Raw genomic sequence first — 138,712 nt, 5'->3', positions numbered from 1 at the left:
GGGTGAGCCTGGAAACGGGAAGGGGCTCAGTGTACAGGCAGGTTCTCCTGGGACAGGGGAACAAGCTGGGTCCCGTGTGCAGCCCTGGGCGTGAGATTTCACTCACACACAAACGCACACAGGTAACCAAGGATTTTGTCCCTAGTTCTGAGCTGAGAGGAAAGGGAAGAGGAGGAAAGGGGCAGCCTTCATGGCTTGGCACTTCCCTGCAAGGTCCATCAGCTCTCTAGAGGGAAGGGAGGCTGTGCTGCTCCCGCTTCCACTGGGGGTGCGGCAGGACAAGAGCTCAGCTGAGGGGCATCCGAAGCGCGAGAAGCGATCCATTGAACCAGCTCCCACCGAGCTGACAAGGGGGAATCCGGCTCACGTTGTATTTACCCAGCCCCTCGGCTCCCTGGAGTCGCCTCCTCAACACTCAGAGCTCCCATAATACTCTCTCTGTGAGTGCTTGCCGGCTTTTTCACAGCAAGGGCACCGCGCAAACCAGGCCCCTCACGAGTGGCTGGGAAGTGGAAAAAATCCCCCCCTTCGCGTCTCTCTGCTCACACGAGCATCTGAGCTCCAGGGGCATCCTCACGTACCAGTCATAGAATCATAGAATCATAGAATAACCAGGTTGGAAGAGACCCACCGGATCATCGAGTCCAACCATTCCCATCAAACACTAACCCATGTCCCTCAGCACCTCGTCCACCCGTGCCTTAAACACCTCCAGGGAAGGTGACTCAACCCCCTCCCTGGGCAGCCTCTGCCAGGGACCAATGACCCTTTCTGGGAAGAATTTTTTCCTAATGTCCAGCCTGAACCTCCCCTGGCGGAGCTTGAGGCCATTCCCTCTCGTCCTGTCCCCTGTCCCTTGGGAGAAGAGCCCAGCTCCCTCCTCTCCACAACCTCCTCTCAGGTAGTTGTAGAGAGCAATGAGGTCTCCCCTCAGCCTCCTCTTCTCCAGGCTAAACACCCCCAGCTCGCTCAGCCGCTCCTCATAAGGCCTGTTCTCCAGCCCCTTCCCCAGCTTCGTTGCTCTTCTCTGGACTCTCTCCAGAGCCTCAACATCCTTCTTGTGGTGAGGGGCCAGAACTGAACACAGGATTCGAGGAGCGGTCTCACCAGGGCCGAGTCCAGAGGGAGAAGAACCTCCCTGGACCTGCTGGCCACGCCGTTTCTGACACAAGCCAAGATGCCATTGGCCTTCTTGGCCGCCTGGGCCCCTGCTGGCTCATGGTCAGTCTCGGGGGGGGCCGGTCCCTTAAACCCTCGCTGCAGTATCGCTCCGCGGCCACGCTGCGGCAGCACCGAGCCGGGCGAAGCCATTTTGGCCCTTGTTCGCGTTTCCCCCGTTTTCTCCCGCTGCGGGATCGACCCCGGCGGGCGCCGAATGGGCCGGAGCCGCAGGGGCCGCGGCGCTGCCCGCACGGCCTCCCCCGGGCCGGCCGGCTCCGCTCTCCCTGCGCCCAGGGGCGACGGGACGAGAGGGAATGGCCTCAAGCTCCGCCAGGGGAGCGTCAGGATGGACATTAGGAAAAGATTTTTCACAGAAAGGGCGCACAGAGGCTCTGCAAAGGGACCTGAACAGGCTGGATCCATGGGCTGAGACCAGTGGGATGAGGTTTAACAAGGCCACGGGCCGGGTCCTGCACTTGGGGCACAACAACCCTGAGCAGCTCCAGACTGGGAGAAGTCTGGCTGGAAACTGCCTGGAGGAGAGGGACCTGGGGGTGTTGGTTGACAGCGACTGAACAGGAGCCAGCAGGGGCCCAGGTGGCCAAGAAGGCCAAGGGCATCTTGGCTTGGATCAGAAACGGCGTGGCCAGCAGGTCCAGGGAGGTTCTTCTCCCTCTGGACTCGGCCCTGGTGAGACCGCTCCTCGAATCCTGTGTTCAGCTCTGGCCCCTCACCACAAGAAGGATGTTGAGGCTCTGGAGCGAGTCCAGAGAAGAGCAACAAAGCTGGTGAGGGGGCTGGAGAACAGGCCTTATGAGGAGCGGCTGAGAGAGCTGGGGGTGTTTAGCCTGGAGAAGAGGAGGCTGAGGGGAGACCTCATTGCTCTCTATAACTACCTGAAAGGAGGGTGTGGAGAGGAGGGAGCTGGGCTCTTCTCCCAAGGGACAGGGGACAGGACGAGAGGGAATGGCCTCAAGCTCCACCAGGGGAGGTTCAGGCTGGACATTAGGAAAGAATTCTCCACAGAAAGGGTCATTGGTCCCTGTCCGAGGCTGCCCAGGGAGGTGGTTGAGTCACCTTCCCTGGAGGGGTTTAAGGGATGGGTGGACGAGGCGCTGAGGGGCATGGTTTAGTGTTTGATGGGAATGGTTGGACTCGATGATCCGGTGGGTCTCATCCAACCTGGTTATTCTATGATTCTATGCAGAACTGACCCTCTGCAGGAAAAGACACGGAGTTCTGATCCATGACTGCAGATGCACAGCTCTGGCATCGGCACCTAAATCCTTTGGTGCCCCAGGGTGTCCCCGGCTCCTCGGGAGTTCAGGGCCGCAGGGTCTCATGGGCTGCAAAGGGGTCACCGGCTCGGGATGTGGGGTGAAGAAAAGGCCATGCCGGCACCTCAGCAGCAAACATGACTTTCACATCTTAAAACAAGACAAGGTTTGAAGAGCTTTCTATCCCTTTGAGGAGTTTAGGATTTATAGCAAAATAAACAGCGAAGTTCTCTTCCTCCAAAGGGAATAAATCCTCACCTCTCGTTCCCAACAACCCTGAGGGGACGATGCCAGCTTGCTGTGGAAGTCTCCCAACCTCCGCTTTGAAAGCAACTCACTTTGCATTCCTTTTAGCCTCCTGTATGGTTGCAGGTTGCTTCTCTTGAGCTTTCTCTGCTTCTCTGGTCACCTTGCAGCCACGCTCCCGTACCTCACACAGCTGCTGGAACAGCAGAGAACACCCTTGCTGTAATTCAGCCCAACCTTAAGCTCTCTACTATCATGCAGAGCTGTCTTTCTCCCACACAATCCTCTTCTGTAGTGGTGAGAGCACATTGAAGACCTCCTCTTCCAGTGCACACATTCCAACAATCCCTTTCTGTGATCCCCCCACAAGGAACCCCCAGTGTGCTACGGAAAGGAGGTGGCTTCGTCCTTATCCTGTGCTCCCCGTGCTGCGTGGCTGGCAGTAAAAGGGCACAGTGAGAGTGTGAGGATTTTTAGGATTGGGGTGACATCAGGACTTGTGTATGAGGACCTCCCTTCTAGTGACGGACACCGCAGCACCCGAAAGCAGCACCCATAGGAGTACATCGGGCTGAACCACGGCTCCTGTCTGCTCCCAGTATCCTATCACGGATGTATCCAACATCCGATAAAGGGCAAAACTTTTTTCACTTCCTAACGCCATCAAGCATTGCATATTTACAAAGAAGGGTAAAGCTTTTTCCTGCTAAGTCCATTAAAGCCAGAAGAGCTTCTTATCTTAATTGTGGATCAGAGCCTCCCTGTGAGCCTAGCATCCTATGGAAGGACCGTTCTCGGAATTACTTGTTTAGCAACTGTTTTATTTATTAATCCTGGAACATCTTTCCTTCAAAACACTCCAGCCCAAGCTCAGACGGGACAGTTGGTTTATTCATCCAGCCACTTCAGGCAGCACAACCACCTACCATAAAAAAAAAATAAAAGACCAAGGGAGAGATCTAGCTCTGCATTCCCAGCTCTAACATCCTTCCACCGCCCTCAGCTCCTTATCCCTCCTTTGCTCCCCTTCCAGCACCCATCAAACTGACAGGGGGCTCTGTCAAGTGTCTGAACTTGCTCCAAAGATCAGGATAATGCCAAAGCCGCTCTGGGGTTTGCTGGCAGCCCACAAAGGCACGTGTGGCTGTCACACTGCTTAGCAAGAGTGATGCCAAGGATTGGGAGAGGTCAGGGTGGCTGTCTAAACAAGCACCAGGTCTTTATTTCTGTCTTGGGGCTCAAGAAACTGGTGCAGACAAAACAGCCTCCCCAGGGGCTTTGCAGCAGTAGCAGAGCACAAGCACATTTTGCAGGGACTGGGAGGCAGCATTTTGGATCTGCTTCAAACAGCACGGTGAAAGAAGTGCTGCAATAGAAGATAAGTTTATCTTACAAGGTTGGCAAACTTCTCTATCGCCCAGGGAAAGAACATACACTCCCAATAAAGAGACAAATCCAGACAGAAATGGCAGGAGATGGAAACACGCTTACCCAGAAGCCCATCGGAGTTTTGGTGGTTTGTGGGAACTGTAAGCGTTCTGGTTGGTGGAGAGAACTGTTGGCACAGCTCAGGCTTCAGAAAACCTCCGCTGGAACAAAACTATACTCTAGGGAAGAAGAAACAGGCCCCATCTGGCCAAGCGTTCTTGCTTACTCCTCATCCTGGGGGTCTCTGGAAAGCAGCATGCCAGAACCATTTCCACAGATTTTTTTTCTGCTGGTGAAAGAGAAAGCAAAACCGATAAAATACAGGGATGAAAAAAACTGTGACAAGATGCCTGCTCCCAGGCAGGATCCAAAACATAGGCAGCTAATCCAGTTTTTAACAGGTATGAAGGCTGGCAGGTATGAAGACACCAAAGATGCTGTGGAAAGCTAAAGCCCCCATGGTTTTGTAGTCATTTCTTCTTGTAGCTGTCAGCTTTCTGCAGGGACGTTAACACTCTTAAACAGCAGCAGTTGCCTAACTAGAGGCCAAACTCAATGCAGAGAAGCACGATGGTTCTGTGATTCTGTGAAACATAAAGGTTGGAAGAGACCTCCAAGATCATCCAGTCCAACCATCAGCCCAACATCACTGTGCCTACTAAACTCTGACCCCAAGTGCCATGGCTACGTGGTTTTTGAACACCTCCAGGGACAGAGACTCCACCACTGCCCTGGGCAGCCTCTGCCAGGGCTTCAACACTTTCTTGGTAAAGAGATTTTTCCTAATATCCAGTCTAAAGCTCCCCTGGTGCAATGTGAGGCCCTTTCCTCTCGTCACTTGTTACCTGGAAGATGAGACCAGCACCCAATGCTTAGCCAAGGAAATTTGCAGTAATGAATAATCTGGAAACTACTATACCCACAACTGACCTTCACAGGATTAACAAAGGTTTTTGTTGTCATCCTCCTCCTCTAGCTGTAGGGACAGTGGTTAGGGAAGGAGTCCCCTGTGCTTTGCCACATGCTTGGTATGGATGGATGGATGTTTGGTTTACGATCTACAAACTGCGTTAAGAACAACCAGTGCTTTTATACATCCAGCCGGGCCAGACTATAATTATACTGCAATTCTTAATTCTTACCACCTTTTCTTCTTAGCAATATCTTACTAATAAAAAAAAATCATATTCCCATTAGTTTTGTAACCTTCACAAATTCCCTTCCAAAGCCTCCCCCACAAGCCTTGCCAGCAGACATTATTCTTTATAAATGCTCTTGGAATTAAATCTTCCTGACCTCATTATCAGCAGGATCTCTGTGTGCTGCGGTTTCTAATGAAGTTAACAACATTCCTTTGCTTTCAGATACACGTTCATACATACAATCTAGGAGTATCCTCGCCAGGTAGTTTTTCACCTTCCTGCACAAATTGTTTCTTGGGAAGAAAAACAGAAAAACTGGCTTAAAAATTCTGACATAAGAAAAGATTCTTTTTCAGCTTTCACAGCTCTGTTTGGCAGAACACAATATTCCCACTAGGAAGGACAGGAAGATTAACATCACTTCCGTAGCAGCTACAGCTGAAGGACACAGGCAAGAGTTGACTCCAGAGCATGTGGTACGCAGCTGGGAAATATCAAAATGAGTTCTTAGCACATGAACCCTTTTCATGCCCCAAATAAAGGCAGAATTCCCCAACACTACATACATTTGGCTGGTGCTCCAATTCCATATGCATTAAATTGGAAGACGTTCCAAACTCAGGTCTGTTCCAAGAGCTAGCAACTCCTTCCCTGCGCTCCTCTCCAGCGCTTCCAAGGACGTTCTCTCCTCTCCCAGATGAGATGGTCAATTCACAGCTTACCAACCCTCAGGGATCCTGCTGCTTTTAAAGACCCGTGGAAGGGCTGAGTACAAGCTCCCTGCTAGGCACCCAGCCACCGAGATCTCCCCACCCGCCAGCAGTCTTGCCTGGTACCCCCAGGCTTGGGTCTGCTACAGCACGGCTGCCTCCATCCCTTCTCCCCTTCTTAGCCTTGGAAAGCCCCATCCAGGAGGGCTGGGAGGCAGCTGGGCAGGGACTGCCTGGAACCGGGGGCACAAACAGCTTCCAGCCACTGGCTTGCAGACTCTACCCCGTACAGGGAGATGCAGAGGGGCCCCCATACCCGCTGGGCAGCTGCTCCCTAGCTCCACGGCCATGGAAACAGAGGGCTCTTCGCATTCTGGAAGATGCCTTCCCTCCCTAGCCCCACAAGGCTCTAATCCACATCATCACTGGATAAAAGGAAAGGCTGTGGTTGTGGCCTTCTTGGACTTCAGTAAAGCCTTTGACACAGTTTCTCCCAGCATTCTGCTTTGGAAACTGTCACCTCTGGGCTGGACAGGCGCACACTCTCCTGGGGGAAAAACTGGTTGGATGGAGGGCCCAGAGAGTGGTGGGAAATGGAGTTAACTCCAGCTGGAGGCCAGTGACAAGTGGTGTCCCCTAGGGCTCAGTGCTGGGTCCAGCCCTGTTCAATGTCTTCATCAATGATCTGGATGAAGGCATCGAGTGCACCCTTAGCAAGTTTGCGGACGACACTAAGCTGGGTGGAAGTGTGGATCTGCTGGAGGGTTGGGAGGCTCCAAAGGGATCTGAACAGGCTGGATCCATGGGCTGAGTCCAATGGCATGAGGTTTAACAAGGCCAAGTGCCGGGTCCTGCACTTGGGGCACAACAACCCTGAGCAGTGCTACAGACCAGGAGAAGTCTGTCTAGAAAGCTGCCTGGAGGAGAGGGACCTGGGGGTGTTGGTTGACAGGGACTGAACATGAGCCAGCAGGGGCCCAGGTGGCCAAGAAGGCCAATGGCATCTTGGCTTGTATCAGAAACGGCGTGGCCAGCAGGGCCAGGGAGGTTATCCTCCCTCTGGACTCGGCCCTGGTGAGACCGCTCCTCGAATCCTGTGTTCAGTTCTGGGCCCCTCACCACAAGAAGGATGTTGAGGCTCTGGAGAGAGTCCAGAGAAGAGCAACAAAGCTGGTGAAAGGGCTGGAGAACAGGCCTTATGAGGAGCGGCTGAGAGAGTTGGGGGTGTTTAGCCTGGAGGAGGCTGAGGGGAGACCTCACTGCTCTCTACAACTACCTGAACGGAGTGTTAGGGGACAGGACAAGGGACAACAGCCTCAAGCTGCACCAGGGGAAGTTCAGACTAGATATCAGAAAGAAATTTTTCACAGGGTCATCGGGCACTGGAACAAGCTGCCCAGGGAGGTGGTTGAGTCACCATTCCTGTGGAGGTGCTCAGTAGATGTAGAGTAGATGTAGAGTAGATGAGGTGCTCAGGGACATCGTTTAGGGGGAGATAGGAATGGTTGGACTCGATGATCCAAGAGGTCTTTTCCAAGCTGGTGATTCTATGATCTCTCCACCTGCCCTCTTGCAACCTTCTCCTCCAGGAGCCTCAGAGTAAAGAAACAGGCCAAAGCAATATTTTTTTATCTCCTAATAACAAAATATATTTTAACCGCTGTAATATAGTAGACTATAAACAGCTTTTTTGCGCAACAGAACACAGTACAGGTTGTATGCAAGGGGCCTGGGTCCAGAGCAGCAGGTGGCAGCTGCTACCACAGGCGAAGGGGCCGTGGTGGCTTCTCAGCCCCAGCTGCATGCAAAGGGAGAAGAAATGAGGCTGAACTCAGCTGGCTCAGAGGTACTGGGCTTGCTCACACTTAGCTGGGCGGCTGCCCTTCCAGCTCATCTCCATTCAGGAGGTGGGAGCTCACACAGTTGATTTCCTTTAGCGGGTGCACTGATTCACATCAACCATGCCAGGTCCTGTTAAAAAAATAAAACAGGGTTTCCCCCTCTCTCACCACAGCACGGAGCATGTGCCTCACGCGGAAGGCTGACACGGGATAGCATGCAGCAGCTCGGATGCAGGACTTCTTCACCTCTGGAGGCTGGGAACTAAATGCCCTGACAGAAAGGACACACTAGGCATGACAACTCCTCAGAGTCTTTCTAAGAAGAAACGTTATCTGTGCAAAGACTGGGGCACGTTTCACCATGGTATCACTGACTTTCATGATGTTATTGAGCAAGAAACTAAAGCTGTACTGGCTGACATTCCAAAGCTGGAGGCTTCTCACCTCAAAACTGAGGGAGTTACCACAGAAGCAAGCTGCACAATTCTTGTGTTGGAAAGAACCACAGAAAAGAGCAAACGTTATTATTAAGAACTTGTAAAGGACAGGCTGTGAACCTCAGCACCCTCACTATTGACCAGAATGCCGTACTGCTAGCTCTGGCCCACATTCAAAAGCAATTTAAAAAACCCACAAATTGAAAACAAACCTGATTGCTAATGCCCTGACAGCATGGTTGCCAGATGCTCAAGCTCTCAGGCTTCAAACACCCAGGATGCTGACACAGTAAATGCTGGTATTTGAGGAATATGACAGTGCCAGCTGTGAGTGAAACACCAAAGCCTGGCGTAAAGTGCCATGATTTGATCTCCTCTTGAGAACACTGAGACAGCAGCAAGACTTGACACAGGCATCAAGTAGACAAATCAAGTCCCTAACCCTTCACACCCTCTTTGAGTGCAATTACAGCCGCACACGAGTTTTGAGCACCACAGGCAGGAAGTACTGGACTGACTTTCACCCTCTACTAATAAAGTGACAAAACTGTTTGGCCAAAGGATGGGTGCTTTTATTAGTTTTTTTAGACAAGGAAGCTTAGTTGCTCCAGCACTTCTACCCCTTCCTCCCACAAAAGGTACGGTGAAAGATTTAGATTAATTCAAACCGAACGAGGAGAACATAATCCATTTCCTCAGGTTTTTATGCACTAATACTGCCAAGTTTCAGTATATACAGGAACTCCTCTGAAAGAGAAAGCCAACTGTTTCCACAAACAAGTTCCAGTAGGAAATATTTCACAGGAGAGCCATGTATGCAAACGCTGTATTTGGCAAATTTGACCTGACACAACGTCCTTTCTGAAGAGCAAGATTCCTTCTTACAGGAAATTGAAAACCTGGAAGAGTTCAAGTATCTCCTAGCTTTCAGGAAATCACTTTTGACTCAAAGAAACCCAAAAGACAGTCTTAACTGGATTGGGTGACAATTCCATCAACAGGCCTGATACTGCTGGTAGCAATTACCTCCTTCAGGTTACTCTCCCCCTCCAATAACGGCAGCTGCAGTTCAAGTTAAACTGGACATACACGTACCCAGACAATGCACAGTCATTTTTGTGCTCAGCATCAGACAGAACATCTGATTAATAGATACTGAAACACCAAATTCACATAACGCTTACTCTCTTCAACAGTGTGTACAGGAGGATGTCCTGCCTTTTCAGAAAGAGGGCAATACCTAGGAATCTGGTCTTCACCTGAAGTGCCCACTGTCTTAAGAGCAGGCACAGGCAGATGAAAAAGCAGCTGACTCCAGCCGCTGGGTCCACCCTCATTTCCCACCCACAATCTCAGAAGCTGCTGCAATACAGGCTGGCGAGAGGCACCAAGACGTGTGGCATATTGAACTGGATGGAGCCGTTTCAGATAAGAATGCACCCTGTACCTGTAAAATTGATTGCATTTTCTTACAGTTAGGTCATAGTATTTCAAGTCTTGTGCGCTAAAGAAAGCTTTAACAGCTTGTATACCTTAAAGCACCTGCCAAATGAAAGCAAAAGCTCTTTTACAAGTTAATTGTGTTAAAAGAATTGATTACCTGGAGCAAGAGAAAGGAAGAGCTAGAAGAAAACCTATTCCTCAAGTCACAAAGGCCTTCAGAGAACAAAAATGCTATATGTCAGCTTGGAACTTAAGGAATATGGAGAAAACAAATTTTCAGTGTAAAAAGTTACATGAAGACTGCACGCACTGTACCCTGCTTCTGAACCTGAATCTCCAATGCAGCCACAAATAAACTGGAAATCCCCTCTTTCTCAGTAAATCCATGGGCAGTCAACATATAGAACACAGTTCAAAGCCATCCAGGAATGCTTTGGCTATTTTAAGAGCAAAAAGGAAAATATCCTGTTGCTCTGCCACTTGATTGTGTTGTAGCAGCAGACAGGATCACAAAGAACCAAAGTTTTGCAGACATCCCATTACCAAAAAAGAGAGAAAAACAAATTGCCAAGGGCTGGCTAAGGAAGATGGACGGATGCCAAAAATGAGCTACGAGCAAATCTGATCAGATTATCTACTGTCCAGAAGAGCAGCAACTCGGGGAGACCCCCGGATGAGAAGGATTCCATAGAGTCCACCTTCAGCTCAACGTTTTACTGGCATGGAAATGGCTCAAAGTGGGACAGCACGTTGCAGGTGCTGCCTATGAAGCCTGCTGCAATCCAGGTCAACTGGTTTGCCTCAGTAATGTTTAAAAAAATTAAAGTTTCTCCCCAATAATCAGGAGGCACAATTTCCCTTAGAAAAAGTACAGAGTGAGTTAGGTCATTGGTCCAAGTACTCTGAGGACAACTCTGAATTTCTGTGATGATGCAGCCAGGGCATTGCATCTTTACATCTTCACGTGACATGACCATGAGCGTGGTTTTAAGTAGTCCAGGAACGGGGGCTGCAAAACATGGAGAGGTAGCATGTTAGTCACAGGCAAACATCACCAGCTGTGGTGAAGTCAGCTTAGAGTCAAACTTCCTTAAATGGAAAGATCAAACCGCATTTTCACATCTTGCAACCCTACTCTTACCCTCACTAAATAGCGTGTGGCAGTGCAGCTACAGCCAGAAGCAGTTTGCCTGCCACCTGTCTTATCCCCAGTTCTGACACGTCAGGCAAATGATGTGTCTAGAAGCATATTGTATTAAGTAGTCGGTCATTTACAATGGCAAACTTTTAATTGAGGAGAATCAAACCTAAAATAGAGCTTGCCTGAGGGCACCTTTGGTTAAAATCAAAACCAGCTAGGACAGCAAGAAGCTTTATTTAGGACAGGACCTGGTACCAAGAAAATAAGTTATAAGTCAGAGAAAGTAACGCCAAAAAACTATGAACTGACCATTTCTAGGCAGACACTTATCAGCGCCACCCACTCCAGCCTGGGAGAGGCACAACAGGCTCAGTTTTTGTGGGCCTCCTAGCAAAGTTCCTCCAGGCCCCATGGGCCAAGTGTTGCAGTTCCATTCACCCACCCTGATCGGCCTAGCATACTCTCAGGTAGTGGCTCATACCCCCAAAAATGTGGGAAAAACCCCTTTGATTTCAAGTAGTGAAATACTATCAGTGTAGAACGAGCATTAATGAAAGCGCTTTTATTAGAAAAAGCTTTCCTAGACTCCCTACAGTTTCTAGTCTAAATAACTCCTGATGAACTGATGCAGCACACTGCCAGAAAGGCTTGTGCCACTTAACTTCTTCCCTGTCCCCACAGCAAGAAAGGACGAGTCACTCGCATGGTCACTTATACCGAAGGAAAGGGCAGCCACTCACATTTTCCGCAGGGCAGGACTGGCGCGCATACCACTCCTGGCTATAGAGACAGATGATGACTCCTTGGCCCAGGAAGAGGGATGTCCACATGATCACATTCCAGATGGGCCCTTTCCGTCGGTCATTAAGGATGAAGTTGAAGACCACTAGAAAGAGGTGAAATGAGAAACATCATTCAGAAACAAACTCAAGATTAAAGAATTAAAGACCAACAGAGTTCACTGTATTGTTCCGCCCCTTCACCTCACACCTCTGGAGCAACAAGGCTGCTCATGAGGTCAATATGGTGCAAGAAAATTTGATTATGCTTGGCAGTAAAGCAAATACCAGGAGTTGATTCTGACATTTGCTTCCAATAAGCTTGCCAGCCAGCTGGCCCAGATGTATGCCTCTGGGGATCAATATTGTTTGTGTTACACTTCTGATCAACACATGCTGGCAGAGGTGTCCTCGAGTTTTTATTAGAGCCCCCTAACTTCTCGTAGCAAAACAACACGAAATGAAATGCAAGAGCTCTGACTCCTGAATGGTCTCTCTCCTTTGCTGCAGAAGCAAAGCCTTTATCTTACACATCACTGGCCCAGGTTGCCCAGAGAAGTGGTGGCTGCCTAATCCCTGGAGGTGTTCAAGGCCAGGCTGGATGGGGCTTGGAGCAGCCTGGTCCAGTCGAGGGTGTCTCTGCCCATGGCAAGGAGGGGTTGCAACCAGATAGGCTTTGAGGTCCCTTCCAACCCAAAAAATTCTACGATTCTATGGCTTCAAAGAGGAAGACCTTCAGCCTGCTAACATGCAGCAATTCAGCCAAGGCTAGGCAAAGAGGAAGCAGTGCTATTAAAATATGTAGTATCACATGAGCAGCAGACTATCCCTCTCTTCCTCCCCACCCAGACCTTGCTCATCCAAGTCCCAAGCTCGCAAACCCACTGTGTGTGAACATATATTTATTGAGCTACTTGGCTGTAAAAGTCTCATGGTTGCAACTCTTGGACAAGAAACAGCTCTGTGTGTTGGTGCCTAACGGATAACTGGCATCAGAAGAGCAAAGCATGCTTGCTTTAAAAGGGAGCCACAAACCCCACAACCCACTCCCATAGTCTCCCTGGGAACTTACTTCCAAAGCACATAAAAAGGCAAAAGAGAACTGGATAGAAGAAGCCGAAGCAGATGCTCAGAACATACTCGTGCACAGCAGCTGATATTGTGAAGACAGACAGCATAGCTGCTGCTTTGGACTTCTTACCAAAAAACTGCAAGAGAAGAACACCAAGCATTATAAGCTGGTCTGCTATGGGTTTAGTTTGGTTGGTTTAATGTTCCTTTTTGTTTTGTTTTTTTCCCCCGAGTTAAAAAGGTGCCTGCTCCAGGCAAGAGGTACGCATGAAATGCTACATACTTTACAGAATAACCTTGGAATTTAGACGTTTTTCTTCAGGCACATTTCTGCTCTCCTGCACAAGAACTCAGGTTGAGCCCATTTGCGGAAGATCTGCCATAGCTCATCAAAACAGTGCCACGTAAGTTAGGGCTGTTGAGTCAACCCTTACACTCCTATGTCTCAGACCAACATTTTGTGCACAGTAAGGACCTGGAAACGAGCAACGGATCTCTCAAATGCACAGCAGCCACCCACAACAGCTGAGGCAAGACATTTGTGTGCTTCTCAATGGACAGTGATGCTGCATCTTGACAAACGTACCACCTTGCTTGGTGATTAAATGTTTAATTAACAAAAAGAATGCATCTGCTTGTTACTCACCCAGAGGAAGTCCCTGTAGGCGTAGTAATAGAGCCAGTCATGTACCACCACGTTCCAGGTTCGGTAGTAGTTTGCATAGGAAGTGGAGTTCCACCAGTCCTGAAAGCATGGTTGAAAGAGTATAAATATAACCAAGCATAAAACATTCTACAAGGTCTTTTCTGGAATATCAAGTTGAAAAATAAAATCAGAATATTATCAAGCCAATATAAGTTATGCTGTATTGCATTTTCAACATTCTACTCTATACATCCAGGTTTGGTTTTATCCCCAACTGCAGTGACAGAGATGATAAAAGGATAAAAAGTGTGCTAGCAGAGCTACTGAGTAGATCTGGTGGCTAGTTCTGTTTGTGCACAGGGTATATTACCTTAGAAGTAATTCAGGCTATCAAGTAGGAATCAGATCTTTTCTACAGCACAGCAACAAACTTAAGCCCTAACAGCATAAACGAAGCAAAACCCTGTGGATGCCTTATTTGGCAAAACAATTTTCAGTTTCCTCCTCTTTACTTTTCATTAGGAAAATAAATTTTTGAGATTAAATAAAGGTTGCTTTATCAACTCTAACTCCCGCTTCTTACCTTGTAGAACATCCTATCTGCAAAGCGCAGCATCTCGGCAAATGCATTGAGCCAACAATGAAGGAATGCAAAGAACACCAGGAAGAAAATCAGTACACCTAGAAACAAGGCAGACTCAGATTGGTTTTGTAGTGTTTTCACTCAGATACAAGCAAGACTATGTAACAAAGTCAAGACTGTACTTATGGGCACTGACACAGATGGGCTTTGCATTATCTATAAAAAAGGCACAATTGTTTTGTTTTTCTCGCCACAGTGAAACAGAGGGCAATATCAAGGCTGCAGAGACAAGAACTTGACTTCCAAGACAGTTAAGTTCAAACCCAAGCCTTAATTTTGTGCTGCTGACTCAAGTTTAGTGCCATAATGCTGAAGTCTGCCCACAAGATCTCCTTTGCCAATCTCCGACTGTCACAAATGCATCTCACACAAAGCACATCTCCCCCCTTCTACATCTTCCATTGAAAGTCACTCATGAATCTGGGTCTTACCTGGCAGAATAGAATTGAAGATGCAGAGGACCAGCCCTCGAAGATTGAAGGCTTCTTGACTACTGTTGGGAAACTGAGGAATGCAGAGTCTCACAAAGATATAGTAAGCATAGAAAAGTGAACCAAGCACCTGGAACAAAATCAAAAGTCAGATTCCATAAGAGAAGTGCACAATTAATATATCATGATTTGACAGCTCTAGGAGAGGAACAAAAGCTGTCAACACGAGTAAAAATAATTTATTTTACATTTCTGCTAATAAAGTTCCCTAAGGGCCCAGGCAGAAAGGAAGCCACAGCCACCTCTGTAGCACATCGATAGCAAGGAGCAAAAGTCAACTGATCTTTTCTGCTACAGCAGCTGTAAGTTTCTCCTAGTCCCATCAACTCAGAAGTTGTGACAGAAAAGATTTATGACAATGCCAAAGTAAGTGGCATTGTGGTCTAGGTCCAAGACAATGGCAGAAATAAGGGAAAAATACTCACTGTAGTTAAATCTAATATAAAAGCTCACCTCTTGTTTATCCCAAAGGAGATGTCTACAGGCCAAACCAACTCAGCCCTTCTCTGGCTCATCAATTCACGTTCTGGATGTTGAGGTCAAAATGCAAGCCACTGCTCTAAATACTCTGACTGCCATAAGCCAAGTGAGTGCTTTGTCACCTTTTTTTTGTAAAAAAGAGCAAGCAGCCAAAGGCCTTTTCAGACTTTTTGTTTCCTTTTTACAAATGGCTTTGTTTTTTAAAACATGAATGCATTCTGTGACAGTAAACTGTTTCGATCAAATAAAACCATTACTTGGAAACACATCTGCAAGGAGCCAGAATGTGAAGATCGGGTCAACCTTAAGCTCAAATAAGCACTGAAGATTTGTACTCCAGGCCTTGTTATTTCACAGTTGGTCTGAACATCTGCAGACAGGCAGGTGTGCCAGTGCGCTACAATACAACGTCTGTGTGAAGAGAGAGAGCCAGAGTATGGGTACTGCTACATACACACACAAACACAAATTCTGTTTGTATGGAATAGAGTCCAAAGGCTTGTTTAAGCAAGGATTTAGTATTATTTTTTTTTTTCCCCTTCAGACACAATCATTAGTGCAGCAAGATTCCCATTTCTGTTTTCAGACACTAGAAAGTATTCTTTTTGGTAAGCTCATGCCAAGTAAACACTGATTTAATGCCAAATAGGGAATGGTTTAGTAACACAGTTTAGATAACCTCTGAAAGTGCATTCTTCACTCACCTGTGCAAACTTGGTAGCCACATAGCCCCACCTTATCGTGGGATTTCTAGGAAAAAGAACACATGATATTGTACCTAGTTAAGACCTCAAAGAAGCAAAACCCTCCCTTCAACTACTAACTTTACTGACTTATACTCTGAAAAAACCTGGTTTTTGAATTCTGGAGTTTTTAATCTCCTGACATACGAAAAATACGTGCCTGAATTGCTGGCTGAACTACAGCAGGACAACTGTGGCAATTCCATAAATGGAAAAGTATCTGGAGGGCAGCATTTTGCAATCACGCAGGAGGTGGTGATCTGCCTGATAGTTACGTAAAGGATTGCTGACTTGACACTGTCAAAGTGCAGCCCAGCAAAGCGTAGAAAAGTTTTGGAGTTCTCAGTTTTAAAGGCTTCAGCCTTCCTCCTTACACTCAGGAGACAGGGCTGCTTATCAGCACCACATAACACACTAGCCTACTGCAGAAACCGCGTATCACCAGATGTTCAGTAGCAAGTTCTTAATCTGTTTCACTTCAGGTGCACTTCCCAAAGAAATAAAACCAGAACTGTGAAGTCAAAATAGCATCAGCATTAGAGTGAGTTCTCATGACTGCAACCTGCTCTCGCTAGGTTACTGGCTTAACCACATCTTTATGAAAGCTCCAACTCAAACTGAATAGATTATGTTCAGGGATGTTAGCTTCAGTTTTCACACCACTTTACTGTTCTGTTGGTGTTGCTCACATTACCTGGGATAGCTGTCTCTGTAGATGAGAGTGGGAGCGAAGAGGAAGTACAGGTATTGAGAAATTCTGGGAATAGGTACGGTGCCTGGAAGAGGGGGAGGTAAAAAAAGACGACTCTGCAATTTTTCTGCTTACTGAAGGTTTGGTTTCCCCAGCATCCTTTCACAACATACAACCCTTAGCACTTCTGGAACTAAAGGTACGGGATTTGCAGCAAATAAAACAAAGCAGACTGCTCAGATAGGATCACCCCCCGTGAAGCACAGTTAACAAGTGAGGATGCCTAACAGATAGTGCAGTGCTATCACTTTGATATCACATTTCCTTTCCTCCTAGGGAATACAAAGCTGTAGGTTTTGTGTAAACATGTGGGTTCATGTTCAGCTCTGGCAGGCCTTGCTGAAACAGCTTCTGTGCTTCCACAGCTGCTGTCATTTCAACTAGAGCACTGGACTGGGGGTGTACAGGCAGCCTCTACACACCTTGTCTCCTAAAAGCAGAAATAAGGAGTCCCATTGAAGTAATACTTAAGACAGAGATAACTTTGACCTGAACAACAGTCTATCTCACTGCCTATTAATCAATGGAAAGGTTCAGGCTGCCCATCCAAAGTCACCTACTCAAACTCTACCTCTCCAATGAATGAGGGAGGGCAACTGAAAGCCATGGAGGGAAAACAGGAGCTGGCTATGCGCATCGCTGTCATCAAAAAAAAAAAAAAAAAGAAAAAAAGTAAAGCAAGTTACTTACTAGACTTGTCCTTTACAGAAGACAGGACTCTGGGCACATTCTCCCGGACAAATGAATGAGCCTTCATAACAAGACGAACCTGTAAAACCGAGAACACGTCAGTTTAATACTCTCACTTTCCCAACTTCCCCACGAAGACTGGATCAAGCATTTTAAGGCAACACCTTCAACATCTTGGTTCGTCTCCAATTTGCCCTTTTTACACGGGAAGGACTACTTTCCCTACCTACACGCTGGTTCAACTGACATGAATTTAAAACACTGCAAGGTGAAACACACAGTAACGACCGTGACTCAGGAGAGTCAAGACACATCTCATTTACATTCATAGAACCACGGCATCCACAAGGACTCAATCACACCAGTAAGTCACTAACCAATTAACTTAAAATATAAGTAAAATATAAAATTATATCCTTTTCAATAGGCCAGTATACTTCCAAGTCTTGGAACTGACTCCAAGTCAGATGTGTTCTACAGCAACTACTACTACTCTGGAAGAAGGTAGTTCCACACAAGTAGTTCCTGCAGTACAAAAAGGAAGGCTAATCCAAAGTTAATTCTTCAAGCCTACAATCTTATCTCAGACCATCCCCGTTTTAACCTGATGGTCTTACCAGTCCTCCACACTCCTGAAATTCTTCCCCTCCTTCCCCCCAAAAAAGGAAATTCCACTTTCAATAAAGTTCTGACTACAGGACAAAGAGCTGCTTCTTGGGAACAGAAAGGGAAACAGGAACCATTTGTTGACTATGTACGTACTTGCCTTTTTTTTTTTTTTTTGTTACAGCTTCCTTGTGAACTATGGCACATGTTCCTGAAATTGGTTTTAAGTGTTTAGCAGTGACAAAACAAATAGAAATAAATGGAATTTCAGCCTTGAAGTGTGTTCAGAAAAACAAACACAGTAAAATCTTAAATACAGGGCAAGAAGAACAAGTGGTTTCCAGCTCTAAATGAAGTTTTCCCTCCATTTTTTTCTCACTAGACTTGCTGCATGTAAGTCTGACTTCAAGTCAAACACAAACTCCATCCACAGCCCTGCCTTATTTTAATGAATACAGCGAACACTTGACACCTTAGAAGAAAAGGACCTTTTCCCCATTTTGAAAACAAGATTCAATATATCCAAAGACAACGGGCAGGAACCTACCTGTTCCAGTATTACAATAAAACGGGAAGCTGGCGGCAGGGCATATGATATAGCAATATAGGTTGGTCCAAATCCAAGCCCAGCAGTCTGGAAGAGCGTGAATAACATCCCATAGAAGAATGAGTGGATTGTGCGATGGGCGGAACTGCTGTAGCCTTGGGCCCACCAGACAAAAAGGTTGTATGGAATGATAACCGTGGCACTGAACATGCACAGCCAAGTACAGAAAACTATTGGGAACTTTCCAAAAACAAAGACCAGGAGATCAAATCCTAGGACCAGCCTAGAAGGCACAAGGAGAGAGACAATACTCAGTGTCCACTGTTTCATTAGGAATACCTCCAACTCCACTAAGTGACTATAAAATGCATAGTTAAGTTCTAAGATCATTACTGACAGTCTAGATAAAAGTGACTGCGACAATTTTCAGCTCAGAAACAGAGGGCTACCTTAGGCAGATTAAAGTGACCACCCATAAGCACATCAGAAAATAAGAGATAAAGGACTTATGCCATTGATGGTGCCAGGCACAGCTTACCTTCAAATCCCACAGGGCTTAAGCACATCTTTAAGATCAGCATGTGCTTTAAGAGTATGCTCAGGCTCATGCCCAATAAGAACAAGCACGTGACTAAACGATCCACTCCTGAACCAGGGTCCAAAACCTCTCCTGGGTAACACTCCCGAAATACCATCACTATTACATTAAGAATCAGTTCTTCCCAGGAGTTTAACACCTAGGGAGGCTTTTACCCCACCTCTATTGGCATTAAGTATTTTAACATCTAGCTCTCACATGTAACTTAATTCTGCTTTGTGAAACCTGGAGGCATTCCACATGGATTCAGCTTAGAAGTCACCCAAAAGGCTTAGGGTCATTAGATAGTCAGTCCAAATATGTCCACATGGTGTGCGCCAGGTACTTTATTTCATTAATCAAGCTTAAAACATAAGGACATAAACGAAAGGATGTTCAACCCCACTGGCTATCAAAGTCACCAGAGCTTACTCCTACACGTAAGCAGCCCTTCTAAGCCAAGGTCAGTGCAGGGGTAGTCCAGAGTACACCAACACAATTTATTTGTTCTCATGTGGAGGCTCAATTGCAAACTGGATCTGAATTATCAGATCTGGCTGAGAACATGACAATGATTGGTTTGGTTGTTTGGGTTCTTTAGGTAATCAGAGAATCCACACCTACTAGTTGATTCTAGAGGTAAACACCTGTTCTCCCCCAATGTCCCTACACTATTAAGTTAGGATCAGCTTAACTATATTCAATAGTGTATGAGCCTATTGTTCTACTTGGACAAGAGGGATAATGATTATAATCAAGACAGAGCTCTAGTTTTATGCACTGAAGATCAGATAGTCAGCATGGCAGCCTTGAAATCCTGCTTGTGTATGTGGGATACAGCTTGCCAAAAGATACTGTGTAAGCAACAAGCAAGCCTGAGGAAGGCAGTCTTTCACAATCTTGTTCAGAATTGGCTACCCACAAAGCACAACCTTAACAGAGGCTGTGCCAATATCCTTGAGATTTCTTCCCTAGGAAGAACAAGAAGTTCTATTTTTATTTAAGCACAAGTACAGTGTTCCAGAACTGTCATTTTTCAGAGGAAGGACTGCTTAAGTGTTTATAAAGTTTTTCTAAACACAGCCCTCCTTCAAGCAACACAAGTAGCCGAAAGCTACTGTTTAATTAAATATATTCCTCTAGAGCAGTCCACATTCAATGAAGACCCCTCCCTTTCGCCAGCCTTGTCACAAACTAAGCGTGTCACACCGAACTGTGCTGGTCATAATGCTCATGGAATACACCAACCTGTAGGGTTTTTCTAACATCTAGCTACCTGATTCAAAAGGACCATAACCCCTCTATAGAAATTCCAGCATATATTTTAAGCATGGCAAGTTAAAAACCCACTTCCAACATCACCCCAAGGAAGGATTCCCCCCCTTTCTTCTGCACCATTTTGCAGTTTCGTGCACCTTTGGTGCTTTGGAAGCGAGCATTTCCCAGCCCTGGTCCCCATCTGTCCAAAGCATTCTTACCTTCCTTCATCAATGAAGTCTACTAAAAGTGTGCTGAGGATGAAGACAATGAGAAGAGCGATGAACATGTGGTAGATCGTCCTGATGTGACTCACTTCGAACAGCTCACTAAGGGAGAGAGTCAAAAGCTATCGGGCCATTGGCATAACACATCACACCTCCAGCATGTCAGCTTTCAGTGCTTCACAGTAAAGCGAGATGACATCCCTGCCATCCCAATTCAAAAGACTGAAGTCAACACAGAATTTGGGTGCCAGTCTACACAGACACTTCCTCTGCTTATCCTCAAAGGATAATTAGCCATTACCTTAGTGGTAATGAGAGGTTCATAATTAAAGTTTACACTGAGAAAGCCTCCAAACTGTAGCAGAGACGTTTCAGAAAGAACAGAGAAGCTTAAACAGATTAGTCCACAGAAGTTTAGACATAAGACCATGAGTGGTGATGTGGAAAAGACCTCAAAGCTAAGGCTAGCTAGTTTGCCATCAAGGGTATTTTCAGACAATTTAATGGCAAACGTCAAGTTACTCACTCCAAGAGCGACCTTCTGGCAGTAAAGATCTTTCCATGTTCTGGAGGGGCCCTCAAGGTCCTGCAAACAAAGAGAACATTTGAGACCAGAAAGGAAACAAGGTTTCCAGGAAACAAAACCTTGTTACAAGGACAGCATAAGACTGACTTACTTGGCTTTGTGCAATTCCTTCTCTGAGCAGGAAGCTGGGAAGGAAGAGGAAGACGAGGAGTCCAGGAGCGCTGATTTTGCTACCAGACTGTTCACAAACTCTGTGAAGTGACTGTCCACTTCCTTCATGAAAGCTGGCTTCAGTTGCTGGTAAGAGTGAAAACAGAGCAGAAAATTGTTTAACACTCTAGATAAATTTTCATAAAATATTTATATTCCTTTTTACCCTGAAGCACAGAGCAAGGTACGAAGAAAACATTCCTGTACCACCTGCCAACAGCTGGAGCCAACTTGGACAAGATCAGGGGTTTATCCCAGCTTGTTTATACACCTCAGGCCAGAGGACTTTGAATTATGTTTATCTTCTCTATTAGATGCAACACAAAGGAACAAAGTAAACTTACTGATCTTCATATATGTTTGACAGGTATTTCACACATTTTATGGTGCCAACAAGGCTGAGTTAAACTTAAAACATGAGCCCCAGAACACATTTCTCAGTTTTCACCAGAGTCACGTCCTTAGCTTACACAAGATTTATTTTTTAGTCCATTTAGTGTCATTGAGGGGAAAATGGACCTTTTCATGCTTCTGGCTAAGCTATCACCATTGATGCTCTCATGCACTGTTGCAGAACAATGTTAGTACAGGAAGGAGGACCGAACTTATCATTCCACTGCCACCACTGTTTGAACAAAAGCTTTTCCGTACCGCTGAAACTGCAGACTGCACCGATGTTTTTCACTACTGCAAGAGAACAGGATAACATTGCTAAGCATTAAGACTGAGCAGTGAGAGAGACAAAACAGGAGGGCAACAAGACTGAAGTTCCAAAAAGGAAGGGCAACAAATATTCCAGCTGAATCTTTTATGCTCCCTTTTCTACAACAGACAGTTTGCTTCAAGTCTCAGACAAAGAACTGGGCAGATCCACACGCTGTTACCATTAAGTTTCAAAAAAAAGAATCAGATCATAAAAAAATCAAGAGAGAGAGATTCTTTTTCTTATGAAAAGAATGCTATGCCATAAGAAGCAGAAGCTGGCCAATAACTGGTAAGAAATTGGAGAAAGCTGAGATGAGCAACCCTGTAGCTTAAATAGAAAGTTGTAAATGTTCCCAGCATTTTACTCACTCCAACAGATTTAGTAATTTCAGTCACTGAAACATGACCACATCCAGCTGTGGCCAAAGAACAGAACACACTATTCTAAACTCAGTTTAGGATGAACAAAAGACTGGATTTTCAGACTGTACTGCAAATGGATGAAGGCATCCTATGCATGAAAACACTTAGCACCTACAAATCAGTGGGAGTTGACAAAGCAACCAGCACTTTTCTGAAGTCAAGCACATGTCTAGGCCTCAGATACTTATCACCTAAAAGGTAAACTGCAATCTAAGCCTTTATTCAGTGGCTTATACCACAAGAGGGCCTGGCACTCCAGTTCTCAGGAACTTTGCAGTAGATGGAGGTTTTTTGTTGGCCTGATAGCTATTCCTTACTATAGGAATAGTTAGGCAGTTACGCAAGCTGCTTAACTCAGGGTTCAGTCTGCAACTCACTGTGTTTGGGGAGAAGCTCCAGTAATTAAAGCACCTCTACCTACATTCTTCAATTCTCTTTGCAGATAAAAAAAATCACCTTGCCTGCGAATTATCATGCCTCAAAGCTGCTGGCCAGAAAAAGCACTTAGAAACAAGAGATATTCCTGAAGAAAGAAATCCAAGTTCAGGTTGTCTCCCTGCAACCAGCTAGTGCTCCCTGGAACCTAGAACTCAAAGCTACATGTGTTTAACAGTCAAAACTTTCTCGTGCAAGCCTCTGTTGCTAACAGTGATTTGCAGTGGCTGTTTTGATTGCATAGAAAAGATATAAGGCTAGCACTATCAGGTCCTCAGTAAAAAACATTCAGAGAAGACAATGTATGAAATAAAACTCAGAGCTGACTGTCCCTCTAATGCGAGGAATTTCAGGAGTTGCAACACAAAAAGCAGCACACCCTTTGCAGAAGACATTTAAATACACTTTAAGTTGTGCGTATTTTAAATAGATATAACTAAGTAATTATTATAAATAACACCAGCCATAGAGGTGAAAACAAAGACTTTAAACACAAAAGCTTCTCAAAGGTGCAAGATATTTGTCTCTGCCCTTTAAGGGAAGCATAATTAGATTACTTCACCCTTACCACGGGATGATTTGCAATAAAATGAAGCAAGAGTGCAGGGCGATTTGCCCTGAAGAACATACCTGCTACATAACAATGGTAACAATGGTTAACAAGGAGGGTGCAGTTCACTGTTAGCCAACTTTATTTAATGTGGGCGTAAATCACCTTAACATAAGCTAAGACTATAGCAGCTCACACAAATGCAGATGATGTTAGAAATTCCAGTGCTACTTTATTTGAGGATATTTCTCACTGACAAAAAGAGTAGGACCAAGGCTCAGGAAGGTCATCTCCACCGCCAGAGCAACAGAAGCTGTGGGATACAGGCTACGCGCTACCCTTTATTCAATGGGTAGCAGAACACAGAGCATTTTAAAACCTAAATATGCAAGCAGGCCAGGTGATAATCACACTACCAAAAGTTAGTGGTGAGGGAAGTTCCATTTTATTTACAGGCCTCAAAGTTCATTCTTATCTTTGGACTTCAGCCTACTGGGGTCAATTAAGATAGAGCTGCATTTGATAACACTACCACTCTCCTGCAAAGTCAGGAGAGAGGAGGAGAGAAAGAAGGCTGTATAAAGCCACTGCACCCAAGTGATGACTGGAGGGGTATTTATGTTTCAGGACTAGTGACTCTCAAAAAGACATCCAGGGTCAATCATCCCTCTCCTCCACACAAGCAAGCATTACAATGCACTCACCTCAGCTTCTGCTATTAGCTGCATTTTCCTTGTTATCACATGGTCGACATCAACCCGGCCTGAGGAAGGAAAGAAAGCAAACATTTAACAGTAGCATTGTCAGTGAAGCAATTTGCATGCCTGAAAACACAGAAAACCTAACATACAGTAAGTAGCTCAGTCATCAATCTGTGATTAGCACTTCTAATTTCTAATAGGGTACCAATAAATTCAAACCTAAGCCGTAGGAAATTCATAAGCTATGACACAGTATTTTTAACAGCCATTTAGGACAACAGCATTATAAGGCAGTCAACAGCTGACAACGGGCTGGATTTTTTAAAGCTTTATTTTCAATCGGCAACTCTGCAAGTCTTCCCAAGGTCCCTAAACATACTCAGCCTTGAAGCAGCAATTAGAACTACCCTTAGAAGGTCATATTCAAGCACGATTATCTTTTATCAGAGCTTTATCTTGCACAGAGTGAACTAGACATAAGATTAGGTTGTCTGGAGGTCTCTATGTTGTCAACAGACAAGGCAATCAAGTCACAACTATCTGTAAAATAAAGGAACCAGCCTGAAAATAGACTAAATGACAAGTTGGAAGGTTATTCTCTGCTCAAACCTGGCTACTCTTACTCCTTTCCTCCCCCAGGATGTTCCATCCTGTAAGCAAACAGTCAGGTCTAACGACGCCATGAACATTGTCTGACTTTAGCTATTACTAATGCTATTGGCTCATTTGTAAAGCCACAGATAGCTCCTTTCTTTTGCATGAAGAACTATACAGATCCGAGATGCCCCTATTACATACACAAATCAGACATTTCAGACTACCTGAGGTTTAAGACAAGGTTTGTTCGCAATGGTTGCATTGTGCTGGCAAGCCAGCTGGTGTTTCACTTCTGCAATAATAACAACAATGCAGAAGTTACTTAAAACAGAGCATCTTGCACGTGACAGGAAAGCAAGATTAAAGCAGCGGTATCCACCCCACCCCCCCTACTCCCCAAACACTAGTCGGGGGAATCGACAGCATCAAACTGATGTTGTCTTGCCTTATGCGTGTCCTCTGGTGGTTATAGCTACAACAGTGCCTTGCACAGTAACACATGCCTAGCATTACAACCTTCACATTCAGTTTCTAAGACAACAGTACTGCTTTTAGAAAAGAGGGTCCTGAACTGATTCTTTAGTAACATTTCCAGCAAAGCACGAGCTAACAGATTTGCAGTAGGGGTGTCAATGTTGTGCTGCTGCATGATGAGAAGATAGATTCATAGCAATATCACAGTTCATAATGCAGCATCCCTGTCCTGTCCTCCTTGTGTGTGCACAGCCAGTGCACACAAAATGCAGTGTGCTGTTTTAACAGAAGCAAGCGCTTCTGCAATGCACGCTACTCTGAGGATGCTCTTACATGCAACCAGTACGAAGCTTAGGTAGACTTGCTTCAGAGATGACTCCGATTCCAATATTGGAGAAGAGTTAAATGAAAAAAAAAGGCTTTATCTTCAATGAAGCTGTGCTCAATTGTTAAATTCTCCCTTCTCCCTCAATCAAGCAAGAAGATCCCTTTTTGTCTGCAAAAAGTCTATGGTTTGTGCATCAGTTAAGAAAAGACCAGCAACAACAGCCTATTACTTAGCAGCCTTGTAATGTGACAGCAAGCAAAGAAACTGCTTAACACCACGAATTTTTGGCTGCACGCAAAGATCCATTTTTACAAAACCAGAATTCCTGGTTGCTATGCATCTCATCTCCAAAACAAAAAAAATTACCTCAGCATTTAAGCTCATCGTGCTGTTACACTTGCCTAAAAGCAGCAGTTTGGAAAACAATTTGAGAGGAGAGCGTAAAATACCACTAGGAAGTTGCTTGTCCCACTCAGCTTGTGCACTTTTTTCTGGTCTCAAATGGATTTCTGCCCCCTCCAATAAATTAAAAAAACCCCATCAAGTTGTTCCACAAGCAGCAGAACTGTATTCCCTTCATATTGGCTCTATTCCCCAGTTGCATCTATAGCCCCCTTCTCCATCACTACTACACTAGGAACCACCTTGTGCTTACGGGCTAAAAGGCAGACCAGAGCTCGAATTACAACTAACCTCTTCCTGCAAAAAAAGCAAGAATTTGTGTCTCTTACCCAGATGCCTTTCCCCAAGGCTCTATGTAAAGTTTGCTCAAAGCCATCCAACAAGACCAAAGAGGACAGGACACATGAGACTTAAGTGACTGCATTATTTCCTTTGTAAGCCAAGCTAAAAATAAAGAACCGCTATTTCGACCACGTATTTCCTGTCAGATCTCACATTCAAAGCCTCAGCTATTATAACTACTCAGGAGTGGCTCACTTTGTAACTAAAACACTCTTCTTGACTCACACTGGAAATAAAACACCCTTTTTGACTTAGAAGGCCTTCAAGATGGGTACAGTTTTATTGATACCTAATGTACAGCTTTCCTGGTTGTACAGGGAATGAGGCCAGTCTCTGACCCGCTGACGCTGTAACTGCTAAATTCTACGCGGTGTCCCTCCTATCACTCCATTCACCCTCACACACAATGCATATGCACAGACTAGACTAGAAACACAGCATCCTTTAGAAGTCTTCACGATCGAGATCTTCAGTGTCTTTGTTATATGAGATGCGTACCTACACTAAAGTCAAACCACCTGTAAGCTCGTGTTGCTTCTCATCCAGAATGAAGTGTCTCCTGTAGAAAAAAACACATCCCAAACCAGCAAATTCTACTGTGCTGCATCACACCACATACTAAAGTTGTGTAACAAGGCTGACACCAGATAACGCATAAACTCATCATTTTCTTGAATCACTCATCTTCTATTGTGCAAACAGTCTCTTTACCAGCAGGAAGAAACATCAGCATTCTCTACATCATGCCAGCACATCCAGAAGAAGCTACTTAGCCTTCACCAAACCCATGAGTCGCAAAGCATGAGCGCCTAGAATTACCAGAATCCATCTAGTCTCAGACAAGACAGCTCTGTTTGGTCCACCTCCCTGAATCACATCCAAGAAACTCTATTCAGGCACCTTAATCCCAAATTCATTAATGTGTAAAAAAAAGCCTATTGATAAAACGATACTGCTGTGAGTCAGACAGCAAATCCTAAAGCTTCCCAAATTGCTCCCCACTTTAGAGCTCCTTCTTCCTACATCTATCAGTAGCCACACAATTCACATAGCTTCATGAACTTTTGCACTGAGAATGATCAATAGTAACCTCTTCACTGGAGAGAACAACCCCTGCCCAAGACCAACATTGCACAACAACAGGCTTACTCACACCAAACAAAGATGTCACAGAGCTTGTTTGCAGATCAGTCTCCTCAGACACTTTAGAAGTGTCAGAATTCTTTTCTGATTTCTGAGGGAACAAGGACAGACTCTGCAACCATTGGTTTACTGTTTTGAGTGGTCTAATCTTCGCATTTTAGAGGCATTCAGATACATGCTTCAGTGTCATATCCTCTCTAACCTATCAAGATCTGCCCAGCCAGTTTGTATTGCGCTCATTCCAGCTAAGTTTTCTTGTAATTGGTACTGCCTGATATCAATATCCCACTGAGCAGGAGTTTTATACTTGCGTATCTCCAGCTGAAAACATATAAGACCAATTTTATTAAGGAAGCCCAGCTTCTGACAGGGAATTACTGCTTCCTGGATCACTTGTGGACTCTTGTCTAAACAACACAACACCCCGTGTTATGCTATTAAAGTAGAAAGAGGATGTTGCCAGACACAGCAGCCGCAGGCTGCCTTTGCATACAGCAGGGCCAAGGCCTTAGAAACAGCTATTCAGAAGTGAATGGCTAGGACTGAAAAAGCGAGAAAAGAAGTGTAAGGCCACTTCTTTTGAGAAATTCTTCTACCTCAGCTTGCTTTCGCAGAAAGCCCCTACCTATTTACACAAGCTTACAGGACTGTACGAAGAGGCCACTACCCAGAACGCGTACACACTTCAGCTTTGTAAAGCTTCAGCCTCTGGGCCACAGAGATACTGATCTGACCCCACCGTACAGAGGAATTCCTGATCAGACAGATGCACCTTCTTCCCAGGCCTGTAATGCGGTCAGGCCTCAGAGAGTGATTCATGTCTCCTACTTCCCTGTGGTGTTCCAGTTGTCTCCATCAGCATGCTGAGGGTCTGCAGGAACTGGTAACCAGGAAGCATTTTTGTGACAACTCTGCTGAATTGCAGCAACCCTGGAAGGCAGGAGGCACCTACTCTGAACAAATTGGGATTCCTCCAAGCTGTCCTCCACTGCAGTTTGTGCTGTATTGAAACCTATTGCATTGTTCTAAGCTGGTCCACCAGGCACGCACACACGCATGAAAGCTCACTACACTTTCAACACATCTGCCCCAGAAGGTTTACTTGCTACACACACAGTACCTCACCTGTAGTGACACTGTGCCACATCTCAGAGGTAGTAAAATGGAAGACTTTTAAAGACAGGCACACCCATCTATTCACACATAACAGTGAAGGTGTTTCTATAGATAAAAAGGTAGAAGTCTGCTTCTAAACCCACTGTAAGTGTTTTCCAGTAGCCATCAACTCCTTGCAATTTTCCAAAACTAGCATTAATGGAACTGTCACATGTGATTCAATTAAATGATGATAACACCAACAGCTTAAAATCCTAGGTCTCCTATTAGTCTGCGGGATAGGCTTTCTTTCCAACATATTTTTTGCAAGAAGAAATCTGACTTGTCCTAAACTTAAATTTACTCCAACTCCTGTTTCAGTTGAAAGAAGATCTGTGAAATAGTGACATTATACAAAAGCACACGAGTAAGAATTATCTCCCTGAGTCACTGGCACCAGGGTTTTGGAATTTATATTCTTGTGGCACACTGTGATAAACTAGTTTACCTTTCGCTTATTCTGTCTCCCAAAGAGAAAGGAAACAACCTTCTTATCACTGGGCTGGAATGTGGTACAGCATAACGCAGGAATTGGAGGCAGTCACTGCGTCCACAGAGTCCACAAGCAAAACCACTCAAGCTGGCATGCAACTGTCCCTGCAACTCCAGGGACAGGACATCCACAGCAGCAACCCTTCCACAAAGCCAGCTATAAGCCATGTGACTTTTAAGGTGACCACAATATAAACGAATACAAACCCAACTGTTCACTGTTCTATTATACTTTTTATGGCAGCCAAGGTGGAAACTGGATAGAAGGAAGCTGTTTTGATGTTATCAGAGCCCTATAAGAGCACAGAATCATTCTTTGTGGCATCCTACCTCCATCTGTCTGTCAGGATGGACACACCAGCTTTGCCTGGTATGTTAAAGATCATTTTGTTCAATCTTGGCAAAGACGCATACTCGAAGCTTGTAAAGGAAGCAAGATGAAGTCCTACAAAAATCATTTAACAGGATTGCCCAGCATTGTTGTCAAGATGTATTTGCACCATTTGCAGTGCTAAAGCATCTCCTCTTCACACACATTTCCCCGGCGACAATTAATCACTCTTTACTCCTGATCCTGGTAAGCACCACAGTACACAGCCCCCAAGCGAAAGTTCTGTGGGACAGCACTCCAAACCACCCAAACCTGCTGAAGAAGTGCAGATGGTACTCAGGGAGCTCCATCTTGGAGCCTTCCTATGAGCAGGAAAACTGAAATAAAAGAGCAGAGAGGCAAGGACCATGAGGCAGAAAGGACTCCTTAGAGGAGATCACATGGCAGAGATTGCAACTAATCCCGAGTGAAAGAATCTCACCATTGCTTGAGTTTTGAAGCGGCCTCTCGCTCTCAGGTATCCTCTGGGTTTCTTCATTTTCAGGGGTCTTGCAGGTTGTAGTAGAGCCAGGCTGGCGTTTCCTTACACAGTCTTCACCTGCCATTATTGCCTAGCTAGACCAGAAAAAGGATAGCAGAAAATTAACGACAAAATAAACTCATCTACTCTTTACACAGTCCAAGAATAAATTTACATAGCCTCCTTTACGCTAAAGTTAGACTTTCTTCCTCCCATTATGGATTCAGAGCAAGGGCAGGAGAAATTAAGCACACATTTGTATTTGTCATTTATGGTGGATCACACTCCCTTACCACAGGCTATGTAACCAAGCAAGACCCACCACCACCACCAAAACACCTCCTCACAGCTCTCTTCTTTACCCTACAGACCTTCTAAGTATTTAAAATTACTTAAGCCTTTGTGAAATCTTCAGAAGTCCAAAAAGCCCTTGAAAAATGCTTTCCGATTGCCAGTCGGACAGCACAGTTTGTTTGCAGGTAGCTCTGGCAGGTTTGCTTTGCAGAATCACCTGCATTACTTCACCTGTGCCAATCCCCTCCCTGCCAAGTCACCAGCTCCCACGGAGAGAGTAGCTTCCTCAAAGGGTCCTCAGACTCTGCTTGGCCAGGCAACCCCGGCATTGCAAACCACGGGAACACAGGAAGAGAAGATCAGGTGTGAATTACACCAGATTCAGTGAGGAAGGTCACCACTGCTAGCAGGGAACACCTGAAACACCCCAGCCAGGATGAAAACACAAAGTCCTCAGTTACTGAAAACAGGAAAAGGGATTCTAATATGGTCACAAAGTGACATTCCAGCACATTCCCCACAAAATTCAGCTCAAGAACCTCGGAGATGTAGCTACAACCAGAGACAATTTTTAGAACTGGACTTCCAAAACCCCACACAGACAAGTACGCCACCACATTTTCAAACTAACGCTTCTCCTTTTTGATTTATTTTTTTCACCTTGGCACAAACTCTTAGATAGACACGTGTTTTGTTGCTAGTGAACGGAATACATGCACTAGCACAGATGAGCTGTTAGAGACAGACACGGAAAATCCATGTACTTGTGGGAAAAGCTACAGAACTTAATTACTCAAGGACAGATTTCCTGAGAATGCCGAGGCTGACACTTCTACAAAAGGGAAATATGACTTAGGATCAGACGCTAGTCATCAGGACTCGGTTTCCCGTGTTTGTTCCTGCAGAAGTGCCTCCCATTCTCCTTTCAGGCACCACAGCATATAGGAGAAAAAAACCTTTTGCAATACTAAACAACAGATCATTAACTCAAATCCAACACCATTTCCTGCAGCACTGCCTCTCCTCCTAGCTCTCACTGCCTCAGGAGATCACAGCCAGGTCTACAAGCTATAAACCAAAGACCATAAAAACGATAAACTTCCCAGCTGGCTTTCTGTAAGATCTGATAGCTTATACTATGACATTTACATAACGCAAAAAGCATTTACACAAAGGACGGGAAGACCCAGGCGATAACACAGTAAGTCTCTCTACAGTAACCACGCTGTAGCACAGAAAGGTGGCTGGCAGAACATACCCACCTCTACCAGCTCTGTACACAGCTAACTGCTGCAACCCTCCTGAACACCCCTCTTAAAACACAAATCAGTTACCACCATGAAGACATTGCTCTTTCCACCTCCCAGCTTTCCCACACAGTTTCCAGTACAGGTACAGGCACATGATGAGAGAGCATGAGAGCCAAGGATAATTTTGCCCACCTGGGGCTTATAATCAGGCAGAGATCGGAACAGCAAAGCACTTCAGTCTTTAAATCAAGTTGCCATTTGTGCTCACACACTAATAAGCTACTCCCTAGGCCACTGGTAAGCCCTCCACTGTCTTCTGATCCAGTTTAAGCTGTGCTTGTGAGCCAAATTTGTCCTTAAAGGTGCAGGTTTTCCAGATCTAACAGAAGGTCACGAGTTTCATCCTCTTCTCAGTACACTTTTCAATTCTTTCAAGAGGTGACAGCATCACTCCTTCCTCTCCGTTGCAGAGTGGTTAGAGTATCCGATTGAAGGGCTAACAGGAAGGAAATAAAGAGTCACAGGAAGGGGGTAAGAAAAATCATGCGTGGGAGAAAAAAAAAACACAACTGAAGCGCTTAAGAGTTATTAAATTCAGATAGGCCAAGGGATCATGAAAAAACTTTTTTTCACATGAAATAAGAACTGTTCTAGGGAGAATCTAAAGAACTAAACATTTCTCTGAGTTTAGTTTCCATAAGACAAGAGGTATGACATTACAACACCTAAGCAGCCGTCAGCGCCTAAAGAAGGCATCAGACCTTCTTCCCTCAAATCTCTGCTAGAACAACATCAATCACCACGCAGAGCCATACCATAACAGGTTCAAAATGCTCACCACTTAGAGGAAAAAACTTTTCACAACTAGTAGCACAATCGCTCCTTTCACCCCAGTGTGGGCACTTCTGCAGGGCGCCGAGCCACAAACACGTCCTGTGATCAGATCTCCCAGCAGAAACTCCCTGATTTTATAGGCGTGATTGCGTTACACACTCGTAAAAGATGTAAAGATACCTTGAGCTTCTCTTTCTCCATCTTCCCTTTCGAAACACCCGTAATTACAAGTCTGCCTTAGGAGAAAAACAACATCCTACGGGAAGCACATCTTTGCATTCCAAAAGGCTCGGGAGCCAGCGAGCCACCTCCTCCCTCCAACACCGCTTATGCTAAACAATAACCTTATCCCAACACCTTTCGGGTCTCCCAGCGTTTTCCTTCAGCCCCTGGGCATAGTGTTAACCCGGCGTGCTCCATCCCCGGCAGGGCAGCAATACGGAAAATCATAGAATCACCAGGTTGGAAGAGACCTCTTGGATCCATCGAGTCCAACCATTCCCATCAAACACTAAACCATGTCCCTCAGCACCTTGTTCACCCATCCCTTAAACCCCTCCAGGGAAGGTGACTCAACCCCCTCCCTGGGCAGCCTCTGCTAGGGACCAATGACCCTTTCTGTGAAGAATTCTTTCCTAATATCCAGCCTAAACCTCCCCTGGCGGAGCTTGAGGCCATTCCCTCTCGTCCTGTCCCCTGTCACTTGGGAGAAGAGCCCAGCTCCCTCCTCTCCACAACCTCCTTTCAGGTAGTTGCAGAGAGCAATGAGGTCTCCCCTCAGCCTCCCCTTCTCCAGGCTAAACACCCCCAGCTCTCTCAGCCGCTCCTCTTGTTCTCCAGCCCCCTCACCAGCTTCGTTGCTCTTCTCTGGACTCGCTCCAGAGCCTCAACATCCTTCTTGTGGTGAGGGGCCCAGAACTGACCCCAGGATTCGAGGAGCGGTCTCACCAGTGCCGAGTCCAGAGGGATCAGAACCTCCCGCCTAACTTCCGAAAAAATACAACCGCTTAGGCGAAAGGGAATTCCCCTCCAGGTTAAATCACCAATATTCCTCTTTCCTAACCGCAACCACCTCTCGCGCCGGCTCCGCGAAGCTACGGTCACCCCGGGGCTCACCTGCGGCGTCAGGACGGGAAAGGGACGCGGGGTACGGGAAGCCGCGGGCTCCAAGCTGCGGGAACCCCAACCCCTCCACCTCGAGACCCCCCGGGACCTTCCTCCCCGCGGGCCTCCGCTTCCCGCCGGGGCCTCTGCCCGGGGCGCGCGCGCGCGCGTCACCGCCGGGGGGTGGGGGGGTGGGAAGAGAGGGAGGAGGGGGGGGAGCAGCGGCGCCTCCCATTGGCCGCCAGGGCCCCGCGGGGGCGGGGCCGGGATGCGTCACGCGCACGTGGGGCGCGCGCCCTCCGCGGTTTCCCGCCCTCGCCCCCCGCCCCTTTATCCTCCCCGGGAACGCGAGGCGGGAGGGAGAACCCCCCCCCCCCCCCCCCCCCCCCCCCCTTACACCCCCCCCGCACGTAGAGACTTCGCTTGCCAGGAAGAGGAGGGAGGACGCGGGAGTTGAAGGCTGAGGACCTGCCCCCCCCCCCCTCCTCTGTCCTCGTCCTTCATCAGAGGGAACGCGAGGGCTGTTCAAGGAGCGCTGCGCGCCCGGGTCCCCTGCAAAAGCCACACGTTCTCTCTCCCCGGGGAGCCTCTGGAAAGGCGGCGGTGTGGGAGCCGGGGGGGTATTGATAGGGAAAGGTTAAACCGGAAGGTTAAACAGAAGGTTAAACCGTTTGAGCGGTGCCCCGACCCCCGTGGGCTGTGGGGGGCGGGGGGTGGGGGGGTGGGCCTCGTCCCCGCTTTGTGCTCCACAAGGACACGAACTGAGCCAAGGGCCGGGTTGGTGCCCCCGCTTTCCTCTCTCTCCCCGGGCTCGTGACGCCGGTGACTCACTGGAACGCGTCACCAGCCAACAAACTCGAGTAAACCCGCTCCGGAGCCGCGGGAACGTTTCCCCAAAGTCAGGAGGCTTAAGCTACGGCTCCAGGCCTGAGCCGTGCACGGCGCGTGTGTCGTGAAGCAGCGTCCCAAAGTAAGGGATGAAGCTGCAGTGAAGCATTGAAACGTCTCTGTTGCATTTCGCCTCGTCAGACTTGTGAATAAAATTAATTTGTTTTGACCAACACGCATCCAAGATGCAGATTTAACTGCTGGAACTGTTTCAAAGTGGTTCTAAATATCCTGTGGAGACGCAGAGCAGAGCTGTGGAGTGACAGGCTGGAATCAATCATAGAATCACAGAATAACCAGGTTGGAAGAGACCCACCGGATCATCAAGTCCAACCATTCCTATCAAACACTAAACCATGTCCCTCAGCACCTCGTCCACCCATCCCTTAAACCCCTCCAGGGAAGGTGACTCAACCCCCTCCCTGGGCAGCCTCTGCCAGTGCCCAATGACCCTTTCTGGGAAGAATTTTTTCCTAATGTCCAGCCTGACCCTCCCCTGGCGGAGCTTGAGGCCATTCCCTCTCATCCTGTCCCCTGTCACTTGGGAGAAGAGTCCAGCTCCCTCCTCTCCACAACCTCCTTTCAGGTAGTTGCAGAGAGCAATGAGGTCTCCCCTCAGCCTCCTCTTCTCCAGGCTAAACACCCCCAGCTCTCTCAGCCGCTCCTCATAAGGCCTGTTCTCCAGCCCCCTCACCAACTTCGTTGCTCTTCTCTGGACTCGCTCCAGAGCTTTAACATCCTTCTTGTGATTCGGTTTGCAATATGTGTTCACACAATTATACCACCGCCCCTCTTTCATGATGCTTAATAGGAAAACTGCTGTAAAAATTAAAAGAAAAAAAAATCATGTCATTGCTGAAGTGCAAACAGCAGTATGGGTGATAGCACTGGGAATTTTCACATAACTTTGACCCGCTCTTAAGAAGTCAATTTTAATACAATTCTGCTTAGAGGGGCTCTGAAATCAGGCTGGATGTGATCACTGGTGTCCTCGTGCTGAAAATACTGTGGTAGCTACTTACACTGAAGATACATGTAGTGCCAGCGTCAGTGGAATGGAAAAAACCCAAACAATACCACATCCAAAACTTTCCTGAAGTTCAGCCAATTGTTGATGAAAGCGTTTCGTCAGAATTACAAGCCCTTAAGTCTGAGTGGTGGGAAGATGAGATGAGATACCTTTAATATAAAGTAAAGTGCACATAACCTCCAAAGCCAGGCAGTTTCCTTTCCTTATTTTGCCTTGAAGATGTGCTGGATACGTGCCATCAGATTTTACTAGTGCCTCTTGACAAACCTCCCTGGCCAAAGCAGCACAGTGCTACGGGCACTCAACTTTCTCCCTGGGCTCTTGGTTTCTCCCTAGCAGAGCTGTTTCACAGATTACCTTCCCTTCCATTTGGAGGCTGTTTACTGCAGCTCACTGAGGGTAAAAATCAAAGCAGCCACTCTTGTTACCTTTCTTTCCATCCTTTGCACAAGAAGTTGGAAGAAAGCATTTCGACCGTACACCTCTGCCTTTGTCTTCACCGGTCCAAATTACCGCAGCGTTTTGTCAGCTGTATCATTTACTCCGCTTGTCACCATGGTGCTTAAAATCTTGATGCTTTAGAATGTTTTCCATGGGCCCTTGCATTACTCAACCAATGCCTAACCACAGCAGCTGCCGAGCACTCCTTGCTGAATAACTGCGTGGTCGTTTGCTGACGTGGGAACCTGTGGCCCTGACACCCCAGCCTTTTGCTTAAGCTTCACGTGTCCTCACCCACCCTGTGCCAGGCAGCAACTTGATTTCTGCAGCACTGCTTGCTTCCCCCTTTTCCTTTTCTTCTCTCTGTATTCCCCTCTCCGCAGGCAGCCTGCATCACAGTTTAGAGATCTCACGTGCGCACTGTGCACTGGTGACTGCAGACACGCTTGATGCTTTGATAGGAATGGTTGGACTCGATGATCCGGTGGGTCTCTTCCAACCTGGTTATTCTATGATTCTATGATTCTATGCAGTGCTCAACAGCCAAGCCTGCCTTGCGCCTATCGGCTCAGTGGGAGCACAAGGAAAAGCCCTTGCTGTTAATGCTTATGTGCTGTCCAGGGTGAATGGATACATCCATATGATGCCGATAGGGTCTGTGCAGGCTAGGGGAGGCAGCAGCATGGCCTGTGGTGTCCCCTCTCATGGAGAGGTGGGGATGATTGGAGGCGAGGCGGAGGGATGAGGCTTTCACAACCCCATTATAAAATCTGTGCCTGAATCTGTTCCTTCCTATCGTCTCTGGCACTGCTGCAAAATAGATGTGATTAACGCTGCCTACTTTTAATTCTGTGTGACTCTAATTTACTTTCTATTTTAAGATTTCTGGTGTCAGTCAGCCCTGGGACCCAAGTAGCCGTGGCTGCTTTAGATGCCTGCATTTATTGACCAGAATGATTCATTCATTGAAAGCGCCTATCTGGGCTTTAAATTCAGGGATCTGAGAGCCTCAATACTTTCACGTGTTTCAGTGAAGTGTCATATGTCCTATAATAAGCTGTTTAAAACCCTAGTTTATAATTTCCCAACATGATGTGCTACAGCAACAGCCTAAAATATATATGAAAGAGCTCCCTCAGGTGGTTAAAAAATAGTTACAAGTTTCGCTTAAGTATTTTCCTTTTTAAACCAAACCAGCAGTAATTTTAGATGTATAATGCAAAGCTGGTTATAAATATAGCAATAAATGAGATTTCATTTTTTCATAACGAAATAAATGTTGTGGATGTAAGACTGAGGCCAAAATTCAGTCAGGAAAGTGCTGCAGTTAAAAAAAAATTAAGACACTGGAGGACTTCAGCCTGTTCTGCTGACGCATGATTGAATTTTGGCAGGAAAACTGAAAACTAGCTCCAGCAGACATCACATTATTGAGGGTGCCTGAAGTGTTTACAAATCATAAAGATTGCTTTTTAAAAACTCTGCTTCGAGTTTTCACAGTTCCTGCTATCATCGTGTCAAGATTTCACGTGTAACAACCCTTGCTCCTCTTTACTTTGCATGAGGTGTTTTCAAAATATTTGATGAAAGAGATTCAGATCAGCAGACGTTTTAGAAAAGAGAGAGCAATTCCTTGCACTCTTACTTTCTGACTTGCTGGTTTTGCTGGCAGGTGAAACAGTTGGAAAGAAACAATCACAGCTCTCTCGGCAGAGGGCAGTGGCATCCTCACTCAGGCGTTGCATCACTTAGAATCATAGAATAACCAGGTTGGAAGAGACCCACCGGATCATCGAGTCCAACTTGTTGCTACTGAACCAAAATCATCCTTTGAAAAAAGAAGTAAAGCCCTGCTGCCAGCCAGCAGGCTGCTACCTTCCTCTCTAAGCTCAGAAATCATAGAATCGGAATCACAGAACAGTTTGAGTTGGAAGAAACATTAAAGATCACCCATTTCCAACCCCCTGCCATGGGCAGGGACAGCTTCCACTGGATCAGATTGCTCCAAACCCCATCCAACCTGGCCTTGAAAGCCTCCAGGGATGGGGCAGCCACAACTTTTCTGGGAAATTTGTGCCAGTGCCTCACCACTTCAGAGGAGAATTTTTCTTCCTAAGATCTTACCTCAGTCTTTCCTCTTTCATCTTAAAACCGTTCCCCCTCATCCTATCGCTGCACTCCCACAACCAAGCAAGAGGTGCAACAGCCAGCTCAATTGCTGTGATTCCATTGTTGAAAAGGGAAGCTTGCATTATTTATTGGGGAGTAAATTATTTTTTCTTTCCCGACCGTTTTGAAGTAATAGAATGAATATTGCCATCTGGGCTGGCGTAATAATTGTGGGCTTGTTTCAATTGAGGAGGTTACTTCTCTTCTGCAATGACTCAGTCCAAGGAGGGACCGCTGGTGGTTGTACTAATTGAGGGACTGAAGAGGGCAGTGGTTTTCCAACTTTCCTGCCTTAGAAAGATGTTTTGGGTAATGGCAAGGGAGGACGCAGTAGGAGCCAGGAGCATAAACGAAGCGGGAAGACAGAAAATCCGGATTTTTGTCTACTCTCCTAAAAGAATCGGACTGAAACTTGGCACCTCTAGCCATAGCAACAAGTAGAGCAGCAAAGAATGTACAGACCTGGTACAATGCAGCGCTTACTGGAGGAGATGGCAAGCATGAAGGAACACTTCCAAAACCTTGAACTCGGATCTCTGTCGCAGCTGAGTCTCTGGCAGCTCTCAACAGCATTTCACTGAAAAAAACACGTAAAAGTGTTAGAGTCACAAAGCTGAAAGAGGAGCTTTTGCTCTAAACTCAGCTGAGGAGCAGCAAAAATGGGAGGTTATAATGGAACTACACTGGGAGGTGAAGCCATCTGCAGGGTTTGCTGCAGTTGGTCTGCTTTGGGCTGAGTTGATGTGGTTACAAAAACATCTTTGTGCTCAGCACTATTTTGTTGTTGGCCTGGTGCCTTGAGGCTTATATGCTTTGGAAATATGGATGAGGAGATGAAAACTTCAGCTTGTTTTAAGGATCTAAATCTGAAGGTGGCAGGCCCAGGAGAGAGATTCTGAGTTCAGGCATGCAGGTCATGCAAGACAGGTCTTGTCTTCAGTAGCAAGTTAATATGAAATACAGTAAAAGTGTTCCTGTTAGGTCAACCCTTGCCCACACACACACAAATAATCCCTCATTGCATAAAGAGGCTGGAGAAACATGAATTGACAAACTAACCAGAGAACAGGGTAAACCTCAAGTGCATTCACTTCATCCTTTTTCACTGCTATCTCTCTACAGCAGGGACACGCATTAGCATCATCAAAGCAGTCAACAGTGCTTATTCCCCACTGCTTTTCCACTTGTGCTTTCCTCACCCACAGTTTGCTCCTTGCTTCCTCTTTGTGAGCTTGTTCACCCGGCTGCAAAAGACTTCCAGAGCCCACAACAGCAGCAGAAGTCTTTGTTTTACAATTTCGAAACTGTCTTACAAGACCTCATTTTCCTGTCACCTACTGATCTGAGACCAAGTTAAGGAATAATCACTGCTGTGATGTTACTGTAGTCTATGATTTTAGGAGGAAAGTTGCAGGCTGAAAGCTTTCTGGTGGCATTCCAAGAAGGCTGTCACGAGGAGAGAATCCAACACGCAAGACCTCAGTGCTGAGGAAAAATCAGAGGGTTTCGTCTACTCAGAGGAAAAATGTAGGACTATAAATGCTAACTCAGTAACTCCCCAGGAATGAGCATGTGCCATGCTGAGACCGAATGCATCATTAGCAACTCCCCGAGGGCAGACTGCTATTTCAGACTGTGCGGTATAACAGCTCCAGGGAACATACAAACAGACAATGCTGACAATTTCACAGCTCCCGTTTCCCTGTCAGGCAGAAAATATAAGTGCTCTGAGGCTCTTTCCCATGAACACAGAAATAATGTTTTCCAAGACCACGAAAAGCAGAGGAAGACAGGTGCATTCTCTGCAAACTGAGAGAAAGGGAAATGGAATAATCTGCTGCCTTGGCTGCTAAAGGAATATCTTGGCTGATCAGTTGAGCTTTGTAGACTGAAGCTATAGAACTGGTCCCTCGCAGAAGAGACAGAGAGGGACGTGAAGTTGGCTCAGGTAGAGGGATACCTCAAGAGCACAATACAATCTGTAGTGGATTCACACCGTATCAGCCTCTCCCCTAGCAGTGCAGATTATCAATGTGTGTAGTATGTCTGTCCTTTATCACAAGCAACCCTTGGATAACACTTCCAAGGCAGATGACTCAAGGTAATTTTGTAGAGTGACTGCATCCAAAGAAAGAGTAGACAAAAAGGGAAAGGCAGACAGCCAGGCGGTCTCTTGCACGCTGAGGTCAAAGTCCCCTTTCTGTGGCTCTCGGATATGGGAAAGTTGAGGATGACCCAGAGAGGTGACACACATACTCCCGTGTCTGCCGGCAGAGACGGACAAGGCACCAGGCAGACTTAAACACACGCTCGGGTGAGCATGTCGGCATCATCTCTGACTATTAGAAAGAAGATGCTGGGGTTTCACTCCTCGGTGTCTCAACTTCTCTGCATAGTTCGGATTGCGCAGTGAATACCTCAGCTGTGTGAAATGCCCTGTTGGCTCTGGGGAGGTATTATTTCAGGTTGGCTGCAGCTGGGCATATGTAGCATGACTTCAGGCCTCATTAAATACACACTTGACAAGTTTTCTGCGCGAACTTAAAGGTTTCCTTAAGAAAACAAGACTTATACAGTTGTCCTGTGTGCGGGGGAAGGGAGTGTCTGTCTGTCTGTCTGCCCCAGCTCTTTTACCTCCCAGTAACTTTTGAACCTGCTAGCCAATTTTATACAAATCAGACAGAGACAGAGATTCCAGAAAAATTCGGTTCCCGTGAGTTTTGTGAAAAATTCAGCCTAATTAGAGCACAGAGTCTTAATTAATGCTTTGAATGGAGGAAACCTGCAGATGAACCCGTCTTTTATTAGAATAAGAATTTAAGTTGGCAGGGGTCACTGGAGCCCATCTAGTCCAGTCTCCTGCTCAAAGCACTGCCAGCTTCCAAGCTAGATGAGGCTGCTCAGGGCTTTGTTTTCAAAACTTCTGAGACGTCAGAAAATCCACTGTGGACCTCGGGTTCATAAAACAAATGTCTCAAGTGCAACTCCTTTGGCTTTGCAGGTCAAAGAATTGATTTTCCTCTTTTTTAAAGTGGCAACCGGTGATAAAACCTGCAAAAATCCCTGCAGCAGGCAGCCCACAGGACTCTGCTTATGCTGAAAACATTTAACCATCAGCTGGCTACTTTATTTTGGCAGTCTGTGTTAGTTAATGATCACAAGTACAAAGGTCATACTCAGAGACACAAGGCTTTGTTATATCTCATTGTTTGATTCACCAGACGCTACAAGGGAAGGAGCTCTGTTCTGCGTGAGTGGGAGCTACAGGCTGGCAAGCTAATGAGAACAAGTCATTCATTAACAGAAAACTTGCTGCTAGGCAAACACACACAGCTGGTACGGGAGAAGAATTTGGATGTGAAATGAGAGAGTGTAGTTGGTTTTTTATAAGATGTTTCCTACTTCAGCAAGTTTACAGTCTAAATAAAGACCACACAAAACACATTAAGAGACTGATTAGAGGAAGATCTGGGCTTACGTCTTTTCTGAAAGGTTTGGTAATGAATAGGAAAGGCAGAATTTGCAAAAAGAAATGAAACATTTGCATGTTTAACAAAAGGAACATGTTTCAAATTTCAGTGAGATTTGATTAAACGTATATGCTGCTCTCTTGGGTTGCAGTCTATTCTGTGCGGGTGCACACGCACATATGCATCCACAGAAACATCTTACAAAACCCCGATGCTTCCTTCAACTTCAGTTGCACAATTATACTTTTCCTTAGAGCAGTTTCATGCTACTGAGAGTTTTTTAAAGAAATAATGTTAAAGCTGGAATCTAAAAAGCATGGATATAAAATCCTCAACATAAGATGGATGTAGAGCCATTGGAACAGGTCCAGAGGAGGCTACAAGGATGATCAGAGGGCTGGAGCACCTCCCGTATGATGACAGGCTGACAGAGTTGGGGTTGTTCAGCCTGGAGAAGAGAAGGCTCGGAGGAGACATTATAGCCCCTACCTGAAGGGGGCTACAAGAAAGCTGGGGAGGGAATTTTCACAAAGGCATGGAGTGATAGGACATGGGGAGATGGCTATAAACTGGAGAGGGGCAGATTTAAGCTAGTCATAAAGAGGAATTTCTTCACCATGAGGGTGGGGAGGCCCTGGCCCAGGTTTCCCAGGGAAGCTGTGGCTGCCCCATCCCTGGAGGTGTCCAAGGCCAGGTTGGATGGGGCTTGGGCAGCCTGAGCCAGTGGGAGGTGTCCCTGCCCATGGCAGGGGGGTAGGAACTGGATGATTTTTAAGGTCCCCTCCAACCCAAACTATTCTATGATGATATTTAATACTACATAACTGTGAGGCAGGAACACACACCACGTCTCTTGAAAGATAATCACTTACGATTCTTGCATAATTAAATAAAAAAGCCTGCCAAAGAGGAATCTATCTGGACTTAGTAGAATGAAATAATAACAATATTTTTAGACCAAACTCTGACTTTTAAAAGCGATTTAATTATTTAGGACCATTGCATAGAGCATGACACCAACCATGGCCAGGGTACATGTGCATTTACCAAAGTGGTCCAGAGCAAGACTGGATTCCCTGCCATCCTAAATTTATAACACAGAGCACCAATCCTGCAAAAAGTTGCACCCTCAGGCTTCCTTACAGGACTGAAGACTAAATTCATAAGCGTGGACAACTTGAAACAGCACCAGGAGTGCAGTAACAGGGACATCGATCAGTGCAATGAGGGCAAATCTGGCAGATATGATTTTCAGTGTGATTTAGAAAAAGCCAGGTGAAGGTGCCAGGAACTCACTGGCTGGCAAAGTGTTCTGAGCATGAGTGACAGCGTGAGGAGGCAAGAATATAGAGGTGAAGGGGCTATAAAGGTAAGCTAGCACATGAAGCAAAGAGCATGGAGAGAAAGCACTGCCACGTCTGGAGTCTTAACGGTCTTTTCAACCTAAATAATTCTATGATTCTAATTCTGTCTTACATTAGCTGCATGTTTTAGAAAAAGAGGATAAGTATTTTATTTTTTTCTGGCAACGGTACCCTTTGTTTTCTTTTGGACTGTTGTGGGGGTTATTTCTATGACAAATGCAGTACAATAGTCATCAGAGGAGACTGAGATGGGATGAGGTTGGTCTCAGAGGCATTGGTGGAGGTACTGCAGTTGTGCTCTGAAGCAACTGCTGTCCCTTATCTAAATGTCAGCTCCCTGGCTACAGTTGTCTTAGGGAGAGAAAACAAAAAACACAAGAAAACCTTCCATCTGCAAACCAGAGAACCCCCTTGCTAGCCAATGAGCTAGTAAAATGCCAAATTAGCAATAAAAAATTTAGGCTCCTATACATGAACTAAGGCAACCCTGGAACTCTGGTGGCAAAACACTCTTATTGACCCACCTGCAGACAAATGCCTGGAAGTCTGAGTCATCACCAGCGCTGTTGAGGGACCTCATATTACCTCACCAGTGAGCACACTATGCAAGCTGAGCACTGATTTGCAATTCCTAGCAGATGCAGAGTCTTGTCATCATTTTTGTTTGTTAGAGTCAACATTTTCCAGAGAAGAAGGCAAACAAACAATATTCTTAATGTTCTTATTTAGCATACCCTTCTGCAACCTTTTGTGCGCTAAACAGATGCTTGGGAAAGGTAGTGCAGCTGTAGTACTTACACAAATGTATCAGACAGGAAAACACTTACTGAAGAAGTGCTAGAATGTGTCTCCTTACCTCTGGCTTTACTCTGATGGAGGCTGTGAAAAGGTTGTGGGTTATACCATGAGAGGCATAGTGCATGCAGAACCTCAGCACAGTTAACACCTTTAACTGTAAACAGCAGCACAAGTACACACGGACCAGCCACGCGCTTGTAATCAGTGAGGGTGGTTAGTTACCCAGTACACCTAACACAAACCCTCAGAACAAAATTAAAAAGAAAAAAAAAAAAGAATCGGGGTGCCTGAGATCATAGAATCATAGAATCACCAGGTTGGAAGAGACCCACCGGATCATCGAGTCCAACCATTCCCATCAAACACTAACCCATGTCCCTCAGCACCTCGTCCACCCGTGCCTTAAACCCCTCCAGGGAAGGGGACTCAACCACCTCCCTGGGCAGCCTCTGCCAGTGCCCAGTGACCCTTTCTGTGGAGAATTTTTTCCTAATGTTCAGCCTGACCCTCCCCTGGTGGAGCTTGAGGCCATTCCCTCTCGTCCTGTCCCCCGTCGCTAGGGAGAAGAGCCCAGCTCCCTCCTCTCCACAATCTCCTTTCAGGGAGTTGCAGAGAGCAATGAGGTCTCCCCTCAACCTCCTCTTCTCCAGGATAAACACCCCCAGCTCTCTCAGCCGCTCCTCTTGTTCTCCAGCCCCTTCCCCAGCTTCGTTGCTCTTCTCTGGACTCGCTCCAGAGCCTCAACATCCTTCTTGTGGTGAGGGGCCAGAACTGAACACAGGATTCGAGGAGCGGTCTCACCAGGGCTGAGTCCAGAGGGAGAAGAACCTCCCTGGACCTGCTGGCCACGCCGTTTCTGGTACAAGCCAAGATGCCATTGGCCTTCTTGGCCACCTGGGCCACTGCTGGCTCACGTTCAGTCGCTGTCAACCAACACCCCCAGGTCCCTCTCCTCCAGGCAGTTTCCAGCCAGACTTCTCCTAGTCTGTAGCACTGCATAGGGTTGTTGTGCCCCAAGTGCAGGACCCGACATTTGGCCTTGTTAAACCTCAGAGATGCTGTGGTGAGCTGGCTTTCTCTGCACCCGATCACACTCGCCTTTTCTGCTGCAACACCGGACACCTAGGCCCTTTCCTCGCTCCGCACAGGGCCCTTCATTTGCTCCGTCTCCCAGTGGGCATCAATGTTTAGACTGGTCACTGACAGCACCAGAAGAGTGGTTTGAATAAGGATGATGTTGAGATAATAAAAGCTTGAGTGTACTGAGGAAAGTGCTGAATTGGGTAGCAGGATGCAGTGTTCAGGGGAAGGTAGGTGTGTGCAGAGATTTTATTTTAGCTATGGTGGAACAAAGAACAGTTACTAAGAGAGGGAATTTCATCTGTCGAGGGCTGCATGTAAACCCTTCTGCGCTGTTGGGCAAAATCTGTTAGAAAACCATCCTTCTCCAGAAAGCTTTTATGTTCATAGGCTCTCCAACGAGGATGGAGTACCCCAAGGTATCTTGTATGCATTGTATGTAAATTCTAATTTAAATCATAGTAATGATTTGAAATAACTTTTAAGACAGCCTTGAAACCCTATCTATTGTGCCAGGAAAGATCTGTGCAGAAAGTCCACGTGAAGAGCTGTCGGTCTGAGATGAAAGGGTGAGCGCTTGTACCTGTTGCACCAAAAAACAACATTCCCCTCCGAAATGGCTCAGTACTTACAAGCTTTTGATGTTTCCTGCAGGGTAACTAATCTTGTGTCAAAAAGCCTTTATCAGACTGATAAATCTTTCTTTTTTCTCAATGCCTTCCCCCCAAACCCCTCCATCCAGACTAAGAGGTGGCACCTGATTCTCAGGCAGGTGCAGCCTGGGTTGTCAGAGGGACATCGAGCAGCACCACCACGGGCCATCTAGTGACATCCCACACGGGCTCTGCAGACATCCCAGGGGACTTACAGCTGTCCTGAGCTCCACAGCCTGCTCTGCTTTTACAATAAAAGCATAAAAATCTTGATATGTTACGCTCACATATCCCTAACTCTCAAGAATGCTCCGAATACCACAATCAGGCTTCTGTTGTTGGAGGCACTTAAAAAATACCTTAAATTATGCCATCCAGGTCCTAAATACAGCAGCCAAATGTTTAGCACAGATCTGTTTCTCTGGGCAGCTTTGATACACAGAAGGTATCTGAGCTGGAAGAGCAACGATTACTCCTAGAATTAATTTCAAGCTACCGACACAGCACTGCTGGTTAACTTTTCCTAATTTACAAACAGAAACTGCCCAGATGACTTAACACTTCACTAGGCTCAGGAGTCTCCAATTTGCCTACAGGTTTCTTCTAGCACAGAATGTGTATTTCAGGCAAATGACAGCAGCACGCTCGTGACACATAACGCTGAGCACATCAGCCAGCTCAGCCAGCAATTAGTGTGTGATTTTTGGAACACCCTGGGGATGCGGAGCAATGCATGGTCAGTGCTTAGAAGCAGCTTCAAGAAGTGCATATTTAGAGTCAGTTCAGAAGCAGCTCTAGAAATATTACATGTCTCATCAGGTGCATTACTGTAACCTCAACACTGCCTTTGTTCCTTGCTCCTTTTTATCCCTTACTCGAACAACTTATGAGATTGACTGGAAGCCCCACATTGCCGGGAGGACCATAACTGTTACCGATGCCTCATTAATGCACGGTGCCAGACCTCTTCAAATGAAACTACCTTCTGAGAAGCAACCTGTTCCTGATACTACATGAGGCTGATCACTTCACAGCTGATAATAATAGGTAGCGTTGCTACAAATTTTACCTCTTCAAAGCACTTTGTAACCTTTCCACGCTGAATAACCATGACATTCCATGAAGTAAATACTTATTAGCCCCCATTTTAACCAGAAAGATCAGTGTGGCTCAATGTCATTGGTGATTCAGTAGCGCAGATTCATTTTCAGTTTGGGGAGTTCCTTTTACATCTCCTTTACTCTCCGAGCAGGCGCTCTAGAAGAGTGGTCACCAGTCAGGGCTCAGCATCCTCTCTTCATATGATACCATGGAAACGTTGAGAGGACCAAGTGGGTACAGTCTGAGAGTATGTCTTGTTTAGCACACAACCAGAAATGGCTGAGACACTGCTTCTGAAACTTTTTTTGATGGGGTACAGCTTATTCTAAAAACACTGCTGCACAACAGCAAATGGTAACCACGCTGCAGCCCTCTTGCCCTTGCAACAGGCCTTTTTGGGGAGCCCCTGCCGACTCCATCCCCAGGTTAAGAGGTTTCTGTGCGTCAGACAAGTCCAACGCAATCAGATAGTAATGTAACCCACAGCAAGCTGCCAGAGATGCACAAGCTGCTGGGAGAGAGAATGAGGGATTTCATGAGCTCTGAGGAATAAGAAAAGCATTTAAACTGGACTCTCCTTAGTGTGCTTAGTATAAGAGTCTTGTGATACTGGCATCTTCTTTTAAAACGCCAGTGGGCTTCCTTCCTTCAGAGTTCTTTGAGACCAGCGAGTGAAAGGCATTCGGAAAGAGAAGAACTATTTCTGCTGATTTTTAAAGAGTGTTTCTATCCTACACGGCAACTGCAAATGGCGCAAGGGAGTTGTGTTTGTTGTCTCTCTACATTCTCCAGAGAACGTATATTTTGTTTACCAGGCAAACCATTTATAAATGCCAAACCCTGTGAATTCAAGCTGGAATGAGACCAGGAAATACCTCCACTGCAGAGTCCATCCCGCAGGGACACCCTCTGCTCGTGTGCACATAACCGTGCCCACACGAGGTCCCAACTCGGCAACACACACCTCGTGCTACGCCCCAGATATTCCCAGCACTATTTTAAGAACTGTTTTGTTGTGTGTTATTAGCAAGCCTGACTGCAATTCCCGATCTCCTCAACGGTTAGTCCATTAATTTACCGAGTTAAGGTGTTTCAGGCTCCACATGCTCCTCACTCTGTTTACATCAGCCTGGGTCAGAGCACACACCAGCCCAGCTGGATGAGCAACTCCTGTTTTAGGCAGAATGATGATTGCAGCAGGGCACAGTTTGAGTGCACCTGACGGTATGGATAGCACTTTGGTAGCACATCCTGACCCTGAAAAGGTAGCATATGACCTTAGAACTCCTGTCACTAAGAATTTCATGCAAGAAAGCTGTCTTTCATGAAGCTTAGGGAGGAACAACAACCCTATGCAGTGCCACAGACTAGGAGAAGTCTGGCTAGAAAGCTGCCTGGAGGAGAGGGACCTGGGGGTGTTGGTTGACAGGGACTGAACAGGAGCCAGCAGTGGCCCAGGCGGCCAAGAAGGCCAATGGCATCTTGGCTTGGATCAGAAACGGCGTGACCAGCAGGTCCAGGGAGGTTCTTCTCCCTCTGGACTCGGCCCTGGTGAGACCGCTCCTCGAATCCTGGGGTCAGTTCTGGGCCCTCTCCACAAGAAGGATGTTGAGGCTCTGGAGCGAGTCCAGAGAAGAGCAACCAAGCTGGTGAGGGGGCTGGAGAAGAAGAGGAGCGGCTGAGAGAGCTGGGGGTGTTTATCCTGGAGAAGAGGAGGCTGAGGGGAGACCTCATTGCTCTTTATAACTGCCTGAAAGGAGGTTGTGGAGAGGAGGGAGCTGGGCTCTTCTCCCAAGAGACAGGGGACAGGACGAGAGGGAATGGCCTCAAGCTCCGCCAGGGGAGGTTTAGGCTGGACATTAGGAAAGAATTTTTCCCAGAAAGGGTCATTGGTCCCTGGCAGAGGCTGCCCAGGGAGGGGGTTGAGTCACCTTCCCTGGAGGGGTTTAAGGGACGGGTGGACGAGGTGCTGAGGGACATGGGTTAGTGTTTGATGGGAATGGTTGGACTCGATGATCCAGTGGGTCTCTTCCAACCTGGTGATTCTATGGTTCTATATGGGGCCAGCGTGCGGCTTTGCCACCCCCAGGGCAGCTACAGCCCCAGCCCGGTCACACACCTGGCCTCAAACCTGGCCACGACACAGGGCACGGCCCAGCCAGCGACCAAGCTGTGGCTCCTCACCCCACGCCGCCCTCCCCGGGCCTGTCCCCGCACAGGCCTCTGCCAGTGTCACCCTGCCTGTGGCGGCGGGCACAGCCCTCTGTGTGACCCTGGCTGTGCCCCTATGTGTGTGTGACCCTGTGTGCCCCTGCACGCGTGTGGTCCTGCCCAGGTCCCTGTGCGTGACACCCTGCACGTGTTCCTGCACGTCCCCTGCGTGTGTCTCCCTGCGCATCCCTGTCTGCCCCGGCTGCGTGTGCCCCTACCTGCCTGTTCCCCTGCATGTCCCTGTGTCCCTACCTGCGTGTCCCTACCTGTGTGTCCCTACCTGCCTGTTCCCCTGCGTGTCCCTGTGTCCCTACCTGTGTGTCCCTACCTGCCTGTTCCCCTGCATGTCCCTACCTGTGTGTCCCTACCTGCATGTCCCTACCTGCCTGTGCCCCTACCTGTCTATTCACCTGTGTGTCCCTACCTGCCTGTTCCCCTGTGTGTCCCCACCTGTGTGTCCCCACCTGCCTGTGCCCCTGCGTGTCCCTACCTGTGTGCCCCTACCTGCCTGTTCCCCTGTGTGTCCCTACCTGCGTGTCCCCGTGTCCCTACCTGTGTGTCCCCACCTGTCTGTTCCCCTGCGTGTCCCTACCTGCCTGTTCTCCTGTGTGTCCCTACCTGTCTGTTCCCCTGTGTGTCCCTACCTGCATGTCCTTACCTGCCTGTTCCCCTGCGTGCCCCTACCTGTGTCCCTACCTGCCTGTGCCCCTGCGTGCCCCTACCTGCGTGTCCCCGTGTCCCTACCTGCCTATGCCCCTGTGTGTCCCTACCTGTGTGTCCCTGTGTCCCTACCTGTGTGTCCCTACCTGCCTGTTCCCCTGTGTGTCCCTACCTGTGTGTCCCTACCTGTCTGTTCACCTGTGCCCCTACCTGCCTGTGCCCCTGCATGTCCCTACCTGCGTGTCCCCATGTCCCTACCTGCGTGTCCCTACCTGTCTGTTCACCTGTGTGTCCCTACCTGCATGCCCCTATCTGCCTGTTCCCCTGTGTGTCCCTACCTGTGTGTCCCTACCTGCCTGTTCCCCTGTGTGTCCCTACCTGTGTGTCCCTGTGTCCCTACCTGCCTATGCCCCTGTGTGTCCCTACCTGTGTGTCCCTGTGTCCCTACCTGCGTGTCCCTACCTGCCTGTTCCCCTGCACGTCCCTACCTGTGTGTCCCTACCTGCGTGCCCCCGTGTCCCTACCTGTCTGGTCCCTTGTCCCTATCTGCGTGTCCCTACCTGTCTGTTCCCCTGTGTGTCCCTACCTGTGTGTCCCTGTGTCCCTACCTGCGTGTCCCCGTGTCCCTACCTGTGTGTCCCTACCTGCCTGTTCCCCCTCTGTGCTCCCCCCCCCACGTGACCCCGCCCGTGCCCCCGCGCGCCGCGGTGGCGCCCTCCTGGGCGGACCCTGGCGGACCGCGGCGGCGCCGCTCTGCCCTCCCCCGTGCGCCGCTCTGCCCTCCCCCGTGCGCCGCTCTGCGCGCCGCGCTCTGTGGTTAAAGATGGCGGCGGGGGGCGCGGGGGCGCGGCCGTGAGCCGCGGGCCGGAGCGGCGGCCGCGGGCCGGGATGTGAGGGGCGGCCATGGGGCAGCAGGTGGGCCGCCTCGGGGAGCCGGGCGCCGCGCTCCAGCCGCCGCCGCCGCCGCAGCAGCAGCGGGGGCCGCGGGGCAGCGGCGCGGGGAGGCCGGGCCGCCGCCGGGAGCCGCCCGGGCGCGCCGCTGAGGGAGGCTTCAACGTCTTCACCCAGCACGGTGAGCGGCGGCGGCGGGGAACGGGGTCGCCTTCCCTCTCCTCTCCGCCTTTTGTTGTCGGGAGGCGGCGGGGCGGGGGGACCGGCCGGGGATCGGGGCCGGAGGTGCCTCCCTGGGGGCCGCGGCCCGCCCCGAGGCTCACGGTACCGGGGGAACCCGGCGCCCGCGGCGCTGGGAGCTGTCACTGAGCGGGTCCCTGCTCTGGGTTTGTTTACAAAGGTAAACGCTGTATGTGCTCTCTATTTCTGCTTACTGATGCGTTCCCGACGTGCCCCTTCGAGGCCTCTAAAGTGCTCCCTGCTTGCCCCCCGAGATCTCTAAGGCGCTCCCTGCTTGCCCTCCAGATCTCTAAGGTGGTCCCAACGCACCCCCCGCGATCAATAAGGCGCTCCTGATGCGCTCCCCTAGATCTCTAAAGCACTCCCGACGTGCCCCCCAAGATCTCCAAAACGGTCCCTGCTTGCCCCCCGAGATCTCCGAGGCGGTCCCTGCTTGCCCCCCGAGATCTCCGAGGCGGTCCCTGCTTGCCCCCCGAGATCTCCGAGGCGGTCCCTGCTTGCCCCCCGAGATCTCCGAGGCGGTCACTGCTTGCCCCCCGAGATCTCCGAGGCGGTCACTGCTTGCCCCCCGAGATCTCCGAGGCGGTCCCTGCTTGCGCCCTGAGATCTCCGAGGTGGTCCCTGCTTGCGCCCCGAGATCTCCAAAGCGGTCCCTGCTTGCGCCCCGAGATCTCCAAAGCAGTCCCTGCTTGCCCCCCGAGACCTCCAAGATGGTCCCTGCTTGCCCCCCGAGATCTCTAAGGCGCTCCCTGCTTGCCCTCCAGATCTCTAAGGTGGTCCCAACGCACCCCCCGCGATCAATAAGGCGCTCCTGATGCGCTCCCCTAGATCTCTAAAGCACTCCCGACGTGCCCCCCAAGATCTCCAAAACGGTCCCTGCTTGCCCCCCGAGATCTCCAAGGTGGTCACTGCTTGCCCCCCGAGATCTCCAAGGCGCTTCGATCTTGCCCAAGGTCTTTAAGATGCTCCCAATGTGCACACCCCCCCCCCCCAAAATCTCTGTTTTACTGTGTAGCTCCCGACAGAGCAAGCAGTTTTGATTCAACCAGAATATTACAGCCCCTCTCTGATTCTCAGCTGAAGTTTTTTGCCTGTCCGCTTCTGTTCTCACTGCTGCAAACTGATACCAGAAATGTTCAATGCAACATTAGTTTCTGTCATCTCTCTTAGGAGGCCCCCGCAACTTCAAGCCCCCCTTTAACTGTGATTTTTTTTAATGTGTCTGTCTGGCAACATCTTAATAAAACACAGAGGTTTTGGAAGGTACAATCAACCTGTCTGCCTTGACTCATAGATGCACAGACGCGTCTCCAATCCTAAAGACCTGAATCTGCTATGGAGGCTGCTTTGGCTTTGGGTAGAGAGAGAAGTCAGTGTTTATAGAGTGAAGCTGCTTCTGACAATGTGTATTTTCTTTTGCTCAATAGAATGAGCATAGGCAAGAAGATTAAGGAATATGCAACCAACAGCCTAAATGTAAATATAATCCGCTATGACTGCTGACACATAAGTATCTATCAAAACAACAGCGCAGCGCTAAATCTGGTTCTTTAAAATCTCAGTGTTATCACAGCTTTTGAGCACAGGGAGCAGCATCAACTTTAAAATCAAAACAGAACTCTGTGCTTGCTGAAATGCCTGACCTGCTATTACTGCAATTAAAACTAAGGATTACTCTTTTTTTTCATCTTTCAGTCATAGTGTCACCAACTTCATGTTTTACTGTGTTGTCTTTCTATTTTTGTGCTTTCAAAGGCACTTTGGCAAAAACATTACTGTAAAATAAACTAATACTGTGACTTCTCAATGTTAGGAGCTGATCTCAGAAGTTATGCGTGTACCCTGCTTCTTTCAGTGTGCTGAAGGCAAAGCAAAATTGCTGTAGCGACTGTGAAGTGGGACTTAAACTGCGAGAGCAGGCAGGAGCACTACTGCTGGTGACAAACTGGTTTGGTACTGGAGGGACTGTTTGGTTCTTGCTCTTGCAAGGCCAGGACAGAAAGGATGTTTGTGGGAAGCACGGCACAGCAAGTGGGGATGTGTAGTTACTTCAGAATAACACAGTTGCGCCTGACTCCAGCGTATCTTTTCAGTTATTGCTGCATGTTTTGGTAGTAATTTAGTTCAGCATCCTGAACAAGTCCTTCTCGGTCCTCGCTCTGCCCTACCACGTTTTAAAATTAGAAGGGAAGCAGAATTATTTACATGTAGTCGCAGGGAAATGAAGAGAAAAAGCTTTCTTAAGCATGCATGCATACCAAGAAGACAAACTGTGTGCTCTGCCAGCCCTTCTGCTCTGTCTTCATAGAACTAGAAGCAAGGATGGGCTGGGAAAGCCAACATGCTGATTTTTTACGATTTCTCTGCTGTTTATATTGCAGAGGTTATCAGTTTCAGCAGTAAGGTAATGGATGTAATTTTACTTAGGTTTTTGTTGCTTTTGTTATTTACTTTGCAGACTGTAAAGGAAGATGTGTCTATTGAAAAGAAAATCATAGAATCACAGAATGGTTTGGGTTGGAAGGGACTTTAAAGATCATCTAGTTCCAGCCCCCCTGCCCTGGGCAGGGACACCTCCCACTGGATCAGGCTGCCCAAGACCCCATCCAGCCTGGCTTTGAACACCCCCAGGGATGAAGCAGCCACAGCTTCCCTGGGCAACCTGGGCCAGGGCCTCCCCACCCTCATGGTGAAGAAATTCCTCCTTATGACTAGCCTAAATCTGCCCCTCTCCAGTTTAAAGCCATTTCCCTATGTCCTATCACTCCATGCCTTTGTAAAAATTCCCTCCCCAGCTTTCTTGTAGCCCCTTCAGGTCACTATAAGGTCTCCTCGGAGTCTTCTCTTCTCCACGCTGAACAACCCCAACTCCATCAGCCTGTGATCATATGGGAGGTGCTCCAGCTTTTTGATCATCCTTGCAGCCCTGCTCTGCCTCAGCTCTTGTTGGCAGATGTCATGCTATACCAGGAGCAATATGAACCTCACTAGGTGCTCTTATTGAAGCTCATTTTGAGGGGTTGCTCCTTGTGGGAGCAACCATGGATGGAAATAAACAAGCGCATTTTGCTACAGGATTTTGAGGAACAGCTTGTGCCAAATCAGTGACGTGTAAAATCTCTTATGCTGTGCTACCAAAAACCTGATACGAGAGAATTTTTACTCAACTAACTTGAAGTCTAGATGTCCTTGAAAAATTGAGGGATTGAGTTGAACCAGTTTGTCCCAAGTACGTTGGCTGAAGGAGGAAGAGGAGAAGAAGGAGAAGCACTACAGGTATACAGGCACTCCCTGCCTCAGGAGGTATTTTTGGGAGAAGCGAGGAATTTCTGGAAAGAACAAGAAAGTCTGGATTGTGGGACCCCACTGTTCTGTCATGAGACCAGACTCCTACACTCCTGTGGGTTTTGGCTGACCAGACTATTGAATTCTGTGAGTACTGCTATGAAGTTGAGCAAAAAAGCCCTGCACAAGCTGATAGTCTGGTGTGATTTGTCAGTCGTGGAGCAGAGTTCTCCAAGGTGCAGAGTATAGTTGTGGATTTTGCAGCCTTTTGGCATCAGCTATGCAAAGTGCCCCTTTGCGAGTGTTCCTGGCGTGTATACTGTGACTTGTAAAAGCAAGCAAAGCACCATAGAGCACGATGGTTGCTACTAATGTGGCAGAGAGGGAGAGTGTAAAGGGAAGGGCGGTTCAAATGCTAGTGTTCCCATGTACCCTGCACCAGAATTAACCTGTACTGCAGGGTCGACAACTCCAGAGGGAGAACCTGCAGCGAATGCTAGTTATGATAGAATTCTTCTGATCAGAGCAACCAGGAAAGAAGTGTGTGGTGCCCTTAGAGGATGAGCTTGCTTTCCCTTTCACAGAAGGAGTAGGAGAGAGAACAGAGAAGTAGGTTATCTCCTTAGCCTTTCAGTAATTTATTTGAGGGAAGGTACGCAACTGATGACAACCAACAACTTCCAAGTTGCGTGGGCTCTACTTGGCTCCTCATGTGACCTTTGAAGAGTGACAGGCTCTAATTTTCTTTCTGAAAAACAGTGATAACTGCCTAATGTACCAAGATATCCTCTGGAATGGTTTTAACATGCTTTTCATCTCCAAAAAGACTGGCTGAGTGTCATAAAAAACATACTGCAGGAAAACCAGTTTATTTAAATCCTGGCTGGGAAGCCTTTGCGATACCTGCTTGCAATGCTGCTACAGTTGCCTTGGTGATATATTTTGGAGTAGCGGAAGGCTCTACCACACTTGAGCAGGCGCAGGACATTTGTTTCCTGTTTTGTGTTCCAGAGGAGGAGTTCAGCAACCTTTTACTGTGTGCATCAAGGTCAGGCAAGATAAGCCTATACTTTTAAAAATAAAATTATCATTAAAGCTCCCCTAGGGCAGTTGGAGTGCTAAGCCACACGATAAAAACATTCTAAAACGGGAAGAAGCATAAACAACACCATCCCTTTGAAATTCAGTGAAACTGAAGGGCTGAATGCAGGAAAATGGAAAGATGGAGAGAAAATAGAGTCAGTTTAACAACTGCACTTTGTGGGCTGCCTAAAATGTTCTTTATTTTTCATCCCAGTGAAATGCAGCAAGCTCGGGCCAGAGCTGCTTGCCCGCAGACTTTCCTGTCAGTAAATGCCCCGTGCAGATGGAGTATAATCACTGTATTCAGTGCCTCTTTGTGCTGTAAATCAGAAATCTTGTGAGACCATGATGTATAAATAACTCTTCACTAATTATTTGGGGAATAAAGGGTAGTTCAGCTAAGTGTCTAGAGGAACATCTGTAGAAAATGAAATTATAGGCATGTTCTCTCTTGTATTGGTCCTCATGATATCTAAATTATTCCTGCACATTCAGTTGCCTTCAATACTCATTTTTATACCCTGCATTAAGTTGGGATTTTTGCACGCTGTATGGTGCAAATGAGAGGGCTCTGCCAGCTCAATGGAAGGGACAATGTAATCCCAAGTACTGATCCGTTATAATTCCTGGCATGTGTGTATTCCCTGTGTATTTTTCACACAGATAGGAACACAGTCTGGAGAAGGTAAGACCGAAATGAAGTTACTTCAGAAGACATGAATCAGAACCAACTTACAAGTCCCAACTCAAAGCCCAGACAGATCTCTGGTGCCTCAGTTCTCTGCGCACAGCAGATGGTGTGGTACAAGTTGTTCCAGCAATATTTCACAAACTTGCTTGTGTTGCAAATGCAGTGTTTTGGGAAAAAAAAAACCCAAACCAACACAAAACCCCCAAAAAAGTGGGATTTTTTTTTTTTTTTTTAAATAGGGACACGGCCAAGTGAGCAAATCGGTGGGAAGCGAATGTGTAAGCTGTTGGACACAAAAGCAAATTGTCACAAGTGGCTTAAGTAATCTTTTCTAATCTAGCAGGACTGACAGCTCACATAATTAGAGCTGGAAAGTAGTTGGACTGTCTCCTAGAGATGCTGTAGCAGGGTTGGCTTCGGGAATATTTTATGGCTGGTTCTCATTACAGATTCTGGGACAGCAGGCTTGAAATCATGTTTTCACTGATGTTCAGAAGAAGTGACCTGTTCTGCGCCCCACTTCAGCATATGTCATGGTTGTCTGTTCTTAAAGCAAGCCAGTCCTTGCTGAAGTAAAGTCATACTTTCTTTGTTTTACAGATAAAGCCAGATGATCGTTAGTGTGATTTATTCTAGACAATTTCTCTTAGCGGTCACAACTTAATGTTTCCAGTGTACTTGTTATCTAATATCTGCTTTCCTAACGCTGCTGACAGCTGACTCGTTCACACTCATAAGAAAGTATGTTAAAACCCAACTAATACAAACCAAGAAACAGCAGTTTATACGTGCTCTGGTAGGGATGTGTGTGAAAGCTATTAAAATAGTTAGGTTTTGCTCAGTGACCTACTGTTTGTTTTCATAGAATCACAGAATGGTTTAGGTTGGAAGGGACCTCAAAGCCCATCCAGTTCCAACTCCCCTGCCATGGGCAGGGACACCTCCCACTGGACCAGGGGCTCCAAGCCCCATCCAACCTGGCCTTGAACCCCTCCAGGGATGGGACAGCCTGGGCCAGGGCCTCCCCACCCCCCTCATCGTGAAGAATTCCTTCCTACTAATCTAAATCTTCCCCCCTCCAGTTTAAAGCCATTCCCCCTTGTCCTATCACTCCATGCCCTTGTAAGAAGTCCCTCCCCAGCTCTCCTGGAGCCCCTTCAGGTACTGGAAGGCTGCTCTAAGGTCTCCCCAGAGCTTTTCTCCAGACTGTTCTCACTTGTTTGTGTTTCAAAAAGCCAAGCAGCCCAAAGCCTCACCTACTGGATTCCTGAGGGGTTAGTGGTCCTTCCAGCAGTGTGTCATTATCAGTGATGTAAAGCTTGGTAGCAGCAGTGTGGATGGCCCCTTGACTGTCTTTGCAGGTGAAAGCAGGCACACAGGTTCCTTCTTAACAGCGTTAGGAAAGGTGTTAATGGGTCATGGAATACTTCCTGTGGCTGTTAGGACCACAAGCTCTCAGCATAGCAGGAAAGAATTAAAAGCTTGCTCTGAGTCGGATGACACAGTTGCCTCATTGGGTCTGTAGTAATGGTTCTCTCACTGTCACTGCATCATCCCTGACATTTCTCTGGTTTTGTGGTTATGAAATACTTAATTTAAAGGCTGGTCTTGGTATTGCCCATAGAAATTGTTCTCTCTAGAATAAGAGACTTTTACAAAACCATTGAGGCTTCCTGTTGGTAACACGGTAAACCGCAACAGCAAAGCTTAGTTAGATTACCCGTATCTGAGGAAGTTTCATGTGCTTTGTGGGTTTTCTATGAAGATGTGTGCATCTCCCAATACGATTGCTAATCTGTAACTCTATATAAATTAACTTTTTAGTAGATGGCGTTCAGTATCAGCCAAATCAGCACAGGCATTTCAAAAAACAATCCAAAACTGGGGGGAGGGGGAGGAGGGAGGCAAAGATGCACAGAAATACTTCACTAAAAATTGAATTGCTTTTATTTCAATCTTCCAGTGCTCTTTAAAGGCCATTTAAAGATCTTTAAGATTGAACTTTTAAAGCAAATTCCTTTCCTTTCTCCTGTCCCTCCCTCCCAAACATTGTCCCGAGGATCATAATCCCACTACGATACTTCCATTTAAAATAATTACATGTGTTAAAAAACTTGGAGCTTCACCTACATTGATTTAAAAGTATTTTATGACAGTAGTGATGGGAGAATTGGTTGAAAGAATTGATACTAATTTTGGCTCTTATGGCGGTAGCATGTGGCACAGGTCAGCAAGTGTTCCTGGTTTTCAGATTCTGTGTTTAATTAGACCCATAATTTTTTGAGAAGTTGACTGTAGTGTGCCTGTACAGTAGAAAGAGCAAAACATTTGGAAATTGGAAAGTGCAGAAACACTTCCTCATCACAAATCTGCAAACACTCCAATACAGCCTAGCCAAGAAGTTTGTTTAAATATTGTCATATCCAAGTAGATAAGTATTACCTTTTTAGGGGCCTAAAAGGTGTTTGCAGAGCACAGGTTTGTTTTCTAGACAAAGCCCAAACCCTTTTGTACCTTCTGATTCTATAGCCCCTGTGTTGTGATGATGACCCCTCAAACCTGAGCTGGCGTGTAGATAAATTAATATAACATGGCCTTCTCCTTATCTTACAGGGTCAGCTCAGTTTCTTGAGATTATTTCAAAGCCTTTGCTGTGCAGGGTTCATTTTGCTAACCGGCAATGTCACGAAGTTAACAAGACTGTTCAGTTTTGAATTGTATATCTTTCCCTATGTCCACCATTCACTATCATACAGGTGAAAGAGAAACAGCATCCTTTGAGTGCTGATTTGTCGTTCCCTTTCTCCTATAGATTAATTGTTTTTCATTTATAAACTGGCAAATAAAAAATGTTGGTCTAATAGTTGGAAGCTCTCAGGCTCAAATTTAAGATATTAATGTTAAAATAGCAAATTCTTCGAATTTGAGCCTTAAATTGCTGGATGTCCTATATGTGCTCTTTAAAATATTTTTCATATTAATAGAATTGAGCCTGGGTAAAGTTCTTCTTTGAGTGGCATGTTGATCAAAGCATAAAGGCTATGGGATAGGCAAGACCTTGAACAGATGCTCTTAAAGTTGTTTCTTTGATCGCTTTGTGGTGATACCACTCAATTCTGTTTTGTTTTCAAACCTGCTTTCTTACTGACTGGCCAGTGAGCAAGCCGTGATGAGCTTTGAGTAGCCTGGCGTAGTACGCTGTGAAACAGAAATCTGGCAGGTTTCATTCTTGCTTTTGTCTTAACGGTACTAAATCTGGTTGGGAAGAATTTTATTTTTTTTAAAATTAAATATATTTAACTTCTTTAGGGGTAGGGTGTTTGAATCAGAGTAGTTTAACTGCATGGTGGTTCCTGCACTTTAGCACCTAGTTAGAAGTACAGATGTGCTTTGAGATGTTCACAGAATCACAGAATCACCAGGTTGGAAGAGACCCACCGGGTCATTGAGTCCAACCATTCCTATCAAACACTAAACCATGTCCCTCAGCACCTCGTCCACCCGTCCCTTAAACCCCTCCAGGGAAGGGGACTCAACCCCCTCCCTGGGCAGCCTCTGCCACTGCCCAATGACCCTTTCTGTGAAAATTTTTTTCCTAATGTCCAGCCTAAACCTCCCCTGGCGGAGCTTGAGGCCATTCCCTCTCGTCCTGTCCCCTGTCACTTGGGAGAAGAGGCCAGCTCCCTCCTCTCCACAACCTCCTCTCAGGGAGTTGGAGAGAGCAATGAGGTCTCCCCTCAGCCTCCTCTTCTCCAGGCTGGAACAGGCCACAGTGTAAGTCCATCAAAACTAAGCTTGTCTGTAGTCCTGTACAGAAGTTCTGTTTTTTAATTATTCTGATGTAAGTCTACGTAGCTGCATCTATTTTATATTAAATGGTTAAGCTAAATGTGAATAAGACACTTGTAACGTGTCTTTCCACCAGCACACGAGCTGCAATGACTTTTTCTGTGTGCCTTGTTAGTGTTTCTGCTAAATAAAATGTTGTTTTTCTCATTTTAGGGGTTGGTGGCAAAGCACATAACTGCTTCTGTGACCAGCGTAGCTCTGGGATAATGCTCAGCGTGGTTACACTCACTCGCCTGGTGGGCTATGGGTACTGGCGCGCCTTAGGGCAATGTAGTTACAGGCTGTCAGACTGGAGTGAGCTGTGCTCATTTTCTTCCTTTACCCATGGAGAATTGTATCCCCAGGTACTTACTGGCATGTTTTCTGTTGCACATCAGATGTTACAAAGCTACACTGTGGCTGGAACACATGAGGTATTGCCAGCAAGTGTTTTGTTCCTGACCAAGAACAGAACTTCACTACAAGGAACCTCTTTCAGAGCCTTCCTGCTTTCTTTACCCTTCCCTTCTCCACGCAGAGCTCACCTTATTCTGTTTGAGCTTTGGAATGTGCTGTCAGCAGGAGCAGGTGAGTGTGAGACAGCAGAGCATCAGCAGGGCAGAACTGCCATGGTGGGTGAGGAGCCTGGGCAGCACGCAGCAGGCTGAAAGAATAACTGTTAAACTTGGAAGGTAAAAGGAACAATTGTAGCAGCTTATGGAGAGCATGACTTTGTAGCCTACCACGAGAGGGGGCTACAATGCCTTCACTTAATTCATCTATTGCTGAAACGTTTTTCCTGTTAGGAAAAGAGAGGGTTTTCTTCTAACATAGCTGTGTTACAGTGAAGAGTGTTTAGAGTAACTTGGTTTATGAAAGCAGGCAAGATCCACATATCAAAAAGCAGATGTTGCTGTCTCAAAATTTAAGAGTAGGTGTTTATTTTGCTTTTGCCTTTAAGAACTGGACTGCTTCCTTTTCAGATGTTGTATTTCTGTTAGGCTTTATCCTGCATAACTCCACCTGCCAGTAAGAGAGGTTTTCCAGCTTGTTTATGTGTTAAAGTGCAGGCAACCTTTCATGTGTGAAAAGCTGTTAAATCTGACATATCTGTTGGGTAATCTGAGCCCTCAAATTTTAAGAGTCACTTCTTATTGCTTCTGTGCACTTCTGTCTGTAACATGGCAATAGTGCTTGCTTGTTTTGTGGAGATGTTTAGGCTTAACTTTTGTGTAAACAAACACAACAGAGTTTTCTGCAAGCTAAGTCCTCAGTCACGCACTCCCATAGGCTGTTAAAGAAATGTTTGTTGTGGTTCTAGCCTGTATTTCAAAACACTTCTGGCATGATAATAGGTCTGAAAGACATTAGTGTTTGTGGTGTTGGACTTGAAATGGAAGTTCAAAGTGCTGTGCTGGATGTCGTCTGTCGAACTTCCCTAAAGAGGCTGAAGCTGCAGTGAATTAGGAGATAGAGAACTTCAGTCTACCCCATTTAGTTGGTTAGCGGCAGAACAACGAACAGGAGTTGTTGGCTAGGGGAGAGAATCTCTGGAGAGAGATCCCAAAGCTGGCCTTCCGGGCGATCAGGATCTCTGCAGAGATCCTAAACTTGGCTTTTAGGGTTTACACTTCTAATAAAAAAATGAGATCACCTGACACTGCATCAATGACTGCTCAGCTGAGGGGTAGTTGTTACACTAAGTTGGGATGCATTTGTGTTTTTTTAAGAAGTCACTTATCATTCCTTTTAATACTTGTTGGTGAAAGGCCACATTAAAAGCAGCACATTAATCAATCCTAAACCAGTCTACTAGAAAGGAGATATGAAAATCTGTTTCAAATACAACCGAGACAGACTTCCATACAGTTGTGTAAACACAAAGGCATGACTTCTGGCATGCTGTAGCTATCCTTTTCTCCCCCGCACTTTCCTAATTTGTTATGGGGTTGAGGTCTTGCATGCATTTCAGGCCTTGGCATCTGGCTTTGTTACATCCACCCACCACTAGGACCCATTACAGAAATACTAAAACACTCATCATACAGTTCCCCCCTGTGCTCCATCCCCTGAGCCGTCAGGGAGGTGGGTTTCTAATGTCTGAAACTATAAAACCTATTATAGAAGCAGCATCTTGGTTTGTTAATAGAGAAGCAGGCTTTATTATAGTGAATAAACTGCTCTGGTGTAGCGGTGCTTTGTATCACCAAACGGAAGTGTTTGAGGCTTAAAGAGAAGCTGAACTGGTTGTCTAGGAATTGGTGTTGGTGGCAGATTAGGAAGAACAACTATCTCCTTTCCTATGAGCATTTAATATTCTTACTCAGCTGCCTGTATCTTTGTGTGGAGCCTCATCTGTCTTGAAAATGAGACGGGCGATGCACACTGTCTGTCTTACTGACTCTCTGCTCTCAGGGAAGCAGGTTGTTCCCAAATTCCTTGCCTTTTCTGACAGACAAAGGATGTTTGCTCTAAAACCAGGAATACAGACCTGCAGGAACTGAAAAAAATTGTTTCTCTCCATGAAGGTACAGTCTTTTTAAGAAACTATATATTAAAAAAAATGATATTGGCAACGGTTAAAATCCCTGCAGCTAAGAAAGCTGTTTTTTGTAGTAGTTAGCTATTTAGTCTCACTTTTTCCCCCACCAGTAGAGTAGTAGGTTTTTATAAGGAACACTGTTTTATTGCACAGATAAGTGAGAGGCACGAGCGCACAAGAATACTTAGGCAGCAAGTCTCTAGCAGAACCACTAACACAGTGCCCTTTCCACGGGAGCATACTTTCTTTTCCAAGTTTACTTGCAGACACTTTCTGTTGTGATTTGCCCTGTGAAAAGTTGTATTCCCTTTTTGATGCCCGAACTTAATCCTGCTTCATTGATGTGAGGAAGTGTAAGAACTTTTATTTAGAGAGCATCAGTAGTTGAGGCAGTAGCTGTTTTCAAAGTGTTGTATGTCCTTATATGCAAAGTTACTGGTCAGTCAAGAGACAGTAAGGAAAGCTGCAAGAATTGTCCTTGAGGAAGGATGGTTGGTGGACACCAGTTTAAATCCTGCTCTGCTATAGCTTCCAGTCTGATATTGAGCAATTACTTTGTTTCTTTCCTTTAGACCACCTTCTGCATGGTGGAAACTTTGCCCTACTCTGTAGGGCTGTCAAGAGAATGAAATATCAGAACTGCCAGGCACTCTAGATATCAAGTGCTACAAAAATATCCCGTGTAGTATCAAGTCATCATATTAGCATGTCCAGAGATTGTTCCGTAGGCTGTGAATTTAACACATGCAAGAATAAGCGTTACTGCTGGTGAACAGTAGAGCATAGTTAGCGTTAGTGAGGGTATCACCCAGAAAACAGGTATGGCCTCATCAGAAGCTATAGATCTGATACATCATCTTTGTTTTCTCCTTAAATTACCAACAAAGTATTTCAGCAAAGAGTGTGGATCTTATTGTTAATTGTAGACATCTGAGTAGGCTCAATGGTTATGTACTAGAGGGGCTGGAAATAATCTTCCTAGAATTCATATCCTCATAAAAAAAAAATATCATTGCATCTTGTCACAAGTCTGGAGAAGAATTCATCCCCCACAAAGCAATTGCCTAGATTTAGAAAAACATTGCTGTTTGGGATGAGATGCTCATGCTATCATCTCCCGACTGCCTCCTGTGTGACAGAACAGGTCCATCACTGGATGACATGTATTTGTTCTCAGCTTTGTGTGCTGGCATTCAGGCAATTTTAAATCTGGAAAAATACGACTGCACATCTTCAGCCTGGTCTCCAAGGAGGAATGCCGAGTCCTTTCAGCAGCGTGCCTCTTGGGACAGCTGCGCAGTTAGCATGTGTGTCTGCCAGGGTCTGCGCTCTCTGCAGTGATCCCCACCCCACATCTCCAAACAAAACTGGGTGACGAACCTCAACAGCTGCAAAAGGTTCAGCTTATGAATCTTAGTGAGGGTAAGGAGCAATTTGAATAATTTCTTTTCATAAATCTCTAATGATGGTGATAATGTCTATGTATCCCCATTCAAGTTGTCAAGATAATGCTAACCTCGTTATAGAGGTGGAGTTCTGGTTTAAGCCTGTGTGGATGCCACCTCCTTCTAAGCAGAAATATACTGCTCATATTGTATTGAGCAATACAATACTCAATTGTATTGTGTGACCACGGTGTTTTTCTGTGTTCTACAGGTGCTCTCCCATGCCTCCTTCCTCTTTCCCCCTGCTCAGGTTGCACCTTTTTCTTGTGCACGCTGATTTTCCCAGTTGTATTTTTTTCCCTTGGGAGTAGGCTCTCACTCTTACATGAAATCCTGCTTTCATAACATTGGCAAAGTGCCCGATAAAACTGGTTGGAGACATCCACACCCAGAGCTGAATGTTTTCCCTCCCCAGTCTAATGGAACAACCTGCATTTTATGTATTTGTCTTAGATTACAGCAGCCACCTGCATGTAGTAAGAACAAAGCCAAGACTGTTGATTTCCCCACAATTATATTATATGTATATGTACCTGTCATCATGTAGGAAGCCCTGCCCTTTCTTTAGGGGTAAAATAATTAGATCCCATGTATTTTAAATTGGGTGAGTCACTTTATTTCAGTCCTGCTGCTAGACCATGTGTTTATTGTGTCTAATGTAATTTCTCTTTAATAAGGCCGGCAGTAACTGTCTAAAATATACACAATACATAGTTTCCAAAAGATTTGCCAGGGATTTTCAAAGTAAGATTACTTGCATTAATGTTTTCCTGTGATGGAGAAGGTTTAAGTTGATCTAGGAAATACCTCATTCTAGAAGTAAACTTTTACAGGGTGCAGCTGGCTTGAATCCCAATTCCCTGAATAACAGTATGATAAGGCTGAATGGATGAAAACTTGTCAAAAGAGCACTTGTCTCCACCACCAGCACACTCCTCCTTTGCCAGGGCTGGTTCTCACCTGGCCCTGCAGTGAGCCAATCCTGGGAACTCAACTAGCAGGAAAACTCAGGAGTGCTATTTGTTTTCCTGACCTGGGTGAGTGAAGTACTTAGGGCTATGATTTAGATGATTTAGTAGTGGACAGGTACGGTTGGACTTGATCTCAAAGGTCTTTTCCAGCCAAGGGCTTCTATGATTCTGTCCATCAGGTGGATGCGGGTACAAGCACATGGGAAGCAACAAAGAAGCAGCTGGAAGCAAGGGAAATGACTGCGGATCTGGCAGCAGCTGCCTGCTGGGTTCAGTGCAGTTCAGGGTCTCTTGTGTCTGGGGGAGGGCTTTGATGAATCCTGTTTAGGGTTAATTAAAAAAATAATCTTACAGGCTATACTCATAGACTTAGTGTTATCTCTTTAGCAAGGCTGCTATCTGAAATGAGGCCCTGAAACTTGCCCTTTTACAATCTTTGACATTCAGAAATGGGTTAACTTGGATGCTGAGAGAGTCGAAAGGCAGTATCTCTTCACAGGAGGTTACTTCTCCGAATTTCTAGGAATAGGATCAGCTCTTATCTGTTTCAAGTGTGGTTTTCTTTTACATATACTTTGCTTCAGTGCTCATCAGGTTCTTGGCCTTAATGGCTTTCCTACCATGCTACGCATGTATACCATGAATGAAAAGCTGGTTATAACCCAGCGCCTGCGAACAGCAAATCTTTGCTGCTATCATCGAGGTAGCAAGACTGACAGCTAAGGAAAAAGGCTGGCTGTCCTTCAAGCTGAACTAGGTGGGAACTTCAGGTTGGGTAAACAACTAGATTATTTGACTAATATTGCTGCTCAGAGTGTCTCGATTGTGTGACTACATCTGTTAGTCTTGTTCCTCTAGTAATAAGGAATTAAGTTCTTACACTGGTAATCTGCTGCTGCATTTTAATTAGACCTAGCTCTCAATATAAAAGTTCTGCTCAACACTCATGTTGGACACTACTAAAAAGAGAACGTGCCTTCCCAGATGAGTCAGTTCTTTTAAGGGCTGATTCCGCTTGCTGTATTTGATCAGGACAATTTGATGTTTGCCATTACTCAGCTTGTCCAGCTTCAGAACTGGAGGTGTGACCCTGTAATTTTAATTTAATGGTCTTTTTAGTGAAAAAGAAGATTTCATACTCTATGCAGGTCTGCTGGCTATTCACCAGGCTCTCACTTCTATATTTCAGTCATGCATTTCCATGCTGTTCATCTTCATGGGTGCTTCATTTGGTCATTACAGGTGCTTCAGAGGTTGTTTTTTGGTTTTGTTTTTTTTTCAGGGCTTGGGCAATCTATTGTTCTTGATGGAAGCATGACCTTAAGAGGCGCTTGCCCCAGAATCTCTGCTGATCCTTCACGCAAGAGCTTCAGCATTCTCACTGGAGGCACTTAAATGTGCTGTGTGCTTCCAGGTTTCAGCTCTTGGTTCAGTTTTTCAGCCGCTGTCCGTGCAGGCTTTATAAAAAATTAAGATTGTTATGCTTGTACAGTTTACTTCAGATTGTTGGAGGCTTGGATCTCAAAGCAGCATGTCCATATAAACAGCTTTCCTTACCTCACTTACCTCATGGTTTTTGACAATTCTGGCATCTGCGCAGTTCTTTAACTTATCCAGGAGCCGTTCCTTCTAAGCAACCTGGAGTTACATTGGCTTTAAGTGCTTAAAGTGGCTTGAAAAGAAGGGGAAGACTGTTTCTGGCAGTGATGTAGATGAGCAGGCATCATGTTGTTAATCCTGCAGATCCTTCAAATAACTTTCAAATATTAATTAGCTTCTGATTCTGTAATGTCTTTCTAAGCTGGAAGACCCATTTGAAACCTATGTGGTACAGCAGCTTTCAGTCTGGAGTTAGTGGTGTCTGCTTCTGGGTGCTCTGTTGCTTGCTGGACAGCAGTTCAGCTGAGACGTGTTGTAGTTTGCCTTGGGGAATATCTTTACAAAGAGATTTCAGAGCTAAAAGTGCGTCCAAACAGCATAGAAACTAATAGAGAATGGCCCTGGAAGGCAGGGGTTTAAGTTGATAATGCAGTGGCATCTCGAGAAGCTGGCAGCAGTTGTCTGTCTTGCAGTAGCGCTATGTAGGTCTCTGTAACTATGAGAAGGAACTCCTTGGCTGGAAGCAGTACCTGCATGGGATGGGAAATGTTCTGCTTTCTAACTGCTGCATGCAGGAGAGCTGCAGTTATTCTGAACACACTTAAATACAGGATTGCCATAGGTAACTGCTGTAAATAGTAGCAACGCAATTGAGAAATCCTCTCCCAAGCTACCAAAAGGCAGCATTCCGTCTCTCTGCTTTAAGAGGCTAAGTTGGAATAGAGTGCAATTTCACCATCTTTTGCTTACTCAGATGTCTGATTTGGAGGAGGTTTGTGCTCATGAGGCTTAAGAGGGAGAATGATTTTGAGAGGAGCATTTGCAGGGTTGCCTGTTGTCTTGGAATTTCCAACTTCAAGACAGCACCTGGTGTGCTGGTGCAGCACAGTAGCGAGCCCTGGTCCCAAAGAAAGCGCTTGACGTGGCTGGTTCTTGAAGGGATACAATATAGCCCTGTGTAATCCAAGCAACCAGCTGTCCTGACAACCTATATAGGCCAGCAACAACTGGGAATGTTTTTCTGTGGAGTGGGAGGAAGAAGGAATGAGGTGGAACTGTCAAATTAGAAAAAAAATAACCAAACTTAATTTGATAAGATAAAGGGACCTTTCTTGGCCTTTCAGAGCAGAAGCTGCAGGGACACTAGAAGCAAGTTCCCTTCTAGATGGCACAGTCAGACTTTGGTCTTAATCTCAGTTCAAAATTCACGTTTCATAAAAAAATGCTCCTACGTTAAGTGGTTTCATAGACCTCAAAGCAAGCTGCATGGTACGACTGGCAAAAATCTTGCCATGAGACTGAACACAGCTGATGTTCTTTTGTCAGAGATCTTAATTTAGGCAATATCATCTTGCTCTTCACTTGCTTCCTTATTCCTTGATTGATGGCACTACAGTACAGACGCTGTTGCTCCTGGGGGCTGCAAGTACTCCTAGGAGCTGTGTGAATGGTTTGATTTCTGCTTTGTATGACTTGAAGTTTTATTTTTGTCTCGTTCCCACACACATTGTGGATCAGTGATAACTCTTGAGTGGCAATTTCTGTGCTTTTCTACCAGTCACCACTACCGTGGTGCAAAAGCTCTTATCCATTCCACGAGGGGAAGGTAATATTGATGCCTCCTCGCAGCCAGGATATGTTGTACTCCTTGGCTCTACGGAAAAGCACGTTATTATCCACTAAAAGTGGTGTTCTAGATGGATGCGAGTTAGGAACTGCCCTGTGCCTTACAGAGGGAGTGGAGGCAAACTGCTGAGTGAGCTGCAGTGTTAGACCCCTCCACTGGGAATTTCCAGCTCTTTCCCTCTTCCTTCCTGCCTCGGAGTATGTATAGTAAATAGAGTTGATGAAACACTAAGGGAGGTGGCACCCAGCAGCGGAGGCAGTAACGGAGGCTCATGTAGCCTTCACTTAGCAGCTGACAATATACTGACCAATCCTCTGGGCATCCGAAGTCATCCCACCACAGACAGTGGCGGCAGGAGATGTCTCAGACGGATATCCCAATATTAAGTGGGAGGAAGGCTCTTAAAATAACCAGCAGTGATCTTATTCTCTGGCTGTGTCAACAATGAGTTGTTTCACTCTCTGAACAGGAAAAACTAGTGAAGCACTTGTGTGCCAAGCAAGTGACAAAATAATATTTTTTTTTTAAGTTGCTAGACCAGTTTTAGAAGGCAGCAGATACTTTCCTTGTCATTTTGTGTTTCTGTTCAAACACCACCAAGCAACAGATGAAAATCAGAATGAAAGAGGACTAGATGTGGATAAAATCAGGAGTAGCATACTATTGGATCTCTTCTCAAAAAGAACACTTGTCAGTGTATTTGCTTTGTATTTTGAGGGGCAGAGGCAGCATTTGTCCCTTCCCCTCTCATTGTTAATCTTGGCAGGCTTTTAAGTTAGCGTGCATAATCCAGTCCAGTCTTGAAAAGACAGCCTTTCTCTTATGACATAGTTACCCTGTCTGCCTTTATTCCGGGTCAATAGAAGGCTTTGTGGTACCAGTTCCATAAAATAGCATTTCATTTAGCTAGGAATCCTTCAATCTCCATTATGATCCTAGATAAATCCATACAACTGTTTTCCTCTCCCATATTTCCCCAGCACAAGGAGGGAATGTTTGCAGTGTTACAAAAAACCAAACTGTTAGTATTGGAGCTAGCATTGTGAACTGGCAACAGATCTTGGCTCTTGTGGGGATTTGTTGTTGACAAATTATTAGATAAATCTGGAATTGCAGCTACCTCCTTTCTGATGTTTGTCTTGGGTCAGAGTCTGTCCTTGCTAGCCTGATCCTCTTGCTTGTGTGATTTAAGGCTACTCTAAGCATTTTCCATGCAGTTTCTGGTTTTTGAAGTGGCAATCTTTAACCTCTTTGAAAGATGCAGCCTGATGTTTCTGGGTAATTAAGTCCTTTTCACACTGATGTTTAGTTTGGTTTTCTTTACTGCTCTGAAAACAAATTAGTGGAAAAAAACTAACACCTCCAGGATGTTTCTACTCTGTTTGCATCCAGGCACACTGAAGTTTCCCATCTCCTGGAGTATTTCTCCCTAGAGCCAATTCTGTACTTTCTTTAACCCATCCCTCAGTTCAGCAGTTGCCTTTACGAAGTCATTTTTGTCCTTTTTTTTAATATCCCTCTCCAAAGGATAGCAACGTCTGCTGGCTTAACCAGATCGTACACTGTACCAAGCACTGATTATAGTATGGAACTTTCTGGAACACATTAATAGTTTTGTTTAGTGAAGAGGTGCTAGGAAGGAAGCAGCCATCAAACAGGAATAAGCAAAGTGTATTTTAGTCAACTTTAACTTCTTTGATGTACCTGATTTTTCATTAAAAGCTGCCATAAGGCTATGACAAATGATGTGAAGACAAAGAAAGCAAAGAGTGTGATGGTAAATTTGCTAATAATATTTATTTAAGACACTAGAGACAAAAGCTGACTGAAGAATTCCCAGTGGTTAAAGTAGTACAAGATTCAGTGGAAGGTGGCACAGAGGAAAATGGTTTGAGCTTTGTTTTTAGCTCTGAGCTGACTGCTGCAACAATAGAAATAAATCTTTGAGCTGTAATAAGATGGTTTTGTGGCAACCTTTGGAATTCTAGTGCAAAAAGCAGAACATTAGGCATAGGAAAATAGTTCTGCCCCTACACAAATCTGTGGTTGGAATTCTGCACATAATGCTGATCTGGTTGTCTGGAGGTGTCTGTGGTGGAGCTAGACAAAACTCAAAGGTGTTTGAAGGTGTCCAGTGCTGGCAACATCAAAGCACCTGAGACAGACTCTTCAGCCTAGAGGAGACGTGGCTGAGGTAGAGCAAGTTCAAGGCCTGCAGAAACCTCAAGTGAAAGCACCATCAGGTAGCGATTGTTCAGCATTGGCTGCTGTACAGGCTGAGAAGCATCAAATGGAACCAGCACGTTGCTTTCAAAAGAAATAAGAGCACATTGCACAGTACGTGGCTGCACCGTCAGCAAGATTGCAGCAGGGTGTTGTTTATGTGAGTTCAGTTTGCATTGCTTCAGTTGGGAACCGGATGAAATAATGGAAGCAGCCTGATAGGAAGTTTCACCACAACATCAGCTCTGGCTCAGAAAGACCGTGAGATGCAATGCATTGGAGGCTTGGCAAGCGTTCTGGAATAATGTCATTCTTATTTCCCCAGGCAGCTTCTGTTTGCAATGGTAACAGCAGGATGCTAGGCTGGAAGTGACGCAGTACAATTGTTGCATGCCTAGAGGATCCCAGTTGTCAGCCAGCAAACGTGCTTTTGATATTCTGAAGCATTTTGTTGAATCCAAGAGGCTGGACTTGATTTTCCTATCACAAGTCCTTTAAATATTTTATCGTTTCAGTTTTAACAGTCAAGAAGTACTTGTAATTCTTAAGAAGAAAAAGCGATCTCAGTGTCTAACTTCACCGTGGAAGCTACTGCTACTGTAGCAGACATGCATAAAATGGATGCATAAAAAGGAATTTCATGCAGCTAAGATACAGACATGCATAAAATGCATAAAATGCATGTCTGTATCTTAGCTGAATATATTTGCTTGTCTTAACTCTCTAAATGGATTATTATTAAAACACTATTTTTCTAATGTTCAAAAACACCAGATCTACTGGAAACATCCATCCCAAACCTATTAAATTATATAAGCATTTTCAATCCAGATCCACTTAACTAGATGAATAGACAAAGATTATTAAAATTTCTCCTTCATAATCAAACTAATTTTATTAGTACACCAGCAAGTCCAACAGTGATGTTTTTGTAGCTTTGATTACTTTTGGAATAGGAGTATTGAACTTCCTCAGTCTTAACTCTACTTTTCCTTCAAAGCTCTATTAATTCAGTCATAACCCGGAAAGGATTTTCCAAAACCATAATTTCAGTGAGTATATCTTTGTCTTAATACTGGACTCAGACACACAAGGGCTGAACAGTGCTGTTAGATTTAAAAAAACAAATGTACTGACAGAGGCTGGAACTGCGAAGCTGTTGGGGCTGAGCTGGGAATTCTGCTGCTGCCAAGGCTGGGGTTCGTGTTACCCTGGTTGTTCAGCAGCTGTTGGAAACAGCACTGATGAATGGTGTCCCTTGTCTGATGAGTGGAGCCAATTACAAGTGTCTGGGTCTCGCCAACGGGAAGCGGTGCAGCAGTCAGTAGCTAAGTTTAGTGCAATGGATGCGTTTCCTTGACTTCATACGCATGTGTTCTCACTGTCCCCTACAAGAGTGAATCAGCCCATAGGACTGAGGAGGAGCAAGGCAACCAGGGCTCAGCCGAGCATCAGACTCCAGGGATCTCCTGACAAGCATCCGCATTAGTTTTCCCTGATTCTGAAGTTAACAAGACAGCATGCAATTTTTGGGCAAGTATTCATGCTAAAGCTTGGCTTTTCTTGGAGGAAAGGAAGCGCTGGTTTATTTTCTAAGACAAATATATTTCAAAGGAGACATCATCACAAGAGTATTTTAGTCAAATGAAGTAAATATTTTAAAAAGGAAAGCCCTTCTTTGTTCAAGAGAAGAAAATGGCTGTGGACAATGGCTTGAGCAGCACATTTGTTGCCGATAAGTGAGGCCACCAGCTTTACGATTTATTTTTAGTGAGAGGATTTGAACACAGAAGTACTGTGTAGCTGTGACAGTTGATGCGTGTTCAGTGTGGGTGGATGGAACTGAGAAGTCACATCTGTGCTAACAAGCATTTTGGGATTGCATTAAAAAAATTTAACTCATGTACTGGAAACTGAAGCTGTGTCAGCTCACCTGGGGAGCTCTGCCCTCCGAATACCCTCCAAAAGGTAAGCAGTGCTGCCTTGCCAAGGTTCTTGCAGAAATAATTGCTTGGGCCTCAAGTTGGCATATCATTTCGGGTTTGGGCTGTTAGATTGGCAAGGTCTTTTACTCCATAGATTAAAAGTCAGTGAGTTAGGCTTTACCCTCTTCTTCCAAGTTTCTCTCTAAACTAGGAAGGCTAAAAATAAATTTCAGAAAGCCAGCTGAGAAACGTGGTCATTGTTCCAGGTGCCAAGTCATAGGAGAGCACCTAATGCTGCAGGACTTTATTAATAAGGTGTAATTATGTCACTTGAAAAGCAGCTCGGACATTTATGTCATGTTAAGTCAGAGGTCTGATCAGATAGTGCGTTACATCTGCAAACAAACCTCATGCCAGTGAGGCTTCGTTAGTGTAGGTATTTCTGGCTTGCTTGAGGGTTGGTTGGGCTGTGATTTTTCAAGTATGCTTTCTGCAAAAGAGCCCTTACTGCAAATGTTTGTCTTTACGCTGCGTAAGTAATTTGTTTGATTTGCGTAGAGGTAGATAATAACCTTACTTTGATCTGGCCAGGATTATGACTCCTCAGGAATTCTGTTGGAGTAAGTGTAATCCACATGAAGCAACTTTTCCCTCGAAGTACTGATTAAAAAAAACAAACCTGCTAAATGGCTTGCTGTAAGCTGTCAGAATGTTTGGCCATCCCACCTTTCCTGGAGAAGGGCTGGGTGACCTAATCCTCCTTACCCCTCATACTGGAGAGGTTTACTGGAACTGACTACGACAGAATAAGGATGTTGGAGACTTTTCATCTGCATGTGTGCAGTTTCCCAGTTATCTTTGAAGTTGCGGTGTTCCTTCAGAGCACTCCTTTCCCTCAAAGTATCACTGGGAGTAGTTACTGACCGCTCTAGGCAGGATTCAGAGGAAGAAAGAGCAGAACTTCATCACCTCAGTACTCAATGGAAACAGGTATGTAATACAGAGCATTTAAAACTGGTGGTCTCTGCTTGTTCCCAGATACCAGCAGTTGCAAAGCTGCTTGGCTTTACAGGAGCTGGGCAAATCCTTAGTAATAAGATAACTAATGCTTAGCAGCATTCAGGATTTTTAGAAGAGGTTACACTTGTAGCTTTTGATTCTAAAATCCCTTGTGTACAAATTTTTAATTGCATTTAAGTATTTTCTCACTACAGGGAAGTGTTTTTCTTGCTGTCTGTTGGGTTTTGGTTCCTCACCCAGAAGCACAAAGAAGTTAGATTGGCACTTTGAGCATCTTCTGGTGCTTCTGGCCATTCCCAGTACCTGTGACAGGAAACATCCCTTGCCTCTTTTAATAACTGTTAGGTCCAACTCTCCTCATATCTCTGCCGAGGCGAGTTCCTCACCCTGAGGTGCTTAAGCATATCAAGAACACCGCATTGTTTTTCTAGCTCATGTATCCCATAGTCACTTTTCTACCAGAGTTCTGGGAGGACAGAAGATCTGAGAGGTACTGAGAGTCAGTCTGTTAAGTTAGCAGCATTTGTTCCGAGGATGCTCAATACTTCATCTGCTTTGAAATTATCTTAAATCAGCAGTGCTACCAAATGCTTCAGTAAAAGGTTTGGTGACTTAAAGCCTATGCGGTGGCCAGTCTGTGAAAAGTTACACATCTCACATTCAACAAGGAATGAATGTTTTTCAATTGATTTATTTGGAGCTTAAGCTTGATTTATTTCACACTGGATTCTGCACCAAAAAGGTGGCACTTAAGCAGAAATTGGCTGAGGAAAAACTAGGGAAGCGCTGCATTGGGTTGATATTGGGGGAAATGGTATCATGTGTGTCACTGACATCTGAGCAAACAAACAGGGTGAGGGGCACCTCTGATAACATCAGTAACAAAGGGAGGCAATAACTAAAACCAGTGGAACAGAACACAGGCAAATTCTATCAACAGTGGTATTTTTGGTTTTTAAACAATCTTCATGTCGCTAACCTGTTGTGATGTTCAGGTAGAGAGACAGCATCTCAGATTCTTCATATATGATGTTACTAATTCAATTGAAATCAATGTGTCTCTCCTCCTACTGGTTAAAAATTCAGTAACACCAAACCCCCAACTTTGGATTTTTATATCAAGTTAGCCAAAAAACACATCTTCAGGTTAACAGTCACTACTAAATAAGTGCAGAGGTGTATCATATGCAAGAGTTTTTCCATGTTGCAAAGTAAACCTGCTCCTAAGAGGCGAGGGGTATGGAGAGACTTTAGGTTTCTCCATATACTTCTCTAATACCAAAAAAAATCACTTATTAGCCTTTTCTGTTTCAGGTGGATTTTGAGAAATGAGGCTAGGCAGTGTTATCAGCTTGGCTTGTAACATTTCTTTTTATATGATGTGAGCTGTTCATGATGTAGTTTTGTTACAGACTCCGATGTCTCCTCCCATTCTGTCTCTCCCAGCCAGGGACCATAAATAGAAACCTATTCCTTGCCCATCCCAAGTTCTTGGCTTAGAGCTGTGTTTCTTGGCTTCATTTAGCAGGTTGTTTACAGCACTTAAATGCTGCACCGCTCAGTGGGAGGCCCGAAGACTAACTATGGATCTGCGCTTAGCTCGAGTAAACCACCTTATTAAGAGTGTGGTTGCTTGCAGGGGAGGAACACCTAAGAATGGCATTTAGTTAGGTTGCCTGCATTTTACTAAAGCCATATGTTGTCTGGCCCTTTTAAACTGGTGATTTTCATGGCCGTGTGTGTGTCAGCAGAAAGACTAGGTGGTCTGTTTAGGGTAAGGAAAGCCGATAGGTCTGCTTCTGTGCTACCACATGATTAGACAGTGGGAACTCAGCCTGTTAAGAACAGGTTTGCTTTTCAGTCTGTAGTTCGCCTTGAGTATTTTTGGTTGGTAGGAAGTGCCGAGACTTGGCTTCAGTTGCAAAGCTACTGTAGAACTTGGTACTGTTCCAACTGTGTTAGCAAAATAGGAAATCCACTTGCTGCTGCGTTATCAATTTTGTTTCCTTGTATTCATTAAGGCAGAAATCCTCCCACTGACAAGCTAGGTAAAGATCTTGACATCTAATGATGTAAGTTTTGAAGATGCAGTGGAAAATGTCCATTGTACTAGTAAGGATTAACTCCTTGATGGCCTGCTTTCTACTCTCAGAGTTGACTAATGCCTATAAAATGAGTCTGTGTGTAAAATGTTGGTGTTTAATTTGGAAATGCAAAGTGAAAATAAAGTGAAAGATGCAGGGAACTTGGTGGCCTTGTGTTCAAGTGTCCCTTTGTGACAAAGAGGCATGTGAGAAGCCAGAAGCCAGAACACCGTGTGTGTGTGTGTGTATGTATATATACACACAAATATGTACACCCTAGGGTTTTTGGTATGAAATCTAAGTTATCAGATTGAGCCTGTATGCTATAACCAGTATTTACCCTGTAACCCTTTCTCTGTCTCCCTTCCATTGACAAACCTGTCACTTCAGCCTGCCACCAGCAACACAAGTCCTTTTCGGAACTTCATTTCCATTTACACATGAGTTTCAGACAAACGGACAGTTGGTTCATAAATTCAGAGTACAGGGAATATTTTAGAAGCTTCCTGAGCAGTAGCTTTCAAAGTAGCATTGTCAGCAGGATTTCCTTATACTCAGCTTTTTTCCACTGCTGGCACAACTGAAGAAATGCTTTTAAAGCAATCTGTTAGGTTGAACAGGAAGGGTAACTATTCTCAGGAAACAGCTCTGAAGGGCACCACAGAGGACAGTCTAAAGACCTGAGAAGAGCTGCTGTGCCTGAAAGGAGGATTCTTCTACCGAGGAAACTGAGTGTACCAGGATTAAGATTTTCTATTGTGCACTTACTGTGAAGGGAATGGGAACAGGATGCAGACGCCAAGGTAACGGCCTACAGAACAGAACAACTATCTAGGAGGATCAGTGTAAAAGAAATGACCCTTCTCCGTAAGGTAGAAAAATGCCCGGTTTCATTCTGCCCTGGTGTGTTTGACAGGACCTTATCAACAGCTACACACTATGTAGGGACACCCCGTGTCCTTCCCACTGAGAAACACCTCCAGGAGGCAGCCTGGAAGGGTGCAGGAACAGAATTCCCCTGTTATGGGAAGCCTGTGGCCAAAATGTGGCTTGGCTGTAACACCAATGCCAGCCACTGCTTGATTCCCACCAGGAGCTCGTTAACAGACCAGCCAGCCATGGGGCTCTGGCTAAGAGTGCTTTGCTGACAGAGACCAAAATTGATAGGGCCCATAGATACAATTGTAAGTGATGTTATTAATCCAATCCAACTTTCAGCTAATCCTCCTTTGTTCCAGATACCAATTGTTCAGCTGTTGTGTTTTAACTAGCAAGTAAATTCATTATTTCAGCTAAAGGTTAACTATCACAGCCAAGACTAGCTTAGCCACAAATCCATATGAAGCTTGCTGTTCCCGGTACCATTTCAGAATCACTGTTTACCACAAAAGACGCTTCTAGCAAAAGTAATCATAAAAACCCAAACTCTCAAATACTCTGAAATCAGGTTTTGCTCAAGTTATTACAGCAAGAAAGTTAACAAATGATTAATAGCGATCAACAACCAGGTAACAGCAATAGCTTGTAAAGGCACTGCATCTAATCATTACTATAAGAGGAAGTACAGTAATTAAGAGAGATACATCATGATACATTGCTTTCTTGTCATCACGCAGATCCACAGTCACTGGGAGGGCCTTTCACAGCAGGGGTCTGGAGAGGCTCTAAGCAACTGGGAGACCCATGCAGTGCCTCCACTCATGGGTGAGGTCTCTCCAACCCTTGCTGGCAGGGACATAACTTTTATACCATTGAAGAAACAACTTGCATCACCCTAAAAATGCAGAGTCTCTAGCCTCAGCTGCTTCTTGCCTCCTTTTTTCAGGCTTTCTTGCACCACAAATATCACAGCACAATCACACGGATAATAAAACGCTTGCTCACACTCTCATATATTAAGAGTATCACAGCACAATTCTACTGATAATGGCAATGTGAAAAGTTACAGACTGAACAGGGCGCAATGCAATATGAACCATCCATGGATCACCCACACTGCTCTGAGCTTGGGATCAGGCCCCAGCACTTCACCCACCTGAGAAGTGTTTTTGTAAAAAAGCTCATTCAGGTGTCTCTGAGGCCACGCTATCTTTCTCTACAAGTTCATTTTATTCTCTGTGCATAACAGACACACTGAGGTTAGCACAGACACTAGTGTAGTTGAGAGTGCTTGGAGCAAACAAGAGGAGAGAAGACAAACCGCAAGAGGCAGGAACAGAGAGGCAAAGACAAAGACCGTGGGAGCTCTGAAGCGAAGGCATCTCAACCCATAGCTACTAGTAGGGCACTGCAGGATTCATTAAGCTTAGCTTTGGAGAAGAAGTCACCCACTCCTTGGAAATCCAGGAGAACAACAGCATGCCGGTGTCATAAGGTTGCCTGGTTATTTTTTCCACGTACATGAGTAACACATTACAGACCACACAGGGAAAAGCAACACCTTGTCACCTCAGCACAGTCACCATTGCATGTAGTGCTTTTCCACATCCACAGCATTAGAAAACTCAAATACTTGAAGTAAACCAGGCTGCTCATTTCTTACCTTCAGCCTGATCCGAGTCCTCATGCCACCCTGCAGCTGCCTTTGTTGGAAAAGTAGGGTTCAAGGGTTATAGAAATGCTCCTTGATGAGCTGCAACAACCTCTCCCCTTCTGCAAAGACCAAATGGCTTCATTGGCTTTCCCTGCTGCCTTTTATACCCCTCTGCAGGCCCACCACCCTCCCAGGTGTGAGGCTGCTGTGGAGATGGCTTGTTCTTTAACCCTTCCTTGGCCACATGTTAGGAGGAGCCTGTCCTGCTACGAGCTATGCAACTTTTGTTAGAAAACTAGGGCTTTTAAAGAATTCATCAAACAAATCTAGACTTTTTGTGAGGGGTAACTTGGTGGTTTCCTTTCGGAGAGCTCTCTTGAGTCTTGCTAAATCAGCAAATAAGTGACTCAGACTGGATGTACTGTACTGCCCTTGCTTTCTGTTTCTTTCTGAAACTTCAAAATGCTCAAGAGCGTTTACTTGCTCAGTGATTGTGCATCTCTTAGACGTGTATTTTTGCTAACCGTATCCTGTTGATTCATGTAAATAGTGCTCCAGCAGTGGTATGTGGAGTGGAAAAATGAGTCAATCTGGGCAGTCCCCTGAATGGGTGATCTGTTTTGTGATGTGTACAAAGGAATTTCTCCAAGGAAACTGTTTGCTTTCTTCCCAAACACTTTGTTGCCTAACTCTTAGGGGTACAAAACTCTGTCTTTCTAGCTCATCTCAAAATTGTTTCAACTTGCTGTCCAGTCCCCACATCCTCTGTTTGTTCAGTGTTCCCTGGGAAGCTCCACCCTCACTTCCAGCTAATAACCATGTTAACCCACAGCTTGGTTTTCCCAGTTTCTCCTTCACCCGCTCGGCAGCAATTGCTTTCTCCTTGGCTGCCAGCCTTGCGAGCAGACGTCCTCTGCACGTGGTGGCGTTTGCACTGGCGGTGGCCACACTGGTTTTCTCGGGTCCAGCAGCTTCTTCTGCTTGCTGCAAAGCACAGCATGGTTGTGGGGACGGTCCTTTTCCAGTCTAGCAGCTATGGCAAAGAGGGCAAGCTGCTCTGCTGCCTTGGCGAAGGAGCCTCTGAGCCTGGCGTGAGTTTCACAGGTATGGTGTTCAGGGGTATAATGCTATGCCATCCCTTTCCTGTCTTTCTCCAAGTGCTTCAGGGTGCATGTGGATCCTTTCAAGTCTATCTTTGTCTTGTAGTGAGTCCAGCTGTGGGCAGAACAGATTGCTTGCTTTTATCTTTTTTTTAGGATTATTAAAGCGCTTCAGTTTTATGAGGAGTTACACTGTTATTATTTCAGAAGTAGAGAACACTTCAGCTCTTAATGCTGGGTCCTGCACTTGGGGCACAACAACCCTATGCAGTGCTACAGACTGGGAGAAGTCTGGCTAGAAAGCTGCCTGGAGGAGAGGGACCTGGGGGTGTTGGTTGTCAGGGACTGACCATGAGCCAGCAGGGGCCCAGGTGGCCAAGAAGGCCAATGGCATCTTGGCTTGGATCAGAAACGGTGTGGCCAGCAGGTCCAGGGAGGTTCTTCTCCCTCTGTACTCGGCACTGGTGAGACCGCTCCTCGAATCCTGTGTTCAGTTCTGGGCCCCTCACCACAAGAAGGATGTTGAGGCTCTGGAGCGAGTCCAGAGAAGAGCAACCAAGCTGGTGAGGGGGCTGGAGAGCAGGTCTTATGAGGAACGGCTGAGAGAGCTGGGGGTGTTTATCCTGGAGAAGAGGAGGCTGAGGGGAGACCTCATTGCTCTCTCCAACTACCTGAAAGGAGGTTGTGGAGAGGAGGGAGCTGGCCTCTTCTCCCAAGTGACAGGGGACAGGACAACAGGGAATGGTCTGAAGCTCCACCAGGGGAGGTTTAGGCTGGACATTAGGAAAAAATTCTTTACAGAAAGGGTCATTGGGCACTGGCAGAGGCTGCCCAGGGAGGGGGTTGAGTCACCTTCCCTGGAGGTGTTTAAGGCACGGGTGGACGAGGTGCTGAGGGACGTGGTTTAGCGTTTGATAGGAATGGTTGGACTCGATGATCCGGTGGGTCTCTTCCAACCTGGTTATTCTATGATTCTATGAATTGTAAAATTTAGGATTTAGCATATCTTACCTCCTGCCTTTGGACAGAAGGGATTGGTAATGGTTGTGTTGGTAGCACAAGGTTGGGGACAAAACACTCCTTACTTGTGTCTGAATAGGAGAAGCATTCGTATCTGGAGAGAAGCAAATTGTATTGTCAGAATAAAAAAAAGGAAGGAGATGGGCGAAGCATAACCTCCTTGCTCACCGTGTATTACTTGCCCACTAAATGGCGACAGATGTTTTCCTTTGTATAGGAAATGAAAGCGGTCACGTATGATTTACTGTTCGCCTTTAACAGGAGCTGATACAAAACTAAACTTGCCAGCTCGTTTCCTTACTCACGGTGTGAATGGAGCTTGCAGACTGTTCAGTTGAAGGGATATAATGTGCGATATGCTTTGGTCATCTTGGTTTCCTTCATGAGGTCTATGCGATCACTGGCCCTCCATATCCTCACATGTTGGATGGTATAGATCCCACAGCGTACTGAGCAGCATGCGTTCCTGTGTAATAATAGCTTGCGATAGATGCTTTTATGGCCTGGTAAATTCCCCTTTAGTGGATATTGAGTAACCTTTATGGCTACTTAAGCATCCAAGTCACTCTAAAGCGAACGTGAAGAAAGTCAGTGAGTCATGAAATCTTAAAAGCATTTGATTTTTAGGTAAGCACTGTAGCTAAGTGATTGAAGCACCTCATCAAATATTAACTTCTGCGGGCTTTTTTGGGTACATAAAGTGAATGTTCAAGCATGTGCCAGCCTCCTAGGCATTCCCAAGGAAGCGGTGGTAGTCCCACATCTGCTTTGAATCCTCATTGGCAATGCAGCAAAGCACCACAAATGGTTTCATGTGGGCAGAGCTGCTCAGCACTGAGCTGCAGGTGGCATTTCTGCTGGGTTTGCCTTGGCTCAAGGACCTGCAGCTGGGCTCGGTGTGGGCAGGCTTAGCTGGCCAAGGGATGTGCTGCAGTGGCTCTGAAGCTGAGCTGATGGCTAGCAGTGTTAGCCTTGCCCATCGAAGGCTTGGTGAAATGCTTAACTCTGTGTTAAGTAGGAGTTGGATGCTCAGTTCATAAGGTTTTCTGACTTGAGAAGGAATCTTAAAGTATGCTTTGATTTAGAACAGATGCATACATTTTTATTTAAAGCATTTCACATTTGAGCAAATATATCATTGAAAGTAAGCAGTTATGTAACCACCATTAAGGTATTTTGGAGCTGCAAGGTCAGATATTTTTTTTGGAAACGCTGCCTACTTTTGCGCTTGCTCCTTAGCCGGGGTGGACAAGTCAGATTTCTTGTGTAGCACGTTTTCTGAGTGACTTTGCGTAAGGCACTAACACAAGTCAGCGTAGGGGTATAAAGAATGTATTCTCTAATTAAATATGTATCTTTATATCATAAAGAGAGCTGGGTTGAGGAACTGATGTTCTTTTCTGGTGCTTAACAACTGGACATGCATACGCACGCTTCTTGCCCTAAAAAATTACCATGGGATGTTGCAGCCACACTATAATGTTGGTCGCTGAGCAGACACTGGGATTTCCTCTCTTTTACATGATAGCACCAGTCTGATGGGTCAGTGTATTGTAAAACTAATTGCAGTTGGTGGTTAGGAAAAAGCAGCCTGTGTAAATCATAGAATCATAGAATAACCAGGTTGGAAGAGACCCACCAGATCATCGAGTCCAGCCATTCCTATCAAATATTGTATCTGCAGATAATGAAACCAAAGAAGTGACATTTTGGCAGCTTAATCTCTGGTCACCTCTGTTCTTGTGGAGAGAACCTTGGTAGGGTGCTACTTTGGCAAGGCTCAGGAGGTCAGTTATTCAATAACTGCAAGATGAGCAGGTTAGGCAAGCAGTTCAACTCTGACTGATGACCAGAAATGCAAGCAAAAGCCACTCAGCTAGGTGTTTAAAACGAAACAGAACAAACTTCAACCATTTACTTTCTCTCATACCTACGATGGGGTTAAAAAAATTGCACGTAGGTGCTGGGAACCCCTCTACGTCCTCATTTTCCAGGGCTGAGCTCTGTCCCGCGACACAGCTTTGGCATCTGTTTGCCTGTTCCTTAGCGCTGGCCCCTTCCTGTTTTGTGTCTCGCCGACTTCCCAGTTTTCCCTTCCTGTATTGCATTTGAGCTCTTTGTTCTCTTTGGAAGTTCGAAGTTTGGAAGTCTTTAGGAATGGTTGGACTCGATGATCCGGTGGGTCTCTTCCAACCTGGTTATTCTATGATTCTATGATTCTATGAAGTGGCTTCTAGACTAGCTCTTGCTCGTGAACGTAAGCCCCACGGGAGTGTGGGGAGGTGCGTGTTGCGCACACATTCTCTGGTGGTGGCCTGCTTAAAAACATGCTAACCCAGACTTCTCAGCCCCTCAGAACTGGGCCAAAGCAATGACTGTAAAGTGAAGAAAGCATCCGGCTTTTTAAAGAGGATTTTTTATATTTGGTGCATTTAAGTAAACCTTTTTACAGCGGCTTTCCATAAGTAAGTTCAACAAGAGAATCTGGAAATGCGTATTGGGACAGGAACTTATGTCAGTTGTGCAATCAGAGAAAATATTTCTATCTTTACACCTTTATATTTTTTTGCCCCCTTGAGCAGCCCATGTGTATGAAACTACATCGTCGTTCTTTCTCTTGTCTTACTGTTGAAATTTACTCTGCTGCATGTTCCCTTTCCCAGAAAGGGTCATTGGGCACTGGCAGAGGCTGCCCAGGGAGGGGGTTGAGTCACCTTCCCTGGAGGGGTTTAAGGGACGGATGGACGAGGTGCTGAGGGACATGGTTTAGTGTTTGATAGGAATGGTTGGACTTGATGATCCGGTGGGTCTCTTCCAACCTGGTGATTCTATGATTCTATGGTTCCTGAAAAACCTCTCTGTGGGTTGAAAAGCCAGTGATAGTCTTAGTGCAGCACAACTGTGAAGTGCTCAGGAAGTTTTACTTTCTACAACAGTTCTTTCCAAACCCCTGCGTATTTAGGTTGGTTTTCATCAACGCAGGAACTCTAGGGATTTCTGTCTATAAAACAAGTCTGATTCCTCCCCTCAGTCCCTTGTACTATCAAGTTTTCATCAATTGTCCTTTGAAACAGCAAAACAGGACTCCCTGGGTGTTCAGAAGCACTGCTAGATACCTGGTGTTACCCTTACCCCTTTGTGTTCCTGCCTGTTTTCCACCTTTTATTTACACAGTCCGGAAGAGACGACAAATCACCATCATTTCTGCTAACACTGCATCAGGTACTGCCCCCTGTACCCAGTCTTGTATGCACCATAATTCAGGCTGGTTTACCTGCATTTCTTATATTGGTTTCGGATCCAGGCTTTCTTCTTCAGCCACAGAAAAAATAAAGACATAACACACAATGTTTCAGCATCAGAAAGTTTCCTTCACTACTTCACCTAATAAAAACAAGCACAATTAATTTCTCACTCATTTTTTTATCTATGAATGCTTAAATACTTCCCAATAGAGGTGTACATAAATAGAATTATATATAATACAATAAATATTAAATAGGAATTTTATACACCTAGCTTGCTCCTTGGTGTAGAGGGAGTTAATCACCTTCTCTGCCCCCTGTTCAAAATAACCTATAGAATAAAGAGTCAGCAAAGTGGTGATTGAAACCCACTGCTCTAAGATGTGCAGACGTGGTGTTCCCTTTCTGTAAAGAGCATATTGTGCAGCAGCAGCTTTGCTCTGCTCTACACTGGGGCTTGATCTACTTACAATTGTAGACAAAGTAGTTTCCTCTTCTGTTCTTTTTCCAGAGGCTCTGCACCGCCCCTACGGTTGCGATGTTGAGCCCCAGGCACTGAATGAAGCCATCAGATGGAGCTCCAAGGAGAACCTGCTTGGAGCCACCGAGAGCGATCCCAATCTCTTTGTTGCACTTTACGATTTTGTAGCAAGCGGTGACAACACGCTCAGCATCACCAAAGGTAAGGCTGTGAATCACAGAGCAGCTACTAGGTTGGAAACTTAGCAACAGAAAATAGAAAGCAGGATCCTTCCCTAGACAGGAATAGGAATGAGTACAGTTAGAAAAGATTATTCTCTAAATTGATGATTGTAAGCAGACAGTCTCTCTCTCACTTGTGTCGGAGAGACACCTGCTGGGCAGTTCTCCTGCTAAATGTAAAATGCTGCCCAACACTCTAGCTCAGCCAGAGTTGTTCTGTTCTAGGTTCCACAGGTCACTGGCCCTGCGAGATGCCAGTTATTTTAGGGAGGAGCAGAGGAAAACCTTTACATTAGATCATAGGATCATAGAATCACCAGGTTGGAAGAGACCCACTGGATCATCAAGCCCAACCATTCCCATCAATCACTAACCCATGTCCCTCAGCACCTCGTCCACCCGTGCCTTAAACCCCTCCAGGGAAGGGGACTCAACCCCCTCCCTGGGCAGCCTCTGCCAGGGACCAATGACCCTTTCCGTGAAAAATTTTTTCCTAATGTTCAGCCTGAACCTCCCCTGGCGGAGCTTGAGGCCATTCCCTCTCATCCTGTCCCCTGTCCCTTGGGAGAAGAGGCCAGCTCCCTCCTCTCCACAACCTCCTTTCAGGTAGTTGTAGAGAGCAATGAGGTCTCCCCTCAGCCTCCTCTTCTCCAGGCTTGATGGTAACAGAATTCAGCACTTTCAAATGGGGCAAAATCAAGAATTAAGACTCGCACAGAGGTTTTCTATTACTGTTCAGTACATATATCACCTGCAGAACTGTATTAAATCACGTGCCATTTAAGGCTTCAAGAAGACAATAAATGTCATCCCTTCAGGAAAAAAAAGTCTTTCTAGTCTGAAAAGCTAGATTACAAGAAGCTTTTTGAGTTCCTCCATCACACTGCAGTAAATGAGGGAACAGTATCCTAGGTATTCTGTCTGAAACATTTCTTCATAAATGCTCTATATACAGCATTTTGGTTATATCTGGTGCAGATTTTTATTGTTAAGCTACAAAGCCAGGCTTACTCAGCTGGTAGCAAGCGTCTCCCTTGATGAGACCCAACAGATTGCACTGTGCTAATTTTGCTTTCTTCCTGGTCACAGGTGAGAAGTTGCGAGTCCTGGGTTATAACCAGAATGGTGAATGGAGTGAGGTACGTTCGAAGAATGGGCAGGGCTGGGTACCAAGCAACTACATCACACCAGTGAACAGCCTGGAAAAGCATTCATGGTACCATGGGCCGGTGTCACGGAGTGCAGCTGAGTATCTGTTAAGCAGTCTCATCAATGGCAGCTTCCTGGTTCGTGAAAGCGAGAGCAGCCCAGGGCAGTTATCCATCTCGCTCAGGTACGAAGGACGCGTTTACCACTACAGGATCAATACCACCTCAGATGGAAAGGTAAGGAACTCTTGATAATGCTGTGGGGAGAGGAAATAAGGATACTAATTAAGAGGTGGTACAGAATGTCAAGTTGTGGACTGTTAACAGAGGGGTGTACGTGAGAGGAAAGAGGTTCGCTGATTGATTAATATCAAAAGAAGATGTATGCCAAGATTTTGGTGGTAACTCACTGAACACCACTTTGGGAGAAGTGCAGATGGTACTTGTCCTGTCAAAGCAGTTGTGAACAAGCAGAGCTTTGGTAGGCCAGCAGTTTTGATCGGCATTTTGAAACCTTGATCAAATATCAGTATAATGTCTTGAGTGACACAGAAACTCGCTGTTCATTTGGCTACATCAATTCCAGTTTTTACCCTTGTAAAGCATGAGGCAGGAGATAGGACTGCTCCCCGGCTACAGCTTATATGTAGCTGCCTTCTGCAGGAAGAAATCCCACAGGTTAATATTCATTTGCCCAACAACATCAGAACATCAGATCTGGTCCCCTTACCTTCTTTTTTTTTAAAACTTGGTACCTGTTTTCCAGTGTTACTGAAAGCTTCCGCCTGCCTGCATTCAAGCAGATTTCTTGGTTTGTTCCTAACAGGTATATGTGACAGCAGAAAGCCGTTTCAGCACGCTGGCAGAGCTAGTGCACCATCACTCAACGGTCGCGGATGGACTGGTGACAACTTTGCATTACCCGGCACCCAAGTGCAATAAGCCCACTGTCTACGGAGTGTCCCCCATCCACGACAAGTGGGAGATGGAGCGGACTGATATCACCATGAAGCACAAACTCGGGGGAGGGCAGTATGGTGAGGTGTACGTTGGTGTCTGGAAGAAATACAATCTCACGGTCGCTGTGAAAACATTAAAGGTGAGTTTTCAGATTGTTATGTACTGTTTATGTGGTCACCATTTACGATAAGGGTAGGACATTGTAATGTTCTCAATTATGCCAGCTAATGACATGAATATCAGAAAATGGTGTGTGCTAATCTGCCTAAAATCTATGCTTGAAGGTAGCTTTGCAGAACAAAGCTTATCAAACTTGCACCAGTGCACGTGGCTTAGAAACAATTTCAAATTTTGACCCAGGAAGCACCTGCAGAACTGCACGTCCAAAATAGATCTGTAGAAATGGTTACCAAGCCCACTTCCCTGCCCTCAGAAGAACCATGGAAGCTATAAAAAATTAAAGGTATTGGATATATCTTCTACAGCCTCTCGCCTTCTCCTGGGGAAACATTCGGCTTCCCCATTTGTCTTCCTTTTCAAAGCCTTCTGTTTCAACATTAAAAGCTACAATTCTGCATACTCCCTGAGTAAGGGAGCTTACAAGCTCAATTTTTATAGCAAGGCAGAGGAACCAAACCAGTGATCCCAATAGTCTTCCTTTCGCCAGCCACAGATGGATGCTTTGATAGCAATAATATCTACCAAACAAGAAAGCCTAGCACTTTCTGGGTCTTGCAGAGCTATCACTTGGCCATGCTGCAGGCCAGCCAGGCAGCTTTTCAGGGGTGTTATATTTTGCTTTGGTAAAAGCCAGAACAGTAGGGTGGATATAAGGATGCCATCGTTTATATTCATCTTGGATATGTGATGTAAAGTAGACCTCGGTTGTGAAGATAAAATTCCCCCTTTCTGTTTATCTAGGAAGATACCATGGAGGTGGAAGAGTTCTTGAAAGAAGCTGCTGTGATGAAGGAGATCAAGCACCCAAATCTAGTGCAGTTGTTAGGTCAGTTATATTCCTTGCTCTTTAAGTTCTTACTTGAGTTTCTGCCAAAATGAAATCTGTCTTGTTTAAAAGCAGTGGCAGATTTTCTGTGCTTATGTAACTTTTTGAATCAGGTCAGGTTATGGGGTGGGATTTTTGACAGCTTAATCCTTCATGTTGTTTTGAAGCTAAGAGACAATAATTTTAAATAAAACATCAAATATAGTTACTTACATTAGTAGACAGCTTTGCTCTTGAGGCACGAATATGCATTATGTAAAAGTTTGCAGTATCAGCCTCCCGTTAGTTTGTGCCCTTGGCCTCAGGCATGCTCCAGGGTTCAGTTATCAGGGTCGGATTTTGCTGCTGTGTTAAATCAAATTTACAGAGTTATTTTCTATCACTTATTTTTCTGATAGAACAGAACAAAATTATAAGAAAATTCAAAGTGGAAGAAAACAATTATGTTGGAAGCACAACAAATACCATTCTTCGTACACCTCAAATCAGAGACATTTGTAGAAAAAGCTGCACTAAATAGAAAAATCAGTTGATAATTAAGTAGAAGACAACTCGATCGCTGTTGTTGTAAGGGACGTTATGTATCACCAAATAAGTACAGGAGACTGAGGCAGTGGAGATGCAAGTCAGATCAAACAGGACACAAATGCAAGAAGTCTGAAGGCTTCACAGCTCGGCTGTGCCCTGTTTGTCTCACTGGCAAATGCATTAAGTGATCACTAAATAGTCTGCATATCTGTTAATTCTACACGTACAAAGATTCTTAAGGAGACACTCTAAACCTTTACTAGTGTTTAATTGCCTTGGGACTTTTGCTGCTTTCAGGAGCAAAGCTGTCAAGCCAAGCCTAGGATGAAAGGAGAAATGTGAAGAATGTGAAGGCTTTTAATAATGGCGACTATTCTGTAGCCATTTCAAAAATGGGCACAGATGAAGTGTCTGCCCAGCCCTGTCTGGTTCCAGAAGCAGAGACTGAAAGATTTCTCATCACAGAGAGGCATTTTTGCTCTTTCTGATGCACAGCGTAGTTGTGTTTCACTCCTGTGTGTGCGTAAGGATGTAAACAGGCAGTCAGCAGTGGTGCAGGGGGAGTTCAGAGATTTGACTTGAGTATCCTGTTGCACTCCTCCTCCGCTAACGCATACTTTGTACATGATTGCAATGACTGTAGCAACTAGCCATGTGAGGAATGTGGGAGAGTGCTGCTTTAGGAGCAGGTCCCACCGTGCCGATCGCTTTCCCAGCTAGCACTCATGGGAGTGCTTCACATGAATTGATAGTGACATTTCAGTCTGGAAATCTTGCTAGTTGACAGGTACCTGCTTCTAGTTGGCCACTCTTTGGCTTTATGAACGAGGAGAAAGGAAGCAAAACAAATCACAGATGCTCAAAATAACTCCTGTTTCATTCTGTAACCCTCCAAAGAACAGAACTACGCCTGCATCTATATCGTATGGGAACAGTGGTGCTTTGATAGACATATTGCTCTCTATCCTAAAATGAATGGACAGATAAATAGATGTAAGCGCTGAATTTTAAGTTTGATCCAGGTCTTGTAGATGTGAGCCTTCAGTTTTCAGAAAAACACTCATTGTACAAAGTGCAACAAATAGATATTAAATCAGGAACAGCGGTAAGCTAGGAAAGAAAAGGAAGCTTTATTCATGTGCCACCTCCTCCTGACTGCTAGGTGTATGTACCCTGGAGCCGCCCTTTTACATTGTGACAGAATACATGCCCTATGGGAACCTGCTGGACTATTTACGGGAGTGCAACCGGGAGGAAGTGACTGCTGTCGTGCTACTCTACATGGCCACCCAGATCTCCTCTGCAATGGAGTACCTGGAGAAGAAGAACTTCATTCACAGGTGAGTGAAGTCGCACTGGGCTGGTACAATCTCAGATTGCACTGATGAACACGCTACCAGCAAGGTGGCCCAGGAGTAATTCCTTTTGGGGAGGTTTCTTCCAGAGTTAGCATTCACACTGGATTATCCATTGGCTGATTTGATATCAATACTATCTCGCAATACCTTCTCCCCATGACTTTTATGGTGGGCTGTAGCAATTGAGGCACGGACCCTGTTCTGAGGCAGCAACCGAGATCACTTTATTGAGTGGACAAAAGCCTTATATAGTGTTTCTGTACCCAGTCAGCGGCTACGCCAGTGAATTTCCACCTGTAAGAATCCTGCAGTTACGGTGGTGGAGTGCGACTGACTATTTACCACAGATGTGCGCCTTATCTTCATGGTTTCCATCTAATGCATTCTTTTTTTATTAAATCACGGGTCTTACTAAGGATTCCAAGGTCTCAACAAGCTAGCAAGCATGAGAACACTGTGCGTTTGCTCTGTGCTTGCTGCTAATATCACAGGTATGCCAAGGCATCGGCCGCTTGTCCCAGCACATGCAGGACAGTGGAATCTTTTATGCCTGCAGTGGGCTTACATCCTAGTGCCTGACAGCAATGAAAGTTGATATTACCCTGTTGTGACGTACCTCCTTTGTGCAAGACATTGTCAACCCCAACTGCTTTTCTAATCCAGTCAGATAAAGTGCCATAAAGCTGTTACCAGTGTGTGATGAGCTGCTGATCTCATCTTAGACTTAGGAAACATAAACTCATCATAACAGCTATCAATACGGGGAATGTAACAGAATGTAAAGAATGAAGCCTAATGCTGATTTACGTTATTGCTCCTAAGAAGAAGTCCACTCAGTTTCTGACACCTTGCCTTTACCTGCTGTCTAAAAAGAGTGCTTCCCAAATTGGAAGCGAGGGACAGGCTGTGCAACCAGAAGACTGTATTCAAAAGCCCTGCTATTGCTCCACTAAAGGAGTATGCTTTTTTCCTTTATCCAGGGACCTGGCAGCACGCAACTGCTTAGTTGGAGAAAATCACGTGGTGAAGGTGGCTGACTTTGGCTTAAGTCGACTTATGACTGGAGATACCTACACAGCTCATGCTGGAGCCAAGTTCCCCATCAAGTGGACCGCTCCTGAGAGCCTGGCCTATAACACCTTTTCAATCAAATCAGATGTGTGGGGTAAGAAAACCTCACTTCTGTGGTCTGTGCTGTTTTATTTTGGTTTTCTTTGCCACCCTAAATAGTAACTTGCTTTCTGGCTCGGGCAGAAGCACTCGGGGAGGAGACAGTTGCGCACCAGCATGTCGTGTCTTCATCTAGGCTGGCCTGAAATATCTGCAAGAAAGAGATACTGCCTCAAGCTGCAGTACAGTCTGCAATGTAATGAGCTATACAAAAAGAGGGCAGACATGACCGGGGAATCCTGTTTTCCTCCTTTTGCAGCCTTTGGGGTGCTGTTATGGGAAATTGCTACCTACGGGATGTCACCGTATCCAGGCATTGACCTCTCTCAGGTGTATGATCTGCTGGAAAAGGGCTACCGGATGGAACAACCCGAGGGGTGCCCTCCAAAGGTCTATGAACTGATGAGAGCATGTGAGTATCTATCTTCTTTGACTTTGGGGGACAAAGCCTGGCAGAGGTGGGAAAAATCTGTAGCTAACCCTGAAGTCCTTGCTTCTTATGTGCCATTTTGTTAGCTGATACAGAAAAGGCCCTGTCACCTGAGATGTACCTGGTTACTGATGCAAAATGAGCCTGGTCTCTAGGGAACAAGAATTCACTCTCAGAAACTGTCATCACCGAGTACTGCTAGATGACACACTGTGGCAAATTGTACTGGTATTTTGTTAGTAGGAACCTTACTGTAGAATCATCAAATCAGAAGGAAATTCAGTTCTCTGCAAACACAGTACCTGTGCAGGAGACGTGTTTAAGAAGGCTGCACAAAATGCATCCTCCAAGCATGCCATGGGAAGCTCCTTAATCATAGAATCATAGAATGATTAGGTTGGAAAAGACCATAGAAATCATCATTCCTTCTTCTCAAGACCTGTTTGTTAGAGTATGGTAGGGTGACTGACTGATGCTATGAATTATAATAAGATCTGTGAACGACTCTAAAGCCTGTGCAATAGTACGAGATCAAAGTTTCGCTGCAGCTGGGAAGGCTTGTGTATTTTTCTATCTCCTTGGAAAGAATAAAAAATTATCTCCTACCTGTTTCAGGCACTGAGACTTACTCTGCTTTCTCACATTGCAGGTTGGAAGTGGAACCCACCAGACCGGCCTTCCTTTGCTGAGACCCACCAGGCATTTGAAACCATGTTCCATGACTCGAGCATCTCAGAGGGTGAGAGCCCTGTTGCTTTATTTCTGAAACAGTACTGGTGTTTATCCCCCAGATTGAGGTGTTTTATGGATGGGCTCTTAAGGTTCATCTGGTAGCTGTGGAAGTTGCAAGAGGCTTTGTCCTCTACTTAATTTCTTAACTTTAAGACTGCAAATACATGCTTTTAGTTGGTGCACAAATACAGAATAAACTTTAGGCGTATACCCGTGCAGGGGACTGTATAGTAATTCATTGAGCATAAAGATGCCAAAGAATTAGTTTGGAGAATATTGTCTCCTCCGTTAGAGGAAGCCTCTTGCTTTCCAAGCTAGAGTAAGGAGTGATGCTGAGAAACAGAGGAAGGTGTGTGTATATCACAGTCCATTACTGACTGCAGCAAGTAGGTCATTGAATGTTATTCTAGCAGTTTTTATTTTAAAAAAGTGTGCCTTAATCTCTGGATTTTCTACTTAGCTACTTCTAGGAGCGGATCTGCGCAACTCAATTCTCAAATGTAATCAACTAGGAGGTAAATACTGATTAGAAGTGTGATAATACATAGGAGACAAGCAGAAATGTCTGAGCAGCTTCGGAAATTTGAATTAAATAGGAAGCTGATCCATCCACTCCTCTGCTACGGAAACAAACCCCACCAGATTGAATTCTACCAGGAGAAGTCTATAACAGGCACATCAAGTGGCCCACACAAATGCCAGCCTGGGTAGCGCCAGGAGGTTGTTGGGCTTTTCTGGTTTCTTTTGATCACATACCTTTGTGCTGATGGTGGGAAGGAAACATGAAGGCTTCATTTCCAGTAGGGAGGTGCAGTGCTTTGCCTCAAGAAAAGCAGCTTAGATCTAGATCTGGAGAGGACACAACTTTTGGCGGAGCCCAGGAGCATTAACAGGAGGCACCTTCATTAAAAACAGAGGCAAATGGGTTCGGTGCTGGCTTTAGCTCTTGAGCAGCCCTTAACCCAGCAGAGAGAGCTTGTACAGATTCTACTGCTGGGGTTTTTTTCTGAATTCATAAAGATGTAAATGTGTTTGGAAGTATTATAAAAAACATCTTACTTACCCTGAGTGCCTCCGGACTTGAGCAAGAACTAAAGCCACACAATTCATATTTCTCAGTCATGTATCTCTTCTTGCCAGTCTGGATTTGCAGTAAAGATCCAGATTCTGTTTTCTTCTCCATCTGCCATTCTCTGTTCCGACTACTCCCTTTATTGTTTGTTTTTTACCTTACAGAGGTAGCAGAGGAGCTCGGAAGAACAGCTTCCTCCTCATCCATAGTTCCTTACTTGCCCCGGTTACCCATGCTTCCCTCCAAGACGAGAACATTGAAGAAACAGACAGAGAATAAGGAGAACATTGAAGGAACGCAAGATACTGTGGAACACTCGGCTTCCAGCTCAGCACCAGGTATGGGCACTGGGATAGCGGCAGAGAGGCCGTGTGTTCTGGGATAGGCTTGCTGCTGATATAAGCTGCCGATGAAACAGAAGAAAACAGGACAACGTGACATGGGAAGGTGCTTTGCACTGCTCTTTCATTAGGAATGTTGACCACCTCGGCATCACAATTGTTTACTAGCAAATAGAAAACACTGCAGCTTGTTTAATGTTCTTTCAGAAAATTCCTTTGTATTTTTTTCTTTTAAATTTAGTGTCACTGCTTTATTTTGAAATGACAGCTTCAAAAGTAAAGTTGGCAACGCAATGAGATTTTTCTTGCGGTGTTTTGGGGAGGAAGAAAAAAAACTGCAGGAAAGGAATAAGAGACTGGAAGAAAAGAGCAACTTCACTTTCTCCTGAACTCTCTCCTAAGTGGCCTTCTCAGTATAGACAACAGACAAGTTACACATCCAGAAGTAGGAAAAAAGTAAAAACAAATCAAAAGCACACCAACCTTGCATGAAAATAAAAGTGCAGGTTCCTCTCTTGGTGTATGCAGAATCTGGGCAGCTGAATACGCCAGGCTGGTAGAGCTGCTGCAGGATAGGGAGGTGGAAATAGAAATGCATCTCACAAACTCACTCTTGCTTCTTCTGTCTAGGTTTTATCAGAAGCACACAGCCAACAAGTGGGTCTCCTGCACTGCCTCGCAAGCAGAGGGACAAGTCACCCAGCAGCCTGCTGGAGGATGCCAAAGAGACCACTTTCACCAGGGACAGAAAAGGTGGCTTCTTCAGCTCCTTTATGAAGAAGAGGAATGCTCCCACACCTCCCAAGCGCAGCAGTTCCTTCCGGGAGATGGAGAATCAGCCCCATAAGAAATACGAGCTGACGGGTAACTTTTCCTCTGTTGCTTCCTTGCAGCATGTGGACGGGTTCTCTTTTGCTCACACGCAGCAGGACGCAAGCCTAGTGCCGCCCAAGTGCTATGGTGGGGGCTTTGTGCAGAGGACCTTCTACAATGACGATGGCACTGGTACCAGCAGTGGTGGGGGCGTAAGCACCGGTGGTGGGTGGTCGGGCATCACTGGTTTCTTTACACCACGCTTGATTAAAAAGACGCTGGGTTTACGACCAGGAAAATCCACTGGTAATGAAGAAGCTTCAAAGCCTTTTCCAAGGTCAAACTCTACATCTTCCATGTCCTCAGGGCTTCCAGAGCAGGATAGGATGGCAATGACCCTTCCCCGAAATTCCCAGAGGTCAAAAATCCAGCTGGAACGGACAGTGTCCACCTCCTCTCAGCCTGATGAGATCACGGGGAGGGCCAATGATCTGCTTCCCAAAAGGTTTGAAGAAGGCCCTGCTTTGACCAGAGAGAGACCAAAAGCAAAACTCTTGCCAAGGGGTGCCACGGCACTCCCTTTCCGAACCCCCTCCGCATTGGAAGAAAAGGAGGGTCCAGGACTAACAGCAGCTCCTAAGGGCAAAGAAAAAAACAGTGGCCCACGGCAGGGGGTCCTTGAGGATGATGAGAGACCAGGGTGGTCATCTCCGGTAAAGGCTGCAGCAATACTTCCAACCACTCATAACCACAAAGTGCCAGTCCTCATCTCACCCACTCTAAAACACACTCCAGCAGACGTGCAGCTCATTGGCACAGACTCTCAGGGTAATAAATTTAAGCTCTTATCCGAGCATCAGGTCACTTCTTCTGGCGACAGGGACCGGCCCAGACGGGTAAAACCAAAGTGTGCTCCACCTCCACCACCAGTGATGAAGCTCCTACAACAGCCAGCTGCCTGCTCAGATGCAGCAGAAGAGCTGAGCAGCTTGGCAGGAGCGCAGCATGGACTGGAATCAAGCGAAGGGAGTAAGAAGGCAGCAGCACCTGTTGGTGGAAAATCTGGGAGGCCCGTGATGCCTCCACCTCAAGTGCCTCTGTCATCGTCTTCCACTTCCCCGGTGAAAATGGCCAATGGCACAGCTGGCGCGAAGGTAGCACTAAGAAAGACCAAACAGGCAGCTGAGAAAATCTCTGCAGACAAAATCAGCAAGGAAGCCCTGCTGGAGTGCGCAGATCTTCTCTCGAGTGCTATTGCCGAGCCGACACCAAACAGCCAGCTGGTGGATACAGGGCACCAGCTGTTGGATTACTGCTCAGGCTACGTGGACTGCATCCCGCATACACGCAACAAATTTGCCTTCCGGGAAGCCGTGAGCAAACTGGAACTCAGCCTGCAGGAACTGCAGGTGTCTTCAACAGCTGCTAGCGTCCCTGGGGCAAACCCCGTCCTTAATAACTTATTGTCATGTGTCCAAGAAATCAGCGATGTGGTGCAAAGGTAGCTACTATCAATCGGGGTAAGAGAAATATACACGGGGAGGGGGGGACTTTTTTCTGTACTGATGCTTTCAAAAGGAAAGACTGATACTTGAGTATGTGAAGTACCTCAGATCACTGAGTTCTCCTCACGTTTACAGGTTCATCTCAAGGAATGGGGATGGAGAGGGTAGATTAAAGTTGTAAGGGGCAGAACATCAAGTATTTGTCCCTACTTAGTCAGTCTGATCTGCTTGGTATGGCAAGGGAAGGAAGTTCCTTGCTCCTCCCTTGGAGGTGGGAGAATTGATGGCAGGTTCTCGCTCTGGGAAGGCTGGTTTGATGTTTGATAGCTGGAGTACTGGAGTGGCTGCGGGCTGCTCGGCTGTACAGATCCCTCCCCTGTCTGCACTAACGTATACTTTGGCCTCCTGACAAGGCAAAGGAAAGGCACCAGGGCTCCATTGGTACCAACCGCTGAGCAGTCCGAGCTGAGGCAGCTCTGAAGAGTGAGGTTGGGGGGAAGGTCTAATGCACTGACAGTATTCGGAGCTGCTGGAGGTCGATGCACTAGCCCAGATGGCTTACTTCCACAGCACTGCTGCTGCTGCTGTAATGAGAACTGCAAAATGAGTTAATATATGAAGCTATCCCTTTTCCTTCCCGTCCACCTCATCCATCACATGTTCTCATCTTTGTTGTATCGGAAGCATCAAGGATGCTGGGCAGACTTACCACTGGAATACCCCGTCCCCACCACACAGCCTTCACTCAGTTGATAGGGATTTCTAGTGGTCTAGCACGGGTGCTGCTTGATGATCTTTTGTGAGTAGTTTGGGGCTCTTGCACAACTTGCCAGTGTTGTTATTGGGTGGGTGGGTGGTTTTGTTTTATAAACTCTAGATTATTTTTAACTTGTTACCAGGTTGACTCCTCAATTCAGTTTCACCACCTTAAGGACCCATGGTAGGTAAGGCAGAGCTTCCGCTGCCCCTGGCCTTTCTTCTCATTCCTTTGGCAGTCACAGCTCAGCGGGGCCAGCTGGAGAGCCAGGGAGTGCAGCCTTGACTGCCTGTCACACACTTTCATTGCTGCAGGATTCCCTGGACCAGTCCCTACTCTTTGGTGTAACACTTAACGCTTCATACTGGTGGCTTCCTGAGCCGCCTTCTAGTGCTTACTGGTCTCACAGGCTTTCAGCTTCCCTGCATACGAAGGTGACGGGATATGTCAGCACGTGGGTGAAGCACAGCTGTGGGTGGGGGGGTATTTATTCCTGTATTTCAAAGGCTAGGCCAAAATCTCACGCTGTGGCACAGGGAACATGCACATAAACTGTGCACTTCCCTGCCTGAGACGTGACAGCAGATATTATGGCTCTGCCTCGAAAGTCTCCCACTGGGTTATGGTCTCTGATGCCTACTGCCAATCCCAGAATGAAAGCAGTCGTGTGGTTGTGGCTGTCTTCCTTGGTCCTAGTGCTCTTTGTAGACTGTTGTGGCCCCAAAAAGCCGGACTTCTGCATATACGCACAACTCCTGGAGATGTAAATGTATTGGCAAGTAGGAAGACCTCAACTGGTTTGAGAGAGAAAGAAATCAGGCCTGATACCTGGCTCCAAATAAATGTTACTCTGCATGCTGCTCTCTTCACACTGTTGGTGACGGTAGAGGACCTGGCTTGCTTTGCACCTTAAATCTTTGATTTTTGGCTAAAACACTTTTTCAACTTGTTTTTCAAGTGTAACTGTGCTGCTTTTAGTTTCAGCATTTAGCGTCAAGCTGGGGCACAGGTGTGATTTTTAGGAGAGGGGCACTTCCATTTCTGTCTAGAACCCTTGCCCACTGGTGCTTGGGAGTAGGTTGGGCTGTCTCGGTGCACGTCCCTGTCTCGGTGCATTAACCCTCCACTCCAACAGAGAGGCATTAAAGCGAATTAATTATCCCTACGAGTCAGTTTTACTCCAGTGAGCTGGTTCCTAAGTGGAGGCAAATTTAAGTATAGCATGGGTAACTCATCCTGACTTAGCAGTCCCGAGTACAGGCTTTTTAACAGCAGTGCTCACTTGTGAGGCAGAATATCAAACTGTTATCTTGTAGACTTTGCTGAGGGCTTTTGTGATTTATCTTATCTCTTTCAGTCATCTTTATCAAAAGGTGTACATTGCTGCGCACCAAACTGCTTTTGGAAAGGCGACCTGCAAAGGGAAGGCAGCTTGAGGTGTTGCTTCACTTGGCTTTTTAAGTAATCAAAAGGGTTGAAAAGGTACAGGAGCTTTCTTTGGGGCAGAGAGGTGGCTCTTGTTTGCCCTGCAGACAATCATGTGGTTTCACCACTGTGCTGCTGCTCAGCCTGGGACAAACAGACTGAAACTGGAGTGATTCTCAGGGTAAAGGTATTTTAACCAGAATATTTTAAGGCTATTAGTCCCATTCTGATGACTATTTTGAAAGAAGCCTTTTTTCTTTTTCCTGAATGCTAGGCTTCCAGAAAAGCTCCAGCAAAAGTGACAGAACACCAAACAATTCCTGGAATTTCTAAATACTAAAACTCCCCTCTTTCAGTCCTTTCTGACCCTTCCAAAGAAACTGTGCCCCAGCAAAGGCTGGTTCCCCCCGGTCATCCCCACTCCCTTTCAGATGCTGCCTGGTTTCTCCACCCCATGGCAGAGGCGACGGGCAGTGAGACAGGACAGTGGACAGGAACAGCTGAAGAACCCACCTGCTTTTGCTGAGTCAGAGAATGGCTCCAGCGAGAAGGGACCTCCGGACACCTTCTAGTCCAGCCCTCCTGCTCAGGCAGGGCCACCTAGAACAGGCTGCCCAGGAACATGTCTAGAAGGCTTTTGAATATCTTCAAGGATGGAGACTCCACAACCTCTGTGGCCAACACAGAAGCCTATTTAGTGCTGATCCTCCAGTGGCGGAGATGCAGGATAGTGGAATTCAGGGATTTGCCTGTCATTGCTCCTACAGAGAGTGTTTTTTTCTGCTCTTACCTGTTGTCTTACATCAGGTGGGTGGATGGTGGCAGAGGCAGTGCTGACTTGGCTCTAGGGGATTTTCCCCTAAATAGGAATTGCTGCTGCTCCTGGTGCCCAACAGTTTTATTCCCAAAGTGGAATGTCCCTTACCCTCCGGCAGGAGAGCGAAACGATGATGTCTGGGAAAGCTGATTCTGCTGTAAATCACCCTTCAGCTGTTCTTCCTTCCACAGCTACTCTGCCAAAACTGTTGCTGTTCCTTCTCCCTTTTGCTAGGTCTGGCTTTCTGCTCAGCCTTAAAGGTCTCTACTGGAGCAGCTTCTCTGCTTGCAGCCTTGCACAGTATGTTCAGAGTAGCCTAAGGATGGTGGAGCCCCATTATTTGTCCCGGTGAAGACCACCTCTTGCTCCACTCTTTATGGCTGCGACAAGGCACGAGCTCCTGTTGTGATTCCATTCCTCACCCCTGTCAGGCGGCCTGGTGGGGTGAGGGTGCAGGTGCAGCTGGGCTCTCTCACTTGGACTAGTATGGGTCAGAATTTCAAGCAGTTGTTTTTGCACCAGGGGATGGCGTCACGTAGGGCCTGGGAGTGCCAAGCACAACGCATGCGCTCACCCAAGTGAGCTGACGCGGGGCACTTTCTCTTCCCAGCTCCTGTGGGGACTCACAGGTGCAATTCTCCTTCTCCCTGTCTTCCTGCACTGTAGGCCCTCTGTAACCCCCCCAGCGGGGCACTCAGCTGTCTGAGTGGCAGCACTTGAAATTAATCATCTTTTTCATTAGCGCTGACAGGAGTGAAACTGAATTAAGAGTCTGGCTCTTGGGACTGCACCGAAATTAGCTGCTGGGAAAGCGGAATTGAATGGAGCAGCGTTGCTGATGCAGAACACAGTGGGGAAGGGGGGGTGTTTGTTCCCGTCCTCCTCACGCAGGACACTTCTCCTGACCACCGCTGGCCTCGTGGCAGCGAGACAGCCAAACACACGTGTTGACATCCCGCCAGGTGGGCTTATGCAAGAGTTTTATGGCTCACGGCTCTGCGGGCAGCAGCATCCAAACCCCACAGCGCGGGGCAATAGCTGTGCGGGACGGCTGCGCTAACAGAGCAGCCCCTCCCCACAAGGCAGCGGGGAGGTGGGCAGGGAGGGTGGGTTATGCTGTGCAGTCGTAAAGGAATCCAGACCACGACGTCTGTGCCGCATACCTAAGGCTTCCCCAGCAGCTGCGGCGCTCTGCGGTCTGCTCCTCGGTGTTCGTAGGCGTCAGCAGCTGTGACAAGCGCTCATGAATCCAGATGATCTGTTTGTGCAAGCGTAACGGGCTGCTGGCTTCTCTTTTAAAACAATCAGCCTGCCCTGCTGCTAACCAGCAGCTGGCAGGACAAGTGAAGAGTAGTGGCTCCGGCAGGCTGGGAAACCTCCCACTCTGGTGGGAGTGGCACCATCTAGCATGGATGGGCACTGGGGTTGCACCCCCCGTGGCACGTAGTGTGGAACAAAACCTTCATCGTCTTCCCTGGTGGTAGGAAATCAGAGGTTATGGGACACCCGAGTTATTTGTAATATCTACACGATAAGAAGTGTCTGTACCAAAGCAGGTCATAGAATCAGAGAAGAGGAGGCTGAGGGGAGACCTCATTGCTCTCTGCAACTACCTGAAAGGAGGTTGTGGAGAGGAGGGTGCTGGCCTCTTCTCCCAAGTGACAGGGGACAGGACAAGAGGGAATGGCCTCAAGCTCCACCAGGGGAGGTTCAGGCTGGACATTAGGAAAGAATTCTTCACAGAAAGGGTCATTGGGCACTGGCAGAGGCTGCCCAGGGAGGTGGTTGAGTCACCTTCCCTGGAGGGGTTTAAGGCACGGGTGGACGAGGTGCTGAGGGACATGGTTTAGTGTTTGATAGGAGTGGTTGGACTCGATGATCCGGTGGGTCTCTTCCAACCTGGTTATTCTATGATTCTATGATTCTATGATCTTTCCAAATGCGTCCGTTGTGCACGGGGGGTAAAGCCTGATCGGCTCCGCACACTGTTTGTTATTGGTAGTGAACTTGTTGAGGGCAGAAATGGATTAAAATGACACATGTTAATCACCAATCACTCTGCCAGTGTTGTCAACTGTTTTTGGTTTTAATTGTTATTGTAATATATTTTGGTTGTTTTTCTAATTTAATTCTCTCACTATCGTCTGACTGTGAACTGCGAACAGTGTTAAACTTGATGTAAATAAGGCCCTATGAAGGGCCTCTTTGCTTGTCGTTCCACAAAGTTTTGCCAATTTGCATTTTGTTTTGAATAAAGGTTGCAATATTTTATTGGCAAAAAGCACCCGAGTATGTGCTGGGTTGTTTGGGGTTTTTTTAAGGAATATTTAAAGCTGCTCAGTACTGACCTGAAACTTTTTTATTTTGGGTAGAAAAGACAAGATTACGGTCAACCTTTTAAAAAGGAAAATTATTTAATTCTGCCAGATTGCAAAGAAACGCAGAATCTTTATGCCTTTGGAATCAAACGGCTGCGGAGCAGTGGGAGGAGAGCAGTTGTGGCTGTTGGGGTTGCACAATCAAATCCTGACTTAATTCTTAAGCATACGTGACCGTGACGTGGCAGAGCGCGGGGTCTTGCATCATCGGTTTGACAGTTGCCCTAAATAGTAACACCAACCGCTACCTCCTTAATGAGTAACAGCAAGAACTGCTCAACGTGTCAACTTCATCTGCTCATCTCTGGCGCCTCAGAGGTTCAAAGCTGAAAACAGATCCAACAGATCCAAGGTCCTCAACATGGGGTGTCCGGGGAGCTCAGCCCTGTCCTTGGCATGTACTGTTTCACCTCAGCGCTCCAGCACAGCTGTGTTGGAAGGGAGTTTTGACCCAGAGGTCACAAAGTGATTCCCGTAACACTGTTGGAATTTTGTGGTCCTGCTGTAACATACTTATCGCCTGGCAAGTACCCAGACAGCAAACAGCCCCTTAGTGTAGTCATGCTGATACCAGCCCAAAATCCACAGCACACAACATTCTGGAAAGAAAAGGGGTTAAAAAAACCCCCAAGCTCACTGCATCCCCGAAAAACCCAAACTCAGTTGCAGCCTGTTCCTCCAGCCACCATCCTCCTCAACCGCTCTTTGCCCTCAAAAGGGGAATTAGTCTTCCCTTTTTCCTTTTGCAGAAAAGCAAACGGACTCCTCACCAAACTGCTTAGAAAAACTATTTCAGCAGTTCGCCTCATCCCCACAGCTGCTTCCATACAACGGAAGACTCCGATGAAGAGGGACGCTGCAAAGTGAGAGGCTACGGGTTTGACATCTCCAGAGGAGATTATTCAAGCATTTTCTCTATGTGAGGGCCTCCCTGCACAAACCACAATCCTGGCATGCGCATCCCTGAGCAGCAGATGCCTTGCGATCGCAGGAGAGCAACAGAGGAAAGACCTCAACTCCAGCGAGGAGTAATCTGTGTAATCTGAGAGCTTGTAAAGTGACTGAGAAAACAGGACAGGGATGAGGACGTGGCTTCTGGACCATCTCAAGAGGAGGAGGCTGTCCAAAGCCTTCATTACATGATAACAAACGAAGGGCTTGGACATCCCCGCTCATGTGAAAAAAAGCATCACGACCAAATCACCACCTCAGGCACCACCTGCTAAAAGAAGTGACTTTAAAACACCAGGCTGTCCCTAAGTCCCACGCGTTAGGCTGGGCAGGGGGCACCTCCTTCCCTGCAAACAGCCCTCAGAGTAGCGAGAGGTTTCATCTGTCCTTGTGTAAGTGCAAGGGCTGGGCAAACCACTGCCCTCACCTGCAAGGAGAGCAGCTCCTGGTGTGCAGAATCAGCTTCACCACTGGTGTAGTCCCACCTGGCGTTCAAGGAAGGAAGTAATTGATGCGTTGGGCTACAGATTTACAGCCCTGGGCAGAGAAAAGCTTCTCCTCTTTGGGGACAAACACCATCATCCTGGCTACCTCGTCAAGGGCTGCCTCCGTGTATGGAAGTCCACGAGCTGAGAAGGCATCCCGTACGCAGAGCTTCACGTGCTGGTACTCCAGTGGCAGGAACGGCACGAAGAAATCAATAAGGTCCTCCTTGAGGAGGTGGCTGCGGGCGTAACCATTCTCTGTAGCAAGACAAAGCAAACATCAGAATCACAGAATCATAGAATAACCAGGTTGGAAGAGACCCACTGGATCATCGAGTCCAACCATTCCTATCAAACACTAAACCATGTCCCTCAGTACCTCGTCCACCTGTGCCTTAAACACCTCCAGGGAAGGGGACTCAACCCCCTCCCTGGGCAAAAAGAAGCTTCATCTGAGAGCTGGCACACCTCTGGGTCTCCCTGGGAGGGCTGTCATAGCTTATCCAGCCAGATGTGGTGGGAGAGAGACGGCCTTCCTCTTGTACAGAGCTGGCCAGCACTTAGTCTGAACACAGAACGTCTCAAGCCTTCCCACACCACCCTGCAAGCAAGCCCAGCTCTTACCTGCAGGCTCCAGCAGCTCCAGCCGCAGCCGCTGCTCCAAGTACTCCATGGAGATCTCCTCCCGCACCCGGCCTGCTCGCCAGAAGTCCAGGGCTACCTCATTGATGGTGTTTCCGCCAAGATTGCTGCGGACACAGAAGGGAAGTCAGTCAGTCAGGCTGTTGGAGACACTGCTGAGGACCTCCAGCAGCCTCCTGGACAGACAGGCCGCAGCGGTTCCATTAGCAATGAAAAGTTCACCGTGTAGGATCAGCATCTGGACCACCAGCCATGGAGGAACCGCCTTTCTGCCCCAAGAACCCCTTTCTATAGACATCGATGAAGCCGCCTTCCACCTGTGCCAGCCCAGAGCCTGGGGCAGCAGCTTTCTCCCGCATGGTGGGTCCAGAAGCCACTGGAATCCTCCATCTCTGGACGTCCCCTGTCCTGGCTGGGAGGCCACCGACCTTGTAGGTCACACATGGCAGGAGTCCCACTAGAGGTAAAGGTCCAGGGCAGGGATTCAAGTGGCAGCTCAGGCCTTGGCAAAGCGTCCCGTGCCTGGGGCACGAAGCACAGCGGTTCCCACACAAGGCTCCGCGAGACCGTGACAGTCACTGAGGCTCCGGGGCAGCCTCTCACCCCGGCCAGCAGCTCCAGGCCAGGCAGGGACCGCATGGTGGTGAGGGGTTTGCAACAGCCTCGGACAACAGAGCCTGCCCTGAGTGCCCATCACCGGGGAGCTGGACACACTGGGAACCAGCAGGCTGCAGGGTATGAGTGTGGGGAGGCAGAGAGGCACTGGGAGACACAGATCCTGCACCTGTCTCTCTTCTTCTTTGGAGGCTCTGGACCCATTCCCCACATGGAGGGGAGGCAAAACTAATAAGATCGCGCTGTTCCGTTCCCCCCGCCGCCAACCCCGGCCTTTTGGCTGAGGGCAGCTGGCCAGTCCCACCCTGTCCCCATCACTCAAACCTGGCTGAAGCTGCAGGGCCAGGCTGGTGTCCAAAGGAGCCCTGGGGCAGAGCCAGCCGCCCTGCAGCATCCCTGTGTCACCCTGCCACCAGCTATGATGAAACCTCCCCCAGGATTACACGCTGCTGCAGTTCGAGGCGCCCTGCTCCCTCTGCTTGGTGGCACAAAGGGTCTGATGTCCCCTGCCCTGCAGAGCTTGCCAGGTAGGACACAGGGTCACCTCAGCGCAGCCGGCAACACGGCCACCCTGCCCCGAGGAATGAGGGGTAACCTGCTCCCTCCACCATGCAGGCAGGACTGAAACGTTCTCAGCTCCTCGAGCACCCGGCGCAGATAGAAATCTTCCATGGGGAACCACCAAGCTTGGAGTTGAGAATGTTTGTCTGGATGACAGGAGATGGAGAACAAATGCTCTGCCCACCTCCAGCCTGTGGGAATACTTCTTTCCAGACCTAAGCTGAAGGCTGTAAATCCGAAATTGAAGGGGGCCCAAGCTTCTTGTCTCTCCTCAGCATTTCTCACTGGCTACGTCAGGCAGGTGCTTACCTCACATCTCGCTTTGGAGATGCCCCACTTCTCTCTCCAGATGCATCCCACCTAGCCCTGGGGCAGGGACAGCACTGGGATGCACACACGCCATAAAATGTTTCTCCCTCTCAATGGGAAAGGAACTAACCTCCAATCAGTAAACCTGAGGATGAGCCTGTACCAGGATCAGCCCTCGCAGCACAGCAGAGGGATGGCACCTCAGCCTGCAGCAACCCCCTCCCACTCCCAACAATGCCCACCAAGACCTGCAGCCCCAGCTTTGCTCCCTGGAGCCGGGGATCTCCCTGCTCACCTCTCCGAGGTGACACCATGCTCACTCCCACTCCCTCTGGTTCCTCGTCTCAGAGCCTAGATCCTGGCTCGGGTGTCCCAGTTAAGCTGGACGTCAGCTCCTCGTGCAGACGCCCCGTGCCCAGGAAGGGTGCCCGGCATCAATGAGCAAACTCCCCACAGAGGCAACAGCCCCTTGGACACCTCTCTCCCTGCCTGAGCTCCTCACATCACACACCTCAAGAAATAAATTCCACCACTTTGCTCCTTCCCATCCCAGAAATCACCTGAGGAAGAGGAAGATGGATCTCCGGTAATCCCCTTGGTTGTCGTGTTGAGCCATGAAAGGCTTGATGGCATCCAGGAGGCTGAAATGAAGCTTCTCTGCCTCATCGAAGATGAACAGGGACTGCTGGCAGAGCTGCACAGTCTCACTTATCTGCTTCTCCAGCTGAGCCTGCAGAGCAGCGGGGAGGAGTGTGAGAAGCCCAGCAGCTGGCACCGGCACCAGGAGATCGGGGACAGCGTGAGCCCTGGCTCGATCTCTCCCACCCAGCAGGACAGGGAAGAGAACAGGAGGAGCAAAAGCAAGTAAAGGTGTGGGCATTGAATGAGCGAGGGAAAGAGAAAGAAGAAATCAAAGCCAGTGGTGCAAAGGCAATCTCTCACTCCTAGAGCTGATACCCAGCCAGTCTGAGCAGTGGCTTCCGACACCAAAACCCCCTCCTCCCAGTTTTTATTGCTGGATGTGATATTAAATGACACAGAACGTCCCTTCAGCCGTGGGCAGCTCTCTGCTATGTGTGTCCCCCAGCTTCTTCCACACCCCAACCCAGTGACTGCCGGGGCAGAGTGGGAGAAAGAGAAGGCCTCGGGGCCGTGCCAGTGCTGCTCAGCAGCAGCCAACACCGCTGTGTTATCATAGAATCACTAAGGTTGGAAAAGACCCCTGAGATCACCCAGGCCCAAAGCCACCGTGCGCCAACAACACCAGCCCAGCACCACTGTGCCCGCTAAACTATGTCCCGAAGTGCCACATCTACATGGTTTTTTGAGCATCTCAAGGGACGGGGACTCTACCACTGCCCTAGGCAGCCTGGGACGATGCTTCACCACGCTTTGGGTAAAATATTTTTTCTAATATCCAATCTAACCCTTTCCTGGTGCAACTTGAGGCCGTTTCCTCTCATCCTACTCCTTTTAATCTGGGAGAAGAGACCAGAGTCTCATCCCATACGCAGTACCCTACAGCCTTTCGTGAAGAAAATGATCTCCATTCCAGCCAGGCCCAGCACGCTGGAGCATCCACACAGCAGCAGTGTGATGTTGGCTCTCACCTTGTATGTGTCCACGTAGTTGTGATGGGGGAAGTGGAAGAGCGAGATGAAGACCCTGACACACTCGCTCTTCAGCCCATCCCGGTACAGGTGATTGGCCAGCAGACGGGTCACAAAGTTTTTGCCTGTGCCGGACCAGCCGTGGAAGGAGAGGACCAGAGCCTTGCGTGGCCGGGGGCTCTGCAGGAACCCTCGCACCGCCTGGACGATGATTTCTTTGGCCAAGTGCTGCCCGTGGAGCTGCCTGTCGAGATCCGCTTCCAGCCCTGCGGGAAAGAGAGCAAGAGCTCAGCTTCAACTTGCAAGCCCAGCAGCTGCCACCGCTGCAGGTGGAGTAAGAGGAGGTAATGTGGTGGGGCAGCAAGCTCCCACAGGCCCTGCCTGACTGAGCCCTGCCTGTGACTGCTAAAAGACTCAGATCTTCCACTGACTCCCTTTTTCCTTTGGGAAGCGGAGGAGGTATTTGATGGCCGGACAGAGCATCCTCACGAGCTTCCAGCAGAGACTGTGGATGCCAGAAGTCTCAGGGCCAGCAAAGAGCGATGACACCCGCCCACGTGTCACGATGACACCCTGGCACGCAGGGCTCTGTGCTCCTGCTCAGCTGGGGATGGACACGGGGCCAGTTTGGGTCCCACTGTGTACGCGTGGGAGCTACAGGCTTGAGGGAGGACTCCTGGTGAACCACATCAGATACTCAGTACAGTAAGGAGCAAACTCACAGTCTCACAACTACAAGTGAATAATGAGAAAGAGGACTTAGCTCAGTCCCTCACCTTCCCACCAACTCAGCACCCTGCTCAGAAATGCCCTTTACTGACATCACTTGTTAAAATATAGTTCTTAAAAGAAAAAAAACACAAACAACCAACAAGAGAGAGAGAGCAAGCAGGGTGAGGTAGCAGAGACAAACGCTGCTCAGGTCTCCCCTGGCCAGCACAGCACCTAACCTGTGATGTTGTTCACTATCCTGCAGTCTCCGGTCTTACAGCACTTGCCAAAGCTGCAGTACCAGGCAGAGACGACGTCCAGGCAATCCTCGCCCACCAGCAGCCATCTCCAGCCTGGAAAAGGCAGTGATCTGAGCCAGCAAGTGTCTTTTTTTCATTTTTCATGGATGCTCAGCAGAGCTGGCTTGCAGCAGCTGCCCTGCCCCACGCAGGGGCTCGGACGCTGCCCTGCCAGGGGCAGGGGGTGCCAGAAGGACACGTGTTTGTGGGAACGCGGGGTACGCTGGGCGAGGAGGGCGATGCCCAGGGCATTGTCCACAGGGGCTGGGGGCACAGGCTCCTGGCTCGGAGGGAGCAGGGTGGTTAGACTCTCGGCGCGGGAGAGGGAGAGAAAGGAGGAAGGTGCTCACCTGAGTTGCCACGCGATTCTTCGTCCTCCATCTCCTCCTCCTCTTCCTCTCCACAGCCCTCCTGCCACAGCCGGCACGCCAGGTACCGCCAGTACTGCTTGGAGAGAGCACCCACAGCCCCCAAGTGCTTCTTGACAGCTTCGTACCTCGCCCTGCCCCACGCTGCCTCCTCGGCCTGGGGTCCCTGCCCCGCCGAGCCCCCCAGCAGCAGCAGCAGCAGCAGGAGGCAGCACCCCAGCCCCGGGGCCATGGCACCGGGATCCCTGTGGGATGGAAGCGGGACCTGCTCCGTCTCCGCTGGGTGTTTGCGGGCTCCCAGCCTCCCTTAAACCGTGATCTCACTTCCTGGCTGGCGGCGAGCGGCGTTGCGGGGGGAAAGCTGCGGGATGGCGTCACCGCCAGCAAGATGTGGCCTCGTGCCCACTTGGCCCACGGAGACACCTGCGGCCTCCGCCAGCGCCACAATCCCAGCCTGCTGCCAAAAGGGAGGCGGCAGGCACCTCTCCGGCCTCTGCTCTACAAGGCGTGGACCTCGTCCTCTCCCAGGGCTTCCAACCCTCGCTGGAGAGATGCCCGAGGAAGCTCCCGCGGCCGCGCGCGTGCCTGGGGAATGGAAACTGTCTGGTTTTTGAGTGGCTCAGTGGCTCCGCTGAAGTTTTGCAGCCACAAACGCAAGAGGCTCTGGCACTTCAAGAGGCTCTAGCGGTTCTTGTTCATCTGGGTCATTTCCAAGGGGACGTAAGAACAGCCGCGTGACCAAAGGGAGCAGGAGGCAGAGGATGAGTCCGGTCGGCAGCACGGGGAGCTCTGCTGCCTGGGCGCCTTCGACGGGTGTGACAAAGCTGTCAAGAAGCACTTGGGGGCTGTGGGTGCTCTCTCCAAGCAGTACTGGCGGTACCTGGCGTGCCAGGAGGGCTGTGGAGGGGAAGAGGAGGAGGAGATGGAGGAGGAAGAATCGCGTGGCAACTCAGGTGAGCACCTTCCTCCTTTCTCTCCCTCTCCCGCACCGAGAGTCTAACCACCCCGCTCCCTCCTCGCCTTGCTGCGAGTTCAGTGCTGCAACTACAGCAAAGCTCTAGGAGAAAAGGATTCATTGCTGGCTCTAGGATGGGACACCGTGTGACATTCCTCACAGACCCCTAGAAGTGTTGCTCTTTACACGTTCAAACACCAGACCATCGGAACGCTGACAGGGAGGGTGGGCTCCTCTCAAAAAACCTTTCACATTGGCACAGAACCACGGTAAAATCGCATCTGAGAACTGAGGTACAACTCGTTACCACCACCAAGCTCGCCACCGCCACCACCCCGTGCTCTCCGGCAACTCCTCCAAGCATCTGTGCCCCCTCCTGCGTGGGAAGCGGAGGGCATGGCCGTAGGATTGGCTCTCCACGCTTTGGCAGGAGATGCCAGGACCCTGTGCGAAGCCTGGCTTTGATTTTGGACACAGGAACGCTTCAAGCCCCCAGAGCACAGCTGGTAAGGGCAACCACGCTAAGTACTCGTCTATGTGGGGAGATGAAAAGGGGATTAAGCCCCATAGAACCTGAATTTTACTTGAAGCTGTGCCCACTGCTGGCTCATTGTAAGAGACTGACGCCGCTACATTAGGACTAGTCCACTCGTAACTTATCCTAACCAAGACGGGGCCAAGATGCTTCCAACATGGAAAGGATTTCAAGGTTATCCCGTATGCTCAGAAAAATAAAATCAAAAGAGACACTCTATGCAATTTATCCAGCCTGGCATTTCACTCTGAGGTGGATGGGAGCGGGATCCAGCATGGATCCAAGGCATGGAGCGGAGCGTGTCCCCATCTGCAGGTGGCTGTATACAGAATCACAGAATAACCAGGTTGGAAGAGACCCACCGGATCACCGAGTCCAACCGTTCCTACCAAAACCGTTCCTACATTACACATCGGATTAAAGATCCCGGCATTATCATCATCGCTCCCTCCGGCTTCAAAAATGACCAGCAAGGCTAAAACCTGAACACCAGCTGCAATAACTTAAACAGAATTAAACCCAGCAGGCATTAAAAAAGACAATTAAACCCCAAACTTGCTGTGGCCACAGCAAATAAAACTATCAGCCATCCTGAAAATGAGTTGAAGCCCCTGAATTGAAGCATTTACACACATTAATTAAAAGAATAATCACATGTGTAACATTTAAACTCTGCCCTCCGAGGGTAAGTGCTTCAGGTGAAGATGCTCATCAAAAGGGACAGACTTCATAAAAAATAGATGTTTCCATGTTCCAAAGGAGAAAAAAAAAAGTTGGAAAAAGCAAGTCTTGAAAGATAAAAATGATTTTCTGACACCACGCCAGCTTCATGGCACTGCAGCATAATTCCTGGGATGTCAGCCTCGCTCGGACAGGGCACATCCTAAGAGCCAGAGGGAGTCATTGCTCAGTAACCTGCCAACTCCACCTCTTTGAGGTGGCTCTGAAGTTAACTGGGCACTGAAACAAGGGGAGAAAACCACCACACCCTGAATAATTCAGTTCCCTTTGCACGGTGTTATCCTCCTCATGAGAAGGGAAACTGCAGGAGACTGGAAAAGATCCCAGAGGGGAACTCGCTCGCAGCTTGTGAGCACAGCAGCCGCTGCCCTAGAACAGCCTGCTAGGATTATACCCCGCTTTTTATTCCCGTTTCCTTTGCTGAAACACTCACCACAGGGTTTGCTCCTCACCAGCTGCCAGCCTTGAAGGACGAGGCAGCTGCAGAGATCTGTGTGGCCCCTGAGATGATGCTAGGATACAGGACTTCTCACCTCATGGCTGGTTGCTCCAAAGCCATCCTGGTGAGCAGCAACCACCTCAATAAAAATCCACGATCTCGGGTCCAGTCAGGTCTCACAGTGCAGGATACACCTAAACAGAAAGGAAAAACAGCACCATGAATATGTGGTTGTGCCTGCCTTGTTCAGGCAAACACTCAGAGGGGACCTTGCAATCCAGGATTTTATAGTAAAGGTTGTATCCACTGGACAGGGAAACACTGTGCATCCATCCTTCCATGGTTTGACCCTCTTCCACACAGCAACTACTTTTGCACATCCAGGGATGCACTCTGACAGAAGGCAGGACGAGGAGAATCTCTCCAGCAGCTCAACAGAACACAGCTACAGCTTTGATCACTAAATAAAAGACCTGGAATAAAGGGTGTAAGGGGATTCCTTCTCCATCCTTCCTTTTTCCACTTAAAGCCCTATCCCCAGTCTCTCAAAAATATTGAGACTCCACAGAGCAAACACAACAGAGCACCAGCGCATGGGCTGCATGAACCAAGGACTTCCCAAGGACTTCATTTCTAGTTTTTAGAATCAATAAAAATTTGTAGGGAAAGAATTTGAAAGAAATTCAGGGAAAGTACTTACTTCCAAAGCCCTGTGGTTTTGCATTGGTTCAGAGTTGTTTCTGCTCATTCTTCTGTAAAATTATGTTCATTACATAATCAGGAGCACTTTAAAATCTTCCAGTTGGATGAATTCTCACCCAGTTACTAAAGGCCAAGCACTCCAGAATTACATGGCAGTGATGCAGCAAAGTGCTTGTAAAAACAGCTCTCAAAACTGGTGACTTCAGCTGTATGAAACTCAAAAGCATCTCCATCATTTTCTGCAAGTTGTTCTACACAAGCAGGAATGCCGTCCTGCTCCCTGAGCAAACCAGCACCTCAAAAATAGAGATGGATGCAATGAAAAATTGTCACCACACACTGCTAGGGGACAAAAAACCCAGAACATCCCCCCCTTCAAAACCCCCAAAACAGTTCTTATAAAGCTCCGCAATGCTGCACCCTGATGTTTCAATGAAGAAACTCTAGTTTATACAAAAGCAGGTGCTTTTGGTTGTTCCACATCACCACACTGGTGCTCCGGGCCAGGTCAAAGGCCATCCCTGTATTCCCAGGAGATGTACAGCACCTCAGCAGTGGCTCACACCATCCTTGGAAAGACACACCAGCTCTTGGTCGCTTCCTCGCTGATGGAAGCCACCTGGATGAGGCTTTGAGCAACCTGACGCAGTGGGAGGTGCCCCTGCCCATGCCCTGAGGAGATTGGAACTGGGTAAGCTTTAAGATCCCCTACAACTTGTATCATTCTATGATTCCGAACCATAAGCATCACCTCCCAGCTCGGAGACGCTGCGGTGGGTTATAAAGGAAATACGGGCAGATTAAACCCCTGCACTCTGCAGGAAAAGATTTTGACGGCTGTTTACTTGACCCGTAAGGGCTTCAATAAAAGCTTAGAAAAACCAACATGAACACCTGGCAACTCTATATGCATCACTGTGCCAACTAAGTGGTAGTGCAGGAGTAACTGTGAAACATCAGTGACAAAACACCTTAAACATTCAGCCCACCACTTGCTGGAACAAGAGAGGGAGAGGAGACAGAAAGCCTGACTTAAACAATCCACCAATGTTGCTTTATTAAAATCTTTATTCATACAATGTTGCTTTATGCAGAATCTGACCCCGGGGGATACAAGTAGAAAGTCCTGATTGCATTCTGTTTTCTTATTACAGCTTCCATTTGAGCGGCTGCTCCCAGGGGCAATCCTCTGACGACTCCGAGAAGGGTTCCATTTCCAGCAGCTCGTTCCAGCTGCCACAGCAAATAAATTACCTTCTTAATAAATTAGTATTTTTTGAGTTGAAGTTTGTTTGGCAAAACACACTCCAGTTCATTAGCTGCTGGAAGAGGAGCCGGCTCCAGCGACTCCTCCAGTCTGACTGCTGACTTTGGAAGGAAGAGATAAATAGCAGATGGCTGATGATGCTCTCTCTTCAATTAGTTCTTGATTGCCGTGCTTTCAGTGCTCTGGTATTACTGATATGCACAATACAACCATTCTGTAACATCTGGAGCCAAGGAATTACAGTGTGCGCAGCGTCAAGAACTGAAAGGTGTCACAAACACCACACTGACAGAGCACACCGCCTGTCTCACAGGTGGTGCTGTTTCTCAGAGGCTCAACTAGACCCTGTTTGCATGCGGGTGCCGCTTCCGAATCCCTATGCAATGAGAAGCTTATCTCAAGCCCAGAATCAGATCTTCCTGACTTTGGGTAAGATAGGAATTTATTCTTCCTCCCTGCTGCAGAACACCGTGCTCCAGTGGTGTTTACAGTGACCAGAAGCGTCAACATGACAAAAAATCAAACCACCCCTCAGTTCTTGCCTCCTGCTGCTTCTGCAGCCAGATGCCATGCCCTTCGTTTACAAGTAAATCAATACAGTGCTGTAAATCTTTTGATATTCATACTGGGGAAAACTCACCTCCTGAGTTCTACCTGGTGACAAAAGCTTCAGCTTAGAGCCCCATAAACAAGCAATACGTAAGCCCTGAACACTGATTTAATTTCATAAAGACAGACTTTGTGGAATCCCTTATTAAACTGAAGGTAGATCATCAAGAGCGATCGTTTATAAACCAAAACTTCAGACATTGGAAGATCCTTCCCAAAATATTAAGTGCTTGTGATTAAGCTCAGAGAGAAGAACAGGTTTTTAAAATGCTGCAGAGCCACTACCACATGCTTCATTGCCTCCCCTTTCTGTAAATCATCCTCAGTTTCTTGGGAAACGGTTCATGCCGGAATGCCTCAGCGTGTATTCGTTCTGCTTTACAACACAAGCACTCCCTCAGCACCTGATTGTTGTCCAGTGTGTTTGGCTCAGTCACCGAACCTGCCGACCAGCCAGGCACGGGGCCACCTGGCTCCTGCCCACGCTTGCCAGCCACTAAGTGCACTCCCTCCTGCCCTAAGGGAACCCACAAGGCACAATCCACGGCGGTGGGTGAAACTCACCGCAGAACCATGGCTTCTAAAGCGCGTGTAAAGCAATAAACGGGCACCAGCTTAGCAGCAGTGTCCTAAAAGCTGCCTGTGCCTCACAGCCCTGGCTAGTAACACCAAAACCAGCGCCAGGTGTCATCCTGGCTGCGGGGCTGTGTTGTGGCCAAGGCAGGAGTGATCCAAAACAACAGAAAATTCAATTTCAGGTCAACAGTTGCATTCTGCTTTCAAGATAGTCCGCTCAGATGATGATAAGAAGATTTCAACAAAATAAACCTGCATTTTTAAAACAAACTCTTTAACCAACACCTCTGTGATCAAATAGAGCAGCAGCTGCATGAAGGGGAAACAGTTCTTCACCTGCCTGCCACGCTCCTGCAGGACTACAGCCTGATAGACAAGGAAAAGGCCTTAAACTGACATTGTGCCGCTCCTACTCGCAAGTCCAACAATCCATCATCACTTTGGGAAGTGAGCTCTTTCCTTCTGCCTCATGACCACACAGCCCGAGCTGAAAATTGATGCAAATATGTTAAATTTGGAAACGTAATGATGAAGCTGCTTCCCTCCGCAGATTCAGACCTACCACCAGGCGACAAGTTTCATGGCCACAAACTCATCTGCAGTGCAGGCTGACGCGGTGCTGAAGGATGACGGGACTAGCAGTGCTACAAATCTGCCCTGAAAAGCCAGCTTACACCAACTCTCTACTACCTATGGCAAAACCATCAGCAGTGAGGATGACTGCCCCAGCCGAACATAAATTTGGGATTACAGGAAGCAGCTGGGGAAGGCAGAAAACTTACTGGAAGTGCCCACAGCTTCACAGCTCAGCCACAAGACAGGCCAGGTATATGGTGGGACTGAAGTATTGCTGGCATCCACAGAACTGTGGTTACAACACAGAGCAGCAGGAAGGTCCCTCCACAGGAGACGATGAGGAAAGAGCACAGCTCAGGATGCTCCCCACTCCTCAGGGCCTTGCCCTCGGCTGTGGGGATGTCCAGCAACGCTCCCTCTTGCCAGCGCAACACACCTCAATTCCCCACACTGATCAGGGCGCACAGCAAGCAGCACACCCTCGCTAAGAGCTTGCTTCCAAGGACAGACTCTGTCCTCCTCCTCCTTGGCTGCAATACAACAAAGATTTGCTTACCAGGGACACGGGGCTGCAAGGATATTTTCTCTACTCGGAGCTTGTCAGATTCCCTATAAATGGAAAACAGTGACAGGACACATGGAAACTTACTTTAACCCCTTACTTACCAAGTGCTGTATAACCACCCTGTCCTCCCCTAAATCTCCAGCCCTGTGGATAAATCTTTGATAGGACCTCAGCGAAAACACTGAAGCATTAACACGTATGAGGCAAACCCCATTCCTAGCCTTTTATCGAAGAAAAGACAAGAGAGCAGCAGGGGTCCTCCTCTCATCCCTAATGGCATTGAGAAGAACATCCCACCCGTTGCGGGGTGGCACAACTCTTCAGTCTAATAATTGTTTTATTCACCGCTTCCCCTTCCTCTGAAGAAGTAGTAAAACACCTAACCAGCTCCCAGCTGATTACATACAACCCTGAATCAGACAAAAGCTTGAAGACCATATGTGGGGAGGAGAAGGGGAGAGGATCATACTGTTCATCTCCATTAGCGTCTGTATTCCACACACTTCCACCAACATCAAGAGCCATTTTCATCCAGTGCCACGTCCACTGCCGGCAATGGACACGCCACAACGGCTGCGATGCCATTACAGGTACTGAGCCATCCGAGGCTCCAGCTTCCCACCTCTCACTGCTGTCAGCCCAAGGTAAAAGCCAGCATCACCTCTGCTCCTCTGGCTTACGTCAGTCCATCTTGGCCACAGCCTTTCCAAACAGATTGTGCTGTTTTTCTATCACTTTTTTGTTTGTTTATTTTTAAAAAAGGAGTTGCATCTGTGTTCCACCACAATTACAAATGAGACAGCGTCATCCTGTCTTCCACCAGCACAACATCTGACCCAAACTGGTCTGTGCACTGCTTCACTGTAGCCAGAATGCTGAGAAGCCGCTGGTCTAGGGCATCCAGATGAGGGTCCGAAAGCACTGGAGAGATGGGGTCATGCGACATAGCAGTTTTTAAGGCAGACTTCAGAACTCCATTCTTCAGGTAATTGAGTCTGTTCCAGGTAGAAACCCGGATGCTGCAAAGGAAAGAAACAAAGATGTCATCACACCAAAGACCCATCAGCAATACCAAAAGCCAACCTCTTGAGGGAGCCTGACACAGCATGGCTTCATTTAAGCAGAAAGGAGTCTTATTACAAAAGTGGTTTGGGCATGGGAGGCTCCAGGTATAACTGGATTATGTGCAACATCTATGTGAAACTGGAAAACAGAAGATGAAGAAAGAATCTAATGTGGTGTAATTCCTATGTTACACCTATGTAATTCCTACATAGGAATGCTTTCAGCTGCTAGCAAGGAGTTCTCCAGTCCTGGAGCCTCCTGAACACAGTTTGAAAAAGACAGAAAATGAATAGTCCAGCTGTTAATTTGAAACCAAACCTCACGTCACCTCAGGAAGAGCATCGCTGACCCACGGGTAATCAGCTGACTGACCCGGATAAGTCAACTGAGCCTCCACAGAAAGTGACCACCACAGTGATTTTTGCTTCCCTGGCTATTGCCCATGTCAGCCCATCTCAACTGCCTGGTTCTGTGAAGTCTCTTGGGATTCTCCCCCAGATTTTTGTGTTTTGGCATCACTGGTCTAAACTGAGGGCTTCTGATGACCTCCAAAGAAACCAGCAATTTAAGCACTGTAACAAACCTACAGTTAAAACAATTACACATATGACTTCTTATACAGCATTTGTCTGGTATCAGAACAAGAGAAAAAACAGGGAACTGCAAAGCCTCTGACACAGATAAACTTCTCTTCTGGCTGTATTTGGGGAATCTAGGTGAGAAGGACTCCAAAAGATACTCATAAAACAAGAAATAAAGAATGTATTTAAAATCGATGTAGGAGAATTGATGTAAAGAATTTGAAAGTTATTCACTTATTCCCCACATGGATGCTGCAAGAATCCTGCAGAACGTAAGGCCAGGTGTGCTGCAGAACCCACAGAGCCTCGCTTATTAAAAAAAGCCACAGCTCTGGCTTTCTGCAGATTTTCCAGGTTTCTCAGGCCCCAAGGAATATGGGAGACAGAACCCTCCAAGGACAGGCTCGAGGAACTCTCAACTAAATGCTTATTTGGGAAGGTTTAATGGAGTTAATGTTCTCTTGAAGTCACAGATGCAGGAAACAGATGTATTTGTATTTTCCTTCCTGGTACTTTTATCTGTTTGTTAGTGAGAAGCAGCAATGGCCTGGTGAGAGCTAGGCCACAGAGGACAGAAATCAGCAAGTTACGGCCTCTAAAAATAAAATTAACAAACACACAGCTCACCAGGCCAAAGGGGAAACAAAATCCTGCAAAAGACCTACCAGCTTCCCTTGGAGAGCAGCATTCCGAGCAGTGCTGCAGCCTCAGTTAGAAAGAACACTTAGAAATGAAGGTAGTTTATTTGCCAGATGTGAAGTCCTGAGCTTCTGTCACAGAGAACTCAAACTGTGATGTGAACTTTGATTCAGCAGGAGCTGGATGGAGACAGCTGCATTGCAAAGGACCTGTCATGCTGACCAAGGACAGATTTGCACCAGTGACCTGGAGGCCAGACTACTTCCTACAGCCTTCGACTGATTTACTGCCTTGATAAATGGGTATTTCTCAGTTTAGGCAGCAACAACAAATCAAGCACACAGTACCTCAAAAAGTAAAGGACTATGAACCTCAGTGAACATTTTCAGGTTGCCAAAATGCATCAAACTTAGTTATATTACAAACTTAAAGGGTAGCAATCACAAGAGTAAGGTGAACAGTGTCCCTACATTTCACTTACATGCAGCACTGATAAAGAGGAGCCAAGATGCTTCTTTCTTCCAGGGCAGGGTTTCCAAAGCTGAAAAGCAAAATTAAAACCAAGTGAACCAGTTGAATTCCTAACGTTGCTCTCAACATCAACACATCCTTAAGGAATTAAAAAGAAACCACTACTGGGCAATTTCTTGCTCCATCAGATGAAATAATTTAAATTAAAACAAAAACAGGCCATGATCAATTAGAGAGATAACTCTCAACAGCATCCGCTAACATACTAGGTAGACAGAAGTCACACCGGTGTACCCAATTCTCTTATCAGACTAGGCCACCCTAGAAATGAACTTGAGAGTAGTTTAGAAATTTTCTGAAGCCAGGGAAAGGAATAATTGCTCTTCTGGATATAGAGTGGGAGCTTTGCCTGTTTGACACAGCTGGACCACGAACAAACTAAACAGCAGCCACGTGCTGCTTTAGACGGCCAAGCTCAGCTCAGCAAACAAGGTGATCAACTTTAACATTCCATGATCACACTTGCTAAGGGAGGTCTGCCAAAAGGATTTCACAGTATTTCAAGCTTTGTCTAAACGCATGCTATTTTTTTTTTTTTTCAGTTTCTTTCCCCTCAGTAAAGATAACTCAGCCTGGCATTACTCTGCTCAAATAATTCTGTTATTAGTAGCTTTAAAACTGGAACAGGCTCCCCAGAGAAGCGGCCACGGCACCACGCCTGTTGGAGTTCATGAAGTGCCTGGATGATGCTCTTAGTCATACGGTTCAGTTTTAGGAAGTCTTGCGTGGAGGAGGGAGTTGGACTCGATAATCCTTATAAACCCCTTCCAACTTGAGGTCTTCTATGATTCTATGAAAAACCTCGTCCTCCTATTCCTCATCTCAAAGGAGCTGAAAGAACTTACACTCAAGCTTTCAAGAAAACAGTCTGCATCTGGGCCTGCAAAGCCCCACACAAAACACTCAACTTGGACACCGCAGACAAATCAGAAACAAGAGAAGTAAGGGACGGAAGGAATCCACTACATGAAAGGCAAACGGGGAAAGAAAGGGTAACTCAAAGCCTTCCAAGGATCTGCCAAGACCAGAGGTCTCAGCTGCTGTGTACACACCGCACAAGTGGTGTGCAAAGTGCTGCAGAGCAGATCCTGGCACAGCCATCAGGAGCCAGGCCGTCTGCAGAAGGGGAAACTGCCCCTGCAGATGGCAGTGCCCATCAGAAAACAACTCAGGAGCCTCTGGACTAAATCACAAGGAAATGGAATAGGTTATCTTTGTTTTTAAGAAAAATCAAGTACATTATTATGATTTAAACAATTTTTTTTGTTTCGTTTTTTATTTTCAATAATTTTTAACTTAAACTATACCACCCAACATACAAAAACTGCAGCAAAGACAGAACAATTCACATTTTAAAAACACACGCTTAATATCAAAGTTTGGCCTCGAGGAGGACTTCTCATCAGCTCCTCTCATTTACCACACACTTCAGTTTTGTTCCATAGCAGTTAATGTCCACATTCACATCATGACCATATTTTGCTCTCAGTATCAGTTCTATTTCCATTTTAATCTTTAACCTTTTAAAACCAGAGCAGACAGATCCATCAGGCAGAGAACGCCAAATTATTCAGAGAAATCTTTTGAAAAGACTTACGTTAAGCACTCACTAACACTCATTAGTAAATAATAAATCACAATTTTTAAATTTCCCCTTAATTGAAAGCACATAGGAAGGGGCTTATCTGGGGATATGAGGAGAGACACAAGCAAACCTCTGGAAGTTCCTTGGGGGAAAAAAGGTCATACTGTGCTAATTTGGGCATTTCTGCAGTATGAGTAAGACTTTGCCCAAAGCAGTTCTATTATCTAGAGCACAGGCTAAGCACCACAGCCTTTGAAGGACCCTAATATCTGGCAAGCAATGTGTGAAGGAAAGCTTTGGATTTTTAGCATAAAAGGTATTAATGAAAATATTAGCACGAGAAAACAGAGATACACAGCAGATAAATGTGTGCCCCTGGGCTTAACACTGCCTGGCCACCAGGATTTCCCTTACCTTTTGGCATTATCCAAGAGGATGAGCATACTGGCTCCTTCATCATCCTGGAAACTCTCGTAGTGATGCCGGTCAGCATTCCCAATCAAATAGTCAAAGATAGCGGTGTCAATGATATCAAGGAGACGAGGGCCAGAGTCATAGGGTGAAGTCTTCTTCACTGCATCACAGTAGCTTTCATCATACTCCCACCTAGAACCATCAAGAGAAAAATCACATCTTCAAGGAACACCGTCATTGTGCATCAACAGTAATTGCAGCTGCCCCTTGATTCACTTACGAGAGCATAAAGCAAAGGTGAGCACAGCAGTCAAGGTGATATAAAGAAGAAAGACCTAGGCAGAAGTGTTTTATGAGAAGGACAGATCCTGTATTGACACCTTAGTGTATGGAGCAAGCTACGGTTTCAGTGCAATGCTACACCACAATCTTCCTGCAGAAAACAAGGTCAGAGTCTGCCTCCTCATGGCTCACAGTTCAGCAGTGGCCAGGCTGCCACATGACACGATTACCATCACAACTTGACTCCCTAAATTTCCTGATGAAGCAGTTCAAGTACTGTGCCTGCTTCTATTGTCTTGACCTGATTCCATCAGCCTTGCTTTCCAGCAATTCTCTTAATTTTTCTAAAGTAAGCATCCTCATTGTGGTTACTAACGACCTCCTCCTCTGTTCAGAGAAGGGCCTCGTATCGTTTCATTCTCCTTCACTCACAGTTGCCTTCTCCCTCCCACTTTACTTCCAGAGCCTCTCACTTTCTTATCCAGTGGCAAGATTTCAAGCTTCCCTTTCTTTCCTCTCCTTCTATACATAACCTAGGCACATACTTGTGGTCTGTAACGCGGACGTCATGTCTCAATTCTCCAAATCTAGGATTTTATATTCTCTTCATCAAAGTTTCATTTTCTTCATCACGGTTTTCAAAGGAGGGAGAAGATCAGAATTTAACTACTAAAGCTGCCACAAACCCTATTCTCCTCTTCTAGAAGCACTCAATATTCCATCTTTCCTCCCCTTATCCAAATCGGAGTGGTCAAAATTTTACCTGCTCCATGTTTTTATTAATGTCGCACACACTCCTCAAATGCTGTCTCTAATTCTCTCCTCCTTTTGCATCAGCTCACACTCATCTTACAGCACAAATCTACGAGGCAGAAGTCTCAGAACATACTTCTCCTAGTACTGGATACCTTTCTTTTACCCTACAGCCCTCTCTCCCTCAAGTGTTTCTCTTTCTCTCATTTCACCTTAGATCAGTACTTAATCTCCTTGCACCAATTTTTCAGATATATTATGCTCTCTCTTCTCATTTTTCATTCACTCTTTCAAGACAGACCTTTCTCTGACATTTATTTCTGATAATTTAAATTGTATTAGCATAGGACTTGGAAGGTCAGGGATTTTATCTATTGCCTGTCCATTAAAAATTATGTACACTAATGTGACTCTGAATTATGTTCAAAGGGTCAACTCAGGACAGAGTAGAAGCAGCTAGATCAGAGAAAAAGAATTCCTGCAGAGTTGTTTTCACTCTAATTATCAGACAGGGAAAAAGGAAAGCGTGACATCTAGAACGTTTAATGTTCCTGATGTTCTCAGAGTGAAAAGCTCAACATGACAAGGAGCAAACCACAGAGCCAGGCAATCCCATCTGAATGAGGCAGAAGCAAGTTTCAAAAACAGCGAATATCAAATCAGCTTATGTATCAGGGTAGAATCCTGCATAAGCAGGCAGGCAGTTTATGATGAAGAACAGTCTCTCAAAAAAGAAACGCCTCCAAGAAATTCAGACAATTAATTATTGCAATTTAACAAGCATTCTATACAGCCAGCGTTGACCTGTTGAAAACAAGGTAACATCTGCTGCTCAAAAATCAAACCGTATATTTAACAGTAAAACAATTCAATGAAGCCACCAGATGAGATTCTTTCTGAGAACAACCACATTATTGAAAATAAATGGATATTTTACATCAAGGACTAAAAATCTCTTTCTAATCACCTGTCCAGGATGCAGACTTTGAAAAATTTAACAAGCTTAAACCCACCTGATCTGGTCATGGCAAACCCCATCCCCAACCCAAATAACTCAAATAATTAACACCTACTGTGCAAGATTGCTAGATCCAATGTTTGTCCTTCTCTGAAAGCATCATTTAGATGCTGAGCGTGGTCCTCAAATATTGGTAGTATCAAAAGCAAAGAACAACTTTGCACTGCCAACCTACTTACGCTAAACCAGCTCCACAACTTCTGAAACAAACTACAATGACCATGAGAAATCAGGCCTGGCAGAAAACAGCACAGTGTTATTGTATTTCAGTGGGCCACACAGACACACAGTGACAAAGCAAGGTCTGGCGGCACAAGAGAAGAGTCTTGGTTTGCCCAGGACCAAGATTTTCAGAGTGTGGAGTGACTGTATGGTGGGGTTCTGTTCCAGACAAGAAATAGAAGAAGGATAGCACTTAGCATCGTGGAAAACAACGAAGATCTCTCTCTTGCTCATTTTAATTTAAATATCAGCCCAGACTCCTTGACTCCTAGTCTTATATCAGGAGAGCTGTCAGAAAAACTCTAGTGTTTGAGAACACTTGCTCCTTAATCAGTCACTTTGTTGCAAGGGTAACTCTGATACAAATCATCATCCACAAAGAACAACACTACCACGTTCTCATACCTGGCCAGTTTGCCTTCACGGTAAGTCCTACCCCACGGGTGCCGATGCTTCTGAAGAGGCCAGACATCCGGTAGCCACAGTGTCACTGACCCCTCCATGATGTCCCCATCTGCACAGGCTGGCTCTGTTTCCCGGCAATAGTAGCACTTCCCATAGAAGCAAGTGTTGTTACCTTAAAAAGATAATAAATAGGTTTCAAAAGAGCAGAACTTAATCCAAGGGACGCCAAAGGAAATTCCAGAGCATGCTGTTGTAGCAAAGCCTTCCCTGGAACAGGATTTCACTGCATTTGACCTCATGCCTCCTACCTCTGAGAGGGAGAGGCTCAAGAGATGAAACAGATGTCTATTCATTCAAAGCAACATTAAAGACTAATATTCAAAGGAGAGAGTAATTATATCATCTAATGTTCTAATAACACTGAGAGTTAACACAACATTGTATTATCAGCATGTTTTTGTGGTCCCCTCCTGGTCCTTAGGACCTTTGCAACCTTAGCACTCCTTGTTTTTTAAATATCACACTTCACGTTCCACATTTCTCACTTTTTTTGAAAAAGTTAACCAAAAAGGGACAAATCAAAAAAGACTCCGCAGAACTCGGATGGACGTGGAACCCTGAGATCTCCCACGCCTCTCAGTTACTTGAGCTGACTCAGCAGGGGAAACACAAATGACTGTCATTGTTATATGACCCAGGGACGCAGATCTGTCAAAAGTTTCATGTGTCTTCTGTAGGAGAGGAACGATGAAACCCTGCAGTCTTTTGTCCCTTAAGGCCTATGTAGCCTGTAGCGTACAGTGACCTACATAGCCTAGATCAACACTTTTAGCTTAACCTTTTCTATTTCCCCCTTCTAAACTGCCTTCCCTTGACTCTCACCAAATCAATGCCAGTTCCACATTCACAGATGTTCTTCCAACACATCCTTCACCTATGTCTCACTTCCTTGTGATTTCACTTATTCCCTGTCCTTTCTTCCCGTGGCCCAACATCCAACATCCTCCCCAAACCAGGCCCAGCTCACTGACAGGTGTGGTTTTCACTTTCCATCCTTACACAATGAGCCTAAATCCCACATCACAATTCCTTAGCCAGCCAGCATTTCTTTGGAGTCCTCCATCCAAAACCAGCTCTTGTGCTCCTCGATTCCCAGTCTGACAACTCAAGGACAGCAGAGATGATAATTTACAACACAGAGCTCACAACAGACCAGATCTCTTATTTGTACGAAAAACCCTGCAAGTCTCTCTTCTTATCCATGGCCTGCAGCAGCTCTAGCAAGAGACAGAGTTCTTTGAGATTCTAGAAGCAACTCCAGCAAATCTGCTCTGGGTACGCATGAACTATCAGAACGTCAGAAATCTGGTGAAATTTAGTTTGACAACAGATCACAATCTTCTCCCCAGACCCACCCATTTCTTTGGCTCACGCTCTCCATAACAGGCCGTTCCAAGGAATCTAAGGAAAGGCAATGAAAATTATGGAATCATTGAATGATTTGGGTTGGAAGGAATCTCAAAGCCTAGCCAGTTCCAATCCCCATGCTACGGGCAGGGACATGTTCCACTAGGTCATGTTGCTCAAAGCCTGGAGCCTTTTCAAGTCAGTATTTCTGCTATAAAACTGCTTAGTTATCTTGGCTGAAATTAAGAAAAGTCAAGTCTGCCCGAACGCAAAAAGAGTTCAGCCAGGCAGAGCAACTCTCATCTGAAAGTTACACCTTATAACTGAAAGTGTCGGGTAGGCTTAGTAGGTGAGACTACCAGCAGTGCTGGTCATAGAAGTAAGCACAGGCACACACGTTTATCAGCTGTAATGAACAAATCGTCTCTAGAGCCTTCTTATTTAAAAAAAAAAAAAAAGGAGAGTAATAATTGGATATTTTATGAAAAGCCTGAAGGAGCTGAGGCTGCAATGTAAATAATCTCTCGGTGCTTAATGACCACTTGGTAGGAGTTCACATTAATAATTCCCATTACATGCCCTTCACAGCACTGTTACTGTAAACAACACGCGGACGTTCTGACACATTCAGTTATGAATGCTCGGCAGGCCCTGATGCAGCACAAACATCTAACATCCCCCGACACATCAGCTCTATAAGTTATCCCAAAGCACCACTGCATTTGCACTAAATACAATCCCTTTTTTTTTTTTTCCTTTCAGGTCTAATCACAGACTCTTCTAACCACCTCTAAGAGCAGCAAGAAAATTCTTACTTAAACACTAATCTCCTCTGTAAGAGCAGCATGAGGGAACGCAGAGCAGTTACAAAGGAAAAACTGCTTGGAGAAAACCAAGTCCTCCTCCCCCACTAAATGGAGTTATACAAACGTTACAATCTCTCTTGACACAGAGAGAGACTTATCAGCTTCCTGCATCGCAGTTTAGAGTTCTAGAACTGTGTCAGATCCCCATGGCTCTTTTTCCCCGTTAAACACGCTCTTCTTTACGGCGTTGCCCAGTCTATGGGATACACTTACCCACAGTCATGAAGGTACCCAGAAGCTGCTCTGTGGCTACTGGTTTGATCTCCGTACGTAGATTCACAAACCTGCCAACCACCAGCGGTGCTCGTCGGAAACCCAGAATTCTGATTTGGGGTAAAAAAAAAAAAAATGACATGAGAATTTGCAACACAGGCAGCAGTTCTCAATTAAAACAAACCAAAACCACAGTCTCTGTGCCACTGTCTGAAACTGAAATAACTGAAACCAAAGGATAAAGCTGGAACCCTGCAGCAACCTCCTCTCTTCTCCAAGGCAAGGTAAGGAAACTCATTTTTCTTAAGTGTCCAGATGTTAAATTTGCTTTACAGGCCAGTGACACTCCTTTATTAGAGCATCTGCAGCCCGCCAACACATGATGCACCAAGCTCCAACTCTCAGAAATCAGACCTCATAGCAGGAATATCCATCATCTGTCTTGTGTGCAGGCTGATGCAGTAACCATATGGCCTTTGGGCTGGTTACATGGGAAGACCATTTATAACTCACAGGAATTACTGCCTATTAAAATATTATGTTTAAATCCAATCAAATTATACTTGAAAGTAAACAATCGAAGAGTTCCTTTGCTTGGCATGATGAGGGAGAAGGGAAGAGAGAAAGGTAGAACAGAACTGAATGCTTGAAGTGTTTAGAAAAAAAAAAAAAAAGAGAGGTGGGAAGAATAAGCATAAAACTGCCAGTCACAAGATCCAGGTTCCACTCCCATGTCTGCCACAGTCTTTGCTCTCTAACCACAAGTGACTTGGGTATTTTTAATGGAATTTTAAAAGGGCTTCAAGAAGGGGCACTTAAATCAGCACAATGTCACCCCCTACACTCTTAATGCATTTCTGATACCCTCTTGGTAGTAGCTGCATCTCAGAAAGAGGGACTGGAAGGGGACTGTCCCTTCTGAAAAAGGGACAACCTTTACTCCACAGAGATACTGGGAGTGTCACTCTAACAGCTGCAGAGTGGTTTGTTTGGATATTCAACAAGTCAGTCCCCTTCCATAAGTATAAAGCACCTCTAACGAAGGGCCACACAAAACATCTGCCTGAGCAAATCACGTACGGATAAAGAGAAAATTCACAGCAAATACAGAGTTATATATAGCTTGAGAAAACCCAGCCATTCCAAGTAAATAAGCACAGAGCTCAAATCTGGAAAACCTTTCCCTGTGTTGTCAAATCCACAGCTGAAAGGCCACTACCCTGGGTGCCACAGACTCCCTTCCCAATACAGGTCAGGTCCTTCTGGGAACAACGGCATCCTCAGACAAGTACATAGCTGCCAACATTCAAAATAAAGGTACACACAAGTTATGTGAGCACATCGGGGCTGCTAGGTATTCCTGAAGAATACAAAGGTGCAAAGAGAAGAGAAAGGCCAGTGAAACAAGCACAAGCCCAGAACCAAAGAAACAGCAAGGAAGAGCTAAGAAAGGGGCTGGCCGCTGGAAATAGGCTTTGAACTGTTGCTTTATAATATCTGCCTTTTTCGGGGAACCTGAAGCTTTAGGTTTATTGAAAGCACAAATGGACAAGATATCTGGCCACATCGTCTCCTTCTGGTCTTAAAACACCCTGATCTGGGCTCACCACCTCAAGAGCGCAACAGCAGCAATGTATATTACATAAGTAGTTATTGCCAAAACTTTCCTGAATCACTTATGTCCATTGCCAGTACAACGTGTTCCACAGATGAACTGGGACTAACAAACATATCTTCTGCTGCTTATGAATTCAGTAACAGTGAATAACTATTATTTATGCCCTGAGAAACCTCAATTTCAGTTCAACCATTGTATTCTTGATTACGTTTGTCCCTCCTTATTTCCTTTCCCAAGATTTTAAGTCTCTTAAGAATTTTTTGCATCTTCAATTATCTTCAGAAATCTTCTCTGAAGTGCGAACACAGCCCTCTTATGATGAGACCAGACTGTGCTCATTTATTCTAGATGAAACTGCACCACTAACAATATTTCATAGCTACCACATTGAGCGTTTGAGATTTTCTGTCCCATTGTTTGTTGTCTTGTCACTTTGTTTTTCTTCTGGTAATTTCAACTACAGCTCTGGTCCACAAAACCACCTGGGTACCCCTGAATACGATTAAGATATGAATAGCTGTTTTTCTCTAGGATGTACCATTCATATCTGGTCTAGATTAAATTGGACATCAGACATTAACTTTTTAGTGTACTACACATTAACTTAGCACATGCATTCAGCATTTTAGACTCTTCTGCAGCATTTGGCTAAGCGCTTTCTTCCATATAATATAAAGTATCAGTGGTTTCAGCTCTCATCCTCCTCAAATTGGTCACAAAAACCTTAAATGTTAGAATCTTGCACAGATCTTTGAAATTAAGTTTGATTTTTGGCTTCACTGTGCTCCACTGGCAGGCTACAAATAGCTTATATCTAAAGTGTACTCTTCAAGCATTTCCTTTTTCCCCCAACTCCGAAAAAGTGTTTACCAGAGACAATAAAACAAGGTAACCCAATAATTCCGTACCTGTCCAAGTGAAAGGCTGCCACTTCTGCGTTGTGTCTGTCATAGCCAGCGTATGGCTCTCCTTCCACCACGTAATCCCTGGCATATCTGTAATTGAAATAAGTCAAATAAAGTGATTCATGCAGGATTTCCATCAATTTTGCTGTTCAGAGTAACAAGTATGATAACAGTGCTATGTTAAACAGACCCTGGGTCACTTTCAAAATGATTGCCAATGGGAGAGGGAAAAGCATTAATGAGATTAAATAGCGTACAGACTGTTGAAGTACTAAATAAGGAGGGAAGGTCAGCAATGTACAGTGGTCTCAAGAACTTGGGAAATGGTGCCAATTCAAACTAATGAGTTTTAATTCAACCATATGCCAAGTCACATCTAAGAACAAAGAGCACAGACACAGCTACAGAACACGGGATTATTTATACTGGAAAGTGGCAACTCCACAAACGATTTTGGTGCTAGAATGGATTGTAGATTAATGCGAAAATACAATCTGATATTGTGGAAGAAATGCCAAGTGCAATCTTTAGGAGCAAGAAGACCAGCAAGTGTGAACCTGAGGACTATTCTGGATATAAAAGACTCTTTATTCTGGTGAAGGAAAGACATAATGAACAGCAAGCAATAGAAATTAGACACTCATTACAACAACAGTGAAGCAGCAGGCTTTTTTTTTTTTCTTTTCTCTTTTTAATAGATGTTACTTAAACAGTCAAGGCAAACACAAATTTCTGAGATTCGTAACATCTCATGAGCACAAAATGCTGCAATCAACACCAAGCAAATGAATGAAATGCACTACGTTTTCAAATAATGTAAGGCCCAATTAGATAATCTATTTTCTTATTTCTGTCTATGTATCAAATTGTGTAAACTGCATTATCCCCAACTGATTTGGGGTTCAAGCAGTGGCACTGACAATATAAAAGAAGCCAGGGTGCTCTACTTTGACGTTTTAACCCTGCCTAAAGGACATCTCGGGCAAAACAGTCCATTTCATCAGCCTGAGCAAAGGCCTCAGCTTCTCTGCAACGCAGCTCAAAAGAGAACTAACCAGTGCAGGGTGGTGTGGAGTTTTTTGGAGGAGAATCTGGAAAGATTCCTGCCAAATCAGAACTCACACTAAAGAATCCTCTTATTTCACATGCGCCACTGGCATGTGATGGTGACAACTGTTCATCATCAGTAACGTAGGCTGGATTTTCAAGTAATTTTGAAATGAGACCGCTAACTCTCAGAATCTGTCCTCAAAGTCAAGTCTTTTATATGCATTTACAGCAGGCTCTTGAAAATATGGTCACATTTTGAAAGCTGCAGAGCTAAAGCTTATTGGTAAAACACAACCAGCTTCTTGTTTCCATGCACAGCAGGTATCTAATCCTTTCTAGGGCAAAGGTTGCAAATCAAGAGAATTCACTCTTCCCCAACCAGTAAGTTCCCTCAACATGTGTTTCAGTAACTTTCGCACACCTTTCAGGACAAAATTAGTTAAGGAGACTACCCTGCAATGACAGAACAAGACACTACCCACAACCCTAGCTAGTCAGCCAACAGAATGAGGGTCTACCACTACGGCTAGGGCCCTCCTCCCCCGGGCCAGCAGCCCTCTGGTAAGCACCCCAGCTACATGTGGCCCTGATGGAGCACAGTCAGTGTTCACCTGCACAGACATTCCATTATGGGAATGTAATTTAATGCAAAAGGCCTTACAGCACTCACTCACACAGAAAGCGCTGTAGAAATGCCACGTCTTGTTACTGCTTTTATTGGACGAGCTGCCTGTCGTACCACTGAGACTTCGGTGTGAAAGGTTCACACTGAACAAACACAGCCCAGCCCCACAGTGAAGCTCTAGTCAGAGGAGTACTTGACCACACAGAAACAGAGCTGTCAATTCATGAAGTGGAGGGCAGATTTCTCATTCTCTAACTGCTCATTAACATGACAAAACCATCAGGCTTGCTCAACCCCACACCCTCTGGAGAGAGATGAACTCATTCCACAATGACGGCAGTGCTCTCCCATCAAACACACCTACCTTACCTTTTTCTATATCTCCATTTCCCTGAAGGCAAAGAGTTCAAAAAGCTTGACAGACACACACAAGACTCTTCAAAATTGCTCAGTCATGTCAAATTTCCCTATGGATCTCCGTAAACAGAGGCCTTAACACGGAAGTATCACTACCTGCCCATTCTTGCAGTGCTTTTCCAGTATTTGCTATTGGCTGATGGAAATCTTGGGGCTCTCCCTCTGACCTACCAAGCCATTTTTGCAGTCTTCATGCTCCTACATCAGACACCCAGACCTACGCTTAAGACCAGCGTCACCTTTCACTCCTTTTCTGCTCCTAAGCTGCATGCTTTTTGCCAGGCTGATGTGACCCTTACTCAGAAAGAGCAGGCAAGACTTCTCTCCACATTGCCAGAAGCTGCACTTCCACAGGCAGGAAGATACCGCTTAAAAACATCAGGTTTAACCAACATCCCCTCCGGACCGAACACAGTGATAATTCTTTTAACCTAAAGACAGGCTGTTTCGAGCATCAAAACCATGCAGCCTGAGAGAGAGCTGGCACAGCAACCTCATTGTTTAGTCTGGAGAAGAGGAGGCTGAGGGGATACCTCATAACTCTCTACAGCTCCCTGAAAGGAGGTTGTAGGGAGGTGGGTGCTGATCTCTTCTCCCAAGTGACAAGCAATAGAACAAGGAGAAACGGCCTCAAGTTGCCCCAGGGGAGGTTTAGATTGGATTTTAGAAAAAAAAAAATCTTTACCAAAAGAGTGGTGAAACTTTGGAACAGGCTCCCCGGAGCAGTGATGGAGTTCCCTTCCCTGGAGGCGTTCAAAAAGTGTGTAGATGTGGGACTCTGGGACACGGTTTAGCAGGCATGGTGGTGTTGGGCTGACAATTGGACTGGATGAACTTAGAGGTCTTTTCCAAGCTTAACGATTCTACGACTCTGATATTACTAAAAGATCAGTGAGGCTGTGTACTGTCTATCTCACAAGTAACAGGGCGGTCTTTCCATTCACATGTAAATACGTAACTTAAACATTAATGCAACAACATGAAGATTAAAAAAAAATAGACATCAGGCAGTTATTAGTTCAGTCACTGAAGGCAGCATTTACCTCTTGGGTTTGAAGACAACCTTCTGTCCTCCTTCAAGTATAAGCAAAGCTTTCAGTTGGGTCCCTTTGTATCCCACATCAGCTTTTATTATTTTCTTCGTTGTCATGGCATGCATAACAGCCCCTAGCTCGGGCGTCTCCTCCGGATACACCTCCCGGGGCACCACCCACTGGGCTGCAATCTCCCAAGGGGACTGCAGCGTGTGGTCGAGCCTGGGGTCCAGTTCTACGTGGAGGCTGGCCATCATGCGGTGAAAGGCGCGCTGGTCCTCTCGGTTGGCAGCTGAGGTGTCCAAGTTATCAATGAGGAAAACTTTTGTGAAAATGAAGATGACAAGAAGGATGGCCAACAACACAACTCGCTGCTTTAGCTTCATGGTGACCTTCAACCCTTCTCCCCTGACCCTTTCTTCCACACGTTACAGGAAGTCTATTGGAGATCAGGGTGAGGAAGGGGGTGGTAGTTAATGGATTTCATTCATAACTTGCATTGTGACTGAAGTATCACCACTGAAGCATCTTCTGGTGCCCCTAAAATTAAACAAAGCAAACTTACAAAACTGCATTCCTGCAGATCCCACCAAACTCAACATCAATTTTATTCTTGGGACATAAGTCTGCATTTATGTACACGTGCATCTTAAAGCCCAAAGATTTCTGTTGAAACACAAGGGGTTTGCTGTCTTCCTGCAGCCTGTCAGTGTTCTGCATGAGCAGGGGAATTGCCCAATAGCACCTCTACACGACTGAAATCATAACAGCTGCAACTACCATGGGCAAGACTTCTGCCGAGAATTGTAGTTGAAGTTAACGGCTCCAATCTCACAAACACGTTTCCATTAGTAAGAGAACCCAAGACTGCTGCTTTCCTACAGATTTGTCCCTCAAGAGCAATCTCCTAGGTAGATTTTCTGACATCCGACAACGGGTGAGAACAGCTGTCCAGCCCAGGGCATGGTATAAGACAGAAGGGCAGAACAGACTTAATTTGTTTATTGCCTTTCATTTGTTGCCACTATCGCTTGCACAGCTTTCTTCCATTCTTCAAAAAAAAGAGCCGAGGACGACATCTTCACTTCTTAGTGATAAGTCTTCTGCAGTTAACTGTAAAACCCATAACCACAGGAAATATACAAACTATCTGTAATCTCAGCACCAAATTAACAAGAAGAAACCCCAAACACTAGTACTGTCTCTCCTCAGAAACTTCACCTACAGGAGAGTTGAAACCACATCTGTGTTTCTGTACCTGCAATGGGCTGCAAGATGTCTGGCCCCTCAGCAAGCCTGGGTCAGCACAGTATCAGCATGCAAGGACCACATAACACACGATCAACTGCATTTCAGTTATGAGGACAGAAATTATCTTCAGAATATTAGTTAAACGAAGTCAAAACCCAAATGGAAAGAGATACTAATGCACATCTTTGAGAAATGCTTGGAGCCAGCCCAGATTTCCCTTTGCACAAGCTATGCTAATCATGAAAACCACAAATGGCACCCTGAGCTGTGGTAGGACTAATATAGAAAAGCCTTCTCATGTGATTGAACAATAAGCGTATAAACCAGTCATTACTAATCATGTCAGCAGAGGGACAAGCTGCACAGGCTAAGTTAATTTACCAGCAGGAACCACAGGACTATGACTTGCTGGACAAACGTAGACCGCAGCCACCTTCAGTGCCTGGATGCCGTGCCCTCTTTGCGGAGCTCACGGGGGTACCATGATTCCACGGGTTGGAGCAGATCCCCACCAAAGAGTGGCAAACCACAGATGGCAGTAACGCATCTTTTGAGCAAGCAGTCAGTGCAGAACCAGGCTTGTCACAGTGTAAAGCCAGATGCAAGCCCAAGAACGACTCTGCAGCACCTTAAACGAATTCAGATTAGGTCTGTTGTGGACCCACCCTACCTCCCAGCCGCAGGGCTCTCCCACCTCCGTGTGCGTCAGTGTTAGGAGCATTCCTACCGCCCAGCTGGAAAGCAGCGCAATGGTCGGGCTGCTGGCCCACCCAAACATCGACCACCACCTCTGGTTTGTGCGTGAACCCCCTACTATGCTGAGGTTTTGAGCCTATGCACAGTTTATCACCCGACAGCACTACACTGCAACTGGTGCAACAGGAGATGACCCACTGAGTGTCTACAAACCCTACCCATCTACAGAGTAAGCTGCTCAAGCCAGCACTGCCACCTAAACAATGTCCCAGTCCTCTCCATACTGCCAACCTTCTTGCAATGAACTCATGAATGATGTGATCACTGTTAAAGCTTCGTAATTTTTATTTATTAATTTCTGGCTACATCCCTCCTCCCCCCAGATCTGATCTCCAACATCATTTCACAAGCATCTGAGGACACACCATGAGGCCAAGAACGAGCGTTTCTCCTGGCAGCAGCACCAGTGATTACACGTGGAGGCAAAACTACAGCCCAACAAACAGTACGCAGCAGAACCGTTCAGAAACAGCCACAGATCCCAACAGGGACCAGGAAACTCTGTAACAAACTTTCGGATCTCCCATTTTCAAACCCGCTCCTTCCAGCACAGCCACCAGGCCGAACATCACTTCGCTTACAGGCATCATGCTGTGACGATGCAGATACATGGCTTTTAGACCCATTCGCTGTTTGAATATTCTTACCTCAGGTCTCAGCTCAGTTTAGTTTGACCCTTTCTAAGTTACACATTCTGTCTCTCAAATAGTCCCCATAAAACCTGTCTGCAGAAGCAGGAAAGAAAGCGAAAGTCTCCCAGTCACAGCGAGTTAAAACTGAACAAGTTGTTTAATGTTAACAGCAACCAGAAAACAGTAACACAGAACCCTCACAAAGGGTAGAGTGGAGGGTGAAAGAAGGCTACCAAGCCTCAGGGATGCTTCAAACCAGCACTACGGTCCCATTAACTATGTAACCGGAACCTATGGGAAAATAAGCACTTGTATTCATAGTGAAAGACAACAAGCCACATGTTTATATGGAAATCTAAGCAAATTACTGTTCATCTCAGTCCTGTTCAGGCAGCCTGTATTTCTCTAAACAGCGTGGCAACATGCGTATTAGACACCGCAAGCATGAGGAGGAGAAGCACAGGCAAGGACAATGTGCCTGCCCCCAGCTCTTGCCAATACACGATCACTCATACAAAGCCGTATATCACAACAGTATTCTTAGAGCCAAGAAAGCAAGCGAAGCGCACCAGGCTGCCGCTGCACCCTCTCGTTGTAATGTCATAATTTTACTTCTTTAAAGTAGCATTCTAAATCATTCTTAACGTTGATGCAATCAAGATCTGCTTTCATTCATTTTTAAAATCCCTGGGAGTTTGTAAGAAGTTTCAGAGAAGAACACAGTTCCTTTCAGAACTGTCACTCCTCTTTATGAGACTTGTATACACGGACATAGACTCCAAGGCGGCCCCGCAGCCCAGTGTCAGCCAGTGAAAGCACAGGACAGAAACATTTTGCACCTCTGGAGCTCAAGCTGGGCTCACACTTTCTCAGACTTATTTCCAGGAATGCCAAGTTTCTTTAGGGGTATCCTTCTTGGGGGCTGGGGGCAGAACATCACTAGAACCACCACTTATGTTAAAGGTCATTAAGCTGATCTTTTGTGACAGCTTTGAAATTAATTTTAGCTGAAACCCTCCAATGACGTAAGCAGAATGAAAAAAGAAAAATTAAACATTTGCTATCAGATGGTTAAGTAATTCCTCTAACTGCACACCAAGTCCTCACCAAACGTTCCTCCCAAAGTTCCACAATTACTCCTTGATTTTGCCCTCTGCAGCTTTAAGCAGGTGAGTCGCCTTTGGCTTTTGTTGACATCTGTCCAAGTGAGTCATCAACAGTCTCCAACAAACAGCAAACCACCCTGAGGCTGCTACGCGATGGATTTCACAGGCTGCCATCAAAACCTGTACATCACTCCTTCCGAATCAACACTATGCTCCTTGCAGTACAAGCCAACAAAAATGAAGCCCTTCATGGAGAAATGTACCATACAGTGAGAACTTAACACTTTATTGCTTTCAGCTGAAGATGACAAGACTGTGAGTGTCAAGGTGTTGTAAGAAAATGCATACCCAGTTTTGGAAGAAGTTAATTGGAAGAAAAGGACAAGTCTTTGGAAAAGACTTGGATTGGAAAAGAGCATTATGAAAGCTCAGGAAACACAAAACTGGTCCTGGAATGAGGACAGAGACGGCGAAAGCAGCCACAGAAACAAATGAAATAATAACAACCCTCCAAAGTTTTAAAAAGGGAAAAACAGAGTGAGCTGTGAGCAGGACTCTGGAACAAAGAGCAACAGGGTGAATGCAGGGATAATCTCAGGAGGAGACCTAAAGAGGAGATGGTTCCAGAAACTGGCAGGAGTGAGAGAATAAAGCAAAGATCTTTGCGCTTGACAAAAGGCGCAAGGGGACAGAGCAGCCGCTTCTTTCTACGTAAGAGTTGTGGGAATATGGGATGTACTGGATGATACCAGACGCTCTTTGAACCAGAAGGCATGAGAGAAGAAAAACTGAAATCAAGTTTTCAGAAGTCGAGTACATCTTAAGCCCCCAACCAGAACTAACACGATACAACAACAGAGACACCCACAGTCCCAGGACAACATTTCCTCCTGCTGCTGGCCTACAGTCCTATATCTCTTACCAACAGCGGGGAACTCTAAATGTGAGTGTTTTTTTCCCTTTTCTTTTTTTCTTGAGCTTCTGCTTAGCATCACCTCCTGCTACCATCACTAAAAAGATATAATCCAAAGAGTTTTGTTTCTTTACCACCCGAACTCCATCTCTACAAAAAATCCCACTTTCCTCTTTACCATTTTATCACATCCTTGATTAACTAAAAAAAAGAAAACAGTCAAGAAAAAAAACCAACCACACCAGCATATTAATAGTACTGTCAACTGGCAGGTCTGCCTAAGAAGTAGCCCCTGTTTGTGCTATACCTTCGGGATATCTCCTGATCGATGTTCTCTCATTCCAGCCAGGTCGGTATTCTCAGCGAAGCAACAAGCCTTCCGACGCAATACACAAACAACAGCGTCTTCTCAGCATCAGGGGTGTTACTGTGCACACAAACGCCTGAACCCAGCTATGCCCACTGGCATTAAATACTGACACCACATCACTTCACTCCCAAGTTCAAAAAGCAGCTGGAAACTCGCCTGCTGCAAACAGCAGCAAAGCCACAGCCACCATTATCAGCCTACAGCATCAGCAGAGAACAACATCCCCCAAAACCATGTTTAATAGAGTTACAAGATCAATGCTATGCCACATAAAATCACCAGATTGATCTTTCTCCCTATCCTCCCCTCCCTGGCCAGCTCCTTGGTGGCTCTGGCTTCCCCTCTCCAATGAAGCCTTGCTATTTCAGGTTTCGCAGGCCAGCTCTACAGACGTTGGCTGAGACATTTCAGATTCATTCTGTCATTGCTGCTCTCTATACCCTGCCTTTTTGTAAGAGTTTGTGTAAGAGTTTAGCAAAGCAGTGATTGAGACTCCACGCTTGTTTAACTTTCTGCTATTTCTCCATCTCTCTTCTATTACCACCTCACTATCTACGGGCAAAATCTTTCTGACAGTGTCTGCTCAGACTTTCCTTCCCACACACATAACTGCAACCCTGCTTGAGAGCTAGAGACAAATATGAAAGATCACGTGCATTTTAACCGTTGCACCATTTTTTTGTAACTGCAAAAGTCAGTAACTGCCCAATATATTCTCACACGGCTTCTGAGAAATGAAATAACTATGTCGATCTGTCCGCCCACCTTGCCCCATTACTAACTTTAGAATCCTGTACCCGTGTTTCTGCCAAATTTGTCAGAGCTTTACATAAAACAACTGGCCAGATGGAGGACAGGAGGCTCAGAAAGCCAGGGACAACTCAGAATGCACCTTCCCTCTCTGCCAGCAGCCTGGGCACTCAGAACATGGGAACGCTTGGCTCACTGGCTGCGTGCTTAAAGATGGGGCAGATCGGGACATCGGCTACCAGGAGACCGAAGGTGGCAGGAGACGGGCAGGAGTTGCTACAGAGGGATATGGCAAACAACTCAGGAAATGGGGTTTCATTAGTTCTCCTCACAGAACAAGTTCCTTCAAGCAGGGTTCGTATGGAAACGAAATTTATATAATCACACTTTTTACCAGTAAGCTTTTGGCTCTGCTGGTTGATTTCAAACCCATCTGAGAGAACAGTAGATGTTTTGAAGAGGGAGTTTGTGTGTTTATTGGAGGCTGGCAGCTGGAGAGTGCTGAGGGAAAGGCTGCAGCGTCAGCTCAACAGTCGTACGTTGGCCCTGGCCATCTGGGCAACCAGTGTGCACACAGCTGGTGCACGGAGGGAGCTGGAAACGCTGCGCGTGAGGGAAGGAATTGAAAATACTGCGAGACGTGAGGCAGAACAGTAAGGATAGGAGCTGAGGGCACCAGAATGGAGAGTGCTAGGACCTGAGCAGAAAACTAAAGAAAACAGGCCCATTTCAACACTAAGGAAATAACAGCCCCTCATCCCTCTTACTGAGGTCCCACCTGCCCACAGAGGGTGAACAGATAACAATAAAGTGAGCTGGAAACATTAGAGGAGCCTTGTTCACCTTGGAAGTAAAGCCAATGTAGTGAGAGAATTCTGTAGGTCCTTCTCAACTTGAGGTTCTGAGGTTTATTTGAACTATACTACAGCACCAAAACTATACTATACTATAGCACCAGAACCTCAACCACAGCCTGTGTCCATCTGACATGCAGTAACAAGCAGCCCATCTCTGCTATAAGGCAGAGCCAAACCATTTCCCTTCCTCCCAAGAAGAGAGGTAGGAGATGACAAACCAGAGGAGGAGAGATGTGAGCTGGAGATTAATCTTGTCCCAGCCATGCAGGTTAAAGTGAAGGACACAAGGGGTCCATAGAGTCACTTCCAAAGTAAAAGGAGACTGCAGTATTAACGACTACCCTGTAACAAGCACCAGGCCAGATGGACTCAGATGGAATTTCCTGCAGGAGCAGAGCATACCTGTCCCCGCTCTCTCCATCTGCTCAGCCCCCAAGCCTGAGCAGCTGCTGTGAGACAAACACCTTGGCTAGAACAAACCAAGCCAGCTGTAGGGCTGGTGCCTGACTTCATTGGAGTGGAGCTGGTGGCAGACAGGGAAACCCACAGCCTTGACAGCCAGGTCCAGCCGGCAGCACTCAGTGCATTCCCTGCAGCTGGAAGTGGGGAGCACGTGCCCTGTCACAGACTCATAGAATCCCTAGGTCAGAAAACAACTTTAAGATCATCAAGTTCAACCATACCCATCCACCACCCTAAGCACTTCACTCACTAGTCTTTTACACACCTCCAGGGATGTGGACGCAACCACCTCCCTGGGCAGCCTCTACTGGTGCCTAAGAGCCCTTTGGGTGAAGAATTTTTTTTCTGATGTGTGATATAAACCTCCCCTGGTGCAACTTGAGGCCATTCCCTTGCATTCTGTTGCTTGAGAGAAGACACCAGCACCCATCTTGCTACAACCTCCTTTCAGGAAGCTGTAGAGAGCGATAAGGTTGCCCCTCAACCTCCTTTTCTCCAAGATAAAACAACCCCAGCTCCCTCAACTGCATCCAGCACCCTGATGTCCCTGTAAGGAGGGGCCCAGAACTGAACACGAGACTTATGGCATCACAGAATGTCCGGAGCTGGAAAGGACCCACAGGCTGAGAGGGTTGGGGTTGTTCAGCCTGGAGAGGAGAAGGCTCCAAGAAGACCTTATAGCGACCTTCCAGTGCCTGAAGAAACTGTACAAAAAAGCCGAGGAAGAACTTTTACGAGAGCACAGAGCGATAGGACAAGGGTGAACGACTATAAAATGGAAGGGGGAAGGTTTAGATTAGACAGTAAGAAGAGATTCTTAATGATAAGAGGAGTGAGGCTGGGGCTGCCCAGGCAGGGGGAGCTGCTCCAGGCCAGGCTGGACGGGGCTGGGAGCCCCTGAGCCAGGGGAAGGTGTCCCCCCCGCGGCAGGGATGGGACTAGGTGGGCTCTGAGGTGCCTTCCCACCCAACCCACCCCACGATCACCCCACGATCACCGACTCTCCCTCCGGTCGCGGCACAGGACAGACCCCGCACTCACCCCGCGCGACCGAGCGCCTCGTCCAACCGCCTCCCGGGTCTCGCCAGGCCCGGGGAGACGCGCCAGCCTCACTCTCCCCGGGCACAGCCGAGCGGGGGAGGCCCTCACCGCCCGCACGGGACGGCCCGGCCGCATCCACCGCCCGCGCCCCGCGGCCGCCGCCGCCACCTCCCCAACATGGTGCCGCCCGGCAGCCCCGCCCCGCGCCGCCGCGGCCAATGGGAGCCCGCGCAGAGCCCCGCCCCCTCCGCCGCGGCCAATGGGAGCCCGCGCAGAGCCCCGCCCCGCCCCACAGCGGCCAATGAGCGCCCGCCTCTAACCCCGCCCCGGCCAATGGGAACCCGCCCATCCGCCCCCGCGCCGACGACAGTGCCCGCCCGCCTCTACGCCGCTAGCCCCGCCCCCCTTGCACGGCAGCCAATGGGAATCGGCCCTGGCTCACTCGTCCCACCCCCTGACCAATGAGCGCCCGGGCTGCTGGCACTCGGCGCGCGCCGCAGCCAATAGGAGCTGCGGAGGGGGATGGGGGGGGTGGAGTTAACCCTGTCGTGCCCGGGCGGGCGGGGGCCGCTGGGCGGTCTGGGCTGGAAGCGAGGGGAAGGGGCGTTTCCAAACAAGCTGGGGTTGTGGCTACGTGCACCGCGGGTCCGGTCGCCACACGAGGAGGCCCAGGGGCAGAGAATCCCCGAGGGCCGGGCTGGAAGGGAGCGGAGGGAGCGCAGCACCGGGTTTGCTCTCAGGGTGAAAAGCCTGGAACCCAAGCCTGGGAGCGACTCCCACCCCTCACCCCGTACCCCTCGCCTTTTCCGTGTGGCTCCTCATAAAAAGGCGCCTCCATCCTCTTGGACAGACACCCTGTCGGTACTGGAATGAGACCGAACAGCCAGCAAAGGCCAAGAGTCCCTAAGAGTCACCTTGGAGGTGGAGAAAGGGGCATCCTCGGTCAGGCCGATCCCTGAGAGCTGGGCCGCATTTCCCACTTACGTGCACATCAATAAATTTTACAAGAAAAATTCTATTACTTTCCAACACCTAATGTTAATGTTACCATGAACTTCGCAACAGTCAAAGCTCTTGTTGATTTGGAGCTCTGGCTCCAGCTCTGTCTGACCCTCCGTTTGGGACGGGGAGAGGCTGCGAACAGGGGATGGCAGAAAACACACCTGTTGGGCACAGATCACACCGAACACCAGGCGTTATCATCTCCAGAGGATGGATCGGGTCTAGAAAAACACCATTTTAAAGAAAACTTGCTGTCAGAGGCACATTCTGTCTAACTTTAAAAGAACACAATTACTTAGAGGAAACAACTCTGGTTTAAATAAAAAAATATTTCACTTCCATCCTTTGCTGCTGCAGCACACTGTTCACTCATGTTGAACATAACCCAATTATACATTATTATTATACCATGCAGCCTTCTTACTCTACGTATTTGGACAATATTTCATAGAATCACCAGGTTGGAAAAGACCCACCAGATCATCGAGTCCAACCATTCCCATCAAACACTAACCCATGTCCCTCAGCAGCTCATCCACCTGTGCCTTAAACCCCTCCAGGGAAGGTGACTCAACCCCCTCCCTGGGCAGCCTGTTCCAGTACTCAATGACCCTTTCTGGGAAGAATTTTTTCCTAATGTCCAGCCTAAACCTCCCCTGGTGGAGCTTGAGGCCATTCCCTCTCGTCCTGTCCCCTGTCACTTGGGAGAAGAGGCCAGCTCCCTCCTCTCCACAACCTCCTTTCAGGGAGTTGGAGAGAGCAATGAGGTCTCCCCTCAGCCTCCTCTTCTCCAGGCTAAACACCCCCAGCTCTCTCAGCCGCTCCTCTTGTTCTCCAGCCCCCTCACCCGCTTCGTTGCTCTTCTCTGGACTCGCTCCAGAGCCTCAACATCCTTCTTGTGGTGAGGGGCCCAGAAC

At 46.7% G+C, this 138,712-nt stretch overlaps 4 protein-coding genes across 10 annotated transcripts; 1 reads left to right on the top strand and 3 right to left on the bottom strand.

The window, feature by feature from the left end:
* Window positions 1-8,478: 8,478 nt before the first annotated feature.
* Window positions 8,479-33,277, bottom strand: SOAT1 (sterol O-acyltransferase 1). 2 transcript variants are annotated; one of them, XM_069862653.1, is made up of 16 exons: window positions 33,163-33,277; window positions 29,630-29,763; window positions 23,888-23,946; window positions 21,012-21,157; window positions 20,861-20,920; window positions 20,329-20,436; window positions 18,274-18,556; window positions 17,121-17,199; window positions 16,374-16,455; window positions 15,641-15,686; window positions 14,397-14,526; window positions 13,906-14,003; window positions 13,323-13,421; window positions 12,678-12,813; window positions 11,567-11,712; window positions 8,479-10,694 (listed from the first exon to the last, which is right to left on the bottom strand). In XM_069862653.1, the coding sequence occupies exons 2-16, from the start codon at window positions 29,751-29,753 to the stop codon at window positions 10,638-10,640; spliced, it is 1,653 nt and encodes a 550-aa protein (XP_069718754.1). In that variant the 5' UTR covers window positions 29,754-29,763; window positions 33,163-33,277; the 3' UTR covers window positions 8,479-10,637. The 2 variants fall into 2 exon arrangements, with proteins under 2 accessions (XP_069718754.1, XP_069718753.1); XM_069862652.1 differs by lacking the exon at window positions 33,163-33,277 and adding an exon at window positions 31,405-31,424.
* A 16,553-nt stretch (window positions 33,278-49,830) lies between these two features.
* On the top strand, window positions 49,831-99,423 carry ABL2 (ABL proto-oncogene 2, non-receptor tyrosine kinase). Of its 6 annotated transcripts, none has more exons than XM_069862651.1 (12): window positions 49,831-50,087; window positions 82,879-83,049; window positions 84,159-84,454; window positions 85,044-85,316; window positions 86,099-86,183; window positions 87,874-88,051; window positions 89,050-89,234; window positions 89,499-89,651; window positions 90,319-90,408; window positions 91,638-91,811; window positions 92,445-92,678; window positions 92,994-99,423. In XM_069862651.1, the coding sequence occupies exons 1-12, from the start codon at window positions 49,919-49,921 to the stop codon at window positions 94,130-94,132; spliced, it is 3,147 nt and encodes a 1,048-aa protein (XP_069718752.1). In that variant the 5' UTR covers window positions 49,831-49,918; the 3' UTR covers window positions 94,133-99,423. The 6 variants fall into 6 exon arrangements, with proteins under 6 accessions (XP_069718752.1, XP_069718748.1, XP_069718749.1 ...); XM_069862650.1 differs by lacking the exon at window positions 49,831-50,087 and adding an exon at window positions 77,839-78,106; XM_069862647.1 differs by having other exon boundaries at window positions 92,445-99,423.
* Window positions 99,424-99,566: 143 nt separating this feature from the next.
* Window positions 99,567-106,325, bottom strand: TOR3A (torsin family 3 member A). Its single transcript, XM_069862654.1, has 6 exons — window positions 106,043-106,325; window positions 105,633-105,746; window positions 104,683-104,948; window positions 103,633-103,802; window positions 101,570-101,694; window positions 99,567-101,203 (listed from the first exon to the last, which is right to left on the bottom strand). Exons 1-6 carry the CDS (start codon window positions 106,290-106,292, stop codon window positions 100,953-100,955), a joined length of 1,176 nt encoding a protein of 391 aa, XP_069718755.1. The 5' UTR covers window positions 106,293-106,325; the 3' UTR covers window positions 99,567-100,952.
* Window positions 106,326-113,775: 7,450 nt separating this feature from the next.
* On the bottom strand, window positions 113,776-136,887 carry FAM20B (FAM20B glycosaminoglycan xylosylkinase). Its single transcript, XM_069862643.1, has 8 exons — window positions 136,794-136,887; window positions 128,665-129,195; window positions 125,533-125,619; window positions 123,007-123,116; window positions 120,521-120,692; window positions 117,841-118,032; window positions 115,792-115,851; window positions 113,776-114,044 (listed from the first exon to the last, which is right to left on the bottom strand). Exons 2-8 carry the CDS (start codon window positions 129,039-129,041, stop codon window positions 113,813-113,815), a joined length of 1,230 nt encoding a protein of 409 aa, XP_069718744.1. The 5' UTR covers window positions 129,042-129,195; window positions 136,794-136,887; the 3' UTR covers window positions 113,776-113,812.
* Between the last annotated feature and the right edge of the window lie 1,825 nt (window positions 136,888-138,712).

This window comes from Phaenicophaeus curvirostris, chromosome 8 (assembly GCF_032191515.1).
Source record: "Phaenicophaeus curvirostris isolate KB17595 chromosome 8, BPBGC_Pcur_1.0, whole genome shotgun sequence".
NCBI classification, from domain to species: domain Eukaryota; kingdom Metazoa; phylum Chordata; class Aves; order Cuculiformes; family Cuculidae; genus Phaenicophaeus; species Phaenicophaeus curvirostris.
The sequence above is the reverse complement of the archived record's forward strand: the minus strand, read 5'-3'. Positions and strand labels throughout refer to the sequence as shown.

What these genes read in the sequence shown, in the direction of transcription:
- ABL2 (XM_069862647.1), top strand. Translation starts at nt 49,919, where the DNA reads ATGGGGCAGCAGGTGGGCCGCCTCGGGGAGCCGGGCGCCGCGCTCCAG. An exon ending in CAACGTCTTCACCCAGCACG is followed by an intron (nt 50,088 to 82,878) that starts GTGAGCGGCGGC and finishes TTCTTTTTCCAG; the next exon opens with AGGCTCTGCACCGCCCCTAC. An exon ending in CACGCTCAGCATCACCAAAG is followed by an intron (nt 83,050 to 84,158) that starts GTAAGGCTGTGA and finishes TCCTGGTCACAG; the next exon opens with GTGAGAAGTTGCGAGTCCTG.
- FAM20B (XM_069862643.1), bottom strand. Translation starts at nt 129,041, where the DNA reads ATGAAGCTAAAGCAGCGAGTTGTGTTGTTGGCCATCCTTCTTGTCATC. An exon ending in GCAGCCTTTCACTTGGACAG is followed by an intron (nt 123,117 to 125,532) that starts GTACGGAATTAT and finishes ACCCCAAATCAG; the next exon opens with AATTCTGGGTTTCCGACGAG. An exon ending in CGTGAAGGCAAACTGGCCAG is followed by an intron (nt 118,033 to 120,520) that starts GTATGAGAACGT and finishes TGATGGTTCTAG; the next exon opens with GTGGGAGTATGATGAAAGCT.
- SOAT1 (XM_069862653.1), bottom strand. Translation starts at nt 29,753, where the DNA reads ATGGCAGGTGAAGACTGTGTAAGGAAACGCCAGCCTGGCTCTACTACA. An exon ending in TACAGAGACAGCTATCCCAG is followed by an intron (nt 15,687 to 16,373) that starts GTAATGTGAGCA and finishes TCTTTTTCCTAG; the next exon opens with AAATCCCACGATAAGGTGGG. An exon ending in CCTTTTTATGTGCTTTGGAA is followed by an intron (nt 11,713 to 12,677) that starts GTAAGTTCCCAG and finishes ACCTCTTTCTAG; the next exon opens with TGGTCTTCAACTTCATCCTT.
- TOR3A (XM_069862654.1), bottom strand. Translation starts at nt 106,292, where the DNA reads ATGGCCCCGGGGCTGGGGTGCTGCCTCCTGCTGCTGCTGCTGCTGCTG. An exon ending in AGAATCGCGTGGCAACTCAG is followed by an intron (nt 105,747 to 106,042) that starts GTGAGCACCTTC and finishes TGCCTTTTCCAG; the next exon opens with GCTGGAGATGGCTGCTGGTG. An exon ending in GGAGCTGCTGGAGCCTGCAG is followed by an intron (nt 101,204 to 101,569) that starts GTAAGAGCTGGG and finishes GTCTTGCTACAG; the next exon opens with AGAATGGTTACGCCCGCAGC.